The sequence below is a fragment of the Bos indicus x Bos taurus genome, chromosome 29 (genome assembly GCF_003369695.1).
Source record: "Bos indicus x Bos taurus breed Angus x Brahman F1 hybrid chromosome 29, Bos_hybrid_MaternalHap_v2.0, whole genome shotgun sequence".
Taxonomy (NCBI): domain Eukaryota; kingdom Metazoa; phylum Chordata; class Mammalia; order Artiodactyla; family Bovidae; genus Bos; species Bos indicus x Bos taurus.
Genome location: NC_040104.1, coordinates 1,114,652 through 1,254,116, shown reverse-complemented (window position 1 = coordinate 1,254,116; position 139,465 = coordinate 1,114,652). Strand labels below are relative to the sequence as shown.

Sequence of the window (139,465 nt, the reverse complement as noted above, 5' to 3'; positions counted from 1 at the left end):
GTACAATGTGGTAAGTTGCAGCCTCCCAAAATTCCTACTACAACAACTAAAAGAAAACCCTGATGCTGCGAAAGATTGAAGACAAAGGGGAAGAGGGTGGCAGAGGATGAGACGGTTAGATAACAACACCAACTCAGTGGGCAGGAACCTGAGCGAACTCCAGGAGATAGCAGAGGACAGGGAAGCCTGGTGCGCTGCAGTCCATGGGGTTGCAGAGACTCAGATATGACTTAGTGACTGAACAGCAAACACAACAAATTAGGGACTTCCTTGGAGGTCCAGGGATGAGAATCCGCTCGCCAGTGCAGGGGACACAGGCTTGACCCCTGGTCCAGGAAGACTCCACATGCCACGGAGCATCGAAGCCCGTGTGGTGTAACTGCTGAGCCCAGGTGCCCAGGGCCTGTGCTCCGTAAGAGACGACGCCACGTGAGAAGTCTGCACGCCATGACCAGAGAGGAGTCCTGCTCTCCGCAGCGAAAGCAAGCCCGCACAGCAGCGAGGATGCAGCACAGACAGAAAGTAAAGAAATAATTCTTAAAATAAAGCCAGGTAAATTACCAAAAGTGTATCTGAAAGACAATGGGGAAATATAGAGTAACAGGGACTAGATGGATAGGATTCCTAATAGCAGAAACCTTTCCCCCAAGAGAGGGCTCTCCCATGATGGAAGATTATACCATGTAAAACTTCTATGGTCCTTCCATAAAAAATAGCCAGTAGACAGAAAAAAAAAAAATTAGCAGACATAAAGAGAAACAGGAGGGGCCTTCCTGGAGCCCAGTGGTTCAGACTCGGCACTTGCACTGCCAGGTCCTGGGTTCAGGCCCTGGTCAGAGAACTAAGATCCTGAAAACTGCATGGCCAAAAAATAAAACCAGAAATAGGAAAATGTGACAAATAATCAAAAGCGGAAAATGTAATAAAAGCAGACTCAAAATGATTCAGATCTTACTGTTAACTAGCAAAGACTTAAAGCTAGCATAGGGAAAATATGGACATACTAGATGAAAAGATGGAAAAATTCTGCCAAAAGAGTGTCCATAAAAATACAATAAAATGGACATTCTAAAACAGAAAAGTACAATATATAAAATTCAGAATATATCAGATGGCTTTAACAGGTGACTGGACATAGCAAAAAGAAAAAAAATTAGGGAATTCAATTTTTAAAAAAGTCCGTTTGGAAAAACATCCAAACTGAAGCAGATAGAAATGAGAATGCAAAAAATAAATGAGTGTAAAAGACGTGTGGGAATGAGCCACAAGTCTAACATAAGTGTAATTGGAAAATCAGAGGGAAATAAGATAGAAAATGGGGCAAAAGCAATATTTCAAAAGAGAGAGGTTGAGAATATTTTAGACTTAACCAAAGATATCAACCCATAGATTCAAGAAGTTCAGCAAAACTCAAGAAGAAACTTTTAAAACCCTAGCTACAAAATGATCACCTTCTGAAAGAAAAAAAATTTTAAGGTCTTAAAAGCAAAGAATATGGCACATAATTCCCAAAGAAGCAACAGTAACATTTAGGGCTGACTTTTCAAGAAAAACCGTGGAAGCCGGGGCACAAGGGCACACCACCTATAAAGGGGTGAAAGAAGAAACTCGCTAACAATTCTGCATTGGAGACTCTACTCCGAAAAAATAAGTTTTGCAAAAGTGAAGCTTAAATAAAGATATTTAAGAAAGAAAAGGCTATGCCAAAGCCTTTGACTGTGTTCAGTTCAGCTCAGTCGTGTCCGACTCTTTGCGACCCCATGAATCGCAGCACCCCAGGCCTCCCTGTCCATCACCAACTCCCGCAGTTCACTCAGACTCACGTCCATTGAGTCGGTGATGTGACTGTGTGGATCACAATAAACTGCGGAAAATTCTGAAAGAGATGGGAATAGAGACCAGACCACCTGACCTACCTCTTGAGAAACCTATATGCAGGTCAGGAAGCAGCAGTTTCCTGCTGGAAACTGGACATGAAACAACAGATTGGTTTCAAATAGGAAAAGGAGTATGTCAAGGCTGTATATTGTCACCCTGCTCATTTAAATTATATGCAGAGTACATCATGAGAAATGCTGGGCTGGAAGAAGCACAAGCTGGAATCAAGATTGCCAGGAGAAATATCAACCTCAGATATGCAGATGACACCATCCTTATGGCAGAAAGTGAAGAGGAACTAAAAAGCCTCTTGATGAAAGTGAAAGAGGAGAGTGAAAAAGTTGGCTTAAAGCTCAACATTCAGAAAATGAAGATCATGGCATCTGGTCCCATCACTGCATGGGACATAGATGGGGAAACAGTGGAAACAGTGTCAGACTTTGTTTTTTGGGGCTCCAAAATCACTGCAGATGGTGACTGCAGCCATGAAATTAAAAGACTCTTACTCCTTGGAAGGAAAGTTATGACCAACCTAGACAGAATATTAAAAAGCAGAGACATTACTTTGCCAACAAAGGTCTGGCTAGTCAAGGCTATGGTTTTTCCAATGGTCATGTATGGATGTGAGAGTTGGACTGTGAAGAAAGCTGAGCACCGAAGAATTGATGCTTTTGAACTGTGGTGTTGGAGAAGACTCTTGAGAGTCCCTTGGACTGCAAGGAGATCCAACCAGTCCATTCTAAAGGAGATCAGTCCTGGGTGTTCATTGGAAGGACTGATGCTGAAGCTGAAACTCCAGTACTTTGGCCACCTCATGGGAAGAGTTGACTCATTGGAAAAGACTCTGATGTTGGGAGGGATTGGGGGCAGGAGGAGAAGGGGACGACAGAGGATGAGATGGCTGGATGGCATCACTGACTCAATGGACACGGGTTTGGGTAAACTCCGGGAGTTAGTGATGGACAGGGAGGCGTGGCGTGCTGCAATTCATGGGGTCGCAAAGTGTCGGACACGAATGAGCAACTGAACTGAACTGAACTGAAGAAAGACAAAACTAAGAACACTCTTCACAAGCAGACTCATACTTCCAGAAATACTGAAAGATGTTCTTCAGGCTGAAGGAAACTGGTCCCATAAAACACACACACACACAGATCTACCGGAAGGAATGAACAGCACTAAAAGTGTAAATAATACAAAAGATAAATACAAAAGAGTAATGACCATAATGAGCTGAATTGTGTCCCCCCAAAACTCTTAGACTGAAGCCCTAATGTAATATTTGGAGATAAGGCTTTTTAGAGAAATGCTCGCTCAGTCGCTTCAGTCCTGTCTGACTCTTCTGTGACCCCGTGGACTGTAGCCCACCAGGCTCCTCCTTCCGTGGGATTTCCCAGGCAAGAATAGTGGAGTGTGTTGCCATTTCCTCCTCCAGGGGATCTTCCCAACCCAGGGATCGAACCCAGGTCTCCCGCACTGCAGGCAGATTCTTTACCAGCTGAGCCACCAGGGAAGCCCAAGAATACTGGAGGGGCTAGCCTATCCCTTCTCTAGCGGATTTTCCCGACCCAGGAATCGAACCAGGGTCTTCTGCACTGCAGGTGGATTCTTTACCAGCTGAGCCTTCAGGGAAGCCCTTGTAAGGGCAGAATTAAGGTTGAATGGAGTAGTAAGGATGGGACTTTAACCCAATAGGACTTCTGTCCTTATAAGAAGAGGAGACACATCAGCTCTGTCTCCCCCCGGCTCTCCTGACAAAGGTCATGGAAGGAGACAAGCCAGAAAGAGATGTCTCACCCAGAATCAACTTTGATCTTGGACTTCTAGCCTCCAGAATTGTAAGAAAATAAGTTCCTCTTGTCTCTGACACCCAGGAAGTGGTCCTTTGCCAGGGCAGCCAAGCAGAGTCATACACTGAGTGTTTAAGGCAACAATAATAAACGTGATTTGAACTGTACAAGTCAGCAGGGGGAGGTAGCCCCTAGTAATGCTCTTGATTTCCTTGTGAAGAAGTGAAAAACACTAAGGGTGGACTAAGTTTGTCAAGGAAATCCTGAAATGTGAAATACGAATAACCACAAAAGAAAAATCCAAAATAATCTACAAATAATGTATCACAAGAAATAAGTAAATTTAGCAACATCAGTGGGGAAACAACATAAATTTTCCAAGTGTAGTAACAACAGTTAGAAAATTTTAAATATATATTTATTTTTATTAAAATACAAAAATTATTTATAATTGATCCCCTAAAATAATAAACCTAGAAATATAAATCATATGAAAGATGTACAGATTCTCTAAAGTGAAATTATAAAGCATTACTGAAAGAAATTAAAGAGGATTTAATAAACGGAAAGCTACGCATGTTCACAGACCACGTGATTCGATGTTGAAAAGGTGTGAATTTTCCAAAAATTGATTACTGTGTTCAGTTAAAATCCTACCAATTTTTTTTTTAATTTGACAAACTTACTTTGAGTAGAAGGGGTAATAGTGAACATTCTTCCCTTGTTCCCAGTCTTACAGAAAAATATTGTTTTTGCCACTCTGAAGGACAGGGAAGCTTGGCATGCTGCAGTCCATGGAGTCGCAAAGGGTCAGACATGGTCTAACGTGGTTACCTACACTGATTCATTTTCAAATATTAAGGAAACCTTTTTTTTTCAGGTATGATAGTATGAGAGATTAGTATTAGATATTGTCTAAAAGTAAAACATAGTTATCGTTAATAATATGATTCTTAGTTTTACTTCAATTTAAACTAGCCATAAGGAACGAAGATGGTGACCGCGGTGGGAAGGTTGCTCTGGTCTTCTCGGTCTCTTCGTAATTGACCCCAACAGAGTCATCAAGCATCTGAGCGTCAATGATCTCCCAGTGGGCTGAAGCGTGGAAGAGACCCTCCACTTGGCGAAAGCGTTCCAGTTTGTGGAAACCCATGGAGAAGTCTGCCCGGCCAACTGGACACCTGAGTCTCCTACAATCAAGCCCCATCCAACTGCTTCCAGAGAATATTTTGAGAAGGTAAGTCAGTAGACCGTCCCGTGCACGCCTGCAGCTTCCCACACCAGAAAAGAACCACAGTGGGAACTCACTTGTAGCTTTTCAAAGATTAGTATTTATAGCAGGCAAAAAAAAAACAAAAAAAAAACAAAAAAAAAAACCAAACCCAGTGATGCTTATATTCATAAACAGTATTACTCTACTGCTACTGCTAAGTCACTTCAGTCGTGTCCGACTCTGTGCAACCCCACAGACGGCAGCCCACCAGGCTCCCCCGTCCCTGGGATTCTCCAGGCAAGAACACCGGAGTGGGTTGCCATTTCCTTCTCCAATGCGTGAAAGTGAGAAGTGAAAGTGAAGTCATTCAGTCATGTCTGACTCTTAGCGACCCCATGGACTGCAGCCTACCAGGCTCCTCTGTCCATGGGATTTTCCAGGCAAGAGTACTGGAGTGGGGTGCCATTGCCTTCGTTTTTGTAATGTTGGCCAAGGCTTTTAAAATGTTTTCAGTTACTAATGTAATGAGTCCAAGGCAAGGTGTGGATGGATGGCTAGTTTCTGCGGAGTGTGTATGTGGCTCACCTGTTTCTTGGATCCTGTCTTCAGTGGGAAAAGGAAACAGATCTTTTTCCTCAGCCTTACTTGAACCTTTGTGTATACCAGAGTAGTACGACAGGTATTGAAAACTTCTGATCAAAGGTCTTGAAATTTTCCTCTTGAATTTCTTTGTATTAAACTGAATTTTCTTTAAAGAACATAGTTTTAAGTTGTTAGTATCAGTGGTCTAATTTAACACTTGCATTGAATGTATGGTTGAAGGAAATGTGAATCATGTTTTTTTTAAAAAAAGCACAGTGGCAAAGTGACTTAACTGATGGTTCATGTTCCCCATTCCTGAGATTTATAGTTTATATAGTTATTTTACTTACTTTGTTAGCTGACTTAGTGTCTACATACATTTCTAATATTGATTGGGTATAATTAGAAAGGATATTTATTGAATCCAAGGATTGCAGTATGAATTTGAATCATTCATGCATTTGAATTATTGTAATGATTTTCTTTCTTGAAGTGTTCCACGTAGAAAATATAATAAAAAATATACATATTTTAAAATAAAAAAAATAAACTAGCCATAAGCATATAATAATTCTTTCATTAGTAATGCACGTCTCTTACTCTGTCAGACTTTTTTTTTTAATTTATTTATCTATTTTAATTGGAGGAAAATTCCTGGGGTAAAGCCTCATGAAAATTTTTAAACTATATGTCTACCACCTTGATTAAAAAATTAAAATTAATCTTTATGTAATAAATAATAAATTTAGTGTGAAGACGAATTGGAAGTTAGTATTCTCCTAAATAAGCTGAGAGGAGCTGCATTTGGGGCGCTGAGCGTAAGCTGGGCCCGTCCACCTGGAGCCACGAGCCTCTCCCGTGCAGCCAGACACTGAGAAGGAGGCCCCCGGGACTCTGTTGGGTGCAGACTTGGGCCATCCTATCGAGGGCCACTTGTGACGGGCAAAAAGGGCAGGTGACCAGTTCCTAGGGATGTCAAGAAGGAATGGGCAAGCAGAGCTCAGGCCCTAATTATAGGAGCCAAAAGGCGGGGAGACACCAAATTTAGAACCCTAAGAAAACAGATGCTCACGAGTCAGTGAGAGCACAGGGGCAAGGAGGAAACAAATGCGGCCCAGACAGGAACCAGGAAGGGAGCACGCGCCCAGGTCACACCCGCCCCGGCAGGTATATAGAGGCTCCTGCCCAGGAGGCCCCACACTGAGCACCTTCTCTCTCTCCACCTGCTCCTCTGACCTACTCCACCCTCAACCCACCAGAACCATGGGCTGCTGTGGCTGTTCCGGAGGCTGTGGCTCCAGCTGTGGGGGCTGCGGCTCCAGCTGTGGGGGCTGCGGCTCCAGCTGTGGGGGCTGCGGCTCTAGCTGTGGGGGCTGTGGCTCCAGCTGCTGTGTGCCCGTCTGCTGCTGCAAGCCTGTATGCTGCTGTGTGCCAGCCTGCTCCTGCTCCAGCTGTGGCAAAGGGGGCTGCGGCTCGTGTGGGGGGTCTAAGGGGGGCTGCGGCTCCTGTGGGGGCTCCAAGGGGGGCTGTGGCTCCAGCTGCTGTGTGCCAGCCTGTTCCTGCTCCAGCTGTGGCAAAGGGGGCTGTGGCTCCTGTGGCTGCTCCCAGTCTAGCTGCTGCAAACCCTGCTGCTCCCAGTCCAGCTGCTGTGTGCCCGCCTGCTGCTGCAAGCCTGTGTGCTGCTGTGTGCCAGCCTGCTCCTGCTCCAGCTGTGGCAAAGGGAGCTGCGGCTCGTGTGGGGGCTCCAAGGGGGGCTGTGGCTCCTGTGGCTGCTCCCAGTCCAGTTGCTGTGTCCCCGTCTGCTGCTCCCAGTCCAGCTGCTGCAAACCCTGCTGTTCCCAGTCCAGCTGCTGCAAACCCTGCTGTTCCCAGTCCAGCTGCTGTGTCCCCGTGTGCTGCCAGCGCAAGATCTGAGATGCTGAGCTCAGACCTCAGGTGGTTCTAGCCAGTCCCAGCTCCCTGACTGTGAGCAGTGACACGTCCAGACCCCCAGGGCACACTCCGTCTCTCCAGGGTGGTGAAGTCTGCATCTCTGGGACCAGAGGCCCGTCGCACACTCCCTGGTGGGGAAGGGCTCCCCGTGTCCTGCTTGAGCCGTCTGGGGACTCGCTGCCACTTCCAACCCATGAGCATGCCCCTCCTTGGCAGCTGAGCTCCTGCATGTGCAGGCTGCTCAGGGACTGAGCCACAGAAAGCCCACCCCTCATCCTCTGATGGGCACAGGGCTGTTCTAACCATCTCCTGGCTTCTTGCTGCTCTGCCCTGGTTCTCACATAACCTCAGGGCTGGTGCTGACCTCCCAGGGCCTGGGGCCCAGATCCACCAAATAACCCCCCTCTCTTCCGTGACTCCACCTCCTTCTGATCTCGGTCTAGCAAATCCTACTCTGGGCTTGTGAAGCCGCTAAATAAACAGGCTGTCCTCAACAAACCTTGTCTCACCGTGATTCTTTTCTTACAGCCTTTCACAGAAGAAACATTTCTAAATGTCTGGCATACCATCAGCGGTAGTGGAAACCAGACTGTGTTGGCAATATTTGCTGAAATTTATAGTATTACACGCAGACCTTTTCTCTCTCTCTTTTTTTTTTTAGTTTTTTTTTTTAATGTGGACCGTTTTTTTTGGTAAGTCTTTATTGCACAGTTACAATACTGCTTCTGTTTTATGTTTTGGGGTTTTTGGCCACAAGGCGTGTGAGATATCTCCCCAGCCAGGCATCGAACCCGTGCCCCCTCCATTGGAAGGTGAAGTCTTAACCACGGGACCAGCAAGGACGTCCCACAGGCAGACCTTTTCATTCTGTGCATTGAGTTCTCATCATTTACTGGGAGGAAGGGATACTGTAAATTCACAGATTTTGTTGAAATAGCTGGTTAACACAAAATTATTTATCAGAGGATGGAATTAGCCACCACCTAAAACTGAATGGCTTACACTTGTTTATACGACTTATGACACATGCTCTGGGCGGGTGGTAAGGGGACTCCAGACGAACAGCAGCGACGCCTGTGCGGCCACTGTGACTCGGGCTGGGGTTTTGTTATTATGTGATGACAAAAAGTCAGGACACAAAACATTAGACGCATGTGGTCATAACCATGTGCAGCCAAGAGACGGATGAGCTGGTTTTCCTTAATGTTTCATTTTTAATTTTAAAAATTAGTAAGCTTTTAAAAATATGCAGATCTGGGGCACTGTGAGCACTCCTAAGCCTCACGTGTGGTGGTTACACGGGAACAGAAGTTCAAGGAGCTGTAAACGTTCAAGGTAGGTACACGTGCCCACCTCAAATCAGAAGCAAAACACAGAAATGAAAATACACCATCCAGATGCTCTTAAGTCACACGGAGAAAACAGATCACATCAGGATTCCTGGTGGTCCAGTGGCTAAGACTCCATGCTCCCAGTGCAGAGGGCCCAGGCTCGATCCCGGGTCAGGAAACTAGATCCCACACTCTGCAGCTAAGACCTGGTGTGCCATGGCTGAGACCTGGTGTGCCGCGGCTGAGACCTGGTGTGCCGCGGCTGAGACCTGGTGTGCCATGGCTGAGACCTGGTGTGCCGCGGCTGAGACCTGGTGCAGCCAAATATATAAACATTTAAAAAATAGGTCACATAGAACCCCCTTGTACAGTCGGTGGGAATGTAAATCGATAGGCCACTATGGAGAACTGTATGGAGATTTCTCAAACAACTGTGACGAAAGCTATCATCCAACCCAGCAGCCCCGCTACTGGGCACACACCCTGAGAAAACCATAACTTGAAAAAGACACATGTGCCCCAGTGTCTGCTGCAGCACTGCTCACAACAGCCAGGACCTGGAGGCAGCCTAGATGCCACTGGCAGATGAATGCATGAATGAAGAGGTGGCGGTACATACACACAGTGGGATATCACTCAGCTATAAAGAGGGGTGACTTTGAGTCAGTTCTAGTGAGGTGGACGAACCTAGAGCCTGTTATACAGGGTGAAGTAAGTCAGAAAGAGAAAAATAAATACTGTATATTGACACACATACATGGAATCTAGACAAACGGTACTGATGAGTGACCCTAGCGGCAGGGCAGGAACAGAGTCGCAGACATAAAGAGCAGACTTGTGGGTGAGCTGAGAGAACAGCACTGAAATATACACGCTACATTCATAAGACAGGGAGCTAGCGGGAAGCTGCCGCACAGCACAGGAAGCTTGGCTCAGGCCCTGTAACGACAGAGACGGGTGGGATGGGGCTAGGTGGGGGGGAAGGCCGAGGGGGAGGGGACGCGAGCATACTGGTGGCTGAGTCACCTTACACAGCAGAAACCAACATGGTAAAGCAACGATCCTCCAATTACAAATAAAGTTTTTAAAGAACGGATCATATCAAGTCCAGCGTTGGACGTCAGGGGAAAACCACTTCCCTCGTTCTGCCAGATACAGGACCGCAGGCCGCAGGAAAGAGCTTGCCCCTGCGTTTGGTTCTCCAACTATGCTGTGCGTCCAGGACTGCTGACGTTGTCAACACCAAGAGCTGGGACAGAGCCTGAAACCTTCTGTGAAAGTCACTCTTGCCTCCCATAAACTCAGAGTTAGGAAAATCCTTGCAGGGTACCAGAGAGGCCCAGGCCAAGAACCCTGGCGGGACACACAGACTGCACAGCCCATCACCAAAAGGGCGGGCTCTGCAGACAGGACTGGCATGCTCCAGGGGCAAGGTTGACGACCACCACCCAGTACCATTCACTGGTGATCTCCAGCAGCCAGACATTCCACCACCCAGTACCATTCACTGGTGGTCTCCATCAGCCAGACATTCCACCACCCAGTACCATTCACTGGTGGTCTCCATCAGCCAGACATTCCTGCCTTGTGCGGAGGGATCCGTCTAAGAGGGGGAAAGAGTCTTTCAACCATGGCGCTGGGACAGCTGGAGACCCACATGGCCTTATTCCACACCATACACAAAAATTAACTAGAACTGGACCCAAGAGGGACTTCCCTGGTCGTCCGGTGGTTAGGAATCCACCTTGCAGTGAAAGGTGCTGAGGCTCCGCCGCCGCGACCACAATCCCACATGCCCGGGACACTACGCCCGCCCCCGCGACCACAATCCCACATGCCGGGGACAGTACGCCTGCCCCCTCGACCACGATCCCACATGCCGGGGACACTACGCCCGCCCCTGCGACCACGATCCCACATGCCGGGGACACTACGCCCACACACCACAGCTGGAGAGCAGCTCCCGCGCCACAGCTGAGACCCAAGGCGGCAATCAACAAACAAACCAACCTCAAAATTAGACCCCAGACCCAAATCTAAGTGCTCAGACTATGGAACTCTTAAAAGAAAACATGGGTGTAAGTCTTCAGGACCTTGGGTTTGGCGAAGGATTCTTAGATATGACACAAAAAGCAAGCAACGGGAAAAAATGGATAAATCGGACTTCATCAAAATTAAAAACACTTGTGCTTCGAAGAACATCACTATGAAAGTGAAAAGACAACACAGATTGGAAAAAACGTTTGCAAATTACGCGTCTAAAATGGGCCTTTATGTGACCTATACAAACTTCAGTCTGTCTGACGGGGATTGCCAATGATTTGCGCTCAGGAAATTAGAAATAGAAAGAAACTTCCCCAAATTGATAAAGAACACCTACAAAAAACCTACAGGCAACATCACACCTAATGGTAAGAAACTCAAAGCTTTCCCACTAAGATCAGAAACCAGGGGAAAATGCACTCCTCGCTCAGCACTGCTTTCCAGCACCACGCCGGAAGCCCTAGCTAACACACTAAGACAGGAAAAGGAAATGAAAGACATCCAGATTGGGAAGGAAGAAACGAAACTGTCCTCGCTCACAGATGACATGCTCATATGCATAGAAAACCCAAAATAATCAATAACAACAACTCCCAGGGACAGACCTCCCTCCTGTGTTCCCCGCCTCTTGTTTGCAGAAAAGTTCTAGCCTCCGAGGTCTTCCCTGAGTTCCAAAGGGCAAATCAGAGAAGCGAAAACAGCAGAAACAAAGGCAAACGGTCAAGCAAGACACAGTAATAATAGTTTAGCCATAAACTACTTCCTCCTCAACAGCTGTAGATAATATCATGAGCCACATCCTGGAGCTGTTTTGCAGATACTGAAGCCCCCAGCAGGTGGAAGAAGTTAAGTGCAGGCTGCCCACAAGCACAGCTGGAGCCATAAGGGTGATGACCGAGATTCTTCAAGCATCGCCCTATTACTTCACCCGACTGCCCGTCTCAGAACTGTGCACGAGGCTAGTCGCCCACCCTGGGACCCTCTCCCTCACGCTGTCTTTAAAGACCCTTCCCCCTGGAAATTCCGACAGTCCAGTGGTGAGGACTCCATGCTGTCACTGCTGAGGGCGTGCGTTCAAACCCTGGTTGGAGAACTAAGATCCTGCAAGCCACGGCTATAAATAAATAAATGTGATTTGAAAAAAAAAAAAAAAAAAGCCCCTTATCTGAAAGCCACGGGGGAGTTCAGGTCTTTTGAACCTGAGCTGCCAGTTCTCCTGGCCTGGTGCCTGCAGTAGGCACGGCGCTTCCTTCCTGCAGACCGTGTCCGAGACTGGCTGTGTCGTGTAGACACGGCGCTTCCTTCCTGCAGACCGTGTCCGAGACTGGCTGTGTCGTGTAGACACGGCGCTTCCTTCCGGCAGACCGTGTCCGAGACTGGCTGTGTCGTGTAGACACGGCGCTTCCTTCTGGCAGACCGTGTCCGAGACTGGCTGTGTCGTGTAGACACGGCGCTTCCTTCCGGCAGACCGTGTCCGAGACTGGCTGTGTCTTGTGTTGGGCAAGCGGGCTCAAGTTTGGTTTTGTAACAAACACCTTCTTGGGACAGCAGGAGCACAAACGCACCTGCAGGGAAGTGGGGGTCTGGGCTTTGTTTGGGGCCCCACAGAGAGAGCAGCACACACCTATGAATGGCAGATATTGCATTCTAGAAAATTCCAGAACAGCTACGAATTCTGGAAAGTTCTTTCCATTAATAACTGCAAAACAAAATGGCAAGAGATCAAATTTAGAAACATAGGAAAGGCGACGGTGGACAGAACCAATGAGAGGCCAGGGACAAGCAGTGTGTATGCACAGACACACACACACGCACTCGTGGGCCCTGGAGAAACTCACAAACAGGAAGTACTAATAGGAAGTCAGCACATGATCCACCTGTCCTGGCAGGTATATAAAGGCTCCTGGCCCCGGAGGCCCCACACTGAGCACCTTCTCTCTCTCCACCTGCTCCTCTGACCTACTCCACTCTCAACCCACCTGAACCATGGGCTGCTGCGGCTGTTCCGGAGGCTGCGGCTCCAGCTGTGGGGGCTGCGGCTCCAGCTGTGGAGGCTGCGGCTCCAGCTGTGGGGGCTGTGGCTCCAGCTGTGGGGGCTGCGGCTCCAGCTGCTGTGTGCCTGTCTGCTGCTGCAAGCCCGTGTGCTGCTGTGTGCCAGCCTGCTCCTGCTCCAGCTGTGGCAAAGGGGGCTGTGGCTCGTGTGGGGGCTCCAAGGGGGGCTGTGGCTCGTGTGGCTGCTCCCAGTCGAGCTGCTGTGTCCCCGTTTGCTGTTCCCAGTCCAGCTGCTGCAAACCCAGCTGCTCCCAGTCCAGCTGCTGCAAATCCTGCTGCTCCCAGTCCAGCTGCTGTAAATCCTGCTGCTCCCAGTCCAGCTGCTGCAAACCCTGCTGCTCCCAGTCCAGCTGCTGTGTGCCCGCCTGCTGCTGCAAGCCTGTGTGCTGCTGTGTGCCAGCCTGCTCCTGCTCCAGCTGTGGCAAAGGGGGCTGCGGCTCCTGTGGGGGCTCCAAGGGGGGCTGTGGCTCCTGTGTCTGTTCCCAGTCCAGCTGCTGTGGCCCTGTTTGCTGCTCCCAGTCCAGCTGCTGCAAACCCAGCTGCTCCCAGTCCAGCTGCTGTGTCCCCATTTGCTGCCAGTGCAAGATTTGAAGCTGTGACCTTGAACCCCCTACAAGGGACTCCAATCTGAGCTGCCATGGCTGTGACCAGTGAGACACCGGTATCCTCAGAATGCAGAGCCTCGTGCATCTTCATCAGCAAAGGCACTCCCTGAGACTCTGGATCCCGAGGGCACTGCAGGCCACCTCGTGCTCCCGCCCCATCTTGGAGCCCCTCCCCAACTTGTCGTTCTCACCTCTGCTCTTGTATCTGCCACTTATCTGGGTCTGAGCCAGAAACACCCCCCACTTTCCTCACTGGCTCCAAGGACCAACTAGTGCTGTTGCTGCCAGAGACCTGCCCACCTCCCCATCACCTCTCTTCACCTGAGTTGTGTGGGTTCAGGACTCCCAGGAGGGCGCTAACGCTCCCCCATCCTGGGATTGCCCAGGACCCCCAGCCCATCTCCCCTCCTCCCTGGACCTTGCTCTCCAGCACCTGCTCTCTGCTGCAGACCCCAAAGAACCCCTAAATAAACACATTCTCCAACACCAGCTGGGGCTCACTGTGGTTCTTTTTTACTTGCTCTGTAGACGAAACACCGTAGAAACACCAGTGGAGTGAAAACTGGTGAAGCTTCGTGACATTTACAAATGTTGAATCAAATTTCCTTTTTGAGAGATGCGTTTTCTCAGAATGTGTCCTAAGGGACAATTCCTGGTTATTCCCCAGAATCACACGATAAGGCTACGAGTCAGATTATCATTCACAGAAGCGAGAACTCGGGCAGTGTCTGTAAGTACAGCGAGTGTGACCCGGTGGTTAAGTTTCCCATCCCCAGGCAGGCACCAGGCCGAGGGCACGGACACCTGTGCACCCTGGCCACCTGAAACGATGGCTATGGGGTCAGGAGGGACGTGGCCTTCTCTCAGCTCTGCGCCCTCGGGGCCTTAGCAACGCTTCTGTTTCATTGCTTGGCTGGTGCTCTGTTCTGCTCTGATGCAGTCGGAGCCTCTTATGAGACAAGATAAGCCTCTGAGCTTGTCTCGTGAGCCTTTTTAAACTACACATCTATTTTGTTGTTGCTCAGCCACTAAGTCACGTCCGAGTCTCTGTGACCCCATGGACTGCAGCACGCCAGGCTTCCCTGTCCGTCACTATCTCCCAGAGCTTGCTCAAACTCACATCCATTGAGTCAGAGATGCCATCCAACCATCTCATCCTCTGTCGTCCCCTTCTGCTCCTGCCCTCAATCTTTGCCAGCATCAGGGTTTTTTCCTCATATCAGGTGGCCAAAGTATTGGAGCTTCAACTTCAGCATCAGTCCTTCCAATGAATATTCAAGGTTGATTTCCTTTAGGATTGACTGGTTTGATCTCCTTGCAGTCCAAGGGACTCTTAGGAGTCTCCTCCAATACCACAGTTTGAAAGAATCAGTTCTTCAGTGCTCAGCCTTCTTTATGGTCCAGCTCTCACATCCATACATGACTGCTGGAAAAACCATAGCCTTGACTATATGGACCTTTGTTGGCAAAGTAATGTCTCTGCTTTTTAATATGCTGTCTAGGGTTTTCATAGCTTTTCTTCCAAGGAGCAAGTGTCTTTTAATTTCACATCTTGTTGATTCAAAGATATGGTTTAAAATAACACATAAATGATGAAAGAAATGACCCAGATCTTCTAAATAATTCCTAAAGGGAGGCATTCTAGACATCGGAACTCATGGCCTCTCAGAAGAGAAACACCTCTGGTTCTCAGAGGCTGCCAGCCCTCACTGGCTCCATGTGCACATCCACAGCACCCGCTGGGCACCAGGCCCTGTTCTGACTCAGGAAATGGCGGCAAACAGCGTCAAGAGCCTGCTGTCGAGATCTTGGCTGTCCAGTCGCGAGAAGCAGACAGAAAGAGCGTGATCAGCCTGCGGGCTATGCTGGGCGCTGAGATGGCGCCGTGGAAATGGGAGGGAAGGCTGGCAGGGCGAGCACCACGCCGCAGAGCCCAGACGCCACACGGAGGACCTGCGGGCACCTGGGGACGCAGACCTGGCTGGCAGCCCTCCTCGCCCTCAGACTAGAGCAGTGGTGCCTCCCACGGCCGGCAGGAGACAGGAAGGTTCTGGTTTATGACTAAACTCTCCCCACCCACAAAAAAAAGGAGGAAAAATCTCATTTTTCATGAATTTGAAGCGGTGCGATGCAGTGACTTCCCCGGCGGCCCACTAGCTAAGACAACACTTCCAACGGAGGGGACGGGGCTCTGCCAAAAGCTGAAAGCAGATGAGGGTAAGCGCTCTGTGTTTAGGGGCCCGTGGGAAACAACAGCCCAGTATACCCCCTTTCCTCTGTCCTAAAGGCCCACGGCTGACTTTGGAACCCTGGACAGCCAGCCACCAGGACAGGGTGGTCTTTATGGGCCCATTTTCTTTTTAATAAATATTTTTAATTAATTTAAAATGTGGGGTGGGGGCATGGATCCAATCCCTGATCCGGAAACTAAGATCCCACATGCCGAGTGGTCAAGAAGAAGAAGAAGACTCAATGCAGAGAGCTAAGCTTGCCGCTGAGTTCCTATCTCTGCTCACGATTGAGGTGACACCCGACTCTGGTCTCGGTGACGGGGGCTTTTCCACGTGCTTGACGGCAGAAAGAAGAGCTGCCGACAACAAGTCGTTCCCTAGGACCGTCTGTAGAACTTCACAGACCCCTGGAATCCAGAACCCTTAGGGCCAGTCTCTTGGTCCTAACAGGACACGATCCCCTGATGAGAAAGCCTCTCCAGTAATGCGATTTGTTGGTGCATCCACTTTGAAATAGGAAAATACCCCGTGGACACTCACAGAAAAGCACACGCAAGCTCTCAGACCAAACGTTGTTGACGGCTGCATTTTAACTTACGGGCCACCCAGGTGGCTCAGGGGTAAAGAATCTGCCTGCCAATGCAGGAGATGCAAGAGACCAGGGGTTCCATCCCTGGATCAGGAAGATCCCTGGAAGAGGAAATGGCAACCAGTTATTCTTGCCTGGAAAATCCCACCAACAGAGGAGCCTGGAGGGCTACAGTCCATGGTGTCACAAAGAGTTGGACATGACTTAGTGACTAGGCACCCATGCACACATTTTAACTACCCTCTGCATAAACCAACTAGAATTACACTATTCACATTACTTTGTAAGCAACTTGATTTTTTCCAATAACACGTATTATCATGGATACCCCTCCTGGGAAGTGGCTGAAGGTCTGACTTTTATACGAATCTTTATGTCTTTAGGCCTAGACAAGCATAGTTCCCACATTGGACTCACTTCTCTATTGTCATCTTCTTGGCCAGCCTCCTACCCGCCCCCCACCCCATGCTCCCATGCCACCCAACCACCACGCTACCCCAGCCTCAGGGACACGCCCAAAATACATGCAGGAGACACTCGGTATTGTTTGTAACAAAGTAGGGTGCTATTCTTCTCATTATCTGCAGCTACATGCTGAAGCTGAAGCTTCAGTACTGTGGCCACCTGATGTGAAGAGCTGACTCGTTGGAAAAGACCCTGATGCTGGGAAAGATTGAGGGCAGGAGGAGAAGGGGGCGACAGAGGATGAGACGGCTGGATGGCATCACTGACTCAATGGACGTGAGTCTGAGCAAGCTCCGGGAGAAAGTGAAGGACAGAGAAGCCTAACAAACCGCAGTCCAAGGGGTCACAGAGAGTCCGATACGACTTACTGACTGAATAACAATGCATTGATCACTAACTGATGCCTCAGGGAAATTTCTCCCATCCAACTGGTGTGGCTCATCTAATCTTCTTAAAGGGCATTATTATTGGTTTCTAACTGGGTGGTATTTTTTGGCCAATGCTGCTGCTGCTGCTAAGTTGCTTCAGTCGTGTCTGACTCTGTGCGACCCCATAGACGCAGCCCACCAGGCTCCCCTGTCCTTGGGATTCTCCAGGCAAGAACACTGGAGTGGGTTGCCATTTCCTTCTCCAATGCATGAAAGTGAAAAGGGAAAGTGAAGTTGCTCAGTCGTGTCCAACTCTTAGCGACCCCGTGGACTGCAGCCCACAAGGCTCCTCCGCCCATGGGATTTTCCAGACAAGAACACTGGAATGGGGTGCCATGGCCTTCTCCAAAAGTATCTATGTGTGTTTATGTTTGCTTTTATTTTTAGCAATTTCAAGGCAAATTGTATTATATCACCCAATTGTTTTAGTTGTTGTTTTTAAGAAAAGGAAACTGTAAGAATTTATATTCCTAGAAAAAGCGTATAAGGGCACCCTTTTCTTCAAATTCACCAGAAAGAGGTGTTATTATTCTTGTTAATTTTTTCCCAACTGGTAGACATAAAATAACTCATTCTTACTTTGATTTGCTTTTAACTACCAAGGAATTTGGTCTACTTTTCATTGGGGGCAGCAGAGGATACAAACGGTTAGATGGCGTCACCGATTCAATGGACATGAATTTGAGCAAACTCTGGGAGACAGTGAAGGACAGGCACGCCTGGCGGGCTCCAGGCCACGGGGTCGAAAAGAGCTGGACACAAGTGAGCACGACAATTTGCTCTTCAGATAACTGCCTATTTTCTACTGGATTGCTTGTATTCTACCTGTGAATTTATAAGAGCTGCTAATGATTACAGATCTTAGACCTGATAAATGACCCCAGCAGCTTTTCAGGCTACAGGGTCAACATGCAAACCTTGATTGTATGTCTATTCACTTGTAATGAACAATCAAACTAAGAATGCAATTCCATAGTTCTGCAAAGAATAAAATACTTTGGAGTAAATTTAACAAAGGAAGTGTGAAACTGATGATCTGCAGATGACAAAGGATTATGGAAAGAAACGAAAGAAGATCCAAGCAAATCAAAACACATCGAGTGTTTGCTGTGTCTATGTGCCTCTAAAAGTCTACACTGAAGCCCTAACCCCCAGTTTGGCTATATTTGGAGGTGGGGCTTGCAAGGAGGTCATTAAGGTGAAGTGAGGTCACAAGGGTGGCCTTCAACCTGTACGAATAGTGTTCTTTTTTTTTTTTTTTGGTCATATCTCTTGGTTCTCGGCAGTGAAAGTGCCAAATCCTGACCACTGGACAGGGAACTCCTAGGAGGAGGGTCTTTAGAGAAGAGAGAGCAGAGACGCTCTACCCCTCTCTCTCTGTCTGTCTGTCTCTCCTCCTCTCTGTCTCTCCTCTCTGTGTCTCTCCATCTCTCTCCTTCTCTCTGTCTCTCATCTCTCTCTCTCTCTCCATCTCTCTGTCTCTTTCTCTCTCTGTCTCTCCATCTCTCTGCCCCTCCTTCTGTCTGGCTCTGTCTCCTCCTCTCTTTCTGTCCTTTCTTTCCCTCCCCCCAGGCCTATGCACACACATCCTAAAGAAAGACCGTGTAGAAAACACAGTGGGAAGGCGGCCATTAGCACCCAAAAGGAAAGCCCTCAGCAGAAGCTCAGTCGGCCGGCGTGGTGATTTGGACTCCAGCCTCCAAAACTGTGAGAAAACAAGTTTCCTTTGTTTTTAAGCCATGAGTCTACGGTACTTTGTTGTGGCAGCTCAGGCTGACAAACACAACATTCATGCATCAGAAGATTTAACTACGTTGAGATGGTAACACTTCCCAAATTGGTCTACAGATTCAATGAAACCTCCATTAAAATCCCAGCTGGCCTCTTTGTAGAAACCGACAAGTTGACCTTAACATGCTTATGGGAACTCAAGGGATGCAAAACAGCCCTGAAGAAGAGAAACATGGTTTAAAAACATAATTTAAAAACATAGTTAGAAAGGAGAACCACACTTCCTGATTCCAAACCTTACTACAAAGCTCTTGTCATCAAGACAGCGTGGCAGCAGCTGGGGACGGGCACACAGACCAATGGAGTAGACTCGAGAGCCTGGACACGAGCCTTCGCCTGTGACCGGTGACTGTGGACAAGCTGCCCAGGCCAACGAGGAAAGGACAGTCCCTCAGAAGGGCTGCTGAGGGGCTTCCCTGGAGGTCCCGTGGCTGGGGCGCCGTGCTTTCACTGCCAAGGACCCGGGTTCAATCCCTGGTTGAGGAACTAAGATCCAACAAGCTGAGCAGCACGGCCCAAAAGGGGGGAAAAATGATGTGGAGAAGACTGGACCTCCACACTCTTCATGACCTTGAATTTAGCAATGGCTTCCTAGGTATGACACTAAAACACGAGCAACAGAAGAAAAGAAGAAATCGCATTTTAACGAAGTTTTGACATTTTGTGCATCAAAGGACACGACCAAAAAAGTGAAAAGATAACCAGCAGAATGGGAAAAATATTTACAGATCGCATATCTGTTAGGGCCTAGGAGCCAGAATGTATTAAGAATTCTTACAACTCAAAAATCAAGAGACAGATAACCCAGTGAAAAAGTGGGCAAATGATGTCAACAGATACTTACCTGAAGAAGGTCTAGAAACGGGCAACAAGCACGTGAAAAGGTTTGCAGCATCACTAGCTATCAGGGAAAGTTAAACCAAAACCACAATGAGATACCAAGAGAAGCCACCACAGAGAAATGCAGGCACCGCAACGAGAGCGTATCCGCTGCAACTAAACAAAGGCCACGCACAGCAGCGAGGGCCCAGCGCAGCCAAGAACAAACACGCACCTGCGTTTTTTACAAAGATAATGGGAGAAAATCTGGTGACCCTGGGTTCAGTGAGGACTTCTTAGACACATCAAAAGTGGGATCCATAAAAAATGATAAGCTGCACTTCATTAAAATTAAAAATATCTGCTCTGCAAAAGCACTGTTAAGAGAATGAAAAGACAAGCCACGGCCTGGGGTAGAAGTTAAAAATCTTTCCAAAGCACATCTCAGATACAGGACTGGTATCCAAAATACACAAAGAATTCTTAAACTTGACGAAAGAAAACAAACAACTCGATTTACAAGTGTGCAAAAGATCTGAAAGGACACATCCCCAGAGGGATGTCAGACGACAAACAAGCACGTGAACACAAGCCTGTGTGTAGACCGCTCAGGATTGGCGAGTTTAAGTGACAACGAGATACCACTACAGACACTCTGGGAGGAATGCAACACGATGCAGCCACCTTGGCAGTGTCTCAAAACATTAAACATGCTCACACCCGACTACTCAACAATCACCTTCCTCAGTATTTACCCAAAGGGGTGGGAATTTGTGTCCACACAAAAACCTGCACATGGATGTTGACCGCTCTATTACTAATAATGACCAAAAATTGGAAGTCACCAAGATGCCCCTGAGTAGGTGGTCCATCCAGACAAGGGGATATTCAGTTCAGTTCAATTCAGTTCAGTCGCTCAGTCGTGTCCGAGACTCTTTGTGACTCCATGAATTGCAGCACGCCAGGCCTCCCTGTCCATCACCAACTCCCAGAGTTCACTCAAACTCATGTCCATCAAGTCGGTGATGCCATCCAGCCATCTCATCCTCTGTCGTCCCCTTCTCCTCCTGCCCCCAATCCGTCCCAGCATCAGAGTCTTTTCCAATGAGTTAGCTCTTTGCATGAGGTGGCCAGAGTACTGGAGTTTCAGCTTTAGCATCATTCCTTCCAAAGAACACCCAGGACTGAATGGAATATTATTCAGTGCTAAAAAAAAATGATCTATCAAGGCAGGAAAAGACAAAGAGGAACCTTAAAAGCACGCTGCTAAACGAAAGAAGCCAATCTGAAAGGTTTACACACTGCATGACTCCAACCAGACACCATTCTGGGAAAGGCAACGCTGCGGAGACAGCAAAAAGATCAGGGTTTGTGGGGAAGGGTGATGGTAAGGAGATGAGGTGAATAAATGGAGAGCAGAGAACGTTGAGGGCAGTGAAACTGTTATTCTGTATGACACAACAACGATGGATACCTGTTCTTACACTCTTCTCAAAACCCACAGAAGGCACGACATGAAGAGTGAACTCAAGTAGACTATGGGAACCTCCCTGGTAGTCCAGTGGTTAAGGGTCCAAGCTTCCAATGCACAGGACACAGGTTCAATATCTGGTCGCGGAACTAGGATTCCACATGCTAAGGGGCAACCAAGCCCGTGTGCCACAACTAGAGAGCCCTTGAACTCACAACTGCTGAGCCCCCACTAAACACAGGCAACAAAAGCCAAGAATAAATCACACTTTAGTGAAGTTTTGACATTTTGTGCGTCAAAGGACACGACCAAAAAAGTGAAAAGATAACCAGCAGAATGGGAAAAATATTTACAGATCACACGTCTGTTAAGGGCCTAGTAACCAGAATATATTAAGAATTCTTACAACTCAAGAATAAAGAGACGGATAACCCAATGAAAAAGTGGCAAATTATCTCAACAGATACTTATCTGAAGAAGATCTAGAAACAGGCAACAAGCACATGAAAAGGTTTATTCACCCACAGATGAATAAATACAATATGGACTTTGGTTAAACAATGATAGGTCAGTATTGGCTGATCAACTGCAACCGATGTACCACACTAATGGAAAATGTTAAAAAAAAAAATGGGAAATCGTATAGGTGGAAATAAAGGGTGTGTGTGGGAATCCTCTGTACTTTTTACTCCATTTTTTCTGTTAACCTAAAACTGTTCCAGAAAAATAAAGCCTATTAAATGTTTTTAAATCTTTGGGTGTGCACCTGACTCCCCTTAGCTACTCTTCATTTTTGTTGTTGCTTACTTGTCATGCCTCCACACCAGGAGCTCCATTTTATTGGGGGTTGGTGCCCAGCCCTCCAATTCCGTCGTCCCTTAAGTGTGATCTCAGACCTCCTGCTGCCCCGTGGAGTCCGCTCCATCCACAGGACACCTGTGCGGGCTGCATTCTCACAGGACGTGGAAGGCACTCTGGGCTCTGGCCCTGGGGACCGTTAGGCAGCACAAGGCAAAGGCTGGATCCCCACCAGGAGGAATCCACTCTGCTCCCCAGTGTTCCCACTGTTCTTCCAGAAGCAGAGAGGACTCAGGCTTCCTTTTTTCTTACCTCCTTGGGGACAGAGAATGAGGACACCTGACCTGACTCCCACTCTGCTCTGGGGTCCTCTGGGGTCCACATAAAGACAGACACACAGACCAGTGGAACAGAATTGAGAGCTTAGAAACAAACTCTCATCTATACGACAAGTGACTGTTGACAAGGATCCAAGTCTCCATCCAGACCCACTGCATCCCAATATTTCCCCAGGCCAGGGTCCTGACTCTTTCCAAGTTCTCTTCAAGTCCAGAGTTTCAAGGAAAGCTGAAACTTCATCCATAACCCCATTCACGACCTCCCTGCCCACTGCCCTTGAAAGACACATGGGTTGGAAACAAAGTTGACAACAGAGGAGATGTGCTACGTATTCAAGCTGCCATCTTCCTAGAATCCCCTCCAAATTTTATTTCTGAATAGAGATGCAAATTTTCTAAATATTAACCAATAGGATACAACACTGTATCAAAGCAAACATACACTATGACCAACATGGGTTTATTCCAGGCATGCAAGCACGGTTCAACACCAGGAAATCTAGTCAGACCCACAGATGGAGAGCTCGCCATCCGACTACGTACTAAGAAGCCCTGAGATAAGGGCACAACCAAACACAGGTGCTGCAGACGGTGTAATCAAGTAGAGACGAACTTCATGCGGAGAAAGGTGCGTCTTTACCGATGATGGCATCACGTAATTTGAAGGGTTCCTTCTCAGGACCAGAATCAGAGGTAGAGACTGAAAGAAAAGTGGAGAAAAAGGCAGGGAATTCTCATGAAAAGGGAGGATGCCCAGCCAAAGGCAGCTGGGCTGGGGGCACGAGGAGGAGCTGGAGCCCAAGTGGATTCGGGAGCACTGACACCTGAGGCGCAGGCTTAAGTCTTCCTTTTCAGTAGAGTAATCCTCTTATGCCCTCTTCAGGGCTTAGAGCCGTCCCTTCAGCCAGTGTCCCTGAATCAGCAATGGCTTGGTGACTAGAGGGGAACCTCTCTTCCTCCCGTGGAGCAAGGCTGGGAGGGAGGACCAGCAGCCAGAAGAAGCAGCCTCAGGAGGCGATGGTTTGAGGGGAGAGGGGAAGAACAGGACCTGAGATGAGACCTTTGGGAAGGGCAAAAGCACTCAGGGAGGGAAAGGGGCTACCTTCTAATACCAGGATGGGGCGGGGGGCGGGGGTTGTTGTTCAGTCGCTCAGTCGTGTCCAACTCTTTGTGACCCCATGGATTGCAGCACACTAGGCTTCCCTGTCTTCTGAGTTCCCTGTCTCCTGAGTTCCCTGTCCTTCTGAGATCCCTGTCCTTCCGAGTTCCCCGTCCTTCCGAGTTCCCCGTTCTTCCGAGTTCCCCGTCCTTCGGAGTTCCCCGGTCTTCTGGGTTCCCCGTCCTTCTGAGTTCCCCATCTTCTGAGTTCCCCGTCCTTCTGAGTTCCAGGTCTTTGAGGTCCCTGTCTTCTGAGTTCCCCTTCCTTCTGAGTTCCCCGTCCTTCTGAGTTCCCGGTCTCCTGAGTTCCTCGTCCTTCTGAGTTCCCCGTCTTCTGAGTTCCAGGTCTTTGAGTTCCCTGTCTCCTGAGTTCCCCATCCTTCTGAGTTCCCCATCTTCTGAGTTCCCCATCCTTCTGAGTTCCAGGTCTTTGAGTTCCCTGTCTTCTGAGTTCCCCTTCCTTCTGAGTTCCCCGTCCTTCTGAGTTCCTGGTCTCCTGAGTTCCCTGTCCTTCTGAGTTCCCCGTCTTCTGAGTGCCAGGTCTTTGAGTTCCCTGTTTTCTGAGTTCCCCATCCTTCTGAGTTCCCCGTCTTCTGAGTTCCCCGTCCTTCTGAGTTCCCCGTCTTCTGAGTTCCCCGTGCTTCTGAGTTCCCCGTCCTTCTGAGTTCCCCATCCTTCTGAGTTCCAGGTCTTTGAGTTCCCTGTCTCCTGAGTTCCCTGTCCTCTGAGTTCCCTGTCCTCTGAGTTCCCTGTCCCCTGAGTTCGCTGTGTCCTGAGTTCCCTGTCTCCTAAGTTCTCTGTCCTCTCAGTTTCCTGTCCTCTGAGTTCCTTGTCTCCTGAGTTCCCCATCCTTCTGAGTTCCAGGTCTTTGAGTTCCCGGTCTTCTGAGTTCCCTGTCCTCTGAGTTTCCTGTCTCCTGAGTTCCCTGTCCTCTGAGTTTCCTGTCTCCTGAGTTCCCTGTCCTCTGAGTTCCCTGTCCTCTGAGTTCCCTGTCTCCTGAGTTCCCTGTCCTCTGAGTTCCCTGTCTCCTGAGTTTCCTGTCCTTTGAGTTCCGTGTCTTCTGAGTTCCCTGTCCCCTGAGTTCCCTGTCCCCTGATTTCCCTGTCTTCTGAGTTCCCTGTCCTCTGAGTTCCGTGTCTCCTGAGTTCCCTGTCCTCTGAGTTCCGTGTCTCCTGAGTTCCCTGTCCCCTGAGTTCCCTGTCCCCTGATTTCCCTGTCCCCTGAGTTCCCTGTCCCCTAATTTCCCTGTCTCCTGAGTTCCCTGTCCTCTGAGTTCCCTGTCTCCTGAGTTCCCTGTCTTCTGAGTTCCCTGTCTCCTGAGTTCCCTGTCTTCTGAGTTCCAGGTCTCTGAGTTCCCTGTCCTCTGAGTTCCCTGTCTCCCAAGTTCCCTGTCTCCCGAGTTCCCTGTCTCCTGAGTTCCCTGTCTCCTGAGTTCCCTGTCCTCTGAGTTCCCTGTCTCCTGAGTTCCCTGTCCTCTGAGTTCCCTGTCCTCTGAGTTCCCTGTCTCCCGAGTTCCCTGTCTCCTGAGTTCCCTGTCTCCTGAGTTCCCTGTCCTCTCAGTTTCCTGTCCTGAGTTCCCTGTCTTCTGAGTTCCAGGTCTCTGAGTTCCCTGTCCTCTGAGTTCCCTGTATCCCGAGTTCCCTGTCTCCTGAGTTCCCTGTCTCCTGAGTTCCCTGTCCTCTCAGTTCCCTGTCCTGAGTTCCGTATCTTCTGAGTTCCAGGTCTTTGAGTTCCCTGTCCTCTGAGTTCCCTGTCTCCTGAGTTCCCCATCCTTCTGAGTTCCCCATCTTCTGAGTTCCCCATCCTTCTGAGTTCCAGGTCTTTGAGTTCCCTGTCTTCTGAGTTCCCCTTCCTTCTGAGTTCCCCGTCCTTCTGAGTTCCTGGTCTCCTGAGTTCCCTGTCCTTCTGAGTTCCCCGTCTTCTGAGTGCCAGGTCTTTGAGTTCCCTGTTTTCTGAGTTCCCCATCCTTCTGAGTTCCCCGTCTTCTGAGTTCCCCGTCCTTCTGAGTTCCCCGTCTTCTGAGTTCCCCGTGCTTCTGAGTTCCCCGTCCTTCTGAGTTCCCCATCCTTCTGAGTTCCAGGTCTTTGAGTTCCCTGTCTCCTGAGTTCCCTGTCCTCTGAGTTCCCTGTCCTCTGAGTTCCCTGTCCCCTGAGTTCGCTGTGTCCTGAGTTCCCTGTCTCCTAAGTTCTCTGTCCTCTCAGTTTCCTGTCCTCTGAGTTCCTTGTCTCCTGAGTTCCCCATCCTTCTGAGTTCCAGGTCTTTGAGTTCCCGGTCTTCTGAGTTCCCTGTCCTCTGAGTTTCCTGTCTCCTGAGTTCCCTGTCCTCTGAGTTTCCTGTCTCCTGAGTTCCCTGTCCTCTGAGTTCCCTGTCCTCTGAGTTCCCTGTCTCCTGAGTTCCCTGTCCTCTGAGTTCCCTGTCTCCTGAGTTTCCTGTCCTTTGAGTTCCGTGTCTTCTGAGTTCCCTGTCCCCTGAGTTCCCTGTCCCCTGATTTCCCTGTCTTCTGAGTTCCCTGTCCTCTGAGTTCCGTGTCTCCTGAGTTCCCTGTCCTCTGAGTTCCGTGTCTCCTGAGTTCCCTGTCCCCTGAGTTCCCTGTCCCCTGATTTCCCTGTCCCCTGAGTTCCCTGTCCCCTGATTTCCCTGTCTCCTGAGTTCCCTGTCCTCTGAGTTCCCTGTCTCCTGAGTTCCCTGTCTTCTGAGTTCCCTGTCTCCTGAGTTCCCTGTCTTCTGAGTTCCAGGTCTCTGAGTTCCCTGTCCTCTGAGTTCCCTGTCTCCCAAGTTCCCTGTCTCCCGAGTTCCCTGTCTCCTGAGTTCCCTGTCTCCTGAGTTCCCTGTCCTCTGAGTTCCCTGTCTCCTGAGTTCCCTGTCCTCTGAGTTCCCTGTCCTCTGAGTTCCCTGTCTCCCGAGTTCCCTGTCTCCTGAGTTCCCTGTCTCCTGAGTTCCCTGTCCTCTCAGTTTCCTGTCCTGAGTTCCCTGTCTTCTGAGTTCCAGGTCTCTGAGTTCCCTGTCCTCTGAGTTCCCTGTATCCCGAGTTCCCTGTCTCCTGAGTTCCCTGTCTCCTGAGTTCCCTGTCCTCTCAGTTCCCTGTCCTGAGTTCCGTATCTTCTGAGTTCCAGGTCTTTGAGTTCCCTGTCCTCTGAGTTCCCTGTCTCCTGAGTTCCCCATCCTTCTGAGTTCCCTGTCTTCCTGAGTTTGCTCAAACTCACATCCACTGAGTCAGCGATGCCATCCACCCATCTCTCCTCTGTCACCCCCTTCTCCTCTTGCCCTCAGTTTTTCCCAGCATCAGTCCATTTACCAATGAGTCAGATGAGGGGATTGGGGCTAGATCCTTCTTATTTGGATATTAAAGGAAAGGGCATCCCCAGAGAACTGACAGAGGCTCTGGTAAAAAGAGGCAAAACTACCGACGTACTTGTTCATGCCTAGAAACCAAACAAAAGCCATCTTCAGATGACAGGATTACAGGCCATCTTCAGATGACAGGATTACAGGCAATCTGCTTTCTTCTCTAGTTTTCTTTTTTAACTGTTTCCAGTAAAGACCAAGAATGATCTTTAAACTCTACTCGTGTAAGATTAACACTGTCAGGGAGAAGCCAACACAGCAAAGGTAATAGCGCCTGGCGGGCTCTGTCACCTGAGGTCAGCAGAGAGGCCGGGGACTAGTGCCCTGGAGGCCCTGGGGAAGCGCCGAAGCCTGAGGTCCTAAATACAGGGGCCAAGAAAAAGGGGGAGAGGACAAAGAGGGAACAAAGAAAGTGGATGCTTCCTCCTGAGCCAGGAGGAAGAGACAACAGGGCTATAAAAATCATAAAAACAGCCACAAGGAAGTGAGCATGTGCCCAGCATCACACCTGACCCTGCACAGGTATATAGAGGCTCCTGGCCCAGGAGATTGCACACCTGAGCACCTTCTCTCTCTCCACCTGCTCCTCTGACCTACTCCACCCTCAACCCACCAGAACCATGGGCTGCTGTGGCTGTTCCGGAGGCTGCGGCTCCAGCTGTGGGGGCTGCGGCTCCAGCTGTGGGGGCTGTGGCTCCTGTGGGGGCTGTGGCTCCAGCTGCTGTGTGCCCGTCTGCTGCTGCAAGCCTGTGTGCGGCTGTGTGCCAGCCTGCTCCTGCTCCAGCTGTGGCAAAGGGGGCTGCGGCTCCTGTGGGGGCTCCAAGGGGGGCTGTGGCTCCTGTGGGGGCTCCAAGGGGGGCTGTGGCTCCTGTGGGGGGTCTAAAGGGGGCTGTGGCTCGTGTGGGGGCTCCAAGGGGGGCTGTGGCTCCTGTGGGGGCTCCAAGGGGGGCTGTGGCTCATGTGGGGGCTCCAAGGGGGGCTGTGGCTCCTGTGGGGGGTCTAAGGGGGGCTGTGGCTCCTGTGGGGGGTCTAAAGGGGGCTGTGGCTCGTGTGGGGGCTCCAAGGGGGGCTGTGGTTCCAGCTGCTGTGTGCCCGTGTGCTGCTGTGTGCCAGCCTGTTCTTGCTCCAGCTGTGGCAAAGCAGGCTGTGGCTCCTGTGGCTGCTCCCAATCCAGCTGCTGCAAACCCTGCTGCTCCCAGTCCAGCTGCTGTGTTCCTGTTTGCTGCTCCCAGTCCAGCTGCTGCAAACCCTGCTGCTCCCAGTCCAGCTGCTGCAAACCCTGCTGCTCCCAGTCCAGCTGCTGTGTTCCTGTTTGCTGCTCCCAGTCCAGCTGCTGCAAACCCTGCTGCTCCCAGTCCAGCTGCTGCAGACCCTGCTGCTCCCAGTCCAGCTGCTGCAAACCCTGCTGCTCCCAGTCCAGCTGTTGTGTCCCCATTTGCTGTCAGTGCAAGATCTGAGGCTCTGCCCCAAGACCTTGGGTTCCTCATGTTTGGAATCTTATATTCTTACGGTTTTCCTGCATCAGCTCCCTTCCACACATCCTCCCTGATTTACCCACAGCCTCCCCTCCTCCTCGCTCACGTACACATCTCCCTCCAGGCTCAGCACTGGGGCCTGTGTTTACCCTCCTCTCCAGGGAGATGTGTATTTCTGGTCACAGGAGACGCATCTCCTTAGAATCAGGTGGCCCTTCTGAGTCATGTGTGGGTCACCTTCTGCTCTTCCTGGGCCAGCTGGGACCCTGCAAGGCCAGGTCCACGTTCTGAGTGATGGCTAAGGACCCTCCTTCCCTGTGCCCTCTGCTCCCTACGAGAGCTTCCTTCCTTCCTTCCTTCCTTCCTGCTGCCTCCAGTTCCCTCTGTTTATAAAGATAACAACTGAATTCCCTCTAATAAACATCTCTGATGCCAACTGTGATTGTCTTCCTTTCACCCTGTTTCTTGGGTGGTGACGATTAGCGGCTTCTCTGTAAATGTGCTCTGGGATCCGAGAATCACACTGGGAGGTCCAGGCTGGAACGCCCACGTGTTCACAGACCATGCACCAGTTTCTGTCTTCCCAGCAGCCCCCAAATAGCCTCACCCTCTCTGCCTCCAGGACAAGAGGGCTCAGCCCTGGGGGAGAGGCAGTGGGGGCTCCACCCAGGAGGTTCTGATGGGCAGCCGGTCCTGGGCATGGTAGGTGTACCCAGTTGGGTAAAAGATGCCCACCCTCCCACCTCCTTCTCCTCCCAGGCCCCAGGACAGGGATGCTGGTCCTCAGAAAGACCACAGAGCCCGCCACGGCGGGGAGAGGAGGTGTAAAACAGCAGGATCCCCTGACCAGCAAGCCACATTCCACCTTTTATAAATTACTGAATGAAAAATCCTTCAAATTCTACAGTGCTTTACAATTTTCAAAAGTCTGACACACAGATCAATGAAACAGGGTAGAGAGCCCAGAAATAAACCCATGCTGCTGCTTTTTAGGCGCTCAGTCATGTCCGACTCTGTGACCCCATGGACTGTAGCCCGCCAGGCTCTTCTCTCCATGAAATTCTCTAGGTAGGCAAGAGTACTGCAGTGCGTTGCCATGCCCTCCTCCAGGGGATCTTCCAACCCAGGGATCGAACCCAGGTCTCCCGCATTTCAGGCAGATTCTTTACCAGTGAGCCACCAGGGAAGCCCCATGAACCAATGCACATATAGTCAGTTAATCTATGACAAGGGGGGCAAGAACATACAGTGGAGAAAAGACAGTCTCTTCAATAAGTGCTGCTGGAAAAACTGGACAGCTACCAGTATAAGAATGAAATTAGAACATGCTTTAACATCATATACAAAAATAAACTCCAAGTGGATTAAAGACCTAAATATAAGAGCAGATACTATAAAACCCTTAGAGGAAAGCACAGGCAGAACACTCTGACATTAATCACAGCAATATTTTTTGGATCTGTCTCTTACAGTAAAGGCAATAAGAGCAAAAATAAACAGATGGGACCTAATTCAACTTAAAGGCTCTTGCACCTCAAAGGCAACCGTCAACAAAATGAAAAGACAACCTACTAAATGCGAGAAAATATTTGCAAATGATACAGCAGATAAGGAGTTAACATCTAAGACATATAACCAGGTCACACAACTCAACATCAAAAGGAAAAACAACCCAATTTTTAAAAAGGGCATTAGAACTGAGTAGATAGTTTTGCAAAGAGGAAATGCAGATGGGCAACCGGCATGTGCAAAGATGCTCACCATTAATAATGATCAGGGAGACAAAAGTCAAAACCACAGCGAGACATCACCTCACACAGGTCAGCATGGCCATCACCAAAGAGCAAACAGGTAACAAAAGTTGGTGAGGAAGTGGAGACAAAGGAACCCTTGCACACTGCTGGTGGGAATGCAAATTGCTGCAGCCACCGTGGAAAACAGTACAGAGGTTTCTCAAAAACCCAAACTGGAACTGCCCTACGACCTAGCACTTCCACGCCTGAGCCTGCGTCTGAAAGAAACAAGACACTAATTTGAAAACATACACGCATCCCAGTGTCCACAGCAGCACTATTTACAACAGCCATAAGTAGTGCGGAGACATCAGCGTCCACGAGTGTCCAACACTCAAAAATCAGGGTTTCCAACGCATGGTCTCTTCTGGGCTCCTCTTCTGTCCCTTCGTCTATTTGTCTGTTTCGGTGCTGGCAGCAAACTTGTAGCATCTGAGAGTTGAAGAACACCTTAATATCTGCCAGGGGGCTCCCTCTTGCCCATTATTCATAACTGCATCAGTTATTCACCAACTTTACACAGAAGTTTTAGATCTATGCAGAAATTTTGAAATTAAATCCTTCTGGGACTTCTATTGGAACTGAACTGAATATGGAGCATAATATGAGGAAGTTAACATTTTATAATGTTAATTCTTTCCACCCCAAAACAGTATCAGTTCAGTTCAGTCGCTCAGTCGTGTCCAACTCTTTGCCACCCCACGGACTGCAGCACGCCAGGCCTCCTGTCCATCACCAACTCCCAGAGCTTGCTCAGACTCCTGTCCATCGAGTCGGGATGCCATGCAAACAGAGTGTACTCCTCCATTTTTCAGTTCCTCTAAGTTCTTTTAAAAAACATAAATAAATAAAAGAGGGATTGCCCTGGTGGTCCAACGACTAAGATTCCGAGCAGATTTTTACACTTTGCCCTTAGGGGTCTCAGGCATTCTTTACAGATTAATCCTTAGATTCCTAAGGTTTTGTTGGTATTTTAAATAATGGCTTGCTGTCCATTGGATTCTCTAAATATTTATGGTGAAAAGGAATGCTCTGTTCTTGTTGGTTGATCTGGAAACCTTGAAAACATGAACTTGGCTTTGCTACCTGCTGGTTCTTTGAGGCTGTGATTTAAATCATTACGTTCTTTACAAGAGGGTAAGGACTTCCCTCCTCCCGTCCTCCGCTGACGGCAGGGCTGGGCTCGCGACCAGGCTTCCGCAGAGGGTCTGAAGTTGCTCGGAGGGTTACGTTTACCGCAAGCTTCCAGTGGACGGGAACGCAGCCACCCCATGCACTCGCCTCTGATCTCTCCAGCCCCCACGGCGACCAGAAACGCCTTGAGGACCCGGACTCTGGTCACCAAGCCTTGATCCAGGCCCTGCAGGTATATCTTCATCTCTGAAGAACCCACCGCTGGACCCCAGTCTCCAACAGCTCGATTTGTGCGACTGCTCTGAGCGACAGCGCCTTCAAAATCTCTGGCAACCAGGCAATCGGCCTCCTCTTGGGGCCGGAGGGTCCCCCGGCCACTGCAGGGGACCGACTTGGACACCCCGGATCTCCCGCTCCGGCTCAGCCCTCCACGGCCCCCTGGGAGTCCCCTGCCCCCTACAATGGGGGAGGGCAGGGCAAGTAGGACAAGCGGAGGACGGTGCCCGCCCCACCGGGCGCGTCCTTCTCCTCCCGGCCGCCAGAGGGAGCAGTTTGAGGAGGAGACATTCTCCAAGGTCGAGTCAAGGCGGAAGGGAAGGCAGACAGGTGAGGAGGCGGCTTCCACTGAGAAGCGGGGGACTGCTCCCCGCACAGACCCCCGACCTTTACTCAAGGGTGTTAAAAACAAGGCAACGGGCTTAAATCGAGGTGCTTCTGCTACCCTATGTCACCAAGCCGAGACAAGACTCGACGGTTTCAGCTTCTCCCAGGAATGGAATGTCGAACCAGCCCATCGGGAAGGGCCGAGTCAGCTCAGGTGACGTCACCGGCCCGACCGAGCCCTGGCGCCCGAGGGAGACCGGCCCGGACACACCCAGCCCGCGCCGGGCTGCGCGACCGCCTCCCGCCTAGAGAACCTTCCCTGCGCACAGATCCTTGCAGTTCTTTCCGTCTGCTGGAGGGGGTGCTGCCTGAGTCACAGCGTGCTGAACACAGGAAATAAGATCTCCAAAATGTAATTGAGTTTTGTTTTTAACTCAGGGAAACACTAGGCCAGAAAAAACCCAAACACCAGCAAGGTAGCTGACGAACCCAGCTCCGGCTTCACTGGACGATTCCCACAGGTTAAGCACAGATGAACTGTGAGCTCACCATTCAACATTAAACACCACCGCTGCTGCTGAGTCACTTCAGTCATGTCCGACTCTGTGTGACCCCATAGATAGCAGCCCACCAGGCTCCCCCGGCCCTGGGATGCTCCAGGCAAGAAACACCAAACCACCCAGGATGGATGTTGTCTCAGCCCAAACAACAGGCAGCAGATTTAGAACCCTGGACCCTCAAAAACAGATGTTCTCAGTGGGTGAATAGAATACACTTCGAATATTTGAGCAATAAAAATTAGAAAGGTATCAAACAGGTGCAAATAGAGCAGGCAGGGACTTCCTTCGTGGTCCAGTGGTTAACAGTCTGGGCTTCCAATGCCGGGGGCATGGGTTCAAACCCTCATCAGGTAACTAAGACCTATATGTCACATGCCGCCCCCCCCCCCCCAAAAAAAGAGCAAAGGCATCTTTGGAAAAAGACAAAGTAGAACTTCTGACAATTAACACTCAAAGTAGCCTCCAATCAGCTACGGCTGAAGAGAAAGCTGAATCCAGAGAAAACAGCCAGAATGCCACCCAGGAGATGAAACACAAAACCCGAGAAAGTCGCCCCCGATACACAGGGCCAGGTCAGCAGGCCCTCAAAGACCCAACCACACAACGAACAGTTCTACTCCCGGGCATCCGCTCAGACATCAAAACACATGTCAGCACAAAGCTTGGATGCCAATGTGTAGGGGCATTTCCCAAGATAGCCCCAAACTGGAAACAGTCCAAATACCCATCAAGAGGTAGATGGGCAAACACAAGACGGACCATCCACACGAGGGGACAGCACTTTGTGATAAGCGTGAAGTAGCGGTGAGGTGCCGATGCGTTGCCAATGTGCGAAGAAAAGTGAAAGTGAGAGTGTCAGTCGCTCAGTCGTGTGCAACTCTTTGCAACCCCATGGACTGTAGCCCACCAGGCTCCTCTGTCCATGGGATTTGCCAGGCAAGAATGCTGGAGTGGGTGCAGGTCCCTTCTCCAGGGGATCTTCCCAATCCAGGGATGGAACAGGCAGATTCTTTTGGCCACATGGATGAGCCCTAAATTCAACATGCCGAGGGAAAGAAGCCGGTCACAAAAGACCTCATGCAGTATCATTTATGTGAGATGTCCAGAGCATGCAAACCTAGAGACAGAAAGTAACCCAGGACGGGGGAGGGGCGGGGGGTAGGCTTGCGCAGGAAAGGGGAGTGACGGTGATGTCTGCGGGGTCTCTGGGGGTGATGAAATGTTCTAAATCTGATCGTCGTGGAATGATGCTGTGTAATTTTTTCCTTTTGGCCATGCAGCTTGTGGGATCTTAGTTTCCCGCTCAGGGAGGGAGCCTGCACCCTCTGCAGTGAAAGAACCAAGTCCTGACGGCGGGACTGCCGAGGCGCTCCCTGAATTGTGTGCTTTTAACGGATGAATGGTGTGACGTGTGGATTTTATGTCAGTAGAGCCAGCTTTTCTAAAACCATGGGCAGAGCAGCATGACATTTGTCTGTTTAGAGAATAGACAGACTGAGGAAAGGCCATTTCCAAAGAGAATCTCCCAAAACAGTGAGAAGAAGCATTGGCTTCCCCAACGGCACAGTGGGTACAGAATCTGTCTGGAAAGCAGGAGACACTGGTTTGATCCCTGGATCGGGAAGGTCCCCTGGAGGAGGAAATGGCAACCCACTCCAGCATTCTTGCCTGGAGAGTCCCATGGACAGAGGAGCCAGTGGGCTACAGTCCCGGGGGTCGCACAGAGTCACACACGACTGTGCACACGACACATTAAGCACCCTCGGGGTCCCAAAGCACCTAGAGCAGGTGAAACAGTCAAACCCTCAGCAAACTCTTGAAATGAACACAGAAGACAGACGCTTAGAGAGGAGGCGCAGACGGACGGACCTCAGCAAAGACGGCAGGTGGGCGCACAGAAAGCCCTGGGAAAAACAGCCGCCAGTCTGGAATTCCGTCCCCAGGGAAAATAATGTCCACAGCGAGTGGGGAGAGCCAACCACTTCCATAGAAAACAGTCTGCTAAGACATGCTCGGTGAGGGGGCTGCAGAGGGCGGTTCTGAGAAGCAGGAAAGTGAGAGGAGGAAGGATTCAGGTGTGAGAAGAGGGCAAACAGAGCCGTTGGCAGACATGGGGGTGAGTTTAAGCAAACACTGACTGTAAAAATAAACAACACACCACAAGGCAACAGAAGAAGAGGTGGCGCCCCGACACTGGAAACACCCATGCAGGACAGAGCTTGGGTCCAAGTTTCCTGAGCTCTGCCCACTGCTCTTCAGAGGCAGGTAGAGGGCCGATCACATTTAGACAATGTTTTATTTAAAATACATATGAAATAGGGGCTTCCCTGGTGGCTCAGTGGTAAAGAACCTGCCTGCCAATGCAGCATACCCAGGTTCGATCCCTGGGTTGGGAAGATCCCCTGGAAAAGGAAATGGCTACCCACTCCAGGATTCTTGCCTGGAGAATTCTACGGACAGAGGAGCCCAGGGGGCTACAGTCCATGGGGTCACAAAGAGTCAGATACTAACTGAGTGACTAACACTTTCTTTTTCTGGCACTCTCAATGCAGGGGGCCCAGGTTCAATCCTTGGTCAGAGAACGAGATCCCACGTGCTGCAACTAAGACTCAGAGCAGCCAAATAAATAAATAAAAATAAATATCTAAAAAATAAATAAAATAAAATATGTCTGAAATGGAGAGGGTTGTTAGTAACACAGGGAGTACAGTAAATAACTTCTAAGTCAATCAAGGCAAAAAAAAAAAAAAAGCTTAAAAACCCCATATTTGCTAGGAGGAACAGAAAGAAAGCATTTAAATAGGACAATTAAATGCAAAGAAAGGAAGGAACAAAAGTAAATGTATCAGAAATCGCAGAGTCACATGGATTCCGCTCATGGGTTAATGGACAGAACCCCCAAATACGGGAGTTTTTCAGTAGTTCTGCATGAGTCACAAGAGAGAACCCCAAACACAAGCTCACAGGAGGCTGAAAGACCCTGGCCGGGAAAAGGCACGCCGGCCAGTGTCAGGACAGTGCCGATCAAGCAGCAGGTTTCCCTTTGTGATTGATTCTTTTTATTTCTTGGCTGTACCAGGTCTTAGCTGCGGCGTGGGGGATCTTAGTTCCCCGACTGGGAATCGAATCCAGGCCCCCTGCACCGGAGCATGGAGTCTCAGCCTCTGGACTCCCAGGGGAGTCCCAAGGGGGAGGTCCTGGACACACTGCTTTTCACCTCTGATAATCACGCGGACAAAGAGTTGGGAAGGCCGCAGAGTGCCCACAACACCACAGGCTGTCGTGAAGGCTCACTGAGCCTGGAGGACACAGAGGGCTCTTACACACGTCGGGGCCACTCAGGAACTGTGCCCACGTGCCAGCCGGGGGCGTGCCCACCGAGACCAGATGGCCAGGCCTATGCTTAGGCCTCCTCGCACGTCGGGTGGAAATCAGGCTGTACGATCGGCCGCAAAACCCTAGTCGTTAGGAACACTTCCACCATTTCTAGACAACGCAGGGGCCAGAGAGAAAATTAAAAGGCCAATTATAGAAACAGTTACAAATGACCAGTGATGAAAATAGTACATGTCAAACTTGGGGTTACGGAACTAAAGCTTTATTTTAAAATAACGTTTAATCCAAAATGCTTGTTTCAGAAAAAAAAAAAGGCTAGAGATTAATAAGCAAATTATCTATAACAGAAAGTAGACAGAGAAACAGCATAGAAAAATAATAGAGGAGAAGGAAATCAAAGCGAAAACAAAAATAGTCAATTTTTTTTCAAATTTACAAATGCTTAATTATTATAAAGCAATATAAAATAGCAGTAGGTTTTTTTAAGAAAAGAAAAAAGCAGTTATGTTAATTTTTAAACATCTCCCTGTGCCTATGCCTGAGTATGTCTGTGTGTGTGTCAGCATCACAGATACGTATAGTTTAGAATCTTGCTTTAGTCACTTCACTGCACGCTTCTCACCATGTCCTAGGACTGTCAGCATCACACATACTTCAGGATCTAGTTTTTTTTTCTTAGTGAAGCACAGTTGATTTACAATATGGTGATACCTTCAGGTGTAGAGCTGACTGGTTCAGTTATACGTGTATATAATCTATGCTTTTTCAGATTCTTTTCCTTTATAGGTTATTAAAAATATTGAATATAGTTCCCTGTGCTATACAGTAGGTCCTTGTTGAGTATCTATTTTAATAAAAATTAATTTTAAATACACAATAAAGATCAACAATACCAGAAACTGGTCTTCGCAAAGACTAAGAAATTCACCAACTCCTGGCAAAACTGACCAGGGAAACAAAAGGGAAGGAGCAGGAATATAAGCTAAGTGCAGCAGTGTATAACCCCGGGAAGGAAATGGCAACCCACTCCAGTATTCTTGCCTGGGAAATCCCGTGGACAGAGGAGGCTGGCAGGCTACAGTCCATGGGGTCGCACAGAACTGGACACGACAGAGTGACTGAAAAAAGCAGCAGTGTATAGAAAGTAGGAGCCAAAACAGCACATCGACAGACCCAGCAGTTATCAAACAGGAGACATCGATGCAAAAGTGCCTGCCAATACATGAGAAAAGCTTGGATTTGTGACAATCTTGTCTTAAGAAACAGACACCCAGGGATATCTCAGCCACATAAACTGGCGAGTGAAATGTCACCCTCCAGACACTCACCTGAGACGCACACCGCTTCACAAACAGGTTCTACCAAATGAGCAAGCGATGAGTAACTCCGCAGCAACAGACCTCTCCACCCGGTGGATGTGGGACACACCCACCCCCCGCCCCCAGGCCGGTGTGAGCCCAGCACCAAAAGTGGGGCAGGGGTGTCTGGGAAAGTGAAAACCACTCTTGTTTATGAAGTAGGCATAAACACTCCGTGAGCAGAACCAATCCAGTAATAACAGACTGTGAAAGCTGTAACCATGCTCAGGAACGCAAGGACTATTTACATTTTAAATCAATCCTAAAATTCACCATACTAGTCAAAGGAGAAAACTTCTAGCCACTTCAACAGCTGCAGAGATATGCAATAAACTTCGACATCCACTGAAGACAAGCAGAAAATCACTGGACTAAAAGGAACATCCCTTAATCTGACAAAAATCTGCACCAAAAATTCACAACCAGTATTTCATATAATGGTGAAATGTTAGAAGCATTACCTTGTATTGATGTGAACGATTTGACATTGCAGCCTACGAGGAAGGCCTTGATATTGGAAAAAATAAGAAAATGAAACCCTGACTTCAAAAAATGTCCAAAATTTAATTCCAGGTAGATTCCTAAAACTCTAATCTTGGGTTTCCCTGGTGGTTCAGACGGTAAAGAAGTCGCCTGCAATGCAGGAGTCTTGTGTTCAATCCCTAGGTGGGGAATATCCCCTGGAGAGGGAATGGCAGCCCACTCCAGTATTCTTGCTGGGCATATTTCATGGACAGAGGAGCCTGGTGGGCTGCAGTCCATGGGTCCTCCAAGAGTCAGAGCTGACTGAGCGACTAACGCTTTCACTTTTTTCAATCCAACACGCACTGAGCTTTGGACAAGAAACGTGCAGTATTGTTTGAAATAGCGACAAAAAGAGACAAAATGTCCAACAACCGGTGAAAGGGGATAAGTCAGTGGAGGAGCCTGGCGGGCCACAGTCCAGGGGATTGCAAAGAGTTGGACACAACTGAGCGAATCCACTTCCACTTCCTTGTAACTGTAGCAGTGGATAAACAGAGCCACGTGCATCACCTGTGTTGTTATCTACACCCTTTGTAGAGCTAAAAGACATAATTTTTAATCAACGAGTCTCAGGAATGGGCTGGACCCTCGGGGGTCTCCCTCAAGTCTGGACACAGATTCAACAAGGGGAACTGGATTCAATGAGTGACCAGTAACAGCTAATGACACACGGACCTTACTTCAGGGGCTGATATCCAGAGGAAGACAAGAAAAAGTCCCAGACTCGGCACAAACAGGAACCAGGAAGGGAGCCTGTGCCCAGGTCACACCTGGCCTGCACAGGTGTATAAAGGCTCCTGGCCCCAGAGGCCCCACACTGAGCACCTTCTCTCTCTCCACCTGCTCCTCTGACCTACTCCACCCTCAACCCACCAGAACCATGGGCTGCTGTGGCTGTTCCGGAGGCTGTGGCTCCAGCTGTGGGGGCTGCGGCTCCAGCTGCTGTGTGCCCGCCTGCTGCTGCAAGCCCGTGTGCTGCTGTGTGCCAGCCTGCTCCTGCTCCAGCTGTGGCAAAGGGGGCTGTGGCTCGTGTGGGGGCTCCAAGGGGGGCTGTGGCTCCTGTGGGGGCTCCAAGGGGGGCTGCGGCTCCTGTGGGGGCTGTGGCTCTGGCTGTGGGGGCTGTGGCTCCAGCTGCTGTGTGCCCGTGTGCTGCTGTGTGCCAGCCTGCTCTTGCTCCAGCTGTGGCAAAGGGGGCTGTGGCTCCTGTGGCTGCTCCCAGGCCAGCTGCTGTGTCCCCGTTTGCTGCCAGCGCAAGATTTAATTTTCAGTTTTGCAGGGATTCTTATCAGACCCAGCACCATCCCTGGTCAGGAGTCCTGGTCTCCAGTGAAGCCGCCCCATCCTCCTCCCTTTCCAAGCATGAACATTTTTTGACCTCCTGTCCAATGCGATGGGGGTGTATGTCCAATGATGACTTCCAAAGCCTCATTCCCAGCATCTGGAGACCATCCCTCGCCACCTGCATCAGTGAATGGCCAGTCCCGAGCCCTGACCAACTGCACCGGCTCCTGCGAGGACATCTGAGCAGACGACACAGGCTTTTCTCAGCTCTGCCTCTCACATCTCTCTGTCCCTTAACCTAATAAAGCCACGTGTCCCAGAACCCATTGCTGTTTGCCCTATTTGTCTGTCTAAGCCCTCTGCTGTGGTGGCAGGGTGTGTGTCAGCATTACACCTGTGCCACGCTCAATCCTGGACCTCTAACAGCCCACCTGCCCGAGCTGCCCATAGCGTCCTCAGCCGATGTGGATCTGCGTCTTCCAAACGCCATGTGTGTGTTTTCTACAGCCAGCTAGCTGAGCAGCCTTGAGCAAGTCACCTTTCCTCCCTGGACTTCAGTGTCCACACCTGTAAGATGGGCTGCTGACAGCACCTTCCTCGCAGGAAATGCTCCATGAACGGTAAAGCAGCTGCATGAGGCGGGACTATGCTGTGCTGGCCAGCGCTGAGTTCTGCACGCACCCCGGGCTCAGTGTTGAGCTGAGTAATGTGTTGACTGAAGCAGCCAGACCAAAGCAAAGCCCCTCCTATGTGGTTCTGGCACTGTGCACCTCCAGAATGCCCACAGCACCCTAGTGCGCCCGATCCCTGATCACGGTGAAAACCAAAGCCACACCCTCCCTCCACTCAAGCCACCCCAGACCCGCTCACCCAGAGTCTCACGATGTGAGTCATAAAGCCTGTCCTGCCCTCGTGGTGTCATCAGTGCTGATATCCGAGCCAGTCTGGGGGCAGACGGTTCACCCCACCTCCTGCAGGGCAGCCACAAACCAGTGACACTTCCCTGTGTCCCCACGACAGGTCTGTGCAGCCAGGACTGAAAGCCACAAAGGCTGACGCTGAGCCCACACCCCTACCCTCTGGAATGTGAAGGTTTGTGATGGTGTGTAAAAACCAAGAGAGCGAAGCTTCTGCTTCCAGCAGGGATGTAACATTTATGGAAGGCCCACAGTCCCATTTTGGCAACTGGAAAAGGCCGAATTAATTGCAAAACCCATAAGTCAAAAGACTAAGTAAATTTTATACCACCATGATGGAGAGCAGAACGGAAGCTCCTTCAAAAACTACAAATAGAACCACCACATGACCCAGCAACCCCACTGCTGAGCACATGTTTGATAAAACCACAATTCAAAGAGATGCACACACCCCAGTGTTCACAGTAGCACGATTCACCATAGCCACGACATGGAAGCAACCCAAATGTCCATCAACACAGGAATGGATAAAGAAGATGCGGTACATGTATGCTGTGTTAGGTCACTTCAGTCATGTCCATCTGTAAGGACTGTAGCCCGCCGGGCTCCTCTGTCCATGGGATTCCCCAGGCAAGAGTACTGGAGTGGGTTGCCGTGCTCTTCTCAGGGGATCCTCCTGACCCAGGGATCCAACCCCCATTTCTTGCGTCTCCGGCACTGGCAGGCGGGTTCTTTACCACTGGTGCCACCTGGGAAGCCCGTGGCACATGCATACAATATTCCATTGCAGTGCATGTATACAGTGGACATTATTCAGCCATAAAAGCAGAGTGGAACCCTGCCATTTGCAGCATCATGCATGGACCTGCAGGCTGTCACACTGAGCGAAGCGAGTCAGACAGAGTAAGGCCAGCACACGGCATCACTGTTACGTCGGAGCCCAAGGATGAAACAGACCCGCTGAGTTACAAAACACAGACAGACGCACAGACTGGAAAGCAAATGCGTGCTGCAGTGCAGTCCAGTGCAGGCCAGTTCAAGCCAGTCGCTCAGTCGTGTCCGACTCTTCATGACCCCATGAATCGCAGCACGCAGGGCCTCCCTGTCCATCACCAACTCCCGGAGTTCACTCAGACTCACGTCCATCGAGTCAGTGATGCCATCCAGCCATCTCATCCTCTGTCGTCCCCTTCTCCTCCTGCCCCCAATCCCTCCCAGCATCAGTCTTTTCCAAAGAGTCAACTCTTCGCATGAGGTGGTCAAAGTACTGGAGTTTCAGCTTCAGCATCAGTCCTTCTAATGAACACCCAGGACTGATCTCCTTTAGAATGGACTGGTTGGATCTCCTTGCAATCCAAGGGACTCTCAAGAGTCTTCTCCAACACCACAGTTCAAAAGCATCAATTCTTCGGTGCTCAGCCTTCTTCACAGTCCAACTCTCACATCCATACATGACCACTGGAAAAACCATAGCCTTGACTAGCCAGACCTTTGTTGGCAAAGTAATGTCTCTGCTTTTGAATATGCTATCTAGGTTGGTCATAACTTTCCTTCCAAGGACTAAGCCTCTTTTAATTTCATGGCTGCAATCACCATCTGCAGTGATTTTGGAACCCCCAAAAGTAAAGTCTGACACTGTTTCCACTGTTTCCCCATCTATTTCCCATGAAGTGATGGGACCAGATGCCATGATCTTAGTTTTCTGAATGTTGAGCTTTAAGCCAACTTTTTCACTCTCCTCTTTCACTTTCATCAAGAGGCTTTTTAGTTCCTCTTCACTTTCTGCCATAAGGATGGTGTCATCGGCATATCTGAGGTTATTGATATTTCTCCGGGCAATCTTGATTCCAGCTTGTGCTTCTTCCAGCCCAGCGTTTCTCATGATGTACTCTGCATATAAGTTAAATAAGCAGGGTGACAATATACAGCCTTGACGTACTCCTTTTCCTATTTGGAACCAGTCTGTTGTTCCATGTCCAGTTCTAACTGCTGCTTCCTGACCTGCATACAGGTTTCTCAAGAGGCAGATCAGGTGGTCTGGTATTTCCATCTCTTTCAGAATTTTCCACAGTTTATTGTGATCACACAGTCAAAGGCTTTGGCATAGTCAATAGAGCAGAAGTAGATGTTTTTCTGGAACTCTCTTGCTTTTTCCATGATCCAGCAGATGGTGGCAATTTGATCTCTGGTTCCTCTGCCTTTTCTAAAACCAGCTTGAACATCAGGAAGTTCATGGTTCACGTATTGCTGAAGCCTGGCTTGGAGAATTTTGAGCATTACTTTACTAGCATGTGAGATGAGTGCAACTGTGTGGTAGTTTGAGCATTCTTTGGCATTGCCTTTCTTTGGGATTGGAATGAAAACTGACCTTTTCCAGTCCTGTGGCCACTGCTGAGTTTTCCAAATTTGCTGGCATATTGAGTGCAGCACCTTCACAGCATCATCTTTCAGGATTTGAAATAGCTTAACTGGAATTCCATCACCTCCACTAGCTTTGTTCATAGTGATGCTTTCTAAGGCCCACTGGACTTCACATTCCAGGATGTCTGGCTCTAGGTCAGTGATCACACCATCGTGATTATCTGGGTCATGAAGCTCTTTTTTGTACAGTTCTTCTGTGTATTCTTGCCATCTCTTCTTAATATCTTCTGCTTCTGTTAGGTCCATACCATTTCTGTCCTTTATCGAGCCTATCTTTGCATGAAATGTTCCCTTGGTATCTCTAATTTTCTTGAAGAGATCTCTAGTCTTTCCCATTCTATTGTTTTCCTCTATTTCTTTGCATTGATCACTGAGGAAGGCTTTCTTATCTCTCCTTGCTATTCTTTGGAACTCTGCATTCAGATGCTTATATCTTTCCTTTTCTCCTTTGCTTTTTGCTTCTCTTCTTTTCACAGCTATTTGTAAGGCCTCTCCAGACAGCCATTTTGCTTTTTTGCATTTCTTTTCCATGGGGATGGTCTTAATCTCTGTCTCCTGTACAATGTCACAAACCTCCGTTCATAGTTCATCAGGCACTCTGTCTATCAGATGGAGTCCCTTAAATCTATTTCTCACTTCCACTGTATTATCATAAGGGAGTTGATTTAGGTCATACCTGAATGGTCTAGTGGTTTTCCCTACTTTCTTCAATTTAAGTTTGAATTTGGCAATAAGGAGTTCATGATCTGAGCCACAGTCAGCTCCCGGTCTTGTTTTTGCTGACTGTATAGAGTTTCTCCATCTTTGGCTGCAAAGAATATAATCAATCTGATTTCAGTGTTGACCATCTGGTGATCTCCATGTGTAGACTCTTCTCTTGTGTTGTTGGAAGTGGGTGTTTGCTATGACCAGTGTGTTCTCTTGGCAAAACTCTATTAGCCTTTGCCCTGCTTCACTCTGTATTCCAAGGCCAAATTTGCCTGTTACTCCAGGTGTTTCTTGACTTCCTACTTTTGCATTCCAGTCCCCTATAATGAAAAGGACATCTTTTTTGTGTTTTAGTTCTAAAAGGTTTTGTAGGTCTTCATAGAACCATTCAACTTCAGCTTCTTCAGCGTTACTGGTTGGGGCATAGACTTGGATTACTGTGATATTGAATGGTTTGCCTTGGAAACGAACAGAGATCATTCTGGCGTTTTTGAGATTGCATCCAAGTACTGCATTTTGGACTCTTTTGTTGACCATGATGGCTACTCCGTTTCTTCTGAGGGATTCCTGCCCACAGTAGTAGATATAATGGTCATCTGAGTTAAATTCACCCATTCCAGTCCATTTCAGTTCGCTGATTCCTAGAATTTCGACATTCACTCTTGACATCTCTTGTTTGACCACTTCCAATTTGCCTGGATTCATGGACCTGACATTCCAGGTTCCTATGCAATATTGCTCTTTACAGCATCGGACCTTGCTTCTATCACCAGTTACATCCACAGATGGGTATTGTTTTTGCTTTGGCTCCATCCCTTCATTCTTTCTGGAGTTATTTCTCCACTGATCTCCAGTAGCATATTGGGCACCTACTGACCTGGGGAGTTCCTCTTTCAGTATCCTATCATTTTGCCTTAATGTATGGTTACCAAAGGGAAAAGACTAGGGAAGGGATAAATTAGGAGTTGTGATTAACATATGTACACTGCTATATACAAAATAGATAATTAACAAGGACTCACTGCAAAGCACAGGGAACTCTACTTGATACTCTGTAATGATCTATACGGGAAAATAATCTGAAAAAGAATGGATACATGTATACGTATAACTGAATCACTTTGCTGTACAACTAAAATTAGCACAACACTGTAAGTCAACTATGGAGAAGGAAATGGCAACCCACTCCAGTATTCTTGTCTGGAGAATTCCATGGACAGAGGAGCCTGCTGGGCTACAGTCCAAGGGGTCACAAAGAGTCAGACACAACTGAGCGACCAACACAAACACAAATCAACTATACTCGAATATAAAATAAAAATAAAATACTTAAAAAGACATTAGTAAGTCTTCTGTGTTTTACCACAATTTATTCATTTATATTTTTAAGTGGGATGTATACATTAATATATATATGACATCAGAGAATTGTGGAAGCAATGAGGTCCAGATGAAATAAATTCCAGAGACGGAAAGCTTATCTCAGATAAACTGAGCATCAGTCGCTGTTTTCCTTCAGGTGACTGGTCAGCTGCGCGTGAGGGCTGGTCACCGGCATAACCCAGAAGGAGGAACTATACTGGGAAAGCAGAGCTGGTGGCCGCTGAGCCTGGCACAGCCACATGAATACACATAAACGTTAAAAAAACAGAGAAAACAGCAAAAGCAGCAGCAGGAGCACACAGTATCTTTGAAGGAACAATCATAAAAATGGTAGTTGACTTTTAAACAGAAATGGTGGGATCCAGAAGATAATGGGATGACATTTTACAGAGCTGAGAGAAAAAAAACCTCCCAGCTTGGAGTTTTATACCTAATGAAAATATCCTCCAAAATGTAAGTGGAGTAGACTTGTTTTCAGCTGAAAGATGATATCACTGAAAGACCTACAACACAAGACATACTAAAGTTCTTCGGGATGAAGAAAAGTAACTCCATATGAGAGTAGGGAGGATCGGGAATTGAGCAAAGGATAGTAGCAAGTGTAAAAATGTTGGTAAGCACACACACACACAAAATAACTGTTTCCAACAATACACTAACATCCTGTGAGACCTTTAACATTTGCAGAAATAAAATGTAGAAGGATAAATGGAATTAAGAGCTGTGAAGTTCTCTCCCTGTTCAGGAAGTCATGAGACTTCAAGAATGTAAAATGTAATCTCCAGAATAATCATTAAAGAATAATACATGAACATATAACTCAAAAGCTAATAGAAGAGATAAACTGAATTTTTAAAATTCAGTGAATCCAAAAGAAGGCAAGATAAAGGAATAAAGAAACAAAGAAGAGATGAAAGAAATAGAAAATAAAAACAGCAATTAAACCCAACAATATCAGTAAATTACAGTCAATGCAAATAATCTAAATACTCCAATAAAAGTCAAATGTCATATTGGAAAATTAAAAGAATTTTCAACTGCATACTATTTACAAAAGGCACACTTTCAATAATGGAACCCAGAAAGGTAAAAAGAAAAAAATGGGAAAAGGATATATCATGCAAACACTAATTTTGTAGAAAGTTAGTGTAGCTATATTAATATCAGACAAGGTAGACTTTAAAACAAAACTCTTACCAGAGAGAACAAAGAACATTTCATGAGGTTAAAAGAGTCAATGAGACCGAAAAAGGAAACAATCCTAAATTTCTATTAACCAAATAACAGAGCTTCAAAATATATAAAGCAAATGTTGACAAAAGTACAAGAAGGAAAATACAAATCCACAAATGGAATTGAGAATTTCACTTTTATTGCAATATATCTCAGAAACTGATAGAACAAGGAGATAAATCAGTAGGGAGTTAGGAGATCTGAATGTGATTAGCCAATTTGACCTCATTGACATATATTGAAATAATACAGAGTATATGCTTTGACAGAGAGACAGAGCATGTGCTTTGACACATACTCAGTGAGAGAAAGATATCTGTTTTCAAATCCCCAAATGTTTGAAAATTAAGGCATAGATTTCAAAATAACCCATAAGCCTAAGAAATCACAGTGGAAATTGGAAGATATTTTGGACTGCCTTATAATGTAAATATGACATCAAAACCTGCTGGATACAGCTTATGCAGTGCTTAAAGGAAGGGGACGACAGAGGATGAGATGGCTGGATGGCATCATTGACTCGATGGACGTGAGTTTGGGTGAACTCTGGGAGTTGGTGATGGACAGGGAGGCCTGGCGTGCTGCGATTCATGGGGTCGCAAAGAGTTGGACACAACTGAGCGACTGAACTGAACTGAAAGGAGATCAACCCTGAATATTCACTGGAAGGACTGATGCTGAAGCTGCAATACTTTGGCCACCTGATGTGAAGAGCTGACTCATTGGAAAAGACCCTGATGCTGGGAGAGATTGAGGGCAGGAGCAGAAGGCAGTGACAGCGGATGAGATGGTTGGATGGCATCACCGATTCAATGGACGTGGCTTTGACCAACTCTGGGAGATGGTGATGGACAGGGGAGCCTGGCGTGCTACAATCCATGGGGTCGCAAAGAGTTGGACATCACTTAGCAACTGAACAACAAAGAAAAATCTACAGGTCAAAACACATACTCTCCTTTTCTAAAAGGAGAGTAAGTGAAAACCAAGTATCTAAACTTGCAAGAAACTGGAAAGAGGAAAGCAGATTGAATCTGAAATAAGGTAGAAGAAAGAAAATAGTAAAACTAATAAAATAAAAATAAATATTAAAAGGGAGCACAAATCAATGAAATTGAAATCAGATGTAAGACAGAGAAAATTAACATCGTCAAGTGTTTGCTCTTCATAAAGATTAACAAAATTTACAAACCACCAGCAATACTGATCCAAAAGAGAGAAAACGATACATTGCAAATAACAGAAATGAAAAGGTGGCATCACTACATACCCTGCACACAATAAAAATATAACTAGGTACAAGACTAAATTACATGAACAATTTCAAATTTTGGATAAAATAAGCAAAGCCCTGAAAAACACAACCATATCACAACTGAGATAAGAAATACAGTGTGAATGGTCCTACATCTGTTAAAAAATTGAATCTGTAAATGAAAACCTTTCCAGGAAGAAAGCAGAAGGCCAGTGTCTTCAAGACTGAGTATCTTCAGGGACTTCCCAGATGGCCCAATGCCTAAGACTCTGCACTTCCAATGCAGGGGGCCTGGGTTTGATCCCTGGTCAGGGAACTAGATCCCACATACCGCAACTACAGTCCGACACAGCCAAATAAATAAAACATTTTCTTTAAAAAAGAGTGAATACCTCCAGATACTTAAGGAAGATATCACGCCAACTGTGGCAGACAGAACAACGGACACCCAGACATGTTTACATCCTAATCCTCAGAATCTACACGGCAAGAGAGTCCGTGTTTCTAAGACTCGCCATCGACGCTGACACAGCTGGTCTGGATGACGACGTTACCTGGCGCTAGGAGATACCCACTACAATATTCCTGGCAGCACTGCTACACATAGGAGAACAAGCAGCGGAGGAAATGTGTTCGTCAGTGGAGACCTGCACAGCAGCCACGCTGGATGGACCAGGCTCACCCGCATCAACAAAGACGCACCGAGGCAGTGGGGGAAGAAGGGAACCTGCAGGAAGGCAGTTAGATGATTCCATACACGAATACTTTACAGCACAGACGGTACTGTGTGGTGTACACGGGGCTTAAACACGCAGCAAAGTGACAAACCAGAGCCAGGAAGACACTGGCCATCTGGAGTGGCACTGCCTCTGGACAGAGGGGTGGGAGAGGCTCTGAGAGCCCGCTGGGGTCTGCACTGTGCTGTTACAACCTGAAGCAAAACGGGAGAAAATGTGGACATGTTTGGGTCCCGCAGTTAGGTGTTTGTTATACCCTTCTCTGTATTTATTTGTACACTACAAAAATGTCATAACATACTAGGAAAGAAAATAGCCTGAAATGTGAATAATCTGAGATTAAAAGCATACGGAAGGGACTTCTCTGGTGGTCCAGGGGTTAAGGAATCCCCTGCTACTGCAGGGGGACACAGGTTCAGTCCCTGGTCCGGGAAGATTTCACATGCCCAGGAGCAACTGAGCCCCTGCGTGCACCACACCCACTGGGCTTCCGAGATGCGACCACTGAGGCCGCAGCACCTAGAGTCAGCGCTCTGCAACAAGAGAAGCCACCGCAGCGAGACGCCCGCGCACGGCAACTGGAGAGCTGCCCCGGCTCGCTGCAACTGGAGAAAGACCCAAGCAGCCACCCAAGAACCAGCACAGCCAAATAGAAAGAGCACACAGACGGAGGCCGCTTTACTGCATGGCTTTTAATAGCCAAGGTACGGAAAGAATCCAGGGCGTAAAAACGGAGAGTTGGTTGAAGCATCCGCGCACACCCACAACACCCAACTGCACACAGTTAAAACCAGGCGGTGGGAGGCGGGGATGCGACGTGCCTCAAAAGTACTTTGTTGCGTGAAAAAAAAAAAAAAGTCAGACACAAAAGAATGCACACCGCTTGCTCGCGCGTGTACGAAATTCAAGAACAGCAGCACTGACGGAATGGGTCAGAAAGTGAGGGGAGACTGAGAAGGGTCGCCCCGGGGATTTTTAGGACTAGTTCTGGGCGGTCAGCGCAGCTGCCAAAGGCCGCTGTTGGAACACCTGAGTGGGCGTCGTACTAACTATACCTTGACTTAAAAAGGTTGTGGGAAACGTAACGCCACGGGTACAGGTTTACTGTGTCATCAGTTTAAACACTGACGGGTCAGCAGGAGCTAGGGAGCTCCGTTTCCTTTGGCGCCGAAGGCGGCTTTCAGGGCGGCCGGAAGGGGGAGCGCACGGGCCGCAGCTACCGCGCTCGCACCTGACCGCCGCGGGCGCGGGTCCCTCGGGGGCGGCGGGCTGTGAGCGCGCCGGGCCCGGCCGGCTCGACCCGCCCCGTAGGGGCCACGGCGCCTCCCGGGGCCCTCGCAGGACTCTGCTCCACCCTGGGGACCCCGAGGCGGTATCCGCACGTGCGGGCTGGCACGGCCGCGATCACCTGCCCGACTTGGACACTGACCGCCTGGCACTGCCGCCCCATCCCGAGAGCCAGCTGGGGAGCTGGAACCCACGCGAGGCGTCCCTTCAGCCCGCAGCCAGCTTCCCAAGCCGCTCCTGCTCCTCCAAAGCTGCGCGCCCGCCGAGATGCTGGCCGCCCCTCCCGGAGCCTGCGGGGTCTGGGGGCGTGAGCGGCAAGGGCCACCCACCAGGCAACGCACCTAGACCTCTGGCCCTCCGCGGCTGGTGCTTGAGGGGAAGGTGGTCTCGCCCCCAACTGCAGAGAACCCAAGAATGCTGCTAAGCATCCTGGTGGCCTTGGAGGTCGCTGTCCTCCCCAGAGTGGGTGCCACCCTACCCAAATGCACCATCCTTGCAAAACCCCAGGTTTTACACGAGAAATGACTCCTTGGATGATAAAATAATCCTGAACTGGAAATTCCCCCGCGGTCCAGCGATTAAGACTATTGCTCTCACTGCCCAGGCCGCGGGTTCAGTCCCTGGTGGTGGCAACTAAGATCCCTCAAGCAGCGAGGTGAGGCCAAAAAATAAAATAACCCTGGCCCAAACATGCTCCCCCAACCAGACACACCCATGCACACCACTGCCTCCCTCCCAGAGGGGGCACAAGGACACCACCCCTCCCCTCAGTTTACTGCCGCCTGCTCAAGGACAGAGCCAGGAGCTGCCCTTGGCCACATGCAGGCGCTGACCACGCCTGGGCTGGGCAGAAGAGGAGCCACTTGGACGGTCCTCCCTTGCCCTCTCTACTGGGCTCATCCTGGATCTGGCCTAGGGAGCAAGAGAGCGGGGAGTCCTCCCAGCCCAGCTGACAGTTCCCCTGTCCCCCACTTCTGAGGGTCCCAGGCCCTTTGGGTTCTGTCCATGCTTCCCCAAGGGCCTCTGATATGGGCTCAGGCCACCGGGCCAGCTGCGGGGCTCAGCCTGAATCTTCCTACACTCTCCCAGGAGCAAGCCTCCCCCATTTTTCAGACATGGAATGAGCCCAAATGCAACAAGCTCCCCGCCACACCCTACACTCCATCCAGACCTGACCTGGCTATGCACCTGGGCTGGGCATCTCGCTGAGTTCAGGGTCCACCTCCAGCCAGGGCTTCTCTCCTCAGCAACACCTTACTCCTTCGGTTCCACCTGGGGCAGGGAAAGAGGAAGGACCTCAACCCAGCCCCAGCCCCAAATAGCCCTGGAGTTAGCCAGTGCTTCCTTCCGGGACAGCCCCGCCCCACCCCCACCCCACGATGTTTGTTATCCAAAGTGCTGGCTCGGAGTCAAGAACACACTCTCCTCCACACACACACACCCAAATACTCACACCTGAGTGCTCAGGCTAGCAAGGGAGAGGCCCACCTACTGTGGACAAAGCTCTGAAGCCAGAGGTCAGGAGAATTGAGAGTGGGAAAGAGAGGGCCCAGTGGAGGCCCTGGCCATCACGACCTTCCCCAGCTGCACTCACAGCTCTAGGGTCCCGAGTGCCCACCTGTCCCAGGAGAGTATAGAAAGCAGTCTTCTGCAAGGATTTTTGTGACCCTTCATTCAAACAGCCGCGGCTGAGGGCGCCTCTCAGATCCCTCCCTCCAGGCGAAGAAGCTGCGCTCTCCGGGGGGCCGAAGCCTTTCAGAGCCCTGAGTTGCCCCCACGGGCTAGAGGAGGCCCCGCCCTCACTCTCCACTGGGCAGCCCTGGGGACGGGGGTTAAGGAATGTTTGGGTCGTCTGGTCACAACATCCCCCCACCAAATTATCACCTTCAAAAGCTCCCGGGGTTCCTTGGCCCCCTAGGCAGAAGTCTTTCTCCCCTCCTCAGAGCGAGGCCCCCAGGGCCTGGCACAGGTACACACCTGGCGCAACACAGATGCCCGAAACATGCCCCCCACCCCGCCCTACGGCTGCCCGGAGCCGGCGGAAAGACGAGGTCTTCGCAGCCTGCGGGGGTCCCTGCGCCTCCGTGGCCTCCAGTCGCTGTCTGTCCATCCTGGGGTGGCCTCCCGGACGCTCCCCTCCGCGCTCCGGGGTGTTTCCGGCAGACACCGCCCGAGGTGTAATTACCTATGTTTGCTCCCGCTCTGGACAACCAGAGTCCAAGCGGCCGAGGGCTCGTGTTCCAACAGCGGTCGGCTGGGGCGGACCCTCAACTGTCTTTACCGGGCTGGGGGGCACCCTGCGAGGGCGGGTCCCGAGAGCGCCGCTTAAGGTGGACTTTTAATTGGAAGCGACAAAGGCTGGGGGTACAGTGCTGCCCAGGGGGCCACCACCTCCCACCAGAGTTCAGATGTGTGACCAGAGGCACACCTTCTCGCCTCTGAGCTTCCCACTCCACCCCCCACCCCGTAAAATGCAGACCCAGGCTCCCACCGCCAGGGCTCGTGGAGAGGGGACGCGCGGATGCCTAAGGTAAAGCGCCGCCTGGGCCGGGCTCGCGGGGTGCGCTCGTGCCCGCCCCGGGCTAGAGAAGCCGCCCGCGGCAGGCCCCGCACGAACAAAGACTGCCGGGGGTGGGGTGGGGTGGGGGGCAGCTCCTGCCAGGCCGGTGGAGAGAGGACGCTAGCGCTCGGGACCCGGACGACTGGACCCTCCGCGTCTGTAAGATGAGACTGGTGGGGGGGTCTCCGGGTGGGGCGGAGCGCTGGGGCCCGGAGGGCTTCCTGGAGGTGGGGTTCCAGGCGCGGGATCGGAGGCCGCGCGGCCCCTTTAAGATCCGGGGCCGGGGCGAGAGGGGAGGGCAGAGGGCGCCCGGCGACGGCGCGGAGGCCGGCCCCCGCCCCCCACGGCCGCCGCCTCTAATCTGCACCCGGAGCCGGGGCGCTGGCTGACGTCACCTGCCCCCGAGCCGCGTGCGCTGATTGGCTGCAGGTGACGTCAGGGGCTTTTTTCGCTTGGCATGACCTCATCCCCGCCGGCGGCCCCGCCCTCCGCCCCGGGCCTGTCACTCGCGGCCGAGCGCGGCGGCCAAGCCGGCTCCGCGGCCCCCGCCCCCCGCCCCGCCGGACGCCGGACCCCGAGCCCGAGCCCGAGCCGGAGCAGCCCCGGCCGCGCCCGCCGAGCCGCGGGGTGGGATGCGCGCGTGCCCGCCCGCAGTGCGCGCGCTCGGGCCCGTGCGAGCGCTCCCCGCGGCGGCGGCGACGGCGGCGACCCGCGCGCTCCCCCGGCCCCGGCTGCGCGGGCCCCCGCCGGGCCCATGGGCTGCGCGGCGGAGCGGGCGCGCTGAGCGCAGCGCAGGTCCCGGGTGCCGGCCTGAGGCGAGCGAGAGCGAGGTGAGCGGGGCGCCGGTGGGGCTGGGGGACGCGCGGGGCGCCGGCGGGGCCGGGGGGGTGGTGGTTCGTGCGGGGCGCAGGCGGGGCTGAGGGGGGGCGCGCGGAGCGCCGGGGGCCTGGGGGCGACGCGCGAGGCGCCGAGGTGCTGGGGGTACGCGCGGGGCGCCGAGGGGCTAGGGGATCACCGGCGCGCGGCCCGAGCGCCCGGCTCGGCCGGGTGGGCGCTGCATCGGGAGCGCTCGGGGGGTTGCGCGGGGCGGGCACGGGGAAGAGGAGATGGCCTGGAGATGAGCGGCCCCCACCGGCCCTCAGGAGCGCCGCCGACCCGACCGAGAAGTCCTTCCCCCGCCTCCCGCGGCGCCCCGCGGACCCCGGCCCGGCACACACCCGGCCACCGCTTCGCCGCCTTTCTACGCGCGATTCTTTCTTATTTTGGTGGGGGAGGGGCATGAATTAAGGACGAGGACGACCATTAAGATCGAGCGTGGATCTATCTGAGCCCCATGTGCCCCCCCGAAAAGCACCCCCACCACAGGGACCAGGATTGAAGAGGATCGTCCTTTGCAGGGCCGGGCGCGGAAATGCGGCGGCCTGGGCCGTTGGAGCTCAGGGCGTTTGGCGGGTGGCAGCCTCAGGAGAGGTTCGCTCCGTGTCTGGCCTTCTCCCCTGTCTTGCCACGCTGCGATGGGCACCCCCACCTCAGGGAGCTCAGCTGGCCTCTGCGGAATAAAGGCCAGCCGCCAGCCTGCTGCAGACGCGGCGGGTGCTGGGGGAGGGGCTGGCACTGCCAGGCTGAGTGCAACCAGCCTCCTTCAGCCTGTGCACCCACCTTGGGGTGAAGGGTATGTAATAGTCTGGCCTGGAGGGGAAGGGGCAGAAATGGGCCCAGTCTGCACGAGGTCATCCCTTCTGGGAGAATTTACCTTCTAATTTCCTGCTGCAAAAAATGTACTGACTTTGCAAGGGGGAGCGTTGGGGCCTGGGCTCTCAGTGATGGGGTGGGGGTGGGCGGCCTCCGTAGGATGGGGGAGAAAGGCGGCGGGTGGAGTGTGCGGTCTGCAGTTTTCTTGCGCAGCTTGGTGAAGGGGAGGGGGTTCTTCCTGCCTTGTGCCCTCTGCTCCTGGGGGTCTGTGGAGGTCTGAGAGACTGTCCGTTCCCAGCGTCTCCCCGAGTCCTTCTTGCTCCCACAGCAGCCCAGGAAACGCAGGTAGCATCCAGCACCCCTGTCCTGCCCCAAGATGGCAGGTGTCCCTGGCATTTGCTCCTCAGATGGTTGATAAGCATTCGCCAAAGATGGCCAGGTCATGTGACCAGGGACTGGGAGTTCGTCCTGAAGTCTAACTGAAATACCTCCTGCTGTAGTCAGCCTAGGGCCCTGGGGGAGTTGCTAGGCAGGTTCTAGTCCCCTGCTGCCCTCCGGAAGCTTCCTGGATCCCAGAGGCTGCCTCTGGAAAGGGCAGGTTCCAGGCACAGAGATGCAGAAAGATGTTTGAAGCCCCTTTCCGCACCAGGACCCTTCCCAGCATCACCTCTCCTCTAGGCTGAGGCTGACCTTGAGGCCCAGAAGCTGCAATCAGAGAGCTTGGGGTGGGGGGTGGGGGGCCCGTAGTCTCCTGCCTAGAGGAGGGGTGGAGGAAGTGGAGGTTGTCTGCCTGTCTCCTAGATGTGCAGCTCCCAAGGAGAGGAGAGGAAGGGGCGAGCCCACAGCAACAGTGATGAGGCTCGGGCTGAGACTGTCAGACTGCACAGGCTGAGGCCCCCTCTGCCTGAACCTCAGACGGTGACTGGTGGGCTCTGGCCCCGGCAGTTAGCATGGGGGAGGGGTGCCCAGTAGAAGTCCTGTTGATCAGCGGGGATAAAACCAGCTAGGCAGGAGCAGAGGAAGCCGAGACTGGTGCGTCCTGAGCCTGCCTCCCTGAGGACCCTTGTGCCAAGCCCTCCAGTCCCAGTTCAGCCCCCAACTCCTGGGCACTGAGGATAGAGCCCCACCCCACTGTCTCCCAAGTCCATAGCCTCCCCAGGTCAGGCTGGCTCTGCCTGGCCTTGCCAAGAGCAGCCAGGACAGAGTGGACGCAGCTTGGGTCCTGTGCCAGTCATCTCAGAGAGCTGGGGGGCGGTGCAGAGAGCCAACCTGGTGAGCACGTGGGCCCCTGCCTGTGAGAGGCCACCCCTGCCAGCCTCTCTCCTGGCTTCCAGAGGGTAGCAGTTTCTGCCTCCAAGCCTGCCCCCGGGTCAGAGTGAGCCGGAAACCCAGCACCGGGGGTCTGTGCGCCGTCAGCTCTGCCTGAGGCCTACCTTGGTGACCTGGCTCCGCCAGGCAGGAGCCACGCTGAGTGGTGGCCAGGGTCTCTGTCTGCCTTTCCTGGGATTCCCGCGTCCCCCGACGCTGAGCACAAGGTGCCCTGGTGAGGATGCCCCTAGCTGGGAGTTTTCTGGTTGTACACGTGCTGAGGGACACGGATGTCCCTCTTGGAGGCCATGGGAGCCGATGAGGAGAGGCTGTGGCTGCATCTGGGGCTGGGGCGTGCTGGAATCTCGGGCACTCGCGTGCAGAAGGTGAGGACACATGCGTGCAGTGACCACGTGAACGTGCACACACGTACTGTCGTGTGAATCACGGCACACAGGGCTGGGATGGATTGTGGGAACCGGGTAAGTACGTGCCATGAGCGTGGCCAGTGGCAAAGGGCTGTGTCCAGCCTGTATTTCACATGAGGGCCAGGCGGCGCCGTGGATCCCAGGAAAGCAGGGAGGCGGTGCCTGTGGCCTCCCAGGCCTGGCCCAGCAGCAGGCAGGGAGGGGCGGGGCTCCTCCTGCTTCTGGCCTGGGACCCTGTCTCCTCGGCTGCTGCCCTCTGGTGGGGCTGACCCAGGCTCCCAGCTGACCTAGGCTCTGGGTGCTCCCTCCCCGGGGGAGGGTCTCAGCTGAGCCTGCAGGGGGTCCTTAAAAGCCGGGAGGCCCAAGCCCCTACACATCCATTTTCTCTGCGCCCACCTGGCCTATTGCAGCATCTCCACCCCACCCTGCTCTGCCCAGCTCTGCGCCCTGCTCTGACTGTCGCAGCTGGGGAAGTGAGGGGTCTGCCCAAGGAGGGCCTGGGGGCCAGCACAATGCAGGGGGTCCCGCCCAGGAAGGGCAGGGCTCCCCAGGATGGGAGAGTGAGCCTGTGCATGTGGGAGGTGACTGGAGGGTTAGGACCTGGTGGGGCGTGCAGGGGCGGGCGGGCCTGGCTGAATTGGTCCCCCCCAGCTGCTGGGCACCTGAGGGCGTGCGCGGGGAGCAGGCGAGGAGCGGACCTGGCTCTGCAGCTCCGCCTGCTGCCGCAGGAGCAGCGGTTGCCTGGCACCCCTGCTGTTGCCATGGCAACAACGGAGGTGCCAACTTGCTAATGAGTCCCCCTCAGCTGCAAATAACAATATTACAGTGGTTAATAGGGCCAAGCCAGAGGCTCCTCAGGAGCCGGGGCTGGGGACCAGGTACCAGGTGGGCCCACAGGCCAGCCGTCCACCCCTCCAGCCCCTGCCCCCTCTCCTCCGCGGGTCTCCGGCCTCACCTCCCTGCCCCTCCGCCAGCCTCCTTTCCCCTCCGTGCAGTGAGCACCCCTTCACGCCGCTCTGGCAGTGTAAGGACTGGAGGGCAGGGGCAGCAAAGGCCTCCTCCCCCGCCCCACCACCCCCGTGGGAGGAGGCTCTGCCCGTGGTGTCCCCACCCCACGGTCTCCTTGTCGGGGCCCTGGGCCTCTGGACTGGATGCAGGTCCCACATCCCATGGTGGGAGGCTCTGCCCAGGTGCGTCAGGGGGGCCTGGAGGCGGGGCCTGTCCCAGCCTTAAAGGGAGTCAGGCAAGAACTTGGAAAAACCTCTCAAAACCGCTCGACCAGGAGTCGAGTTGGGGTCCCCTGGGCACGCGGACAGAGGCCTCAGAGCAGGTCGGGCCCCTCAGCAGGCAGCCCCACTGTCTTGCCGTGGCCCTCAGGAGGGCAGGGCCCCGTCTGCACCCCAGGCCCTGCCCCCACCAACAAGGCGCCCAAGCGCCTGAGGAGCAGCATCTGTGAGCAGGACCTCGAGGCCCCAGCACTGTCCAGGGCCTCCCTTGGCACCAGCTCCAGTGGCCCAGCCCTGGGCTGCCCATGCCAGGTGGGCCAGTCCCCACCCGCCTTGCACCTACTCCTCTGTGACCCCTGGCACCCCCCACGAGCCTGGGAGCTCATCCCAAGGGCTGGCGCAGAGACAGTGGCCACCGTCCCCAGGGTCGTCAGTGCTGACTGAAAGGCGAGGCGTGTCTCCAAGCGCCGCGCACCCCAGCACCCTCTGTGGCTGCCGGCGAGGGGCTTACCGAGGGAGTTCCCTTGCTGGCCCTGTGGGGGAGTCCGTCTCTCAGCCTCCCCACCCCCCAAGCTGGCAGAGGAGAGACCCCGGGTGATCAGGGCGGCCGTGGGCCCCTTTCTGTCCAGTGTCCTTGATGCGACCTTGGGTTAATCCCACCCCTCCCCCGAGCCTCAGTTTCCCCAGCTTTCGAGCAAACTTGTCATCCTGAAGATGCATGCCTCCCTGGGTACTGTGAGGCCTGGGAGGGGGGGCGTTGAGAAAGGCCCGTCTTGGCAGGTGGGCCAGTGGTGGCAGAGGCTTGGCACCAAATCAGAGGGGGCTTCCGCCCAGACTCCAGAGCCTCACGTCCCACCCACCTCCTACTCCCTCCAGTCACCCCTGAGCCCGAGGGTCCTACACAGTCACCCACACTCACCGCTGACCACTATCCTTGGGTGCCCTCCACCGCACCACAGTCCTTGTACCCACCAGGCCCCCAAAGGGGCCTCCTCAACCCCAGGGCACTGATGAGTCTGCGGTGCCCCATCATAGTGTCTCCCCCATTTCGTAAGTGTGTGACCCAGCCCTGAAGAAGGAGGAGGAGGCTGGCCCCCTGTGTGCCTGAACCCTGGCCCGCAGAACTGGGACGCAGAGCTCCTGGCCCAGTCAGTGCCCTGCCCTCCACCCCATCCAGATGATCGGCTTATGGAGCCAGCGGCCCACGCCGTCCAGAAAGTGGGGGGCGGGGAGAGACCTGCATCCCCAAGACAGGACAGGCAACGCGGGGGCAGAAGGGGGTGCCCTGGGAGGGGTGAGCGTCCGGGGGGCCTGGCCTGGGGGAGGGACCCTCGGGCCTCACCCTGCCTGAGTCCTGCGGCCCTGCCTTCTGTGGCCCCACTCGCCTTGCTATGTCCTGCTGAGAGGCTGGCGCTGTGACCTGGAGGGCTCAGGACGGGACCAGCCCCGCCCGAGCACCCTTCCCAGGGTCACAGACCCCAACGGGAAAGCAGCAGGCTTAGGGAGCCCAACCTCCATGAAGGAGCCAGAGGGAGCGAGAACCCTCCCCACTGGCATGTGTCAGCCCCAGACACGCTGCCCTTGGACCAGTCCCCTTGCCAGCCCGTCCGAGGCCCAGGGGCCTGCGGGACCACTGACCGTCCGCCTCTCCCCGCAGGTCTGGCGCCATGCCTGGGCACTCCAAACCCTAGGCCACGTCCAGGCCGTTGGAGCTGCCCCTGCCCACTCCCGGGGTCGCCCCTCCCCACTGCCCACTGCCGCGCCATGGCCGGGGACCGGCTCCCACGGAAGGTGATGGATGCCAAGAGGCTGGCCAGCCTGCTGCGGGGTGGGCCCGGGGGTCCGCTGGTCATCGACAGCCGCTCCTTCGTGGAGTACAACAGCTGGCACGTACTCAGCTCCGTCAACATCTGCTGCTCCAAGCTGGTGAAGCGGCGGCTACAGCAGGGCAAAGTGACCATTGCTGAGCTGATCCAGCCTGCCGCCCGCAGCCAGGTATGCAGCCCGCCCGTCTCTCTGGCTCCTCCGGGAGCCAGGGCTGGGGCAGCCTTCCCTTTTTCTGCCCTTGAAGCTGCTCTGTGCTCCTCGGGGTCAGATTCCAAGCCATTGGCAGGCAGCGCCCCTGTCCACCTTAGGACTACAAGAGCGCTCCTCCCCAGGGTGACCCTCCGCCGACAGACTCAACACCCTCCTACCAGCTTCCTGCCCTCCCCACAGAGCCACTGACCCTGCCCGGGTCCCCACTCAGCCCCACACAGAGGCCTCCATGCAGGGCCCAGCCACGTGGTGTGGCTGTGCCCGGGCTGTGGATGGAGCCGGGGGGGACACGGGAGACAGACGGGCAGCGAGGAGGGCGGCTAGGCCTCTCTGACCACCCTGAGGACTCAGAAGAGGACCAGACGGGCGGCTGGGGGCTCACACAGGCACAGGGGCATCCAGTCCCGGTCTCTCCCCCTGGATCCTGAGGACCAGGAGCTCTCTCCGAGGCCTGCAAGACCGTCGCTGGTCACCTCAGGCAATAGTTGTCTCTGTTGCCCAGGGGCATCGAGCCCACACTGGACTGTGACCTGCGAAGCCCACGTGGGGGAGGTTTGGCTCCCCAGGCGGCCCAGAGGCTCAGGGAGGGGTCTTGGTCATTGGCCCTGCTTGAGGCAGAGCTGGGATGTGAGAGGAGCCAGACGGGAGTCCCCTGCGGCCTCCAGTGAGGGGAATCCGGTGATGAATAACCCCCAGCAAGTGCTGGGCCAGAATGCTCTCCCATTGGCTGTCGGTGACATCATCGGCCCAGGGCTGGCAGCTCAGCGAGCTTAAGGGCTGAGCGTGTTGGGGGCGGGCTACCAGCTGCTCCGAGCCCAGCGGCTCACATCTGGGCCCCCAGCTGGCAGTGGAGAGGGGAGGGCCGGTGGGCCCCAGCTTCCCACTGCTTCCACTGGGATGGCTGGGGGCAAGGAGGGCCTGCTGCAGCCTCCGAAGGCCCCATCACTGGCCAGGGACAGAAGGAGACCCCAGACCCAGAGGTCCCCCCACCCAGCCTTCAGAATCCCCAACGTGTGCCTCCTGGGGCCCTCGGCCTCCCTGGGAGCCAGCCAGGCCTCCCTGTGCCCCGGAGGTCAGGGCGCCCGCATGCGCCTCCTGGGAACTCACGCCTGCCCCGCGTCTCCTCCACAGGGGCTGGGCCCCCAGTGTCTGTTAACTGTATGTGGGAGCGTGGCTGCCTCAGGGGGCTGTGTCCCCCGACCCTCCCTGCTCCGGGGGGCTGCCCTGTGGCTGCACAGTCACAGCTGTCCAGGTGTACACCGTGGCTGGGCGCCCGCCCTTCCTGCCTTCAAGGCACCACAGGGACAGGCCCTCCCTTTCCACCGCCTGACCAGCAGCAGTGGAGGCGGCAGGGGATGCGGCGACTGGCGGGCACCTGGCCCCCCTGACCTCTGCCCTCTGCCCAGATGGAGGCCGCGGAGCCTCAGGACGTGGTGGTCTACGACCAGAGCACCCGGGACGCCAGCGTGCTGGCCGCAGACAGCTTCCTGTCCATCCTGCTCAGCAAGCTTGACGGCTGCTTCGACAGCGTGGCCATCCTTACAGGTGCCTTCCCGAGGCCTCTCTCCCCTGCTGGCGGCAGGGCGGGGGCGGGGGCAGGGGTGGGCACGTCCAAAGGGTCACGTTCCGGATCGGCCTCTGCTCTCCTCTCTAAGCCCAGGGCCCAGCGTCTGCTGGGACGGTGGGGACCCAGTGGAGGCGAAGCTAGGGAGCTCCGAGTTCTCAGGGACTCCTCCGACCCCCTCCCCCGGGCCCCCACACTTCAGGTCCCACCTCCAGCGAGGGCCCAGGCCCACCACCAGCAGGTGAGACATGGACAGCGGGAAACCCCAACACAGGCCTGAGGCAGGGGAAATGGGGGGGATCTAGGCAAAGACCTGGTGTACCTTGGAAGCTACCCCCCACCCACACAGGTACGCGCGCGCGCGCACACACACACACACACGCATACAGTCTGAGGGAGGAGGCATAGGCCCCACCCTGGGGAAACCCTAGTCTGAGCAGGAATTGATCCCCCACTGGGGGGTCCTCTGAATGCTCCAGCTGGCACAGGGAGCCTAGCAACTGCCTATTTGATCACCACTGCTATCTGCCCAGGGGGAGGTCCCCATGGGGCTTACATTCCCCCAGATCAGACTGGCCAGCCCCCTCCCCAGGTGGCCCAGGGCCTGTCCCCCAGGATGTGCAACCTCCCTGCCTGGGTGCCCTGCGCTACAGCAGGAGAGGGTGGGGGGAGGGCCCACACCGCCATCACCCCCACCATCACACAGCTGCTAGGGTGCTGCTCTTCATTCTGACACCTGCCCTGAGCACCTCCTGAGCATGACGGGCGTTGGGGGCACCAGGCCAGCCCTCCTGTGAGGAGAGGGGCTGCAGACTGCTCCAGCAGCTGCCAGGGGCCGGGGCTCCGGGCAGACCCCTCAGAGAACGGGTCCTGTGAGCGTGTGCTGTGCTCTCCATGTGTGGATGGAGGGGGGGGGGGGGTGTGTGTGCGTGCATGTGTGAGCTCTGGGAGCCAGAAGCCACAGAGCTGCAGAGCTGACACAGCTGATATGCCCTGGGGCTGTGTGGGCCGAGCGGAGGGGGGTGTCACAGGTGTCCTGGTCTGCCCGCAGTCCCCCGGGAGCCCCTGTGTGTGTGCACACACGCGCGTGTGTGCCCTTGCTACATATGACACCAGAGGCCCTCCCAGACGTTTGAGAAGAGGGTCCCGGAGCAGCGCCCCACTTCCCCCTGGGCTGCCCAGGGCCCTTGCTGGTCAGGCCCCGGGTGAGCTGGGTGGGAAGTCCCCTGCGAGCTGGCGGTGCCCCACCCCAGGGTTAGAGGGTTTCCCCCGTTTCTATGAGGAGCAAGCCAGGGAGCAGTCATGACCCTGAGGAGGGACAGGCTTGGGGCAGCGCCCACCCGAACCCTGGAGAAGGGCAGGGCCGAAGGGTTAGAGGTAGGCCGTCGGCCCAGCGAGCTAGGCACACGGAGCGGGCTGGGCAGACGCCCGCGGGAAGGACAGACCCCTTCGTGGGTGGGAGGAGGGGCGCCAGGGAGACGCGCGGCACAGCCAGGGAGAAGGGAACTCCAGGGCGGGGCGCTTTGCGGAGCGAGCGGTGGAAGCGGGCCGCGCCGGGGTCCCGAGCGGGTGCCCAGACCACGCCGCGCCTCTCCCGCACGGCTACTGGCCATGACTCCCGGCGGGCATGGGGACGCGCGCCTGGCACTTTAAGGGGTGCGCGGAATGCGGGCCGGTGTGGTCGCCGCGGGCCGCCCAGCCCCTGCGCGCGCCACCTCTCGACCCGGCCGGAGAGGACTCCAGCGCTTGCGGCCCCTGCGCGGAGGGCGGGTGCCGCCCCAGCCCGGGACTGCGGCGGGCAGGGACTGCGGCGGGCAGCGGGGGCTCCGGGGCGCGCCCCCAAATCCGGGCCGAGCCGCATCCGCACTGGAGCGCGCAGTGACAGAGGTGGGTGGGGCCAGGAGTGCCTCCCGGAACGCGCGTTTTTCCCTGACCTGCAAGGCATGGTTGGGGAGGGGGGGCTACCCTACCGAAGGAGGGTGCCCTGGAGAGCCCTGGGAGGTCTGGGCACCTCCCCAGGTCCTGAGAGGGCTGCACCCGGGGGGAGTGGTGGACAGACGGTCCAGGGCTGCTGGCACAGATGCTGCCCCTCCTATGTCACCCATTCCTAGGCCCTGGGGTGTCCCGAAATCATGGGAGGACGGGAGGCTATAGGGAGCACTCTAAGCTGCCTGACTCTGCCTAGAGGGCGTTCTTGGGGGTTCCAGGAATTGCAGCAAAGGCTGGCAGATCTCTGCCCCTCCTAGAGGCTCTCCTTAGGAAGAGGGGGTTCCTGGTGGAATTCTCCACCCCACACACTTGCCTGTCTTTGTTGCTGAGAGAGCAGAGGAAAGGGACTGGCAGAGAAGGGTCTTCTGAGAGATGGTGCAGGCCCCGCCCCTCCCCCACGGGGGTCCCTGGCTCTGCACAGTGAGCTGGGGCCCGGCCCGGCCTCCCCTCGGGACCTGAGCAGCAGTGCCGGTGCCTCTGTCACCTGCTTCTCCCCGTGCAGCCAGCAGGCTCCCCTCCAAGGCTTATACCTCCATGCCCCTAGCCTGGAGGTGGTGGTCCCCCAAAGTCCAGCCTTGGTTAGGGGCCCCGGGAGTGCACCAGGCAGGCACTCTGGTTTATCTGAGCTGGGTCTAGGTGAAGAGCGAGGTCGCCAGGCATCTCTGTCTTCAGGAATCAGCCAGGTCTGGCCCCAACTGTGTCTGCGGGCGCCTGCCTCGCCCCTCTGCCGCCTCCTGGGGACAGGTCGGCCGTGGCCTGGCTGTTTGCTTATCCACTTCCATGAACCTCAGCACAGTGTCTGGGGCAGGCAGGACCAGGACACCGAAGCCCGAGGTCACTCGCTGAGTCCGATGTGTGCCCGTGGGTCCCCCTCAGCCCCTTCCTGACCAGCGGAGGGGCTCCTTCTGCCCACGTGCAGTCCAATGTACACGCGCGGGCAAGGAGGCAGGACACACGCCGGCCACGTGTACAGCGTGCAGCCTGCGTGCCCCAGTCCCCAGCGCTCCTTTCTCAGCCCAGCCTCTGCTCCTCCGTCGTCCCCTGCTGGGTGGAATGGAGCCGTAACCCGAGCGCACATGACCCTGTGTGCTGTGCCAGCTCCAGAGAGTGATGTCATGCCCAGGGCAGGGGGGGAGTGGCCCTCAAAGCCCTTGCCTCTCTGTCCTGGCATCCAAGCCTGGCCCAGGGCTCCCAGCCAACTGGAGGGATTGCATCAGCCCTGGGGGAGAGGCGGGCAGGCCCAGCCTGGCCCCACGCCACAGCGTGAAGACCCCTGTGGCCTCTGAACCTGCCTGTGTGTGGGTGCTGCTTGTGCTGCATGCTGACTGGTCATTTGTACGGCCTCCACTTTTATGGGCATCACAGCGGCGTCCTGAGGGAGGCCAGCCCCTGACTGGCATGAGGAGGGATGTGGGCTTAGGGGTGGGTGATGGGAGCGGGACAGCCTGGAGCCCTCCAGGACCAGCACGGAGACCAGGTGCTCCAGCCGGGGGCTTGCTGGCAGACTGGGCTGGGGTCTGTGCAGGGGGAGGCTGGGCAGCCGCTCTCCTTCCCCAGCCGGCCCACCCCTGACATGCGTCTCATCCATCCGCCCGCAGGGGGCTTTGCCACCTTCTCCTCCTGCTTCCCCGGCCTCTGCGAGGGCAAGCCTGCTACCCTGCTTCCCATGAGCCTCTCCCAGCCCTGCCTCCCTGTGCCCAGCGTGGGCTTGACCCGCATCCTGCCTCACCTCTACCTGGGCTCTCAGAAGGATGTCCTGAACAAGGTGTGTGTGTAGCCGGAGCCGGAGCCTCTCCTGGGCTGGTCTGGGGTGGGGAGGGGGGGTGCGGGGGTGGGGGAGCTGACCGTGGATGTGAGGGGTAGATACACCTGGGTGTGAGTCTGCCTGTGGTTTCACAGGACCCCAGAGGTCCTGGCAAGACCAGGGCAGGGCGGGGACGGGGCCTGGCAGGGCTGGGCAAAGAGGCGGCTCCCTGCCCCTTTGGCTCTGCAGCCTACGTGCCAGCCTGCTGATGTCACTGGGCCCCTGGCCAGCCCTGAAAGAACCCCGTGTTTTAAAAATGGTGACGCGGAAAGAGGGTAAAGCCACCGCCCAGGCAGCTCAGCCTTAAAATTCCTGGGAGCGGGAAGCAGGCTGTGGGCGTGTCTTGCAGGAGCGGCCCCCCACCCCTCCACCTAGCGAGGGGCTTGTAGGCTCTGCCGGGGGGGAGGCGGGGGCGGGGGGGGGGGGTGGTGCTCCAGGAACCAGATTCCAAGGCCCCGCCTCCAGGGCATCCCAGTTTTCAGTTGGCTGCACCCGCTTCCACCCTGTTCCCTACCCTCCCAGGATCTGATGACCCAAAACGGAATAAGCTACGTCCTCAACGCCAGCAACTCCTGCCCCAAGCCCGACTTCATCTGCGAGAGCCGTTTCCTGCGCATTCCCATCAATGACAACTACTGTGAAAAGCTGCTGCCCTGGCTGGACAAGTCCATCGAGTTCATCGGTGAGGTGGCCGGCACCCTCTCACCCAGGCCCTGGGAGGGCTGGAAGGCAGGGGCGGGAGAGGGCGGGAGAAACCTGAGGGAAGGGAAGGGCTGTGCGGCCCCAGCACTCACGTGGACCCCTGCCCCCAGATAAAGCCAAGTTGTCCAGCTGCCAAGTCATCGTCCACTGTCTGGCCGGCATCTCCCGCTCTGCCACCATCGCCATCGCCTACATCATGAAGACCATGGGGATGTCCTCGGACGACGCCTACAGGTAGCGCCGCCCCCTCCACCCGCTCGCCCCGCCCCCTCCACCTGCTCGTCCGCGGAGCCACCGTTCTGGGCCGGGGAGGAGGCCTGAGCCCAGCCCTGGCCCACTGGGGTCTGCCCAGCAGCTAGGTGCCCCCGAGTGGGCACTGGGGGCTGGGGCGAGCCTGGGGAGCTGCCTGGCCCGGCCGGAGCCCTGCCCGCATCCCGCGGCTCTCCCCCAGGTTCGTGAAGGACCGGCGCCCGTCCATCTCGCCCAACTTCAATTTCCTGGGCCAGCTGCTGGAGTACGAGCGCAGCCTGAAGCTGCTGGCCGCCCTGCAAGGCGACGGGGCGTCCCACCCCGGGACCCCGGAGCCCCTGCCGGGCCCTGCCGCCCCACTGCCGCCGCCGCCGCCACCACCTACCTCAGAGAGTGCTGCGAACGCCGCCTCCAGGGAGGCTGCACAGACAGGGGGTGCGGAGGCCCCCGGCCCCGCACCTGCCACCAGCGCGCTGCAGCAGGGCCTCTGCGGCCTGCACCTCTCCTCCGACCGCCTCCAGGACACCAACCGCCTCAAGCGCTCCTTCTCGCTGGACATAAAATCGGCCTACACCCCGAGCCGGCGGCCTGACGACCCCGGGCCCCCGGACCCCGGGGAGGCCCCCAAGCTCTGCAAACTGGACAGCCCGTCCGGGGGCACGTTGGGCCTGCCCTCCCCAAGCCCCGACAGCCCGGACGCGGCGCCCGACCCGCGCCCCCGGCTCCGCCGGCGGCCCCGGCCCCCAGCCGGCTCCCCGGCGCGCTCCCCGGCGCAAGGCCTCGGCCTGAACTTCGGCGACGCCACCCGGCAGACTCCGCGGCACGGCCTCTCGGCCCTGTCGGCACCCGGGCTGCCCGGCCCTGGCCAGCCGGCAGGCCCCGGGGGCTGGGCGCCGCCGCTCGACTCCCCGGGCACGCCCTCCCCCGACGGGCCGTGGTGCTGCAGCCCCGAGGGCGCACAGGGCGCGGGCGGCGCGCGGTTCGCACCCTTCGGCCGGGCGGGGGGGCCGGGCGCGGGCGGCGGCGACCTGCGGCGGCGGGATGCGGCGAGGCCCGAGGCCCGGGACGCGAGGACCGGCTGGCCCGACGAGCCGGCCCCCGAGACGCAGTTTAAGCGCCGGAGCTGCCAAATGGAGTTCGAGGAGGGCATGGTGGAGGGGCGCGCGCGCGGCGAGGAGCTGGCCGCGCTGGGCAAGCAGGCCAGCTTCTCGGGTAGCGTGGAGGTCATCGAGGTGTCCTGACCGCGGCCGGAGCGGCCTCTCCGCGGGGACGCGGCGCCCCGAGCCCTTGGCTGCCCTCGGCTGGGCCCGCTATAAATATATATTATATATAATGCAAAGAAAGGTAAATGGTTTTACTGCGATTTTTATCGAGAAGTAAATATTTCCATTTTTTATTTATTTAAGCTGTTCATTCTGGCAATGATTTGGCAACAGTGCGGGCGGTCCTCGGAGCTCTATTTTTACTGTCTGGTATTTAAACTGAAACCCACGTTTCTAAGCAATATGAGGCCACCTTCAGTTGCAAGCTGGGGTGCCAGGCCTGGGGTTCCCCCGCCCCCTCCCCCAGGAAACACTGCTGACCATTGCAAAGAGGCTGCTGAGCTTTCGTGCACTTTTTACATAAGAAAAGGGGAAAAAAGGATAAAAAACCTTTGCCGCAGACTGAGCCGCAGAGCCTCCCTGCCCTCCCGCTGCGTCCTCTCCTGCCCCTCCCTTCTCTGCTCCTCTCCCGGCTCCTCACCAAAGCCATAGATGGGAGGGGGTGTCCCGGGAGCCGGGGGAGGGGGGGAGGGTGGCCGAGGAGGCGCTCACAGCCCCCTGCCAGCTCCAGGCACCAAGTCTCAGTGCCACCGAAGGCGTCCCTGCCACCCATCCCCCCAGACTGTTGCCTGCCAAGTGTTGGGGGGCCAGGGTGGGGTCCGGAAGAGGGTAGCAGTGCAGAGAAGGGGGCTCTGAGTGTGAGGGGACATGAGTCCCCAGGGCAGGGTGGAGGTGGAACAGCCCCACTCGCGTCTGAGCCTGGGTCCAGCCTTAGTTCCAGTCCCGAGGAGGCTGCTACCCTCTCCTCCACCTTGTGGGGCTCCTCCCCCCAGTGCCAGCTGCCAAGTGGGGAACTGGCAGAGGGGGAGCTTGGCCCCTGAGGGGCAGTGGGAATAGCTGGGCCAGCCGTGCTGGCTCCACTGGTCGGAGGGCAGATAGATTCAGGGTCTTGTTCTGCCGGTCGAGGTGCCTCTCAGAGGAGGCACCTCATGCCTCTGGGTGGGGGTGGGGTGGGGTGTGGAGGCTTTCCTTCACTTGGGAGAGCCCCCTCCAGCTAAAGGCCCCTCATGTGAGCAGATGCTGGAGGTGTCCCCCATGTCTGCCAGCCCCCACAGGGCCCTCGGAGGAGGAAAACCCCGTACACCCCTCTCCTGTGGAGCGCTCCCCTCCCAAGTCTCCCTGATATCTTCGAGGTGACATGCCAGTCCCCAACCCCCGTTAGCTTTTTGGCCCAGGTGGGCCAGCCTGGGGTTGAGGGCAGGAGAAAAGCCCCAGCTATCCTCACCCCCCACCATCTGGGGTCAGGGGGACCCAAGGCTTTTGGCAGCAGGAGTGGGTGTCCCCTGACCTTCAGATGTCCTGGAGCATCCAGGAGTGGATGCTGGTCACTTGGTGAGAGGCCAAGGCCTGGCTGGAGGGGTGGCCTGGGCAGGACTGAGTGCTTGGGCAGGTGGGCGGGGGTTGCCTGCCCCCAGCTGCCCTCCAGCTGTTTATTCTGTTTGTTCTTCTTTTGACCCCAGCTCCTGTCCTGTCAAACCTCCTTTGAGCAAAAGTCCTGTTCCTGTTCCCTCTGTCCCCACCCCGTTCCCCCAAGAAAATAAGCTATCATTGTTGTATTTGCAATCTATGGATTAGAGGTTTAAGTATTTATTATTATTGGTTAATTATTATTATTATTGATTATGTAAATCTGCCTCCTGTCTGTCTATTGCGTTGGGTTTCGGAGGTGACCCTGGGTGTGGAGGATGCACTGGTCCCCTCTCCGCGCCCCACGCCTGTGCTGTCCAGGAGACAGTGGTGGGGGCCACTGGTTGAGCCCCACAGCCCTGGGGGCAGGTCCCACGGCCCGATCCCCTCCCTCCGTCCTTCTCCAGGGCTGCCGGTGCCCTGTGGCTTCTGGCCCGGGGCACGTCGGGGCTTTTGCTCTTGAGACACTGGCTGAAGTGAGTCGTTGTGAAGGGAGAAGTCCCTGTCTCAGCCCCCCAGCCCACGCCTCTCCCCATGCGGGGGCACAAGGCACCCAGCAAGAGCCCCTCCCTGGTCAGTCCCACCCACTCCCTGGGAGGTGCGGAGTGGGGCCCCAGGGCCCTCCCCCCTCCTGCCAGCCCAGTGCCCTGGCATGGGGTCCCCAGAATGGACCTGGCCTCCTCCTATTATTTGCTGGAAAGTCCAGCGGAGGAGAGGTGGCAGGTCCGCCCGCCCGGCTCCTGGTCCCTCTGGACTGGGCTGCCCACCCACCTGCCCGCCCCTCCTCTCCACCCTCTCCCCCATCGCGGCCGCTCTCTGCTCCCTGTCCTGTCCCCTTCTTTTGTATTTGGAAACAACGTGTTGTAATAAATCCTGAGATGGGTGTTTTCTCCATGCGTCTGGCTGCCTCTTTCTTCAGGCTGGTGGGAGGTTGTGTGGAGGGGCTTCCTGGGGCCAGAAGGTGGAGGGTATGGGACCTGGAAAGCCAGACTGCCTCCCACTCATGGCTCTGAACCCAGAACCCTAAACTCAGGGGGCAGGGGGGAAGGGGGAGGGGCAGATGTAGGATGTAGAACAGCCTTTTTTTTTTTTTTTTTTTTTTGCTATTTCAAGCTACTGAGAATTTAAATAACGTAGAACTATATAAAAGGGAATCTCAGTTTCGGCCTTCAGCTCCCCGCAACCCCCTCTCCAGAAATAACTGCTGGGAGCAGTTCCACACCCCACTGCAGACCTCCATGTGTGTGCACGCGTGAGCAGCGTGTGAGTACACGCATGTACCTACCACACAACAGCTCTTCCTTTTCACCAGAAACGGGGGTCTAGCTCTACAGAGCATCTGCAACTAGCTTTAGGGCGTTATTTAGATTCCTTATGGAACGTGCAAAGCCCAAAGGCATGGGGATGCCTGATGGGAAGCTCCCTGTGCGTCTCCGGCCACCAGGCTCCTCTCCCTGGAGCCAGCGCCCCCTGCAGGCCTCCTTCCCTCCCTGCCGGGGTGGCAGAGCTGCACTGTCAGTGTCCCCCTGGCCACCGAGCGTCCTCCGGCCTCGCTGCAGCTCTGAGCATCCCCATGGTGTCTCCTGGGACACATTCTGGCCCTGACTCCCCTGGCTCCCTCCAAAGTTTGCCCAGCCGTTACCATAACGACGGCTCCGCTGTACTGAGTGCTTGTGATGTGCCAGGCACCACTCCCTGAATTTCCTGGGAACCTCAGCTCTGGAGTCTCCGGGCAGCGTCCCCAGCAGATCTGTGCCCTCTGCCCCGCCGACCTCTGGCTAATGTGGCTCAAGATCTCCACTGGGGGGTCTGACCCTTCTTCGCGGTTGAACCTGCCTATCCTGGGGACCCTCCTCCTTTCTGAGCAGGCAGGTAGCCTAAACCAGTGACGCCAGCCAGACCTGTGTCTGTGCAAGTGTGTGTGACCACACACGTGTGTACACATAAGCACATGTGCACGTGTGTCAGCACACACACTTGCGTGGTGTATGTGTGTTTCAGGAAGCAGGAGAAAGCTAGGCCGGCCTCTCATCCGGGTCTTCGGGAGGAGGTAGGGTCCTTGAATCCTGCATCCTTAAGAGTCCTCAAAGAGGCCAAAAGCTAGAAGCGTTGGCTGTCCTCTGGCAAAGCTATTTTTAGCTCAAGAACATCTATTTATAGCTCTGGCAGCCCCTTGGAGTCAATAAAGAGGAGGACGGGAAAAAGCTGATGGTTGTTTGCAGCAGCGCAGCGGTGCTTCCCCACCCCAACTCTGTAGGAGCACGGGAGACCAGCAGGGGCCCTGGGGCCGGGGCAAGACTCCAAACCCCCCCGGCTCCCAGGGTCAGCCCGCCCCAGGACTGAATGAGGCAGGCAGGGCGGTCAGAGCTGGACCTCGGGGGCTGGCCTCCGCTTTCTCCTGACCACAGTCTGGTCCCGGCCACGCCGGGTCACCTGGGTTGTGGGCCCTCTGCTTATGTTTCCGCATCTCCCCCGCCACCCCTCACCCCTAGACCAGGAGCTCTAGGCACTTGACGGGTTTGGGATGGGGGACAGATGGGTGCTTTGGGGTTGTTGCGGTTGGCCTCAGACTGCTGACCGAGATACTGTGGCTGGGATGCCCGTGGCCCTCACCTGGGCTGGTGCTACCTGCAGACACCCCCACAAACGTTTGCCCACCATATATCTCAGCAACCACCATCAGGGAACTTTGAAAAAACAAGGATTATTACAGGCCCTGAAGCACACAGTATGTCCGTGTTAGTTGCTCAGTCGTGTCCGACTTCTTGCGACCCCTTGGACTGCAGACTGCCAGTCTCCTCTGTCCGTGGGGTTCTCTAGGCAAGAATACTGGAGTGGGTCACCATTCCACCTGGGGTCATACAAAGCGGTCACAAGGAGAGAGGAAGAGTTCAGGCCTGCGGTTGCGCTCTTGTTGAGGTCAAGTGTGGGTGCCCAGGGTTTTGCAGTTTCACTCTTTGTTGGTGAATTAAGATATGAGCGGGAATTAAGGGAAGGGGACAGTTATCTAGGTCACCAGGGCTTTCCACACGGGGACCCTCAGGGGTAGGATGGCCTGACTCTTCAGCTGTGCAGCTGGTGTGCGTGCCTGCTCAGTCGCTTCAGTCATGTCTGACTCTGCAACCCCATGGACTGTAGCCCACCAGGCTCCTTTGTCCATGGCTTTCTCCAGGCAAGAATGCTGGAGTGAGTTGCCATGCCTTTCTCCAGGGGATCTTCCTGACCCAGGGATTGAACCTGCAACGTGTTTATTTCAGATGGATACCTTTGAAACGGACGCCTCGACAATCAGTGCTTAGTGTCTGGCACTACCTTTACAATCAAAAAGGCTATCAGGCACAGGGGTGGATGAACAGTTGGGTGGGTAGCTACATGAGTGGGTAGGTGAGTGGACGGGAGGGAGAGATGATGGATAGGTGGGGGATTAAGGAGAGGATGGGTCACACGGATGGATGGTGGGTGGGTAAATGGGAGGAAGGCAGGGAAGGAGGGAGAGAAGGAAGGTGGGTATGTAGGAACCATCTGTCACACACTTGTGTGCGTGCTAAGTCACTTCAGTTCAGTCCAACTCTGTTCAACCCTAAGGGCTGCAGCCCTCCAGGCTCCTCTGTCCGTGGGGATTCTCTGAGCAAGAAAGCTGGAGTGAATTGCCATGCCCTCCTCCACGGTATCCTCCTGACCCAGGGATCGAATCCACGTCTCTTAAGTCTGTCTGCATTGGCAGGTGGGTTCTTTCACACCACCTGTGCGTCCATCCATCCTCCGGCTGGACAATAGGCATCCTGTCCTTGGTTAAGGAAGGTGCTCAGTGACAGCTCAATGACAACCACAGACTACCCATCTTGGAGTTGGACGCCACTGTAGAGACCCAGACAACCCTCTCCAAGGTCCCAGGAGGGGACCCAGCTTCCCCAACAGCCCAGAGGGTCAGGGTCAGCCTCAATGGCCCCTCGGGCCCCTTGCAGCTCAGACCCTGCTTCTGTGAGTGGGTCTGTCTAGGTGTTTCTGAGGCTCAGAGTGTGGCAAGAGCCAAGAGGGCCGGTTCTCAGGAAGGCTGCAGGTGGTTGGTCGGCCTCTGAACGCCAGGCTGCATGTGGAGAGGCTGGGACGCGCGCAGGGAGAGGGCAGAGGAGGGGCTGTGCCCACTAGGGCCATGTGGGAGCCGAGCGCCTCTGGTCAGGGAGTGGGAGGGAGACACAGCCCTCTGTGGCTCTGGAAGACAGCTTGGGGCTTCATCTCTTCTGCAGAAAAGTGCTCCGTCCTGAGAAGGGGAGAAGCCAGAGTACCTCCGAGGGCCGGAAGAGTGGACAAGGGAAGTTGGCGTGCTACTCTTCCAGAAAGAGGGGGCTGGGTCCTGGGCACACAATTTGGGGGGCGGGGGGAGCTGAGCTGACTCCAGTAGGGCTTCTCATGGGTGCTAGGCAGCGGGGGCTTATTAGGCCGAGACCCCAGAGAAACCTCCGTCTTTTACCCTTTTTGGCAGGGGCGGGGTTTCTAGACTAGAAAGGCAGTTCCGGGCCTGCTTCTGGCCCTGGGGTTGGGGAGTCTCCAGACACAGGGTCCTTCTGAAGGAGGGGCCAGACCCTGAGGATGCGGCGTGGCTTTAGGAAAGGAGAACTGGCCGGGAGCAAAATGAGGCGGGTGGCGCCCTCGGGGACCGAGGACAGGACCAAAGCTAGTCTTGGGCAGAAGGGAGGGAAGAGGCTGCGACAGGGGCCGTTCCCAGAGCCAGGAGGGGAGGCGGGGGACGAAGGAGGAGGACAAACGAACTCCCGCTCCGCCCCCACCCCAAACGCACAAAGGCTGCAGGGCGGGGTGACGCCAGGGCCAGGCTTGGCCAGCTCTAGGCAGGTCCCTGGGGGAGCTCCCTCCAGCCTTTCAAAACCGAGCCAGGCTTCTAACCCCCCAGGCCAGTGGAACGGCAGGGAAGGGGCTGGGGAGAACCGGGGCAGACCTGGTTCTCTCCATCTCTGAGCAAACACCACTTGGGAGACCAGGGCAGCCAAGGGCAATTCGGGAACAGGGAGAGCTGTCCCTTGCCCCATCTCCCCCTTGAATTAAGTGGAGCACCCCGCCTCCTGGCAGCACAAATGCTCCTAGGGCTCCCCCCACACGGACACCTGGAGACTGCCCAGATCCCCCAGAGCAGATCCACCCAGGAGAGGAGCGTTGGCACTGTGGGCATCGGGCCGGCGGAAGCCAGCCTCAGCCTGACACAATTGGTGGACGTAGCTATAAAAAGCCAAGGAGAGTTTGAAATAGAAGTGGGGGAAGGGAGGAGGGGCTGGGAGGGGGCTGGAGTCCCAGAGGGAGGCAGGCAGGAGAGAGGCCCTGGGTGCTGACACCAGGGTAGGAAACAAAGCCCCCTCCTGGAGCGCCCCAGCCCCCCGCACCTGTCCAGTGGGAGTTCACATCTGGAAACATTTGGGGAAGCAGTGAAGTCCAGCCAGCCTGGTGCCTGGAGTGGGGGGATGGTATGCGGGACAGGATGGCAACCAGGGCCGTCCACACCTCCCGCCTGGCTCTGGGCTGGTGGCTCCCAGGGGGCCTGAGAGCAGAGCAGCCCCTCACCCCAAGGCCTCCAGTCTCTGCCTCTTCCCCGGTCAAGCCCCTGGCCCTGGAGCCCCACCCCTCCACCAGGCCCCCCACTCCACAGGGACCCATATCAGGGGAAACCAGGCCTGGCAGGAAGGAGGCTCGGCTCACAGCACCTTTACCTGCTTCCTCTACCAGAGCCTCAGTGGCACCGCCCACCTGCCCAGGATACTGGGCTGATGGGGATCCCACGTATCTCGGGCTGTGGACATCAAGGCCAAAATTGGGCAACCAGAGGCCTGCAGCACTGACCCACTGTGGGCCCAGAGGGAGAAGAGAGATCCTCAGAGCTCCTTCCCTGAGTCCCCACACCCTGCTCCCGGCTGATCTCAGCCCTGGTTCCACAGAGACATCACTGTGTCTGAGGTTCCTGCACCTAGGACCCAGCCTCTGCCCCTGGCCCCTGCTGGTGGTCAGCTGTGGGGAGCTGGGCGCCAGGTGCTAGAGCACATCTAGAACAAGGGGGTGGTGGGGAGCAGCTGATGAGGCCCTTCCCCTTGAGTCCGCCCTAACAGGAAAAGCCGGAGGGACTGGATTTGGGGCCTTAGAACGGGGTGAGGGTACATCTGGGGGGCCTCAGCTCTCCCTGCCCGCGGCTGGTGCCCTGGCCCTCCCTGGGGCCCAGCAGGGGAAGGGTGTGGCTGCACCCCCAGTGGGGGGAATGGGCGCGGCCGCCCCCATGGGCGAGGGTAGGGCTGGCCGGCTGGGCGGTGACGTCAGCCCAGTGTAGGGGTTCCCAGGGAGTCGGCCTCAGGACACGTCGCCGTCACACTCCAGTCCCTGGGGTCCCCTTTCTGGGAGCGCAGATCCCGCCCTACCGCCCCGCACAGCCAGGGCCCGGAGGCTAGGCGCGGTGGGTGCGCCGCCCGCGGGCGCTGAGCTAGCGCAGGGACGGACCCGGCCCGCCGCGGCGCCCTTGATCCTCCAAGCGCCTCTGTCCCTTTGTTCCCCGCGCCTCCGCGCGCCCTCGCGGGCCACGGGCCGGGAGCGTAGCGGGGCGCAGTGAGGACCTGCTCCGCGCCAAGCCCGAGGGCACGGTGGCCCCGCCCCAGGCCCCAGGTGCGCAAACACCTGCCGGGCGAGTACTAGACTCGGGCGCCGCTCCTTGTGCTCCTGGCCGGCCTTCAGCTCCCACCCAGCTCTTCCCGATCCAGGCGAGCAGCCCGGCAGCGCCACCTGCTGCCCGCGCCCTGGACGGGGCTGCCGGTCCGCGCGGGCCGGACCCCCGAGGGCCCTCCAGGTTGGGAGGAAGTGTGGCCTGGGAGTCCGGGTCTTCAGCGGTCTCCAGCCTTCCGGCACCCTCCCGCATCCTCCTCCGAGACCCTCCCCTTGGCCCATCTGCAGCTCCGACTGCCCACAGCATCCCCCTGTTGCGGGCCTCTGGCCCACTGCCACACCCCAGGGCTCAGGGTCACATCTGCTGTCAACGGCCACAGCTGTGTCTCCAGCCAGATTTCATCCTCGGCCTTCAGACCCAGAAAGGACAAGCTGCCAGGTGCCACCTACAGTCTAGCTGGCGCCTTGGCTCCCTTCCTTTCCCCTTGCCCGCCCCCTCACCCCTCCTTCCGTCCCTCACTCCAGTGCCCTCCAGTAAGCAGCACTGACTGTGACTCCCAGCCCCTGCACCTCTCATCTGGATGGGGTCACCACGTCCAGGCCTCCTCCGTGGGCCCCCACACCTTCCCACCTCCACTGAGCTGCCTGCAAGCACCCTCCTCTGCCAGCCACTGCTTCTCTCTTCCTGGAAGGTGCCCCTGCTCTGGTGCCACTGGTGCCAATGTGCTCCATGTTCATCCATGGCTCAGGTGCAGTCGTGTGCTGTCCATTCAGTGGTGTCCAGCTCTGTGCGACCCCATGGACTGTATGCCGGCCAGCCTCCTCCATCCAAGGAATTCTCCAGGCAGGAATACTGGAGTGGGTTGCTCTTCCCTTCTTCACCTAGGTGCAGGGCCTCACTCAAATCCCTCCTTTGCTGAGCAGCCATTCACACTCATCCTCCTTCGTCAGGGGTCTGCCTCTGCCCCCACTGCCCAGCAAGGGCCTGGTGCTGAGAGTCCTGATCTCTGCCTTCACGTTCGCATGACATTCTCCTGTGTGCCTGAGTGTGTCCAAACATCCCTTGTTTATAAAGACACTAGTCATACTGGATTAGGGCCCACACTCGTAACCTTATCTCAACTAATTTCATTTGCAAAGACCCCATCTGCCAGTATTAGGGGTGCACCTCCACCACCTCCCTGCAGGGTCACACCAACTCTGCTGCCCCCCACCATAGCCCGTGCAGAGTCTGATTATCGCAGGAAGCCTCACCGTGCCATCACAGGGAAGATGTCCCCTAGATAGACTGCAGAGCCCAGGACTGAGGGACGTTCTAGATCTAAAATAACATACATGCATGCCGAAGGGATACATCCCATTAAAATTTAGGAACTTGCCACACCTAGCTGACTGCACCTTTGGGGGAGTTCAGTTATCTGGAAGTACCAAGACGTCCCCTCCAATGTGAGGGACACGTTTTTACACCTGAGCACCTCAACACTAGAAGAGCACACACATTTTGCTGGGAATATCAATCAGGCAATTGTCTAAACTGGAAAGCACAGCAACATAAGATGTTTTCAAGTAAAAGAAATCCAGGGAATTCTCTGCTGGTCCAGTGGTTAGGATTCCATGCTTTCATTGCCAAGGGCCTGGGTTCAATTCCTGGAGGGGAACTAAACTCCTGCAAACCACACAGTGTGGGAAAAAAAAAAGTCCAGAAGTAAGAAGTGCAAGAGTGCTGTGGAGGTTTCGAAGTTTCAGCAGTAAACTCAAATCCTTTCCATCTTTCTGCTCTGCCATCATTAGCATGCCTCGTGGTCCAAGACGGCTGCAGAAGTTCTAGCCATTGTCTTCCTATTATTGGCAGGAACCAGGAGACTGGGCCAGGGGTGGGTGGGATGAAGGATAGAAAGGATACCCTGCAAGCCACCTAACAACTTCCACGTACATCTCATTGGCCACTCTGTCTACATGGGAAGCTGGGGTAAAGGAGTAGAAGGAGGAAAATGAAGGAACAGGAAAAAGGGAAGGAGAAGAGAAGGATATGACACTGGGCAGGCAACATCATCTCTGACCAGAGTTCGCTGAGTGTGCTGAGCTCACTGTGTGCCTGCTCAGTCGTGTCCGACTGTTTGTGACCTCATGAACTGTACCCCACTAGGCTCCTCTGGCCATGGGATTTTCCAGGCAAGAATGCTGGAGTGGGTTGCCATTTCCTCCTCCGTGGGATCTTCCTGACCCAGGGATCGAACCCGAAGCCCAGACCGCCTCAGGGACATCTGGGGGTGTGAGGGGACATCCGGGGGTGTGTGAGGGGACATCCGGGGGTGTGTGAGGGGACATCCAGGATGTGAGGGGACATCTGGGGTGTGAGGGGACATCCAGGGGTGTGTGAGGGGACATCCAGCATGTGAGGGGACATCTTGGGTGTGAGGGGACATCCGGGGGTGTGTGAGGGGACATCCGGGGGTGTGTGAGGGGACATCCAGGATGTGAGGGGACATCTGGGGTGTGAGGGGACATCCAGGGGTGTGTGAGGGGACATCCAGCATGTGAGGGGACATCTTGGGTGTGAGGGGACATCCGGGGGTGTGTGAGGGGACATCCGGGATGTGAGGGGACATCCGGGGTGTGAGGGGACATCCGGGGTGTGTGAGAGGACATCTGGGGTGTGTGAGGGGACATCCGGGGTGTGAGGGGACATCCGGGGGTATGAGGGGACATCCGGGGGTGTGTGAGGGGACATCCGGGGTGTGAGGGGACATCTGGGGTGTGTGAGAGGACATCTGGGGTGTGTGAGGGGACATCCGGGTGTGAGGGGACATCCGAGGTGTGCGGGGACATCCGGGTGTGAGGGGACATCCGGGGTATGAGGGGACATCCGGGTGTGAGGGGACATTCGAGGTGTGCGGGGACATCCGGGGTATGAGGGGACATCCGGGTGTGCGGGGACATCCGGGTGTGAGGGGACATCCGGGGGTGTGTGAAGGTACACCTGGGGCTGTGAGGGGACATTCGGGGTGTGACGGGACATCTGGGTGTGAGGGGACATCCGGGTGTGCGGGGACTTCCGGGTGTGAGGGGACAGCCGGTGGAAATGGACAGCCGGTGTGAGGGGACATCCGGGGGTATGAGGGGACAGCCGGTGTTAGGGGACAGCCGGTGTGAGAGGACATTCCGGGTATGAGGGGACAGCCGGTGTGAGGGGACATCCGGGGGTGTCAGGGGACAGCAGGTTTGAGGGGACATCCGGTTGTGAGGGGACATCCGGGGGTGTGTGAGGGGACATCCAGGATGTGAGGGGACATCCGGGGGTGTGAGGGGACATCCGGGGGTGTCAGGGGACAGCAGGTGTGAGGGGACAGCCGGTGTGAGGGGACATCCGGGGGTGTCAGGGGACAGCAGGTGTGAGGGGACAGCCGGTGTGAGGGGACATCCGGGGTGTGTGAGGGGACAGCAAATGTGAGGAAACAGCCAGTGTGAGGGGACATCCGGGGGTGTCAGGGGACAGTAGGTGTGAGGGGACATCCGGTTGTGAGGGGACAGCCGGTGTGAGGATATCCGGGGTGTGTGAGGGGACAGCTGGGGGTGTGAGGGGACATCCGGGGTGTGAGGGGACAGCCGGTGTGAGGATATCCGGGGTGTGTGAGGGGACAGCTGGGGGTGTGAGGGGACATCCGGGGTGTGAGGGGACATCCGTGGTGTGAAGGGACAGCCGGTGTGAGGAGACAGCCGGTGTGAGGCTATCCGGGGTGTGTGAGGGGACAGCTGGGGGTGTGAGGGGACATCCGGGGTGTGAGGGGACAGCCTGTGTGAGGATATCCGGGGTGTGTGAGGGGACAGCCGGGGGTGTGACGGGACATACGGGGTGGGAGAGGACATCCCAGGGCGTAAGGGAAAATTCCTGCGCCTGCTCCTGAGGACCCGGCGGGCGGGGACGCAGTAGCAGCCGAGACTACGTTTCCCAGCAGGCGGCGCGCCATGCGTCACTTCCTGCGGCGCCCGCGGCGCGCGTGTGGGAGTGAGTAAGAGAGTGTTTACTTCCGGCCGCCGCCGCCGCGGGCTGAGGGCCGAGCAAGTCGGGCGGCGGGCGCGGCGGGCCCCGCGCAGCCATGGACTGGCTCATGGGGTGAGTCCGGCGACGGGGCGGGCGGGCCGGGCCGCGGGGCGCGCCGCGGGCGGCACCGGTGAAGGACATCCTACCGGGCGGGCGAGGGGCGACCCCGGGTCGGGCCCGGGGCCGGGGCTCCCTGGAGCGGGGTCGGGGCCGGGCCGGGAGCGGGCCCGCTTCCGGCCTGCAGTCGAGCGCTCGCGCCGAACGCCGCGTCCCGGGAGCCGGACCGGGGCCGGCGGCCACACCTCGCCGCTGGTTGTCGGGCGGCGGGGGAGGTCGGACCGGGGCTGCTCTCCGGTCGGCGCGGGGAACTTGCTTCTGCAAGAAATAACATTGATGCCGGCAGAGGACAGTTCTTTTAAAAGGAGGGAAAAGGAGCAAAACAAGCCAACTCTGCCAGCGTCCGCCGGGCGAGGTCGGCGGGCAGGGTGCGCTCGGCGCTTCCGCGGGCGGCCGCCGCAGGGCGGGGTAGGAAGGAAGCATCAGCACCGGGCCCGGGCCGGGCTCTCCCTCCCTCGGCGTGTGTTGGGCTTGCTGGAGGTTAGATCAACGTGCGGAACGTCACGTCGTCCTGCACAAGTTATTCTACCTGTTTCGGCCCTTTTTTCTTCTTTTCTTTCTTTCTTTTTTTTTTTAACTTCTTGAGGATGAAGAAGGGCAGGCACTTCTCACCCAGTTGGGCGGTCCTTCGCCAGCCTGGCTCTAACGTGCACAGCGCTCCTCTGGAGTCAGGGTAGTTACTCTAGGGCCTTGGGGTGGGAGTGAGGGAGCGCTTGCCGTGTTGTTGGCCGGGGTGGGTGGAAGGCTTGTCTGGACACCGAAGTCCTGGAAGGGAGGCGAAAGGTCCCATGTACGTTTCATGTCAGTGTCTTATCAAGCTGTTGCTGGCGTAGACGGAGTGGAGGGTGCTGGCAGGATAGTCAGCATCAGATGAATGAGACCCTTCCCTGCTGGCAGGTCGGCTGCAGTCTAGTGAAGGGGGAGACCAGACAGCGTGAGGGAGGAATCAGAAGGCCAAAGACAGGTGCTGAGTGTGTCGGGGAGGACCTGGAGCTAGAGCGCAGGGGCCGGGACAGCACGGCGCTGTGGGGCAAGGCAGCTCACCTCGTTCCTTGCAGAGGCAGGACTCCAATTCCAGCCTTGCTGCTCAAGAGCTTTGTGACTCTAGGTGGTCACTTCTTCTCCAGACCTGCTTTTAAAAAGTCATCTGTAAAGTGGGAGCCGTGGTCCTTGTCACTTGGCACTGTGGAAGGGTACGCTGAGGTAACAGCAAAACGTGAAGCACAGTGCCCGGCCTTGGTGGGTGTAAGAGGAGGTGTTCGTAGGAGGCCTTCGTAGCTCACGGGCACCAAGCCTGGAGGGCAGGCAGCTGTGTTCATTCTGAATGGTGGGTGCTTGCTTCTGCCTTTATCAGGAGAGATGGTGTCTGAGCCCCCTGGCCTCCTGCTCGTTGGTTTCAGAGGAGCAGACTGCTGATTGGCTGAGTTGAATTCGCAGGCCTCCGTAACAGAGGGACCAGCCTGATGAGCGGGGTTGCCGAGGAGGCAGCTGATCATATTCTGTCTGTGTGATCATTCTGTGCTCGTGTCTGTAGGAAGCAGGTACTCTCTCTCTGGAAACTGACCAGCAGTCTGTTTTTCCTAACTGCCTAAGGTCTGTGCTTTATGGACTTTATTGTTATCATTGTGAACAACCAGAAATTTACTACAGCTCTTCTTGAGGCTCTTGTCAAGACTGAGCACCCAGGTGGTCATCTGGGCAAGGTCAGCAGAGCACTGATTTCCTCGTGCTTGCTGGCCGGTGCCCGTGTTGGAGGAAGACAGTTTTAAAAGGGATTGGCTTGGAGTTGCTGCCTCTGTGGTCTCTGCGGAGGGAAGGAGCCCTCACTGCTGCCTGGCTATAAAGTGGGCAGTTCTAAAGTGACTTGAGCTCTCAAGAAAGAGGTTAGGATGAAGTTTGCTTTTCTGTGTGTGTGTGTCTTTTTAAACTTGCTGGACTGCATGTCAGATTTGGTGAATCATGAATTCTTTCACGTCTCCTTAACTATGAACCCCCTGCTCCTTAAAAAGAAGGCGGAATGATCTCAGTCGTCAGGTTCTGATCTTGAGAACATGTTTCCAGGGTGAGTGTTCTGGGACACCAGAGCTGGGAGGGCCGGGGTGTCCCCTTGTCCATCCCACGAGTTTATCGAGCATCTGCTGTGACGTAGGAGGCTGCCAAGGCCCAGACTTCACAGCCATGGGGGATGTGAGTGGTGCAGACCCCGGTGTCTCCCACCCTGGCCCACCTGCTGCTCCACCCAGTGCCTCTCTGAGGAGGGCTGGCCAGAGGCAGGTGAGGGGCCTGGCTCCTGCCGACGCCCTTTACGTGCTCAGTGCTGGGACTGCCATTGGCCAGGTTGCAGCCTGGAAGAATCGAGGAAGTGTGTGTGTGTTTTACTATTTCTTGATATTTTTGTTAATTCACACCATTTGCTGTCAACCAGGTTGTTTGGAATAGAGTTTTCATGTTTTTCATGTTTTTTGTTCTTTTCAAAAGAAGGATTTTCTTTGCCTTCATTCATCTTGAGTGACAAAGTGTGGCCGCATGTGGAGTGGTGAATGGGGCGCCCTCCTCCTCTTGTGCTCGCCGTCCTGACCACAGCAGCGGCCAACAGACGGCTCTGTGAGCTCGCGTCCTCCCCGCCACTGTAGGGTCTTGCTGAGTGATGCTGGCAGCCTTATCTTCAGTTCTCCCTGCCGTGGCTGAGGAAAGTGAGGCCTGCAGGAAACCTGCTTGGGGAGCTGGAAGTGAAGCCAGCATGTTACGACTTGCTGCTGGGCTTTGCTGGGCTCACTTGCAGGAGAGCTTTGTGCCAGGCAGCTCACATCCGCCGTCTTCCTGTGCGTTTCCTCTGCTTGGCGTTGAGCCGGCCATTGAAGTCGGTGCGTGGTAGCTTTGTCCCTCGCCTTTTACAAAAGTAATTTCTAACTTGAAAGGGGCCATGACTTCTTGTGTGGTCACGCCTCTGGTCCTTGGCTCTGTCCTTTCTGGACAGCGGCTGACAGGCTGGTACCCTCCTCGCCCAGAGTGGAAGCTGCGTGAGCTGGGCCAGCGAGGGACCCACCCGACAGAGTGTAGTGGTTGGGGCGCCTTCACTGGCAGTGGCAGGCATCTGGGAGTGGTTGATAGCCGCACGGTTTATGTTTTACCCGACAGAGCCACTCCAGAAGCTTCCCAGCAGCATCTGGGAATGCAGGAGAGGAAATGCACTCCCTTCGCTTCTGCCTGGTGGGGCCCACAGGGTGAAGTTTGCAGGGACCTGCCCGCCAGGGCGGGGCCCGTGCACCCCGCCAGCCCCTGACTGGGGCGGCTCCCAGCCTTGATGTTGGTGCCTCCTGTTCTTCCCTGGAGGCAGGGGAGGCAGGAGAGGTGCAGGGTAGGGCTTCCTGGCTCTCCTGCTGAAGAGAGCGGCTCCTGGGCTGGTCACTTACTCCAGAGGGCGATGGGCTTGGCGCTTTGGGGCTGTGCCTAGGGTTTGCTGTGCAGACGGGGCCTCTCGGGCCCAGTGGCTCTGCCCGCAGGCCTCCTGTGCTCGAGTGAAGGGGACCCAAGCCTGTGGTTGCCACCCCTGTGGGTGTCTGAACTTGGTGTTGAGGTGTTGGTTTGCCTCTGGGGAGGATGTCGCGGTGGCTGGCTGTCAAATCCAATCATGAGAACACCCAGGCTGAACTTGAACAGCTTCATGGAGGTGTGATTTACATACCATAAAGTTTACTTGCGTTTGGTGTGCAATTAAGTAATTTTTAGTAAAATTGCAGAGTAGCGTGACCATCACCACAGTTTAGTTTGAGAACACTGTGTTCACCCCGAAAGAAGCCTGGTGCTCTGTGGCTCCCTGTTCCCACCCCAGCCCCGGGCGATGACTGCTGTAGGGTCCACGTCTGCACATCTGCCTGCTGGGCGGCTTTTGCAGAGGGGACGGAGGCACAGCACGTGCTCGTCGGTGAGCTGCTCGCGCAGCCCTGCCGTGGACGTCCTCCGCGCTGTTGCTGGTCTCGGCTGTCCCTCTGTTGCCGAGTGGTAATCCGTGGTGTGGAGACTCGTGTGTATCGCCTCTTCATGGACACCTGGCTCTTCCTGCTTTCCGCTGGTCCTGAGAGACGTTGCTGTGACCCAGCCTCTTTCAGCCAGCCCTGCGCCGGACGCTTCCCACCGGGAGACCTCCAGGCCCTGCTGTGTTCACCGTCTGGCATGGGCCAGGCCCTGAGCCCAGGATGAGATGGAGAAGAGAGTCTGTACTGTGTCAGGCTGCCGCTGGGGGCGCCGAGGGCCAGGCAGGTGGCTTGGGAGGGTGCATAGGAGCTTTCCAAGTAGGAGAGAGGGAAGGTCATGTCCCTGGGAGGAGGAATGGCCCGTGCAAAGGCACCGGGGCAGGAGCAGCAGTCGGGCGTGCGGCAGGTGGGCCTGGGCGGGTGTACCAATCCCTTCAAGGGGAGCCTCGGTCATGTGGAGTGTGCTCTCTCTTTTTGAAAAATTATTTACTTTTGACTGCACTGGGTCTCTGTTGCTGCACATGGGCTTTCTCTCATTGCACGCGGGGGCTTAGTTGCCCTGTGGCCTGTGGGATCTTACCTGACCAGGGATTGAACCCATGTTCCCTGCATTGGCAGGCGGAGTCTCAACCGCTGGACCACCAGGGAGGTCCATGCGGGGCCCTCGTGGAACGAGCCCCGTGTGTCTGCACACTTGGTGGTGACACGTCATTTCTCACTTGTCCTCCTGCTTGGAGGGTCTGCAGGGAACCCTTGCACTAAGCGTCCCCAGGGCTGTGCCGCTGGTGAGAGACTGGCGGATGGGAACCCAGCAGAGCCACAGGGAGCCCGGTGGGTGCTGAGCAGGGCCTGCCTTCCGCCTGGCAGATGCTCCTGGGGCAGCCTTAGCACCCCGTCCCAGCCGTTGGCCTTGCTTCTCACCCCTGCCCCGGTGTCACTGCCCTCTGGGCTCACTGAGGCCTCATCTCAGGATGCTGGAAAGCTGGGCTCACTGAGCCTCGTCTCAGGACGCTGGAAAGCGGGGCTCACCGAGGCCTCCTCTCAGGACGCTGGAAAGCTGGGCTCACCGAGCCTCGTCTCAGGATGCTGGAAAGTGGGGCTCACCGAGCCTCGTCTCAGGACGCTGGAAAGCGGGGCTCACTGAGGCCTCCTCTCAGGATGCTGGAAAGCGGGGCTCATTGAGCCGTCTCAGGACGCTGGAAAGCTGGGCTCACCGAGCCTCGTCTCAGGATGCTGGAAAGCGGGGCGGCACCAGGGCGCTGGCTGCCGGACTCGTCCAGTGCTCATGCTGGCCTGGGAGGCGCCTGCTCTGGCGGGTGCTGGCAGCCACCTCTGCGGATGCCTCTGTTGACGATCCGCCTGCACCAGCCTTTCCACGCTGCCCTTGCTGTGTCCTGGAAACTTGCTGTACCCAGGCCCACCTGGTTTTGTCGGGGAGGGGTTTGCGGGGTCCGAGAGGGAGGCCAGGCCTGGGCGCAGTGCGCTCGGCGGGGCGCCCTCTGCACCTGTGTGGAGCGCGTCGGCCCCGCGCCTGATGGTGACTTCTGCACGCATCCCCACGTCTGTTCCCAGCTGACTTGGCTGGAGGGCCTGCGCTTCTTTGTCTTCCTCCAGTTTGTTTTTCTTTCTGCCCAGCATTTCTCCCGGCCCGGGGCACCCCGGGCCGCATGCAGGGCTCTGCCCTGGAGTGGAGCCTGGGGATGGGGCTAGAAGCAGCTGGAACCGGAGGGTAGGCTGTGGACACTCAGATGAGGAGGGGCCGGGCTGTGCGGCTCTCCCTGCCTGGAGCCACATGCCTGGGGCCGCGGCCACGCTCTCTTGGCTTTCGTCTCTGAAGACGTCTCCTTGCTGGTGGGAAGCGTGGCTGTGCGTGCTCGCCTGCAGTGGCTGAGCCTGATGTCCCCCTGCTGCTGCTGGCGGGCTCCCCCAGAGGGTGGGTGCAATGCTGGGAAGTGGGGCGGGGTCCAATGAGGGGTTACACAAGAGCTGTTTAGTGGGGACTCTGAGGGGTCTTTGAGAAGTTGCTGTTTGAGCTAAGAGCTGGGGGATATGAATGGGGCTCAGGGCCCGGATGGTTGGGGGTTTGAATCCCCACTGCAGCGTCACAAGATGTCCTGTCTCACTTTCGAGAGCCTGTTTCATCCTCTGTGAAAGGGGCGGAGGATGCACAGTAACCTTCCCAGCGGGTGGTGGGAGGGTGCTCTGCGTCCACGTGGAGAAGGCCCCAGGTGCCCTCGGCGGTGCCTGTGTGCAAAGTGCGGGGGAGGGCTCTGCACACCAGGCCCCCAGCCCCCTGCCAGTGTCACCGCTTCCCGCCCTGCCGTGCTGCTGTGGCAAGCAGCCACCCTGGTCCTGGGCACGCGGCCCCTTCTGCAGCAGGCCTGGCTCTCGGGGTGACTCAGGAGGGAGCGAGGGTCCAGGGGCTCTGTGTTCTGCAGGTGCCTCATCCCAGCCCCTGCCGACCGCGCCCTCCATCTGTGACCCTCCGCTCGCTGCCCCTACCAGCACCCAGTGCCGCTCTGACGCTGTCCGCTCTCCTGCCCCCCAGGTGCTGCGGGAGCTGCCCGGCCGCTCCTTGGGCCTCCTCTCCCTCCGGGTGGCGGTGCCGGGTATGGAATTTGAAGTTCTGCGGCGGCGTGTCCTCAGGTCCGCGCCTTCCGCACTGAGAGCCCTCCTGGGTCGCCCCAGGGGCGCGTGCTGGGGCTGCGGGGCCGCCTGCAGGACTTTCTGCTGGCTCTGTCCTCACAGCAGCCACTCGGGTCCCAGGCTTAGCTCCCCCGTCTGTGTGGTCCAGCTCGTGGTCATGACTGGCCCCGGTGGTCCATCCCCCAAGTTCCTGGGGGCGTCTCAGAGGGAGGGCAGAGGAAGTGGTTATCACCTGTCCCGACTGCCTGTTAGTGAAAGTGAAAGTATTAGTTGCTCAGTTGTGTCCAGCTCTTTGCAACCCCATGGTCTGCCCATCGAATTCCGCGGGCAAGGTTCGGGAGTGGATAACCATTCCCTTCTCCCAGGAATCTTCCTGAAGGAAATAGCAGCCCACTCCAGTGTTCATGCTTGGAGGATCTCATGGACAGAGGAGCCTGTCAGGCTACCATCCATGGGGTTGCAAAGGGTCAGACATGACTGAAGCAACTTAGCACGGGCATTCCCTTCTCCCAGGGATCTTCCTGACTCAGGGATCGAAGCCGGGTCTCCTGCACTGCAGCAGATTCTTTACCGCTGAGCCACCAGGGAAGCCCTCAAGATACTGTAACGGGTTGCCATTTCCTACTCCAGGGGATCTTCCCCATCCAGGGATCCCACCCGTGCACTGCAGGTGGGTTACCACTGAGCCACCTGGGAAGCCGTTTAGTGAGGTGCTTCCAAAACAAACAGGCCTCTGGGCAGTGGCAGTTTTCATTCTGGGGCGGGGGGTGCCTCTCCCTTCCTGCCAGCCTGTGGGTTGGCGGGTGCAACCCCAGCGCAGAGCCTCTTCCTGTAGGGGCGCCTCTGCTGGACCGTCTCCCAGCTGGGGCTGCAGGGGAGGGTCCTCCCCGCTTCTCCAGCTGAGTGTGGCCTTGTCTGTCCCCACTTCTGGGCTGACTCGGTGGTGTCACCCGGAGGTCTTCCATGTGGCCATGGAACGGACCCCCTCTGGGAGGAAGGTGTCTGAAGGCGTGGGGCACACACCCCTCCCGGCCCCCGCTGCCTTGGTTGGTGGGTGTGCACGCTGGGCTCGGCAGCCACGCCTCGGAGTGGAAGAAAAATGTGGAAACCGGAGAGGGGCTTCCGAGTTGCCGGCCTGCTCCCTCTGGACGGGGCTTGCCGGGTCTCCAGAGCCCTGATCCACGCCAGCTCCAAGACCTTCATGCTTTTTGTGGCTTGGGTGAGCTCACCTCGTCGGGCCCTAACAGCTGCCAGGGGCTGGGAGTGGAGGGCAGGGAGCTGGGTGGGGGACCTGGTCTGTGGCCTTTACTGTTCTTCAGTCGCTAAGTCGTGTCTGACTTTTGGTGACCCTGTGACTCCAGTACACCAGGCTTTCATCTCCTTGACTGTCTTCCCGAGTTTGCTTAAACTCATGTCCTTTGAGTCAGTCAACCATCTCATCCTCTGTGTCCCCCCTCTCTTCCTGCCCTCAGTCTTTCCAGCATCAGAATCTTTTCCATTGAGTTGGCTCTTCACATCAGGTGGCCAAAGGACTGAAGCTTCAGCTTCAGCATCAGTCCTTCCAGTAAACATTGAGGGTGGACTTCCTTTAGGATTGACTGCTTTAGTCTTGCTGTCCAGAGGACTCTCGAGAGTCTTCTCCAACACCACAGTTGAAAGCATCAGTCCTTCAGCACTCAGCCTTCCCTGTGGTCCAGCTCTCACATCCGTACACGGCTCCTGGAAAAGCCACAGCTTTGACTGCACGGCCAGCACCGTGGTGTCCCTGCTCTTCAGCACTGTCTAGGTTTGTCTGCTGGAGAAGGCGATGGCACCCCACTCCAGTACTCCTGCCTGGAAAATCCCATGGACGGAGGAGCCTGGTAGGCTGCAGTCCGTGGGGTCGCTAAGAGTTGGACACGACTGAGCGACTTCGCTTTCACTTTTCACTTCCATGCACTGGAGGAGGAAATGGCAACCCACTCCAGTGTTCTTGCCTGGAGAGTCCTAGGGACGGCGGAGCCTGGTGGCTGCCGTCTATGGGGTCGCACAGAGTCGGACACGACTGAAGCGACTTAGCATAGCACAGGTTTGTCCGCACAGCATGACCCTCGTGGAATCCTTCGTTCCCGCTCCCACCCGTAGAAATGGGAGGGAGCCAGTTTCCTTGCTGTGTTGGGTGGAGGCTGTGGTTTCACACAGCCCAGAGGCCCCTGGTACAGGGGCGGCCCAGGAGGACTGGAGAGCTTGGCATCCTTCTTGGTCCTCACGTGCCAGGTGCTGGTTAGGACCAGACGGCTCTCTTGGGGGCATTGTCAGCCCTCTGGAAACGGAGCCTCTGAGTCTCTCAGAGAGGGACTTGAGCTGCTGAGTTTCAGCTTCTTTCCTGTGGGGCTAGCACTGACTTGCGCCTGTTTTTGGCTCCGCAGGGCCTGGGCCCCGGGTCAGGTGAGGGATCCTTGCGTTGGCCTTGCCGCAGCCCTGGGAGCAGGCTGCCTGCCGGCGGGGCTCAGCCCGGAGCCATCTCACCGTCCAGCTGGGCAGGGCCTGGAGCTGCGCCCCGCTGGGGTGCCGCTGGCTCCCGGTGGGCAGGAGTGCCACTCGGCGCAGGTGGGGAAGGTGCGGGTTGGCCCGCATCGGCCGTGGAGGCGGCAGCGAGACTGTTCCCTGGCTGGGCTGGGCGCGTGGGCCTCTGTGGTCACTCGCGGGCCTGCTCTTCACAGAGCCGTCTGGCTGCTTATGACTGAGGTGAGTCCTTGCTATTATGTTGGACAAAAAATTCCTTCAGTTTTTCAATGCTATAAAGAAAACGCAGGTTTTAATTTTCACCCAGAACTGTACTGAAGCGTTTTGTTCCACCGCCTCCTGCCATCTTTCAGGTAGTGGGGCAAGATGACCTCCCGATTTCATCTTTGTAAACCTTCTGTATCTTTTTGATACAGAACTGTTGCACCTGCCTTTTCACAGTCTGCCAGGGAATTGAATGTTTTCCATTTGCAGAATTTTTAACGACCAAGTAAAGGGAAATCTGAAGCTGCAGTGTCTGACGGATACAGAGATGAATCGGAACTTCCCAGCCGAGCTATAACAGGTTTTACCTGGTCATCACAGAAATGCATGGTCCTTCTGGCCAGCCCAGTATTGTAAGGGGATCTGATCCCAAGTGTTAGGATGAACAGGACTTATTCTTAAAGAGACAGGGAGGAGCAGAGACAGGAACTGGGAGGTGCTAGCTCCCAGCTAAGAGTGCTGTGTCCCTGGCCCGCCCAACTCTGTCTCCCTTGGGCTCAGGCTCTGCTGCCGAGGAGAGGGGGTGCGGCCATGAGGGAGCCCGAGCAGGGACCCCGAGGCGCAGCTGCGTGTGCGTGTGTCCAGGCCGAGGGAGCCGGGGGCCGAGTGTGCATCTGCGGGCTGCAGCCCCAGCAGGGCCTCGGGATGGACCAGAGCTCGTGCCCCTGCCCTCTCCTTCCTGGCTGTGTGTGCACATGCGCACGTGTACACACACACTCTCTCTCTCTCTCTCTCTCTGTGTCTCTGTCTCTGTGTTGGGACTGTGCGTGCCATTTAGTTGATTCTGTCGGGAAAGGAATTCCGTTCTCACTGCCCTCACAGTGTGGCTCCCAGTCCAGGCCGCATGTGGTCCCTGGGGCCGTGGGGAAGACGGCTGGGGCAGGGCACACGGAGAGCCTGGGGCAGTGTGGTCCTCCAGGTGAGCTTGCGCAGTGCCCGGCCCCTCCTGGGTGTTGGGAGCAAAGGCGGGAGGTGGGGCTGAGCTGTCCCGAGGTAGAGACTGTGGACATCTCGGCCCGCTTCCTGGTCCTCTGTCCTTTGGTCTCTTAGCTTTTGAAGGTGGTGAGAGCAAAGAAGGACTCCACAGAAGAAAGCGCAGGCCATGGCTGCCCCGGGCTGCCCTTCCTCTCCCTCCTCTCGGTTGCTGCCCGGGCGTGGCTGCCCCGGGCTGCCCTTCCTCTCCCTCCTCTCGGTTGCTGCCCGGGCACGGTATGACTCCCTGGGAGGACCACGTCCTCTCAGAGGACCTTCTTGCTGGGGGTGTGGGGCGGTTGGCGTCGTGAACGTCCTCCCTTGTCCGGCCGGCAGCGTGGTGTCCGGCGGCACGCAGGGCCAGGACTGCCCATCTTCCTGAGCATCCCCGGCACGGGGTGTGCGCTGGCGGGGTGCGGCTTTTTCCCAGGACAGGGCTCTGTCCCTCCCCCTAGAGGAGGCGTGCCTCTGGTGGCCGGGGGAGCGTGTGGCCTCCCTTGCGGATGCTCTTCTCTCCCAGAGCATAGGAGCCTCACTCCCGCAGCCCAGCAGCAGGCGGGCACCAGAGCAGCTGGCCTCGGGGCGTTGGCCCCATGGGCTCCGGTCCCGGGAGAGGTGCCAGGAGTGGGGCTCGCTCCCAACCCCCGCCCTTGCCGCCCCGTCCGCAGGTCAGGTCAGCTCGGGGTCACTCACGGCTGCTCCCTGGGCCCTGGCGCCTGATGGGGAGGCTCCAGCCCCAGCCCTGCAGACTGGTTCTGGCTGGGAGGAGTTTTCTGCTCGGCGCCTGCTGTGTGGCAGGTGTTCTCGTGGCCGCGGTCATGTTCACTAGCTTCATGGATGTGGACGTGCTCACGCCCACCAAGCGCTGAGAGTGCCGGGGCACGCGGCGGAGGTCCTGTGGGTCCTGCCTGTCATCACAGGCTGTCCCCGCCCTCCCTGCCCAGCCCGCTCCCGCCTCCTGGAAGCAGGACGTCGGCTGGGTCCGTGTGGCCCCGTGCAGTGGCCCGGGTCTGGGGATGCTGTCTGCAGAGTGCCCCCACATGGCTCTGTGCTGTTGTGACGGAGACCCAGGCGCTTCTCCGGACGTGGGCCTGCAGCAGGGGTTGAAAATGCTTTGTGATGAAACCCTTGTTTTCAAGTACATTCTCTTGTTCCTGCTGGAAGGCCTCCTACCTTTTTGGCTGAAGAAGTGCTGGGCTCAGCTGAGTTCTGTTGAGAGCTCTGGCGTTTATAATCCATACAAAAATAAATGTGTTCTCTTGTTGTGACCTTGCTGGCTTTCGTGCACTTCCTTCCAGGCCCACCACTTGTAGCTGGGCTTAATGTACGATTGTCAGCCCCACCAGGCAGGAAGGCCCCTGAGCCCTAGCTTGTGCGCGGCCGTGGAGATGTTGGGGTGCTGTGTATCATTTCTTCTCGTGTGTTGCCTCCTCACTGGATGTGTGGGTGTAGGTGGGAGCATTGGTGGTTTGCGGGCCCTGAGTCTGAACTGTCGCCAGGAAGACAGCGGGCCCCGGCTCACAGCACACGGCACTCTCTTGTGAGGTGGCGCCGTGTAAGGGCGCAGCCCGCCGCCTGCTGTGGAGCCCGTGGAGCTCACGTCCGCTCACGCTCCACCCCGGGCCCTGCCCGGCCATCAGGCTGGGGCCTGCCGGGCCCACGTGACCGTCCACACGGTTGAGGGCAGGGGCGTGCACAGGCCAGCCCAGGGCCCCCCGCAGCCTCCTCGGTTCCTGCTTGGGGGCTGAGGCAGGTCCAGCTGCCCTCCCAGCTGGAGCCCCCGTGGGGTGCAGACATGCTCATGGGACCCGCGTGGACGCTTTCAGGATGGAGCAGCAGGGGCCTGATGGGGTCTGCCATCAGCCTGCTCCTGTGTGCGGGTCTGCCCCACTCCTGTCAGCACAGCCAGGACCCGTGGGCACAGGGCTGACCGGGGCCAGCGTGGCCAGCCCTGCACGTGGTGGTCAGAGGCCCTCTCTCTGCCGCCAGCCGGGTGGCCGCAGCTGCTCTCTTGGGGGTCTCCAGGCCTTAGTCTGGCCCCGCCGCCTCCCCCTGGGGGCTGTGGCTCCTCGTGGGCAGGGGGCCACGTCCTGGCATCTGTTCCTGTTGTGCCCGCAGTGCTGGCTGCGTTGTAGGAGCAGGCTCTGCTGTGAGGGCCATGGTGACGCATCTCCACAGTGCCCTTGCCCCGCGCCTGCCCAGCAGGGAGGGGAGAGCAGGGCTGGGTGCGCAGCTGTGTTTGCCCAGCGTCCGTGGGCCCTATGGTGTCAGCGCACAGCAGGACATTGGGCCTGCGGGCGTCCCCAGCTTTCTGCTGATTGGCTGTAATCAGGGTCACAGGGTCCTCCCGTAGCACAGCAGATGGGAGAGCAGCGGTGATCACCAGGCCCCTCCCATCCACCGGGAGCTGAGCGACCTGCCGGGAGCAGCTCACAGGTAGCACTGCAGTTTTGCACCTCGTGTATTTTTCTCAGAAGTCTGGGTCACTTGGTTTCTAATGAAAACAATAAAATATCCCCTCAAATGAGGTTTGGAGGGGTCTGGGCTAGAGACTGCACCCTGGCCTTTGTGAGCCTGTGCTGGAGCAGGCGGGTCCTGACTGCTTGCACGGCCCACGGCCCTGCCCGCGGGACCTGACCCAGGAATCACTTGTGGGCGGTGTGACCACACCAGGGTCACGACTTCCCTAGGCTCCCTCTGGGTGGGCCCACGGTTCCCTGGGCTGACCCAGCTCCAGGGCCTCAGGCCCTCCTAGACCCAGGCACCCATGGGTGGGATTGGAGAGCTTATGTCTTTATCTTTGGTTCGTATCTTCCGCAAACCAGCAGAGTACTGACCGTGTCGTACTCCTGCCCAGAAGACCCTCTGGACGCCCTTGTCTGAGGGATGGAGTCCTCATTTCCCTCCATCCCCACCCGCACCCGTGGGTGCCCCTTGCTCTGAGCCTCTGATGCCAAAAGCCCTGCCTGGGCTCCTTGGCTTGGAGAACCTCCCGCCTGCCCACCCGGCTCCTGTGTGGCTTTCTGGTCACGGCGCTTAGAATATTTGACCTCCAGCTTCAGGGCCCAGACGCAAATGAGGGCAAGGGTTGAGCTTCCCAGCCATCTTCTTAAAGGTGCTTGCCCTATCCGTTAGAGAAACGAAGGGGGCTTGCCTGGCAGTCCAGTGGCTGGACTCGGCTTCCACTGAAGGGGCCAGGCCCTGGTTGAGGAACTGGAGACCCTGCATGCTACTTGGTGTGGCCAGAAAAAAAAATTAAGAAAATGATCCCATTTCCAATAACATTGAAAAGAATAAAATATTTATGATAAACTAAGGAGATGAAAAATTTGTATGTTGAAAACTATAAGACGTCAATTAAATAAATTGAAGGCATAAAAGATATTCTGTGTTCATGGATTAGAAGAATTGATGTGGTTAAAATGTCTACACTCTCTAAAGCAACCTAGAGATTCAGTGTAATCACTATCCAAATTCCAATGGCATTTTTCACAAAAATATAAAAAATGATTGTAGAATTTGTATGGAAACACAGAAGACCCCAAAGCAACTGTGAAAAAGAACAAAGTTGGCGGCATCACATGCAATGATTTGAAACCACATTATAAAGCAGCAGCGATCAGAACAGTGTAGTGCTGGTAAAAACAGCCGTGATCAACTGAACAGAATCGTAGCCCGGGGCGGGGACGGGGGAACAGCCGTGTGTGTGTGTATGTGTGTGTGTGTGTGGTCAGTTACTTTACAGCAAAGGAGCCAAGAATGTACAACGGGCAGAGGATGGTCTCTCTAACAAATGTTACCGAGAAAACGGCATGCACATGCAAAAGAGTGAAACTGGACCACTGTCTTTTGCCACATACAAAAATGAACTTAAAGTGGATTAAATATTTGAACCTAACACGTGAAACCTTAAAACTTGCAGAAGAAAACATAGGCAGTATGTTGACATTGCTCTTGGTGATGATTGTTTTTTGCATTTGACACCAGAAGGAAAGGCAGCAAAAGCCAAAATCAGTGGGGTGACATTAACTCAGAGCCTGCGCACAACGGAGGCTGCCAGCAGAGGGAGAGAAGGGCAGCAAATAGCCCATCCGACATGGGCTTCAGATCCAAAACACACCGTGCGCTAAGGTGCACAAGAGACCTAAACAGATGTTTCCCAGAGGAAATACACAGATGGCCAACAGGCACGTGAAGAGATGCTCAATACCACTAATCATCGGGAAAATGCACGTCAAAACCACACTGAGCTATCACCTCACCCGTCAGAATGGTTGTTGTGAAAAAGACGAGAGGTCTCAAGAGTCGGTGCAGACGTGGAGAAAAGGAAGGCTTTGCGCAGGGTTGGTGGGAATGTCAGCTGGCACAGCCACCATGGGAAACAGTGTGGAGGGTCCTCCGGAAACTGGAAATGGAGCTATTGCCTGATGCAGCAGCCCGCTTTTAGGAGTATATCTGAAGGAAATCGTATTCTGGAAGAGAGTTCTCTACGTCCGTGTAGACGTCTCTACATCCGCTGCAGCGCTAGTTGCAGTTGCCAAGACACAGAAGTGTCTTCAGTGTCGACTGGTGGGCGAACGGATGGGGAAAACGCGGCCTGCACGTGTGGGCACAGAGACCCCTAGGGAGGGGAAAGGCCAGCCGCCTGGGGAGGCGTGGTGCACGCGGCCCCGGCAGAAGGCACATCCAGACCCCATCAGAGAACAGAGGAACGGGCAGGGAGGATGCGCCCCAGGCCCCTGGGGAGAGCTTGGCCACGCTGCTCGTGGCTGTAGTCGAGGGGCCGTCCACGACACAAGACCGCGCATCTCTGCTGGCCTCCTGTAAGTGGACAGGCACACGTACGGAAATACCCTGAGGGTGGAGGTGAACACCCTTTACCCTTAGCATGCATGTGTGTAGGCTCCAGCCTTCCCAAGATGTGGGCCAAAGCCCTGTTCAGGTTGAGGCGCAGGGCAGTGTGGACGAAACAGGGAGGAGAGGCTGCGGGAGCAGCTAGGCTGCGGCTCCAGGGCCAGAAGCAGAGAGGCTGGGGAACAGGTGACAGGGATGTGGAGGGCACTCAGTCGTGTCCGACTCTCTGAGGCCCCGTGGACTGTCCCTGGAATTCTCCAGGCCAGAATACTGGAGTGGGTAGCCTTTCCCTTCTCCAGGGGGTCTTCCCAACACAGGGATGGAACCCAGGTCTCCTGCATTGTGGGCAGATTCTTTACCAGCTGAGCCACCAGTGAAGCCCAAGAATACCGGAGTGGGTAGCCTATCCCTTTTTCAACAAGATGGGTCGCCATATAGACATCAGCTGCGTGAGCGACTCAGCCTGTTTCTTACTGAAGGATTTTGAAAGCAGCCTCTGTTGATGAAAATCAGTGAGATCCTTCTTTTTGTCTCTGCTGGTTCTGAGTGTTTGGGTTGAAGCTGTTCATAGGAGAGGCCACCCCCGCGCTCCTGTCTGCAGCCCTGCCTCCGCTCTGGGTCACCAGCTGGTGCTGTTAGAGCCCCTTGATCTGATTGTGAGGCCAGGGGGCCAGTGTCCACTGGGGTTTCTGGGCAGGCTTTGCTCCAGCACGCTTCCTGTCCCAGCAGACCTCACATGACCCCCTGGCGACCCTCCCAGTAGAGACCTGACGTGTGTCCTGGGGGGGCCCGGCTGTCCCCACAGCGCCCCCCTCACAGATTCCCAGAACCTGCTGGACCCAGTGTAGTTCCTCCTTCCATCCCGTTCAGTGTCTCGTTCTTCCCTGCTTCTCCACTGGGTGGCCAGCAATGCCCAGAAAGGCCCCGCCCGCGTCGCCGTCCTGTGCTCCTGCAGCGTCGGGTCCCTCCAGCCGTCCCTCTGGAGGCAGGCAGGGAGGGCTCACGTCTGTGTGTCGGTCTCTGGGTCCGGCCTGGGGAGGTGCCCATTGCAGCCTGCACCCCGCCCCCCTCTGCCATCCCCGGCCTTACGCTGGCATCCCCACACAGCAGCCTGCCCTCGACCAGGGCCTCTGCTGAGACAGGTCTGCCTGGCCCTCTGCCTTGGAGGGGAGCCGAGGCTGCCCCTTTGGTGGGTCCCTACCGCGCCCTGCAGAGCTTCCTGTGAGCTGCAGGGGTCTGAGGTGTGACAGCAGCCCCTCTGTGATGGGAACGGAGCGAGTGCTGGGCTCCAGGGCAGCTCAGGACGTGGCAGCTTGCTGCCTCCCCCGGCTCAGCCGCCCTGGGTGACCAGGGACCTGGGGAGAGGGAAGCACACCCTCGGCTTCCTGAGAGCCAACAGACAGGTGAGCGAGGCCCCGCCGGGCCGCTGCGCACCGCCTCTCGTTCCGGATGTTCTCTGGCCCCCAGGGGAGTGTCCTCCTGGGCCGTGGTGGCCAGGCCTGTCCTCCGTGCTCAGAGGAGCTGGCGAGAGGCGGTGCCGGTCTCCCGCAGCGGCCACACGCAGGATGAGAGCGAGATCTGCAAAGCCTGACGTGGCCTCTCTGAGTGCTGGCCTGAGACCCTCCCTTCTGGAGCTCACGGTCTCGCCTCCCAGGTCGGGCTTGGGCACACACTTCTGGGCACCGTGTGTCTTGTTCCCTCCTCACAGGGCGAGGGGGAGAGAGCAGGTGTGAGCCTTTGCCTTTCTAGGCTGTGGACACAGTGACGAAGGCCACAGGCTGGTCTTTGGCGGCCTGGAGCACAGGGGCTCTGGCCGTGACGCCTCTGAAGAGACACTGTCCCGTCAGCCCTTTGGTTTCTCTGCATCAATATACGCAAGTCTGGATAAATGCTTGACTCCTTGCCTCTGCTTACCAGCTCTCAGAATTAAGTGTTGATTCTGTAACGCCTTTTCCAAGTAACCAAGGTTTAAGGTATATATTTTACTAAGAACTGACGGATTGAAACAGTCTCGGCCTTGGAGTCTACTGCAGCTCTGATCCTCCTTGATGGTCACTCTGCCCCATCCGTGGCCTCTGGGCGTTGATTCAAGCTGGTTCCAGGCCTTGTGACAGTGACTCTCGGGGCTTCGGAGGGTGACCCTGCTCTCTGCTGTGACAGCAAAGCCCCGGCTGGAGCCCGCCTTTCCTCTGAGGAGCCTGGTTTCTTGTGGTGGGAATGGCTCGTAGAGACCACGTTCCCGGTGCCAGGGGCGCCCACTGCTTTGGGATGGTTGTCGTCTCTGGGACTTCCCAGGGAACAGACAACTCGTGGAAAGACTGAAGGTGCCCTGGAGTCATGCTGGCCCTCCCTATCCCACTGCAGGGCCTGGGGCTTCCACGGGAGACCTGGCCCACTCTGTAGCCGTCCCTCACCACGCTGAGGAGCCAGGGGCTCAGGCGCCTGCTGACCGAGCCCCGTGACTCCCCCTTGTCTGGACAGGGGCCTCTCCTGCCAACAGCGGGGCTGGGGCAGCGGGTGTCCAGGCCCCTCAGTCCTGTCTGAGTTATACGTGACAGTTTTTATTTTCAGGAGTAGATCTTCCTGGCATGCTGTCCTGATATAGAGGCTGTTCTGATTCTTATTTATTTGTTCTCTGTGTTGTCTTTATGTTTTGAAAGAGAGCTCCACTTTAAAAAAACCACGACGTTTGTTTATGTGTGAGTGTGTCTCAGACTTCTCTGGGTCCTCGCTGCTGTGCGTGGGCCTGCCCTGGCTGTGGCACGTGTGGGCCACGCTGGTCGCCGCGCGCAGCTTCTCACGCGGTGGCGGCTCCTGGTGCGGAGCACAGGCGGTCGGTGTGCGGCTTCAGGAGTTGCAGCTTGTGGCTCAGTGGCTGTGGCCCCCAGGCTCCAGAGCACAGGCTGAGTAGTTGACAAACGGGCGCAGTCGCCCCTCAGCATCTGAGGTCTTCTGAGTCGGGAGTCAGCCCTGTGTCTCCGGCATTGGCAGGCGGATTCTCACCCTCTGTGCCACCAAGAAAGTGCTCTGTGTTGTGTTCTAACTTGGGATCAGACTCCACCCATCACCTTCATTGGATCTCTTTTTAAATAGTGAGTTTTCTCGTGTGTGTATGTCTGTGTGCGTTGGGTGCCTACACCAGCCTTTTCAGTTCTGCGCTCTAGAGGTCCCGCTTCCGTCATCAGAGGTGACAGAGTCCGGCTGGGTCGGCCTCCCCGTGCAGGCTCCCCCTCGGAAAGGAGCTGTGCGGGTTGGCCCGGGCTGGCCTGTCCACACCGTCAGACCTCACCGTGTCAGGGTCCACCTGAGCCCGGACGCCTCCATGCTGGGCGCCTTCCATGCTTTCCGGGCACCTGTGTTCGGTGGCAGGCTCCCTGGCATTCACAAAGGCCCTTGCCCTCCCTGCTCTCTCCACACGCCGTGCTGCCCCGTCATGTGCTTTATGCGCCGAGACGTTTCCTGTGGTTGCCCCGCACGTGTTTCAGATCCCTCTTTGAGGACGTCAGCAGGGGCACCGAGCAGCTTCTCTGCCCATGGAGGGAGTCGCTTTGGGGGAACTGGCCCCAGAGCCAGCACAGGTGTCCCCCTGTTGTCCCCTCGTCTCTCAGCTTCCTCTTTCTCCACATGAGCAGCATTTTCGTTTCCCACCTGTCTGCTCTGCCCGGGGCAGCCGTGGTCACAAAGCTCCCTGACCCGCGGTGGGCCCTGTGTTCGGGGCAGCAGGAATTTGATCGTCTGTGTGGGACAGGCAGGGTCTCCCTGGGTGAGAGGCTGGGATCGGGCCTCTGAAGGGCTCCAGGGAGACCTGGAGCAGGGAGCCTGACCCGGAGCGGGGAGCCGCTGCCCCAGCTGCACGTCCAGGTGCTGGGGTGCGGAGCGGCCAGCGCCAGGCTCGAAGCTGAGCCGAGGCTCCTGGAGGGAAAGACGGGAGGGAACCCGGTGCAGCAGGAAGGCCCCGGGCGGGCCCGCTCCCCAGCTTGAGGTTTTTCTCATCGACCTGTCTTGACTCTTAAACCACCAAACCCACTGGATCTGGAGAATTGCAGACCTGGGAAATGCTGGAGCCTGAGACAGACACAGAAAGGGAACCACGGTCCCGGGGTGGCGAGCTGGATGGCGATACTGGGTGTTGGTGTGACAGTTCTGTAAGACATGTTTGGGAAGGGCATTTATTCATTAAGTGGACACTTTGAATAACTGTTTGGAGTAGAACTTGAAAAGCACTCTAAAAATAGCAGACTTCATTTGAAGTTCACGACCAGCCTGTGGAAACACGGATTCATTGAACACACTTGAGGGCAGCACGCTTGGAGAGCGCTTCCCGTTGGCTGTTTTCAGGCACACTTGGCGTTTCTTTCGACTGTCTCCTCAGCACTGTCGCAGGCCCTGGTGCCCACTGTGCTGTCTGCACCAGGCTCTCGTGTGCCCCCTGCGTGTACAGGAAGGACGCCCGCGGCCGGCGGGGCCCAGGCCCAGGCCCTGTGTGGACCGCCGCAGGTGGAGGGCCAGAGGCCGCGGCCGCCTGCTCTGGAGGCCTCTGTCAGCGGTGATCATGACCCCTGGTAGACGCAGTCTGTCACGTGACCTAGGGTGCACTGTGTGCACGCGTGTGGTCTGTGCTCCCGCCGTGTGCAGTGTTGGGGCAGGGATGAGACCCAGCCTGACCCGGCCTTGCAGCCACTGCTGTTGGGACGGGCCTGGGCCAAGCACAGCCCCGCCTGGGGGTCCATGGGCGCTGGGCCCCCGAGGCGCCGGGACCTGGGCGGTCCTCTGCAGTCCCTGGTGGCCGCTGTCCACAGTGAAGGGGGCGGCACGGGGGCCCCTGCTGCTCTGGGGCAGTCCCTCCCCACCCCTCCCGCCCCGGCCTCCCCTCGCGGGGGACCCCACACCCCTTCCTCTCTCTGAGCCCTTCCCTGGCCTGGCTATGGCTTCCCGGGCCCCCTCAGAGTTCACCGCGGAGCTCGGGACCCTTGCCTTTCACATCCTCCGCTCCCGGAACCCACAGTGGTGAGGCGTGTCAATGCGTGAGGGGAGGCTTTTCCCAAATAGAAGTCCAGTCTCGCGTCCCTCCTCGGGCCGAGCCTTCCCCTGAGCCTTCGTGGCGCCTGCCAAGAGCTGCAGGGTCTCGGGGGGCTGCTGTGCGGGGATGTCCAGCCCACGGGCCCTGTTGGTCCCAGGCCGATGGCAGGGGCTCCGGGGCCCAGGCCCTGTCTCCTCAGCCCCTCTCCCCGGCCGGGCCCGGGACGCGGAGGCGTGGAGACGGTGGAGGAGGGGGTGAACGGCAGGAGGGTGGGTCTGTTCTGGCTCTGCACCCCCACGGCCGTGTCACTCGTGTGAGTGTGACCCCATCTGGGGTGGCCGCTTCCTGGGTGCTATCCCAACAGCCGTTCTCTTTGCCACTTGTTTTCAGGAAACCACGGCTGGGACACCGGGTCCCGCGCCTTCTGTCTCTGGCTGGCTGGCGGCCGGGCCTCCATGGCTGCGGCTCCCCGTCCTCTCTGGCCCTCCGTTTGCTGAGTGGAGCGTCACTCCGTCGCGGTGTTTCTCGTCAGTGGGGCTGAGCCTGCTTTGACATCTTTATTACCTTTTTTCATGAGCCTTCCTCTGGGAACTGCTCGGCAGGGTCTCGGGGTGCTCTTGGGGTTCACGTGCTTGCTGCAGGAAAAGGGTTTTGCTTGTCCCTTCTTTCAGCCGCACTCACCGTGCCGAGGGACCTCCTCCAGGAGGCAGAAGCTGCGCGTCACGGGTGGAGCGAGACCTTGGGAGCAGCTGGTGCTTGGTGCCTTGTTTGCGCAGCGGGAAGATTTCCTTTTCTTCCCACAGCCATGCTTGCCGGATCACCGTCCTTGCCGTCGCCACCTGCGTTCTGCTCCTATGGAAAATGCTCCCCCACGTCGTGTATCCTGGGGGCCCAGGCAGTTCAGAAGCTCTGCCAGCCAGGAGCTCCCTGGACCGCCCCGCAGCTGTCCCATGGGGCGGGCGTGCGCTGGGAAGTGCTGGCCGATCTCTGCCCCAGCCTGCTCTGCAGGCCTCTGGGCTGGTCAAGGGGCACCCAAGAGGCGGGCTGACCCGCCTCGCGGTTCTTCGGGCCGGGGCTGGGATGGGGAGGCTGGGGAGCTCTTTCCCGCACTTGCTGGAGGAGGCGGGAGGCTCCTCAGGCTGAAAGCGCCGCCTGTGGCTCCTGAGTCCACCAGAGGGCGCGCCGGACACGCAGGACTCCGGAGCCCCGGGGCGGCAGCCACAGCGCAGGGCGGGCAGAGTGGTCTCCCTCTTCGGGGAGCGGGGGCGCGTCCACGCGGGCTGCGGGGCGCTGCCGCTCCATCGGGTGGGTGTGGCACGGGGTGGGTTTGGTGGGAAGGTGGGAGCCTCGAGTTCCGGGGCCTGCACCGGACTCCCGTTCCCACCTGCGTGGGGCAGGGGCAGGGCCTGGGGAGGGGGCGCTCCCGGCAGCATCAGTGTCTCAGTGTGAATGTCTGAACGGGGAAGCAGGTGTTCGGTCTTCGAAGGCCCTACTGCTGGCCTCCTTCATTGTGTCTTGCCCCCTCCTCGCCCCCACTGGGATCCTGTTTGAGGGGTTCTTGGCAGCTTGTGAGCACCCCCTGCCTGGAAGCACCCTTCAGGTGACGGCCCTCAGGGGCACGTGTTCATACTGTGCCCCGTGCTCTGGGGAGCCCTGGCCACCACCAGGGGCTGGCTGCAGTGACTGCCCGTGTTTGAACAGCTAAGGGCCACCAAGGCCAGGGTCTGTGTTTTGCCGCTCACTGATGACCTTCAGTGAAGTTTTTGTCAATACTTCCTAGACGCCTCATGAAAACACAGCCCCAGGCAGAGCGCACCGTCCACCGCACCCATTCTGCCACGATGCCTGAGACCGGGGCGGGTCATCCAGCATCAGGGACCCCGCCTGTGTCCCAGCAGCGGGGGCGGGGCCTCCCTGAGCCACAGGGCCCTCCTCCACGTGGTTCAGAATTCCGAGGGGGGCGGTGGCTGGTGGCGGCGTGGTCCTGTGAAGGCAGGGTGCCCAAGGGGCCGCAAGCACGAGGCTCCCCGGGGCCCCTTTCTGGGCGGATGTGGGTGCGCCTGCTCCCCGCACGTCCTGCCCTTCCTGTGCAGGCAGGAGCCTGGGTTCCCAGCCCCGGCTGGCTCCGGCTGGGGAGTCCAGGGGATGGCAGACCTGCGCTCTGTCCTGGCCTCTGGGCACGTCTCTGTGAAAACACAGGTGTCCGTTCGGAGGCCTTGGGCAGGGCCTTGGGTTTAGCCCACAGCCTTGGACAGGATGCAGGCAGCCCACTGACCCTCAGGGCTGGGTCCCAGGGTTCTCTGACTGGTATTTGAGGATGAGGGATGGAGGGAGGGGAGTCGGGCAAGGCTGAGCTGTGACGGGACACTGTTGAGATGAGTTGTCTCTGAGGCCCACCAGCCCCATAGGCAGGGTAGGCCAGCCTCCGTGAATCTGCCTGAACTGGGTGGGAAGCCTTGCCCACAGGTGGGCGGAGGAGGGGTGTGGGCAGCTTGTGAGCACCCCCTGTCTGGAAGCACCGCTCAGGTGAGTGGCAGCTGAGGGGGGGCTGTCAGAAAGGGGAGAGCCCAGGGGCCCCATTGGAGGGGAGCAGGGGCTGCCTGCCAGTGTCCTGTCGTGTTGGCCCCTTTGCCTGAAGAGAGCGGACTTTGCACTTGTGTGTTGAATCTGCTCCCTCCCCAGCCCCCCTGGAATGAGAGCTGAGGGCTCTGGAAAGGCAGAGACCGATGGGAACAAAGTGGGGAGACAGCAGAGTCAGAAGTTGGAAGGCTGGTGATCAGGTGGAACGCAGGCATGAGGAAGCGGAAGCCTAGGAACCTAGCGTGGTTCCCAGGGCTGTGGGACCTCGGGACCTTGGAGGGGCCGGTTGGTGGTCTGGAGGTGCACGGCAGCAGCTGGACAGCCTGCTCCCTCCTGCTTGCCTCGAACCCAAGTATCGCTTTCCTGAGAGTGCGTGTCCCGGGACCGCGCCAGGGCCTCCGCCATGCAGACAGAGCCACGAGCATGGTTCCCAGCCCAGCCTGTGTCCAGGGCCCTGGCGCCTGCTGTCCACTCCCCAGGTGGAAGGACGGGGTCTGACCTGCCCAGGAGAGCCCTCCAGACACTGGACAGTGGAGGGGTGGGCATGCCCCTGCGTGCAGCCTGAACCAGCCCCGTCCCCCCTTGCCCCCACTCAGCCCTCCACACAAAACTGTCAGTGAGCTCTTTAGTGCCCATCTTTAAATATGAGTGGATGGCCAGGGAGCAGCCCATGTTTCATGGACTGTGAACAGGAAGGCAGAGACCAAAACCAGCAGAAAAAGAGGAAGCAGACTGAACAAACAGACGAGCTGGCCCTGTCGCTCATCTCCTGAGAGACTGCAGAGCACGGAGGACCCCCCCGGCAAGTAAGAACCAACCAGTGGAGAAAAGGAATGTCCAGAGAATTAACAGGAGTGCTTGGAGGCTGGAGGTGTGATGACAAAGTGAAATCCTAGTAAAGGAAGAGGCGGTAGTTGGGTGTATTTCCCAGCAGGGCCAGAGCGTCAGCTATGGACACCAGGTCGGCGGTGGTGAAGGTGTCAGCTCATCGGTCAGGGGCCCTGAGCCACGGCGGGGTTCCAGAAGAGGGGCTTTGAAGCAACTTGGAAAATTTCTAGAATCACAGGAAGTGAGTTGAGATTGAGTAGGCTCACCCCTTGCCCCAGAGTGCAAACTTCTCCGCTCCCACCAGGAAACACGAGTGGGACTTTCAGAGCATGGGATAAGGGAAGGATTTCAGAAACCTTCAGAAGGGAACAGAGCACAACTAACCAGGAATCTGAACAAAATCCAACCCGGAAACTAAAAAACAAGGAATTCCAACGTGGAAGTCGTTTCACATCAGCCGAACTAGTAATCCAACGCAAGGACAGAATAAAACGTTTTTTCACTTGCAAATTCTGGAAAAAGTAGTCCTCATCCGCCTCCTATTGGGAAACTAACTGCTGAGGAGACCCAGCACCAAAGGGAGAGGAAGGGGGTCCTTGGAGGCCGCGCAGCCCAGCAGGCAGCTGGGGGCGGAAGAGGAGACTTTCCTCCCAGGCTCCCCGTCAGGACCTGCCTGGGAAGTATCGAGGTGGCTGCAGGTTCTGTCAGAGGAGTTTGATCCTTGCTGGGGGCATGTCCTTAGATCTCCCCTCAACTCACGGTGGGATTACCTCCCACCAAAGCTGTCGTAAGCTGAAAATATGGAAAGCTGAAAAGGCATTCAGTGCATCTGACCTCCTCACCTGCTTCAGACATGCCCAGAACTTGCACAGCAGCCTCCACGGGGCCAGACCATCTCACACAGAGCCCTGCGAGCGCCCCTGGGGACAGGCCCGTCCTGGGCGCGACGGCCACAGCGGGACAGCGGCCCGGCGGGGGGGCAGGTGCCGCCGGGTTTGCCTGCACACCGTGCGTCCGCAACAGGAAGCTGCTCCACCCGCGTGGCGCGCCTCGGGCGCCCCTGGGTCGCGGGGGGCTCTCCCGGACACTTGACGGGGTGTCCCTGGAGGCGGTGGGGGCCAGCCTGACGTGCTCACCATCGGGGGAGGGGGTGTCACTCTCCACCCCCGCTGAGCTCCCAGCCTGTCTCCTCTCGGGGTCCTTTCCACTCGGGAAGCTTCCCTACAGCCCTGCATGAGCAGTGGACCTCGTCCATCTCTCTCTGACATTTGTCTCAGGGAAGTCTGTTTCTTGATTGGATTCCAGCATTTTAGATTCGGGGAAGTCCCAGTGTCTGTGCTTGAGTGCCTGTAGGGGTCGGGCCCCGGGCGGGGGAGGCGGCTCCCCCAGCCTCCTTCCTGTGCGCTGCTGCTGCTAAGTCGCTTCAGTCGTGTCGGACTCTGTGCGACCCCATAGACGGCAGCCCACCAGGCTCCCCCGTCCCTGGGATTCCCCAGGCAAGGACACTGGAGTGGGTTGCCATTTCCTTCTCCAGTGCCTGGGCTAAATGTTGCCTCCAACGTTTTTATACCAGCAGGGAGGGCGGGGTGACTTGGCAGGATTCACCTCAGCCTTTTCTTAGGCAGCCTGGGCTCTGTGCCTGCTGGGCTTGGGAAGGCTTGTGGGGAGAGACAACAGTCCCTGTGCCCAGGCCAGCGCTTTGGGGGGTTCAGGAGTGGCGGCTGCGTGACCTGGGTGCCCCGTAGGCAGCGGCGGCCCAGGAGCCAGGGGGCAGTTGGCTTGGCTGGAACCTCACACAAAGCTGACAGCCTGTCCTGTGTTCGTGCCGCGCTCCCGGCCCCTAGCCTGCGGGGTGCAGCCTGCCTCCCCGCTCCCGTCCAGGCGCTCTTCCCACCTGGCTGCCCCCTGCTCCAGCGTCCAGGCGTTGCCCAGCTCCCCCTGGCAGCCGGGCCCAGGGGGGCACTCTGCCCCAACCTGCATGTCTTCTCTGCCCTCCTTGGCGGGCGGTCCGGGGTAGGGGGCTGACACGGGACAGATGCAGAGGGAGCCCAGCGCTCAGCCTCTGGCGGGCGAGGCTAGCGGGGCTCCTGTTGGCCCGGGCTGCATGAGGTGGGGCGCTGCCCTTCTCCCTGCTAGTGTGAGGAGCCCTGGTGGCCTGGGGCTTCCTCCTCCTCTGGAGAAGGAGCGCAGGGCCGGGAGGGAGGCAGGTGTGGCCCTCGCGCTTGCCAGTGACTCACCTGCCGCCCGAGCAGCAGCAGGGCTGTTGGTGAGGCCCGCCTCTCCCTGCCCAGGGCAGCCGCGCTCTTGCCAGGAGTAGAAATTCACATCCCTTAGTCCCGGGCCTGCCCTCCTGGAGGTGTGAGCGCCCCGGAGCCCGCGGTGGCAGGGTCATATGTGGACCTTGTCTCGGCTCTGCCTCCGCCTCCTGCACCGTGAGATGGGGCATCGGGTCAGGTGAGCGGGCCTGGAGAGGGGAGCACCGGGATGGGGCGGGGGGTGGCCAGGCCTGGGGCTGGCACGAGGGTGTTGCCCTGGGCAGCGGAGGCCCAGGAGCTAGTGCCCGGAGCTCCCGGCCATCGAGGTTCCAGCTGGCTCGGGGCGGAGCAGAGACGCCACGGGAGGTGCGGCTCCTGCCTCCTCCCACTGGGGGCCGTGGGCTGGGGGCCTCTGGTCTCAGGAGGCTGTTTCTGTGTGGGCCGCGAGGCAGTCACTGCAGAGGACCCCCCACCCACCCACCTTCCACCCCCGCCTCTCCCTGGTGTGTGTGACCTCTCCTTGGCTCCAAGCTGGTTTCTTTGAGTGGATCTCTAGCTTTCCGCTCTGAGATCCAGCGTGGTGACCACCCCCGTACCACCACCGGTAGCATCAGCTGCGACATTTAGTAAGGCGTCCCAGCCCTTCTGACTGAAACCACAGAAGCCCCTGTTTCACTTGCAGGGCCTTGAACAGGGACTCCGTCCACCCGCCCAGCCTCGAGCTCACCAGGCTGCTGGCACCTCTGGATGTGGCCCCAGTGGTGTGGCTGCCGTGAGGGGTGCCCAGGGGCCTGTGTGTGTAGGGGGAGCAGGTGGTCTTGGGGCTCTGAGGACAGACACAGGGCAGGCCTGGGAGGAAAGGCCCCCAAACCTTTGCCTGTCTTTGAAAACCCAGATGAAGCTCTTTGGCGTTGTGAAATAGATCGGTCAGAGAAAAGGGGTTGGAGAAAGTGGTGACAGAGCCTGAAACCATCTCCAGCCTGGAAAGAAGGCGCTCCGGCACGGTCATCCTGTTCTCTCTCGTGCGATGAGTGACTGGCTCTTTGCAGCAGGACGCGCGAAGGGAAAGCACTGCAGCTCCAAACGCACAGGTGGCGGGTTTCAGGTTAGCGCCCTGTGCCCCTCCGAGTCGTGGAGCCGGAAAGGAGCTGGCCCTCTGGTGCCCCCTGGCCTCTGGCACCTCTTGCCCTTGGACGCCCTTTGCCTGGAGTCCTCAGCAGGGGCCCCTTGGGCCGTGGCTTCTCTGGGGCCCGAGGGACCCCCTGCAGGGGCGCCAGCGAGAGTCCCTGCTTTCCTGTGGGTGTGTGGCATGTTTGCCTCCGGTCAGCTTGCAGAGGTGTAATTTACATTCCACTGAGTCTGAAGGTAAGCTTTGTTTAATTTTGACAGATACGCGTAGTCTCTGACTTCCCACAAGGCTGATCTAGAACCTTGGACGGCCCTCGCCACACCCTCAGGGCTTAGCACCCACTGAGCTGCCGCGGGCCTCAGGTTCCGACCTGAACCCGTCTAGAGGGGACCCTTGAGTGTCCGGTGTGCAGGGTCTGCCCTTGGAGGCTGCTGCAGGGAGACTCGCCCTTCCCGCGCGTTCAGACCAGGATCGCGCTGCCGTGAGCACCCACAGTGTCTCCGTGTGCCTGGCGCCTTCGTCCTTCTGCCCAGGGGAGCAGGTGGCTGGTCCCTGGGGAGGCGCGTGTGGCCTGTGGAGGCTCACGTCTGTGTCCGCACGTGCTGTCTGGCCCTGTCGGCCTCCGTGGTCTGATTCTGACCGTCCTGGCGTGTGGGTGCAGCTTCTCTGGGGGCATGTCTGTCACCATGTCCTGCCCATTTTCAGTTGCGTTTTGAGAGCGCTCTGTCTGTTGGGGAGGGAAGTCCTGGGTCAGTACCCGATGCTTTTTTCATTCTCTCACGGGGTGCAGAAGTCCTTGCTGTGGATCGTGTCCAGCTCCTCATCACTGTCCGGGGACTGGGCCCTGGCGGCTTGCTCTGTTATGTGCAAGGACTGAGCATTGGCTCCTGCTGCTTCTGGACAGGATGCCCAGTTTGCTGCATGCTCCTTTCTGCACACCTGGGGCCAGCCTCCTGAAGGGGTCAAGGGCAGGCAGGCAGGGTGTCCGGGTGGACATGGGCACCTGACTCTGTCTTTGCGTTCTTTACTGGAGCTCACTGACTCGATGGACATGAGTCTGAGCAAGCTCCGGGAGTTGATGGACAGGGAAGCCTGGCATGCTGCAGTCCATGGGGTCGCAAAGAGTTGGTCACGACTGAGCGACTGCACTGAGCTTACCAGAGCTCAGGAAGGTAGGGGGCGAGGAGAGACGCATCCTGACACCAGCCACAGGCCTGTAGAGGGGGGCCCGTGGTCCCGGAGGGTGGCAGCTCCTTCCCTGTGCCCATTCACAGCACCCTCAGGGGCCAGCAGGGTGTCAGGGGTGCCCTGGGAAAAGCCTGGGCCAGGGGTGGGAAGAAAGGGCATGGTTGCCCTGCAGCTGTACTCACACTCCCACTCACACACACCGCTTCCCTGTGTAGACGCGCACACACGTTCCACCTGTACAACCCTAGAGGAGTCCGTGGAGGCTGGACGGTCCAGATGCTTGTCTTGAAAATAAATACGCGGGTGGCTTCCGGCCTGGAGAACTGCTTTGCCCACTCGGGGAGGCGTGTTTACGTATCTTTACGTAGACACACGTGCCATCTGCCATGTGCGGTGTGGTTAGGGCTTGGTTTCCTGGTGTGCGGTGGTCTTGAGAGGAGCTCGGCGGTCGGGAGGACTGTCCGGACCCCGAGTGCGGGGCACTCACTGCACGGGCTTCTGGCGCAGGGGCGCCTCTGTTCCAGCTCTGCCATCCCCCTGCCTCCTGGCCTCTGCGGAGGCCTGAGCTCTCCAGACTCACCTTCCAGCACAGCAGGCTGCTCTCTGTTCTCCTGAAAGTCCGCCTGCAGGAATGGGGGCCTTGAACTCATGGTGGCATCTTGCCTGCGGTCTTACCAAGGAAGCGGGCAGGGTGATTTGTCAGGGGCCCCGAGGCCCTCCTTCATCAGCCTGGGTCAGTCTGCCCCCAGGGCACTTGGGCCGAGCGCGCACATTCTGTGTGCTCATGGGTGCCCTCCTGGCAGCGGGGCCTGGGCCCAGCCCCTGGTTGTTGATGGTGAAGGGCTTGGGGGGCCGTGGGAGCAAGGTCCAGGGCGTTGTTTGTGTCCTGAAAGGCCCTCTCCTTGGGGACAGCAGCCCTCGGGGATGGGCTCTGAGCTCCGGGCTCCTGGCGGGGTCCTGGGTGTGGGGGTGCAGACGCCCAAGCGTCCTGAACACGGGGCACCTGACGAGGGCGGCTTGTGCTCCAGGGCACGAGGTCCACCCGCAGCGCCGGCTGGGGGACGTCCCCGGGCGCTCTGGGCATCACTCGGCTGGGTGGTGCCTGGGAGGCCTGTTCGCCCGCTGCCGGCAGCCGCGTGGGTTGTTTCCAGTTTGTGACCTGGCAGGCAGGTTTCTCTGTAGTCCTGAGCTTGCTCTCGCCGGGGCGAATTGCCTGGTGGGGTCTGAGAATGCTGGGCCGCCTTCCCCTGGGCCGGGCCCACCAGCCCTCTCTTGCTCGCTGCAGCCTCTGAGTGTGGGGGCCTCTTGTGTTCAGCCTGGTGGCCGCGTGGCCCCTCGCGCTGACCCCTCTGCTCTGCCTGGAAGGTCCCTTCAACCCTTGTCCCTGATGTAGGAGGAGCTGGCTCTTCCGGGTGGAGGCGGGCTGGTGGTCTTCCCAGGAGGCGGACGCGGCCCCTCCTCTCACAGCCGGTCCCTCCAGCTCCTGCTGCGGCACCTTCTGTCGTCGCCGCTGTGTCTGCAGTGTTCGGCCTGCCTTCACCTCCATCCAGGGTACTTTTTGTCTCAGGTATTTCAGTTTCTACAAGTTCAACTGGGATCTTCAGAAAACACTTTTTAAAATCTCCTTGTAACGTGTCCGGTGTTTCTCTTGTCTCTGGAACAGGTGGGACACAGTCATAGTGACCCCGACACCACTGTCTTCTCACTGTTTCCCTGAGCCGTCTTGGGGTTTTTTTTGATCAATTGATTTGATTCCTAGTGTGGCTCAGACGGTAAAGCATCTGCCTACAATGCGGGAGACCCAGGTTGAATCCCTGGGTCAGGGAAGGTCTCCTGAAGAAGGAAATGGCAACCCACTCCGGTATTTTTGCCTGGAAAATCCCATGGATGGAGGAGCCGGTGGGCTGCAGTCCACGGGGTTGCACAGAGTCGGACGTGACTGAACGACGTCCCTCGCGTTGTTTTCCTCCTTCTTGAGGTTGGTGGTTTCTGATTGAACAGAAAACCTGGCAGCTTCACCTCGGCTGCTGTTCGTCTGTGTCCTTCAGTCGCTAAGTCGCGTCTGACTCTGACCCCGTGGACCGTGGCACGCCAGACTCCTGTCCTCCACTGTCTCCCAGAGTCTGCTGAAGTTCATGTCCACTGAGTCAGTGATGCCATCCAACCATCCTGTCCTCGGCCGCCCCCTCCTCCTGCCCTCGACTTTCCCAGCAGCAGGGTCTTTTGCCTTGTTTGTTGCTGGGTATCTCTGTGTGTCTGTAAGTTGCTTAGACTCAGGTTGGAAATGACTGGTTGCTCTCAGTCTTGCGTCTGTTCTGTGTTGGTGGGGTTATGATACTATTTCATATCTGGCCGGTTTTTCTTACCACTGACCTCGAGTTCGCCACTGTCCCGCTCTGGTTGGGGGGAAGGAACTCGTTTTAGGCCCTTGCGAGCCTTGAGGTCGGCCGCGCCGATCCTCCTGGGTGGGGTGTCGTCCTGGAGCATGTGTCCTGGTGGGCTTACCCGGGAACCCGAGGGCCCGCAGCACGTCTGCACGGCACTCGGCGTCCCGTCCCTCTGGTGCGCTGCCCATGATCTCTGCCCGTTCGGCCTCCCGGACTCGCTGCTGGGGCTCCTCAGCGGGGTCCCCTCCCCGCCGAGCGGGTCCTCGAAGGCAGTGGCCAGGCACCACCGCAGGCCCTCGCTGGTCGCCTTCCTGCTGAGGAGCCCCGAGGAGGAGACACTGCCCGGCCGACTCAGTGAGGCTGGGACAAGACCCCAGCAGGAAGGCAGGGCTCAGCACAGTGCCCTCCGTGAGCACCGCGGTAAAGCTTCCTCAGCCTGGGAGTTGGCCAAAGGCTTCGTGGCCCTCTGTCCATCCGTGCGGCCCTGGTCTGGGAAGCCCCGCCCTCTCTGCTTCTCTGCCCCACATGTCTGCAGCCCCAGCTCTGTTCTTGCGTTGGCTGTGGCCGAGACCCTGGGCCCTCCAGCGGGCCGTCGCGGCCCTCCTCAGGCCTTCTTTGCCGTCCAGGGCACCATCCCTCGCGTCCTCCAGCGTCTGAAACCAGTTGCTTCTTATGTTGTATCCAGTCTGCGGTTGTTGATGGTGGAGGGCGAGTCCAGCGTCGGTTACTCCCAGTGGAGAAAGGTCTTCATTCCCTTTTCATTAAAAACCACAAGCCCTCCCCTCTCCTGTCTCCCCGGCGCTGCCGGGGTGTCTCCTCTCGTCTGGACTTCATTTAGGAGCTCCCGTTTCTGGTTCTTATTGGCCTTTTTGTCTGTCTGTTCAGTTCTTCCTTTAATTCTATTTCTGAGAGTTCCAAACTTGATTTATCGAGGTGTGGGTTTCGTCTGCTTGTGTGTGTTTTTCTGGATTGTGGTAATTATCACCCTTCCTTGTTCTTTCCATTCTCGTTGGACTTAGCCTTGAAGCTTTGCCCACTTGCTCTTACGTGAACCACATGTTCTGGCGCCTTCAACCAGGGTTCAGGCTCTGCTGCCTTCACAGCTGGGGCGCCGTGAGTGGGAGGGTTGCAGACAGGTGGGGAGGAGGTGGGCATGGTCTCCGGGGGCGGGCCAGAGGCGGAGGCGTCAGGGTGCACGCACGCCGGGCTCCACGTGGATGCCGTGTCCGCCGGGCGGGGACGCAGACGTGGAGGTGAGCGTGCACACCCATGCCCTCGCTCTGCCAGCCCAGAGCGCCCAGGAAGGGGACTCCCCGGCGGCAGGGTGGCCGGGTCAGGTCTCAGTCTTCCAGAGGAAGTGGCAGTTCTCATCCTGTGGCGGAGAGTTGGAGGCAGCCTCTGCTCAGTTGCACCAGCTGCCTGGCAGGCCACATCCTCCCCACCCAGGGCTGCCACGGCCCATGCTCCCCGGGTGAGCACGGTGCCTGGGTCCTGCCCTGGTCCTCACGTGTGGTCGGACAGCCAGCCTGCTCCACTGTGTGTGGGGTGGTCCTTCCGGGGGCTTTGCCACAGCGCAGAGCTGGCTTGAGCCTGGGTGAATGCTTGGCTCTGTGGGATGTGGCCGCGGGGCAGAGAGTCCGGCTAAGGCCGTGGTGTGGGGGCCTGGCCGCTCCGGAGCCATGCTTCTGCTGGATGGGGCTGCTGCTGAGTGCAGGCCAGCCCCGTGCTGACAACGAGCTGGGCCTGTGGCCAGTCAGAGGCTGGAGCCCAGCCGGGGTCGTCCGGTCGGACGGTTGCTTTTCTAGTCCTTGACGGTCCTGTGTGGGGCCCGCGTGACAAAGACCTCGGTCACACCCCTCTCGTGCCCCCTTGGGAGGCCTCTGGCAGTGTCCACGGGGCCTGCCACCCTCTTCCTCGTGCCCACTTGGCACCTTGTCTTCCCAAGACCGTTGGGGTGGAGATGCTGCCTGCCTGCCTCCGCGCTCTGCAGGTGCACAGCCCACCTCTCCCTGCAGCCCTGTCTGTCCAGAGCGTCCCCGGCTGCATCAGAAGGGCCCCCTGACAGGTTCCCTCTGGGGCCACGCTGACCCCGCGGCAGTGGCCTCGCCCCACACAGCGCCTGAGCGGCGCCACTTTGAAAGGCGACTGAGACGTCCCCTCAAGTAACCGGACTTGGCCGGCCCTGCCTGTAAAAGGAGCAGCTGCTGTCCCTGCCCGGCCGGGGCCCGGCCGCCCTCCCCGCCCAGCTTGCCCTCATTGGCCGGCGTGGCTGGCTCCCAGTCAGGGCTGCGAGGAAGGCAGGGAGCCTTGGGGCCGGGGCGCCTGCTTTCCCGGCCCGCTTCTGTGCTGCCCGCCATGCTTGGAGACCACAGTGGTCTCCCCGCAGACCGAGCTCTGCTCAGCCCGCCCCCCAAGGCCGGGCTCAGCTGCAAGACCGTGCTTCAGGCAGTTGGCAAAGTGCTCAGGTGAGCGTGGCAGGGCCGCGGGCGTTGGCGGGTCCCTCCTCCCACCCCGGGGCTATCTGGGGAGGAGTGGCCGTCCCCCCAGTCAGGTCTCCGTGTTGTGCAGACCCCGCCTGGGCTGGGGAGCAGATGGGCCTGGGGCGGGAGTAGCTGGGCATGCTCAGAACTTTGTTTGGAGTGAGGTTCTCCCTAGACTTCCGCCCTTCCTGCTGTCTGTGGGAGGCAGGGAGCCCCCAAAGCGGGTGTTCAGCTCAGAGGGTCTGGGTGAGAACAGGGGGCCCCTGAGACTGGCGTCTGCCTGCGGTGAACCGTGCCCGTGGCAGACCTGTGTCGTGCCCTGCTGAGCCCCCTGGACCGTGCCTTCGCCACCCCGGGTCCCCGGGCAGGGTGACCGGAGTCTGTGACGAGCGACCTTGTCCGGAGCCTGCCCTGGTCGTGTCTGCCGTGGGCCCTCTTTCCTCACCTCCCTCAGCTGCTCCACAGAGCCTCCAGTGTCCCACGTGAGAGGCTGGAGCCTCTCCAGAGCCTCTTCTGCGTCAGGGTGGGAGCGGCTAGGTCGGGCATTCAGGAGAGCGTGGGGGGCTGGGGAGCGGGCCTCCCAGGCGGGGCGTCCATCCTGTGCTGCGTGCTCTGGGGGCCCGGCTCAGCCCCGTGGTTAGGGGGCCCTGGACACGCTGCTGGCGGGGTGGAGCACTGCCCTCCTCCCCCGGGAGCCGCAGTTCAGACGAGATCCGGCCGACCTCGACCCCCGTTTGCACGTCTTGTGTTTGCTTGTGATCTGGGTGCATCACGGCTCCGAAGGAAAACTCTATTTTGCTCTTCAGTTTCCATCTTTGATTGTAACCAGGCTCTGCAGGCCTCTGTGTGAGGGTCTGGGTGAGGCCCAGCTGTGGCTGCTGCTAGCCCTGGGGGAGGGACCACCGACGGGCTCCGTGACCCGCGTCCCCGGGTTTCTGTGGTTGCCACCCTCCTACCCCACAGGGCCACCCCCGGCCACCCCCCACCACGGAGGACTCCGCCGGGTCGTAAGCAGAAGCCCAGAGTGGGCTGCCGAGTGAGCCGCCGTGTAGAGGTGTGGGGAATGGCCACGCTGGCAGGGCCCCCTCCGGGACGTTGGCTCTGATCAGGAGCGGTGATGCCCCCAACAGTGCGGGGGGTTGCCGTGTGCACCCAGCGTGGCGGGGGCGCCCAGACCCGGAGTGGGCGCCAAGGAGAACAAGGGCAGGGCCGGCCCTCCGAGCTGTCTGGGAGAGAGAGGCCGAGGCCGAGGGGACCAGGAGGACTTCACACAAAGGTGGCGATTCAGCCAGGACCCAGAAGAGCAGCTCCCCTCCCCGGGAGAGAAGTCCCGTGCATGCGGGCTCAGCACGGGGCGGCCCCTGGAGGCTGCGGTGCTGGGTGGGGCCTCGCCATGAGCACCTGATGCGCGAGGACTGGTCTTGGGGATCTCCGCCGTCCTCCGTCTGCCCGGCGCCTTCCCTCTCAGCCAGTCTCTTGTTTGGTGGGGACGCACAGCTTGTGAAAGCCCGCTCTGTTTCGGGTGCTGACCGCCTGGCCTCTAACCCAGAAGAGAAACGACTTCGTGTCTCCCCACAGCGTCTGGTCGCTGCAGCCCGTGGGGATTTGACAGGGGTTCCATGGGGGTCTTCCCAGCCTTCTGCCCCCATGTCCCTGCTCTAGAGAGGAAGGGGCCGGGCACCAGGGCCCGTGAGGACCCGTGAGAACGTGGCCGGGGGCAGGGTGGTCACCAGGTGTCGAGCGCAGGTGCCCAGGCCTGCTCGTCAGAATGTGGGGTCTTGGGAGGCAGGGCTCTCTGCTGGGCACCTCCTTCCTCGGATCGCCTGCCGCACTGCTCAGTGTGTCCAGGGCTTCCCTGTGAGGCCCACCCAGCACCCAGGTTTTACTCGGAGTCCACGTCCTTGCGTCTGCAGGAGGCTCGTAACCCAGCTCCCCTCCAGCCATGAGGCCGCGCCCAGGCCGCCCGCCTCCGTCAGGGCCTCCGCGTGCCCGTGCGCGCCCTGCTCCTGCGGCCCTCGGCCCAGGCCACCCTGAGCCCCCTCCTGGGGAATGCGCTGGCTGCTCTGGCGTCTGTCCGCATCAGGGGAAGGCGGCGGGCCGGCCGGGCTCTGAGGGGAGAGGGGCGCCGCCCCCACTGTGTCCGTACCCCCAGTCCAGTGCCACCTTGCCAGCTCTGTGCCTGAAGGCCCCGGCCTCTCGCCCAGCACTGACGCCTGGAGGGGTGGTTTGTGGTAACACCTGAACTGCCTGCCGCTCCTGGACATCAGGACCTTGCCACAGGTGTCCTTGTGGTGGCCCCTGGGGTGGCCTTGCCTGGGGCCGAGCTGACCACGGTGCCTTTGGCAGGAGTTGATGAACGGAGCTGGCGGCGGCGGCGCTCGGCACCTGGGGGCCTCAGCTGGAGGGGCGTCCAGTGCCTGAGCCGACGGAGAGAACCGAGCCCGGCTCCAGGGTCACCGCGTGTTGCTGGAAGCCTGTGCCTGAGGGCTCGGCCTCCCGGCTCCAGGCCTTCCTCTCACAGAACGGACTGCACGGGGCGGAGGCGCCTGGGTGTGGCCGGCCCTGCCAGCCCCCAGCCCCGCCCCAGGCAGGCCCGGCCCTCAGTCCTGCGCCTTCTGGCCAGCGGCTGTCCTCACGGTGGTGTGTGTGCAGGGCGCGGGTGTGCGCGGGGCATGGGTACAGAGAAGGCCGGGCCTGCTTCCCTGCAGTGCTGGAGCCTGGGGCCCAGGGTGCTTCTGCCGGCTGGCTTTGGGAGGGCAGGTGCTGATGGCGGAGTGAGGGAATGGGGAGGCGAGGCCTCTGACCACGCAGACCATAGCCCAGGGCCCCCAAGGCCCATCTCATGGAGCACAAGCCCAGGTCCTCTGGGGGGCGTGTTCCCCCAGGAACCAGAGACGGAGGACACCCCCAGCTGGAGGGGCCGACCATCTCCCTGGAAGGGACGTGTGGGCACAGGGACACCACACCCTGGGCAGGAGGAGACCCCGGGCAGGCCTGCACAAGGCCCCTCGACACCCCTCCATGACACCCACTTCCTCTGCCCCTCGGCCCAGCCGCCCTTGTGAAAACCCGCAGGGGGAGGCTGCTGCGTGGAGCTCAGGGTGCGTGGGCGGGGCCATCGGGGGCTTCTGGCCGGGGCCCCCCTCACCCCAGCCTTCGCGGCTGATGGCGGCACCTTCCACCCCCCGCCACCACCTTGGGGTGGCTGGCCCCAGCCAGGTGTGCCACCTGGAGCAGAGGCGAGGGGGTCGGGCCAGCGGGGCCGGGCACACAGTGGACAGTCGCCTGGGGGCAGACACTCAGGGATGGGCAGAGCAGAGGGCCACTCGGGGTGGGAGGTGCACTCTGCGGGCTGAGCCCGGGAGCCCGGGGCTGTGGACACAGCACCGTCCAGGCAAGTGCAGGCTTCCCCCCGGGCGGTGGTGGCTCCAGGCTCAGACCCAGGCTCCGAACGCGCTCCACCCTCTGGTCTCTGCAGCCCCTCTGGGGCTTGATCACTTCTGTGCCCCGAGAGGCCCATGTCCACACTTGTCCCCGTGACCCGCACCCCCAGGACTCCTGAGGTGCCCTGTGTGTGACTGTGTGTGTCCCCGTGACCCGCACCCCCAGGACTCCTGAGGCGCCCCGCGTGTGCCTGTGTGTGTCCCCGTGACCCGCACCCCCAGGACCCCTGAGGCGCCCCGCGTGTGCCTGTGTGTGTCCCCGTGACCCGCACCCCCAGGACCCCTGAGGCGCCCCGCGTGTGCCTGTGTGTGTCCCCGTGACCCGCACCCCCAGGACCCCTGAGGCGCCCCGCGTGTGCCTGTGTGTGCTGTGTCTGCATCTGGGCCCAGCACAGGACCTCGTGGCCCCGCCCAGCGCGGGCCACTGCCGTGCCCCACCCGAGGCCGAGCACACGTTCCTTTTAAGGCAAAGATCTGCTGTGCGAAGCTGAGGGGAAAACATTTCCCTGGCATTCAGGGAGCATTTTTCCTTCCTGTTTCTCTTAAATAAACCACTAGCAACTTTTCAAAACAGAAGAACAAAAAGGGCAAGGTCAGGAGCTGCAGACCTTCCATCCTGTGTGATCCCCTGACCCCTGTGCCTCGCTGGGGCTGGAGCGGGGGGCACACAGAGTGTCTTGTTGGTGCCCCATGCAGGGTCCACGGTGTGTCTCCCCCAGGCGCCCGGGCCCTCCGTCTGAGACCGGCCCCACCCGCTAGCCAGGCTGCGTCCCCCAGGCCTGTGGCTGCCCCTCGGGTGGGGGCCTTAGCGAGCATTTGCGCCCTCGGATGCCCCCGCCCCCATCCCAGATGGCCCTTCCTCAAGAGTCCACAGCTGAGGGCAGCCTTTTCTGGTCGGTGGACTCAGGACAGGCTGAGGGACCGGCCATTTATTTGCTCAGAGTCGGGATGGTGCACTCGAGTGGGGGAAGAAGACGAGCGTCTGTTCTCAGGAACCTCCCCCACCCTCCTCGAGAGCCCGACCAGCCTTGAAACGTGGGTGCGAGCAGTGTGACCCCACGTCGGCCCCGGGGCCCTGCTCTGGACACGGCACACACTGGCTCCTTCTGCCCCAGCCTGCGGAAGACACGGGAACTCGGGTCTAACCCGGCCCAGGCTGGCGTCCCGGCCGCGGATCCGGCTGCTCCGTCGGGCGGTTTCCTCCCTGGAGGATGTGCCACCCCTCCGTCTCGGGCCTCGGGCCGGGGGGAGGCCGGCTGTGGGCCCACCACCGTCCCCACTGAGGTGGGGCTGGGGCTCCCTCAGTCCCAGGAGCGCTGGGTCTTGGTTCTCAGCGTCCAGAGGACACTTCAGAGGCGTGTGTCCTGTTATACGGCAGCAGACTCTCAGCGGATAAGAAAGAAAAACATTAGTGAGAAGTGGCCGTATCGTCAAATCTCTGTGACATCAGCTCGCGCCGACGTCTGTGCCTGGAACCGCGTGGGGCCGCTTAGCAGGCGTGCGGGCAGGGGGCTGTGGGGACAGCAGGCCTCGGGGCGGCCTGGGGCACTGGCGCAGAGCAGGGCCTCAGCATGGCGGGCTGCTGGCCCCCTGTGTCGAAGGATACCCTGTGAGGCTGCGGGGCCGTGGTGTCACACGTTGGGGGGCGGTGAGCTGGCTCGTATGGCCACTCTCCTGACCTCGGGTGGGCTGCATGCCCCCTGTTGCCTCGGGTTCCAGGCTTGGGCCCTGACAGGGCAGGGAGGGCAGAGGCGCAGGGTGGCTTCCACCCACACCAGGGCCCCAGGAGCCGTAGCCCCTGAGCTGCCCCCCAGAGCCGGGCCTGCAGCCTCCACGCCTGCCTCCGCCGTGACCCCTGCCTCTCTTCTCTTCGCAGGAAGTCCAAAGCCAAGCCCAACGGGAAGAAGCCCGCTGCCGAGGAGAAGAAGGTGTACCTGGAGCCAGAGTACGCCAAGTCCAGAATCACGGACTTCGGGTTCAAGGAGCTGGTGGTGCTGCCCCGGGAGATCGACCTCAACGAGTGGCTGGCCAGCAACAGTGCGTGGGGGCGGGGGTGGGGCGGGGCAGGGCGGGCTCTCGTTTCCCCGGGGACCCCCGGAGCTGGTGCTCAGCATCTGCATGCACAAGCTGATTGAAGCTGAGGCACGGGATGGCCAACCCCGCAGGGCCTTGGGGTCCCTGCAGAGACAGGTACTCGGTGCGGGTCCTGGTCGCACCGGGGGCGGGACACCATGGCAGGGGGAGGCTGCGGGACGCAAGCGTGGCAGCAGGGCCAGGATGGGGAGGGCCGCGGCCTGGGGGCGGCTCACCTGCACCTGCCAGCCAGGCTTGGCGCTCAGCTCACGCAGCACCCCCGCAGGGCCTTGTGCTGGCTCTCCTCAGAGGAGCGGTTGTCTCTGTGGCCGCGAGCTGGTGCTGCCGGCCATGTCAGTGGTGTCCCCGACCGGCTGGGGATGGCAAGAGCTGGGGTGTGAGGTTTTCTGCCCAGGCCTTCGTGGAGGGCACTTGGTCTCAGTGGCCAGGGGCACTCTGCCCAGCTCAGCACCGTGGCCCGTGCTGCCCGCCCTTGAGGGCAGTGCTGTGCTGAGGCTGTGGTCTCTGGTCTGGTCAACACCAGCCGCCACGCCCAGGGCCTGAGGAGAGGCTCTGGTCCCCTTGGGCCCGCAGGACCCTGGAGGCGAGGCGGCCCCGGTGTGGCCCTCAGGCTCCGCTTTCCCTTCGCAGCCACGACGTTCTTTCACCACGTGAACCTGCAGTACAGCACCATTTCGGAGTTCTGCACGGGTGAAGCGTGCCAGACCATGGCCGTGTGCAACACGTGAGTGCGTGCCCGCCGCTCCCGCCCGGCCCTCCCCACGTGTCCTTGTCCCGCCACGCCCGCCCGGCCCCTCCCGGCCCGCCCACGTGTCCTTGTCGAAGTCTCACCAAGGCTGCTCCCCTGTCTCCAGAGGCCCCACCTGGTGGGGAAACAGGAAGCAGAGCCCAGCAGAGGGGGAACCCGGGCAGCATGGGTCCCCCTGGGCACAGGTGCAGGGAGCCAGCCGGGCCCTGACGGGCTGTGTCCTGGGGCAGAGACATTTCCACAGGACATGCCCACCGTGCATCCTGAGACCGCGGGGCGTGTGCAGCCAGAGACACTTCCTGGTGCTGGTCCCGCCGGCTAAGGGCCAACTCGGAGCTCACACTGCATGAGGAGGTGCTGCCGGCCCACGGGGCTGGGATGCTTTGGCGCCACCGGCGCAGTGCCCTTCCGCAGGCCTGGCAGGGCTGCTGTCTTCTGGAAATGGGCACCCCGAGGACTCCAGGACACCCCCGCCTCTGCAGCAGCTCTTGAAGCTGCACGGGTAGGAGAGCCACCATGTGGCCCTGGGCTCACCCCCAGCCTGGGGGGCAGAAGCCACGGAAGCGGCAAGAGGCCACGTGGGCCAAGGGGGAGGCGCGGAAGCTCCTCTCTGACAGCCTCCGTCAGGGTCAAGGCCTGCGTGCCGGGCTGACACGAGCGTGTGCGAGCAGCCAGCGTCCACTAGTGGGCGTGCTGTGCTGCCGCGGGCAGCCCAGCTCAGACCCGGACAGGGGGCCCTGCTCTTGCTGAGACCCCTGAAAGCTCAGCCCCACAGAGGGCGTGAGTGCAGAAGACGGCTGCTCTCCACTCCTTACTCACCCGGCGAGAGCTGCGGATGGCATACTCGGGTGTCACTGTGTCCCCAGAGAGCCACAGCCCGGCCTGGCCCGCAGAGGGTGTGGCAGTGCTGGGCGCATGCGCGAAGTGAGCCCGGGTTCCTCGGTGTGAGGCGGTGTCCTCTAGAGCAGACGTGGCCGGGCAGCCAGAAGGAGGCAAGGGCAGTGTGGCATCGCCCTGCCTACGGCACCCTCGCAGCAGGTGCCTGGCCAGGCAGTGTCAGAGGGGGCCTGCGGGCTGGCGGATGCGGACGCCAGGGCCCTCCTGATGCACCACCAGGCACCCTTCAGGCACCAGAGTGCTTGAGAAGAGGCTCCTTGAAGGGGCACAGGATTTGGTGTCCGGCTGACCTCTGTCTAGATGTTGGCTCTGCCACATCAAACTTGGAGATCTGGAGATCTTCAGAATTCTGTTTAGTCTTCCTACCTGTAACCTGCTTTATAGGGCTTTTGTAGGTTTATATCAATGGTTATTGTTGTTCCTTCATTCAGTAATGCACGACTCTTTGTGACCCCATGGACTGCAGCACACCAGGCTCCCCTGTCCTTCACCATCTCCTGGAGCTTGCTCAGACTCATGTCCATTGAGTCAATGATGCCATCCAACTATCTCATCTTCTGTCGTCCCCTTCTCCTCCAGCCTTCAATCTTTCCCAGCATCAGCATCTTTTCCAGTGAGTCAGCTCTTCGCATCAGGTGGTCACAGTATTGGAGCTTCAGCATCAGTCCTTCCAATGAATATTCAGGACTGATTTCCTTTAGGATGGACTAGTTGGATCTCCTTGCAGTCCAAAGGACTCTCAAGAGTCTTTTCTAACACCACAGTTCAAAAGCATAAATTCTTTGGTGCTCAGCTTTCTTTATGGTTCACCTCTCACGTCCATACATGACTACTGGAAAAACCACAGCTTTGACTAGATGGACCTTTGTTGGCAAAGTAATGTCTCTGCTTTTCAATATGCTGTCTAGATTTGTCATAGCTTTTCTTTCAAGGAGCAAGCGTCTTTTCATTTCATGGCTGCAGTCACCATCTGCAGTGATTTTGGAGCCCAAGAAAATAGCTTTTGAATGTTGAGTTTTAAGCCAGGTTTTTCACTCTCCTCTTTCAGCTTCATCAAGAGGCTCTTTAGTTCTTCTTCACTTTCTGCCATAAGGGTGGTATCGTCTGCATATCTGAAGTTATTGATATTTCTCCCTGCAATCGTGATTCCAGCTTCTGCTTCATCCAGCCTGGCATTTTGCATGATGTACTCTGCATATAAGTTAAATAAGCAGGGTGACAATATACAGCCTTGACATACTCCTTTCCCACCCAGTTTTGAACCAGTCCATTGTTCCATGTCCAGTTCTAACTGTTGCTTCTTGGCCTGCGTACAGATTTCTCAAGAGGCAGGTCAGGTGGTCTGTTATCCCCATCTCTTTCAGAATTTTCTGCAGTTTGCTGTGATGCACACAGTCAAAGGCTTTGGTGTAGTCAATAAAACAGAAGTAGATGTTTTTCCGAAACTCTCTTGCTTTTTCAGTGATTCAGTGGATGTTGGCAGTTTGATCTCCAGTTCTTCTGCCATTTCTAAATCCAGTTTGAACATGTGGAAGTTCTCGGTTCATGTACTGTTGAAGCCTGGCTTGCAGAATTTTGAGCAGTACTTTGCTAGCGTGTGAGCTCAGTGCAATTCTGCGGTAGTTTGAGCATTCTTTGGCATTGCCTTTCTTTGGGATTGGAATGAAAACTGACCTTTTCCAGTCCTGTGGCCACTGCTGAGTTTCCAAATTTGCTGGCATATTGAGTGCAGCACTTTAAAAGCATCATTTTTAAGGACTTGAAATAGTTCAGCTGGAATTCCACTACCTCAACTAGCTTTGTTTGTAGTGATGCTTCCTAAGGCCCACTTGACTTTGCATTCCAGGATGTCTGGCTCTAGGTGAGTGATCACACCATCGTGGTTATCTGGGTCATGAAGATCTCTTTTATATGGTTCTTCTGTGTATTTTTGCCACCTCTTCTTAATATCTTTTGCTTCTATTGGGTCCATACCATTTCTGTCCTTTATCGAGCCCATCTTTGCATGAAATGTTCCCTTGGTATCTCTGATTTTCTTGAAGAGATCTCTAGTCTTTCCCATTGTATTGTTTTCCTCTATTTATTTGCATTGATCAGCGAAGAAGGCTTTCTTATCTCCTTGCTATTCTTTGGAACTCCAGATGTATCTTTCCTTTTCTCCTTTGCCTTTCACTTCTCTTCTTTTCTCAGCTATTTGTAAGGCCTCCTCAGATAAGTATTTTGCCTTTTTGTGTTTCTTTTTCTTGGGGATCATAGAAAAAGCAAGAGAGTTCCAGAGAAACATCTACTTCTGCTTTATTGACTATGCCAAAGACTTTGACTGTGTGGATCACAACAAACTGTGGAAAATTCAGAAAGAAATGGGAATACCAGACCACCCTACCTGCCTCCTGAGAAATCTATATGCTGGTCAAGAAGCAACAGTTAGAACTGAACATGGAACAACGGACTGTTTCATAATTGGGAAAGGAGTATGTTAAGGCTGTATATTGTCACCCTGCTTATTTAACTTATATGCAGAGTACATCATGCATAATGCCGGGCTGGATGAAGCACAAGCTGGAATCATGATTACAGGGAGAAATATAAATAACCTCAGATATGCAGACGATACCACCCTTATGGCAGAAAGGGAAGAGGATCTGAAGAGCCTCTTGATGAACGTGAAAGAGGAGAGTGAAAAAGCTGGCTTAAAATTCAACATTCAAAAAACTAAGATCATGGCATCCAGTCCCATCACTTCATGGCAAATAGATGGGGAAACAGTGGAAACAGTGACAGACTATTTTCTTGGGCTCCAGAATCACTACAGATGGTGAGTGCAGCCATGAAATGAAAAGACACTTGTTCCTTGAAAGAAAAGCTATGACAAATCTAGACAGCATATTGAAAAGCAGAGACATTACTTTGCCAACAAAGGTGCGTCTAGTCAAGGCCGTGGTTTTCCCAGTGGTCATGTGTGGACGTGAGAGGTGAACCATAAAGCGAGCTGAGCGCCAAAGAATTGATGCTTTTGAACTGTGGTGTTGGAGAAGACTCTTGAGAGTCCCTTGGACTGCAAGGAGATCCAGCCAGTCCATCCTAAAGGAAATCAGTCCTGAATTTTCATTGGAAGGACTGATGCTGAAGCTAAAGCTCCAGCACTTTGGCCACCCAATGCAAAGAACTGACTCATTGGAAAAAACCCTGATGCCGGGAGAGGCTGAAGCCAGGAGGAAGAGGGGATGACAGAGGATGAGATGGTTGGATGACATCACCCACTCGATGGACGTGAGTTTGAGCAAGTGCTGGGAATTGGTGAAGGACAGGGAGGCCTGGCATGCTGCAGTCCGCAGGGTTGCAGACTCGGACACGACTGAGGAACTGAACGGAACTTCTTGAGGATGGTCTTGATCACTGCCTCCTGTCACAAACCTCCATCCATAGTTCTTCAGGCACTCTGTCCATCAGATATAATCCTTTGAATCTAGTTGTCACTCCCGTTGTATAATTGTAGGGTTAATTCAGGTCGCACCTGAATGGTCCAGTGGCGTTCACTGCTCTCTTCGGTTTAAGTCTGAGTTTGGCAATGAGGAGTTCATGATCTGAGGCAGTCAGCTCCCAGTCTTGTTTTTGCTGACTGTATAGAGTTTCTCTATCTTTGGCTGCAAATCGGTCTGATTTTGGTATTGACCATTTGGTGATGTCCATGTGTCGACTCGTCTCTTGTGTTGTTGGAAGAGGGTGTTTGCTATGACCAGTGCATTCTCTTGGCAAAACTCTGTTAGCCTTTGCCTTGCTTCATTCTGTACTCCAAGGCCAAATTTGCCTGTTAACTACAGGTATCTCTTGACTTCCTATTTTTGCATTCCAGTCCCCCTGTGATGAAAAGGACGTCTTTTTTTGGTGTTAGTTCTAGAAGGTCTTGTACGTCTTCATAGAACTGTTCAACTTCAGCTTCTTCACCATTGCTTGTTGGGGCAGATTACTGTGATGTTGAAGCAAACAGATCATTTTGTCGTTTTTGAGACTGCACCCAAGCTCTTCACTGTGGGCCCTTTTGTTGACTATGAGGGCTACTTCATGTCTTCTGAGGGATTCTTGCCCACAGTAGTAGATATAATAATGGTCATCGGAATTAAATTCTCCCGTTCCAGCCCATTTTAGTTCACTGATTCGTAAAATGTCGACATTCACTGTTGCCATCTCCTGTTTGACCACTTCCAAATTACCTTGATTCATGGACCTAACATTCCAGGTTCCTATGCAATATTGTTCTTAGAGCATCGGACTTGACTTCCATCACCAGTCACATCCACAACTGGGTGTTGTTTTCATTTTTTTTCCGTCTTTTCATTCTTTCTGGAGTTCTCTCTCCACTGTTCTCCAGTAGCATATTGGGCACCTACCAACTGGGGAGTTCATCCTCCTGTGTTGTATCTTTTTGTCTTTTCGTACTGTTCGTGGAGTTCTCAGGGCAAGAGTCCTAAACTGGTCTGCCAGTCCCTTCTCTGATGGACCACGTTCTGTCGGAAATCTCCACCGCGACCAGTCTGTCTTGGTGGCGCTACGCGGCATGGCTTATAGTTTCATTGAGGCAGACAAGGCTAATACTCTGCCTAGGTTTGTCATAGTTTCTCTTCCAAGGAGCAGATGCCTTTCTAGGAATCGTTCAAGACCAAGGAATGGAAACTCACATGAGTTAGTTTAAAAGGAAATGGGAGGTTTATCAGAGGTCCACAGAGCCGTGTGCTGTCTATCACAGGGCCCTCAGGTCCACCCAGGGCCCAGAGTGGGGCTGCAGCCCAGGCCGGACACTGTTTCCACCCTGCTGATGCCTGAAGGGCTGGAACCAAAGGGGAGTTTGGAGTCCCAAGAGAAGAGAAGGAGGCCTGTGCCCGCAACACATTTGAAGACCTAACAGCTGAAAAGTTACAAATTTGGCCAAGACACAAACCTACAGATTCAGGAAGCCTAATGAGTTTGGGCTTCCCTGGTGGCTCAGAGGTTAAAGCGTCTGCCTGCAATGTGGGAGACCAGGGTTTGATCCCTGGGTCGGGAAGATCCCCTGGAGAAGGAAGTGGCAACCCACTCCAGTATTCTTGCCTGGAGAATCCCATGGAGGGAGGAGCCTGGTGGGCTACAGTCCACGGGGTTGCAAAGAGTCGGACATGACTGAGCTACTTCACTTTCACTTTCAGTGAGTTTGAAATAGGATAAACCCAGTGAATCCACCACAGGCACATAATCAAACTGCTGAAGAGAACACGCTGTAACAGCCAGCGGAGCCAGCAGCATCGCCCCTGTAGGGCCGTGGCGGGGTGGCTGTGGCCGTCCTCACCCACCCGGGGCAGGGGGAGGCCCCACAACGTGGCTAAGGTGCTGAATGGAGACAGCAGCCTCCCGGGAGCCCACACACTGCTCTTCAAGGACGAAGGTGAGGTAGGGATGGCTGTCAGTGAGGGGAGACTTGGAGAGCTCACTTGGCATGCAGTGAAGGAAGCAGTGCTAGGTGGGGCCGTAGGGCAGAGGACACGGGGAGACGTGATAACTGCCTCTTCTCTTCAGCTCTTGGAGACATGTCTGGTAGGTGAGCAAAAGCCACAGCTGCGACATGTCTCCAGTGTGTGCCTGCAGCACTGAGACAGTGGCCGCCTGGGGCCAGGCAGAGAGCCCTGTGTGCTGGTCGGCTTTCTGACTCCAGATGTAGAAGAGGTCCTGGGCGCCAGGTACCGGGTGGAAAAGTCAGGATGTGCTTTGTAATCCTTTGCTGCTGCTGCTGCTGCTAAGTCACTCAGTCGTGTCCAACTCTGTGTGACCCCATAGACAGCAGCCCACCAGGCTCCCCCGTCCCTGGGGTTCTCCAGGCAAGAACACTGGAGTGGGTTGCCATTTCCTTCTCCAATGCATGAAAGTGAAAAGTGAAAGTGAAGTCTCTCAGTCGTATCCGACTCTTAGCGACCCCAATGGACTGCAGCCTACCAGGCTCCTCCGTCCATGGGATTTTCCAGGCAAGAGTACTGGAGTGGGGTGCCATTGCCTTCTCCGTGTAATCCTTTGAGCAACCTCTAAAAAAGTTGCATAAGGGACATAAATCATAATAGATAAATTAAAAGGAAATAGTGCCAAGCAAGGCAGGAAATATAAGGAGTGAAAAGCAAAGGGAACAAATAGTAAACGATTGTGAACTTAAATTCAGACAGATCCGTCATCGCAGTTAACGTCGTGCTGTAAGCATGCTGGTGACGAGACAGAGGCTGTAAGTTGGGGCTTTTTAAATGAACCAGCTGTGCAGGGAATATGAGAAAGTCACTTTAAATGCAATGACATTGGCAGGTTGAAAATGGAAAAAGAAATGCCAATAAAACATAAGTCAGAAGCAAACTAAAGTGGCTGCGCTCATACCAGACAAAGCAGACTTCAAGTCAAGAAGTACTGACCTTGAATGCATCTGTGCCAAATAGCAGAGCTTTCACACAAAGCAGACGGGCAGAACCGCAAGGACACATGCTGTGGTTGCAGATTGAGCACTCCTCTCCTGGTGGTGTGTGGACTAGTGGGCAGAAAGCCGGCACGAACTGGGACTAAACAGCACCGTCAGCCAGCTGGACCGGAGCGACGTTTGCCCCTTAGTAGCCAGTCCGCATTCCTTTCAGGTGCTCTGGGGCACTCACCACAGGAGGTCCCGTCCTGGCTCACAAAACAGACTACGAACTAGTCAGAGGTGCGGAGTAAGTTATCCGACCACAATAGTTACGTTTGAAATCGGTAACAGAAAAGTCTCCAAACGTTTAGAAATCAGCATACTTTTTTTCTCTTGCCATGCTGTGTGGCATGTGAACTCTTAGGTCCCTGATCAAGGCAGATCGAATGTGTCCCTGACATTGGACACACAGTCTTAACCACCAGAATGCCAGGGACATCCCAAGAAATTAACACACTTTCAAATACTCCATGGGTCAGAGAGGAAGTCTCCAGGGAAATTAGAAAATGTTATAAAGGGAAATAAGAATGCAGCATATTTGAACTGCACTTGAGATGCAGCTAAAGCAAGGTTTAGAGGAACGTTTAGAGGATTAAATGCTTATTTTGGAAGAAGAAAGATCTCAATTCAGCCTACGCTTCCATATTAAGAAACTGGAAAAAAAGAAGCGTGTAGTGCGTGCATGTGTGTGTTGTCGTGTCCAGCTCTCTGCAGCTGTAGCCTGCCGGGCTCTGTCCGTGGGTTTTCCCAGCAAGAATCCTGGAGGCGTTGCCATGCCCTTCCAGGGGATCTTCCTGATCCAGAGATGAACCTGCGTCTCCTGTGTCTTCCTGCATTGCAGATTCTTTACCACTGAGCCACTGGGGAATCCCAGAAAAAAAGAGCAAAAAACAAAACCCTAAATTGAGCAGAAGAAAAGAAATGATAAAATAGGAACAGAAATCACTGACATGGATTTCTGAAAACAAATGAAACCAGAAGCCGGTTCCTTGAAAAGAGAAGTAAAATTGAGAAACCTCTAGTAAAACTCACAAAGGTAAAAAGAGACAAGACAGATTATCAATATAAGGAATAAAAGAGGAAGTAACTATAAAGCCAGCAGAAATTACAGGGTAATAAGGAAGCTTCAGAAAAATCTCTGCTTATGTAAATTTAACAATTGAGATTAAATGAACTAGTTCCTTGGAAAGCACAAAATATCACAATTGACCCAAGATAGGTAATGCAGTAAGGCAAGAAAAAGGGATAAAAGTCAGTTAAATTGGAGAAGAAAATAAAACTGCATTTGCATACAGCATGATCGTCTATGTAGAAAAGCCCAAGAACTCTAGCAAAAAGTTGAATCAATAAATTTAGCAAGCTCAACACACAAAAAACCAATCATAGTTTGTGTCCTAGCAGTACAAGCGGAACACAAAATCGATGGAGTCACATCATGTACAGCAGCTCCAAAAGCAGTGAAGTACTTCGACGTAGACTTAGGGAAACGATAAAATGCAGGTGAATGGAGCCGAAGACCAGCGCAAGTGGGGAGGCGCTGTGTTCCTGGACGGGGAGACAGCACACCAGAAGCATACACGTATTTAGTGCAGTTTCAGTCAAACTCCCAGCAGAGTTTTTATCTGTAAATAAGCTGATTATAGAATGTACATGGAGTAGCAGAACCCCTAGAATAGCTACAGTGATTTTGAAAAAACAGTCAAATCGGTAGAGTCCCACAGTGCTGTGCTAAGAGTTACTATAAAACTGTGGTGACCAACACTGTGGTGGTGGTGAAGAGGAGACACAGGTCAGTGCAACAGAGCAGAGTCCAGAAATGCATCCCACAAACATGGCCCCTTGATGTGTGACAGGGGTGCAGAAGAATTCCGTGGAGAAAGAATAGTCTTTTCAACTAAAGCTGTTAGAAAAACCAGTCATCCAAATGTCTCCTTCTGCCAGAGTTGACTTGAAGTAAATCTTAACTCTCAATACAAACCATAAAACTTTCAGAAGAAAGCACAGGAGAAACCTTCATGATGTAGCATTAGGCGAAGAGTTCTTGGTCATGACACAAGATACAGTCCATTGATGAAGGAGAATCAGTAAAGTAGACTTCATCAAAATTTAGAACTTTTGTTCTGAGAAAGACACTTGAGAGAAAGGAAGGACAGACTGCAGACTGACCCCACATCCCTGGAAGGACTGTTGGCTGGAGGGGTCAGGACCTCACGGCTCACAGTGAGGAGTCGGATTATCACTGGGCAGAGGACGCAGACCGGTCACGGGGGTGCCCCGTGCCCCCACGGGCAGAGGAGCACCAGCAGCAGGTGGAGCACACGGATTCAGACTTGGCTGTGCGGGCGTCTGTGACCTCCTCGCCACGTGCCGGCGCAGAGGGAGGGGGCGCCGGTGGGGCGGCCGTTGCTGGGACATCTCGGCGTTCCTGCTGTGGACTCGGCTGTCCTGCTTCCGAGCATCCACCTGAGAGAAATGGGAACTGGAGCTCAGGCAGACACCTGCCAGGAGGGTTTGCAGCCTGACCCATAGTTGCCCCAAACTTCAGGGCACCCAGGCGTCGTGATGGACTGGGGCATCCACACAGGAGTCCATCTCAGTGACGAGAAAGGCAGGACGGGTGGCAGAGCCGGGCTCCAGACACCACCCGAGTTCCTGAGGACGCATCGCTAGCGTGCAGGGACTGACCAGCAGGCCAGGGGCCGGGCTGAGAGCTGTGCCCCATCATGTGTCCTCTGTTGGGGTTAAAACCCATCAGGCTGCACGCCAAAGCCAGACAGCTTTACTGTGAGACAGTGCAAAAATAAAATGAGACCGGAGGAGAGGAACGCTGAAAGCAGCGGGTCCCTGCTGCCACGGGGGCGGGGCAGCAGCAGTACCCCTGAGGAGCTGGTGTCTCCGGGTCTGGACCTCATGGAAGGGTCTCCTGGTTTCGAGCTGCAGTGGTTTTTCTGACTCTGGCACTAGTGGCCAGGGGTATCAGCACCAAGCAGGGCTGGGGAATCGCTGGGGTGGTGCTGCCTCCCTCCCTGCACCGGCCCTGGGACCCCAGGGGCCTCCGTGAGGGGAGGGGTGCATCATCTGTCCTCTCAGCGCATCCTCAGGCGGGGCAGGGGCCCGGGCAGGGGACAGACGGTCAGCAGGGCCACCCTGTGGTGGGGAGGGCTCTGGATCCTTCCTGGGTGTTTGCTTCCTGGGGGCCCGCAGGGAGCTCAGCCAGCTTCTCAGGGCTTTGTCTGGCTCGCTCCGGGGCCTTGGGGGGCGTGCAGGTGCTGGGCTCTGCGGGGCCCGCAGTGCTGGGGCAGCCTGGGCGCAGCCGTGGCAGGGAGGCCTCGCCGAGGTGGAAGTGGCTGGCAGGTGTCATCTGCCTTCTGCAGTGGGGAGGCCGGGGCCTGGAACCCATTGGCAGTCAGGGCTGTGTTCCCTTGTCCACAGAGGGGCGGCCTTTTTCCTGGTGGCCTGCCCATTTGTTGTGGGCTGTGTTCCCGTCTTGCAGCCTGACCCCTGCCCACCCAGGGGCACGGATGAACTCACAGGCGAAGGGGGTGAGAGGAGCCCTGGTTCCTGCTAGAGGAATAGGTGTGGGCAGCAGGGCTGTTCTGAGGTCCCCTGGGCTGTGTCTTTTCTTTTGGCCAGGAGAGATGGAGAGCCTGCTGTCCTGACAGCAGGTCTGGCCAGGTGTTGGGAGTAGGGGGGTGCCCTGTGGCTGACACCCAGGGGTGCTTAGTGAGCTCAGGAAGTCAGGGCAGAGTGCTCAGGGCCAGCCTGGGGTCCTGGCCTGCGATAAGTGGAATGGTGTCGGGGAGAGCTGTCAGTTCTGAAGCCCAGTAAAGACAGCGGGAAGGGGGCGGGGTGCTGGCAGAGGTCTGATGGGGCAGGGTTGGCGCCTAGGCTGAAGAAGGGGTGCCCTGGTCATCGCCCACTGACCCGGGCAGCCTGCAGTTCCCCACTCCCTGCCAGTGGCTCCGTGCAGCCCTCGGCCAGCCCGCCTGCGGACACAGGGCCCCCTGCTGGGAAGACTGGAGCCCACCTGGGGCGGGAGGGGAGAGTGGGACATGGCGGCTGCAGGGCCCATGTCTGGAGGACAGCAGAACAGCAGCGTTACGTGAACTAGGAGATACGCCTGGTCTCAGGGCTGGGCTGGGGTCCGCATCTCCCAGCGCCCTGACCCACCCCCACCTGCTGGGGAAGTCTGTGAGGGACCCAGGGACAGGGGCCCCCTCACCCCACCCGGCCCAGGGCGCAGGTTTGGCCCATACTGGGGGCAGCAGGGAGCCGCCTGTGGGGCGCTTGACTGTGTTGGTCACTCAGTCACGTTTGACTCTCTGCTGCCCGTGGACTGTAGTCCGCCAGGCTCCTCTGTCCATGGGATTCTCCAGGCAAGAGTACAGAAGTGGGGTGCCAGTCTCTTCTCCAGGGGATCTTCCCGACCCTGGGATCGAACCCAGATCTCCCGCACTGAGGGCAAATTCTTTACCATCTGAGCCACCAGGGAAGACCCGGATCCTGACAAGGCAGGGCCTCCGGGGAAAGATGGGAAAGCTGTCTGTTAACGTTAACCGTTAACGCAGGGGGAGGTCCCGTGTAGAGCAAAGCCTGAGCACGGCCAGCTTTCCTGGCCGCCCGTCACCGCTCGCCTGTCCCCACAGACAGTACTACTGGTACGACGAGCGGGGCAAGAAGGTGAAGTGCACGGCCCCCCAGTACGTGGACTTCGTCATGAGCTCCGTGCAGAAGCTGGTGACCGACGAGGACGTGTTCCCCACGAAATACGGTGCGTGTCCCCGCCCCGCCCCGCCCCGCCCACGACCCCGCCCACTCGAGGCTCTGCGCCCTGAGCCGCCAAGGCAGCACCTGGCCCATGGGCGGTACCATCGCCCAGGCCCCTCCTCTGCGGCCAGGGCACCGAGCGCCCTGGGCGCTGGGCCGGCTTCGGCCGGGTCGCGGGCCCCTGGTCCCAGAGGCGCCCGGCCCAGCGGGGAGAGCGCTCACCGTCGGGACCCCGCTCGGCGCCCAGTCACTCGGGCGCTGCAGGCGGGCGCACAGGGAGGCCTGCGGCGGGGGGAGGGAGACAGACCCCGATCCGGGGCCGGGGTGGTGACCCGGCCGCCCCGCAGGCCGCGAGTTCCCCAGCTCCTTCGAGGCCCTGGTGAAGAAGATCTGCAAGTACCTGTTCCATGTGCTGGCGCATATCTACTCGGCGCACTTCAAGGAGACGCTGGCGCTCGAGCTGCACGGACACTTGAACACGCTCTACGCGCACTTCATCCTCTTCGCCCGCGAGTTCAACCTGCTCGACCCCAAAGAGACGGCGGTCATGGACGACCTGACGGAGGCGCTGTGCGGCGGGGGCGGCGGGGACGGGCCGGGCGGGGCAGCGGGCGCACAGAACCACGTCAAGGAGAGGTGAGCCCGGCGGCGCCCGCGCGCGTCCGTGTCTGTGCGCGCACGGACTGTGGGCGCCCGGACTCTGGCGTCGGCCCCGAGAACCTTGGACTCCGCTCGTCCGTGGCAGACACCTCCGGGGCCGCCCGTCTGCGTCTCCCTCTGGGGTCTGCCCCTCCGGGTCTTCCGCGCCCGCCCCGCCCCCGGCTCGGCCTTGGCCTCCGGGGAGATACGCAGCGGGGCGGGGGCCCTTCCCCGCGGCGGGGCCCGCAGGCTTCGCTTCTGCCGCCCATTGTCTTGGCTCGGGCTGGAGTGGCTTTTAGAGACCCCGGCCTGGCTTTCTCCCTCCGCCCGATCTGGACTCTGGCTCAGGGCCGGCTGGAGGGGCGGGGAGGCCGCGTGTCTGGAGCCCCGCGAGCTGCAATGTCTCCCTCCGCTGTCCTGACTGCCCAGGAGGGGAACGGGGCTGGCCAGGCTCCGGGCTGCGGTGCCCTGCGGGGCGGCCTGTGCGGAGCCGCGGCCGGGGGCAGGAGAGCCTGGTTTCCCTGTGCGGGTGTAATAAAGAGACTTCTCTCAGGTCAGCTCCTGTGTGTGTCCTCAGCGTCTCGGCGCTCCGTGCTGTGGCGGCCTGGCCATGCGCCCTGCTCCTCACATGGCCTGGGGCAGCGCCCTCCCTTGCATGCCAGCCCACGAAGCTCTCACTGAACACAGCTGTGCTGGCCGAGAGCAGGTGCTGCCTCCCTGCCGGGGCTCACCGGGGACTCCCCTGCTGCACGTGTCCACAGGTTGCCAGGAGCTGGGGGCAGGGCTGTGTTCTGTGGGTCAAGTTCCCAGGGGTTATGGACCCTCCGGTCTCCCTGTGGTGCACTCTCTCCACACTGGCAGCAGGGACCCTGCAGTGGGGGCCACAGTCTGCCAGAGGTGGGCGTCCTGGCCAGCCGGCACAGAGGCTCTGCTGCAGGGCCCCCCTCTGGACTTGGCAGCATCGCTTGGGTGGGTGTAGGATAGCTGGGGGGGTGGTGTGAACAGCCCTGGAGCTGGTCCAGCCCCCTGTGGGCAGAGACGCGCCTGCAGGGCCCTGCGCCTTCTCCGGTGTTGATTCCTGTCACACACCCCACCCCCCTCCCCCATCAAACCTGAGTGGCAGTGATGGGACCCTGGGCTCTGGTCTTGACTCCCAGCTACTGGGGCTCCTATACTCTCCCCACCAGCCTGTGCCCTGCTGGGTCCTGAATTTCCTGCCCTCCTGACGCTCAGGTGACCTCAAACTCAGTTGTGGCCAGTAGACCCTTCCTCTGCGGCCCTGGCATGTCACCAGCCCCCAGGCCTAGCGGGGCCACCTGCTCCCTCCGCCTCCCGGCAGGACAGGCTCCTGGCTGACCACGCTGCGCCCGCGCACAGGCTGCCAAGAGCCCTGCGCCTCTGGGAGGCCATGGCCCCTCCAAGGCCACCCATCCTGCTCACCTCCCCTCTGCCTTCCGGCTCACTGTGAGCCCTTGGCCTGCAGGCCGCATGGGCTGTCTCCCTCCTCTTCTGGGTATGGATCTCTGAAACAGAGGCCTCAGGACGCAGGGGAACTGGACCATGGTTGACCTGGTGCCCAGGGAGGACTCTCTGGGGAGAGCCAGAGTAGGGGCGGAAGGGAGCCGGCCTGCTGGGTCCCCAAATGTCTGTGCAGCAGACTTGTGAGCAAGCAGCTTGGATGTTTAGCTGAGGAGACTCCAGCCAAAGTGTCAGAGGTGCAGCCTGCTTTCTCTGCTGCTTATAGTAAAACACATTGAGAGATTGAGGAAGAGCTAGTAACAAGAGGGATCAAAACACTTGATGGTCGAGAAGGTCTCAGCCAAGCCCGACTGCAAAAAGACACTAGAATGAGGAGATCACCTGTCAGGAAATGCAGCCTGGAGAAAAAGCCAAGGGTTGTTGGGCAGCCTTTTGCTGGTAACGCAGAACATGAACCAGGGCAGAGATTCCGTCATAGAGTCTTGGAACAGACTTCAGTCGTCCCAGCGGAAGCCAGAAATGGGAAGAATCTCGGGAGGATCTGAAGGAGCCTCTTGTCTTAGGAACTGAACCCCCACGACGTACCACGATACTGCCATGGTTCTTGAGAACTTCATTCCATCAGAAACACTGCCAGGTTGGACTGAAGGGGCAGAGGGTCTAGTGGGAGGCTGTTGGACTCGCAGCTCTCGGCAGGACGCAGACTGATGGAACCTCGGCCGAGGACGCTGGCTCCTCTTCTCTAAAATGAAGGGCTGAAGGGGCCAGAGGGTCCTGGGGGTGGAGCCCTCAGCTACACAGGGCAACTCCCAGGCCTTGCTGGGCACCGGCCTCACGGGGTGTGCCGCGCTGGACTTGGACTCCTCCTCCTTCGTTCTCTCCCTTTTTGGATGGAAGCACCCGTGCCTGGCCTCTTGAAGCTGCTCTACTGTTGTATTTTGGAGGTCGATGACCTCTAGTTTCAAAGGCCCATATGGAAAGGGACAGTTCCCCAGCGTGTGCCGGGACAGTTCATATTCCGCGTCCGCTATTACCTGCTTCAGGTGGTTTAGGTGAGGTTTGGAGCTTGACTTGCCTCTGTAGTGGGTGGAGACTTCAGGAAAGGGGTGTGTTTTACACGTGAGATGGATGTGGAACTTGCTAGGGAGCAGTCTGCAGTGGGCGGGGCACACCACCCCCCCCCACCCCGAGAAAGAGCCCACCCCCCGCACCTGGAACCTGTCGGCCTGTTGCCTTCCCCAGCATCGGGGGACAGCTGCAGATGCAGGGAGCTTGCTCACTGGCTGGACCTGAGGGGGGAGACGGCTGAGTGTGGTCACGGGGCTCCTTCAGACCGAGCAGGGAGAGTCAGGGCGACGCGGTGCTGGCCTGGCTCCCGGCTCCAGGAACGCAGGGGCCTCCAGAAGCTGACCGAGGGGTGTGCCTGGTGGCTTAGTTGTTAAGAACCGGCTTTCAGCGCAGGGTGGTTCAGCCCCTGGTTGGCTCCTCGTGCCGTAGGGTGACTGAGCCCACATGCCTACACTGAAGAGCCTGCGTACCCCAATGACACAGACTGGGGGCCCCAAGAGTAAATCAACAAATGCTAAAAAAAAAATAGCTAAGGAAGGAAATGGATCTTCCCCCAGGGTCGGCAGAAGTGAGGCCATTTCAGTGAGACCACATTCCTGAACTTCAGAACTTAAGAAGGTATGTTTGTATGGTTTCAGTTCAGTTCAGTCACTCAGTCGTGTCCGACTCTTGGTGACCCCATGAATCGCAGCACGACAGGCCTCCCTGTCCATCACCAACTCCCGGAGTTCACTCAAACTCATGTGCATCGAGTCGGTGATGCCATCCAGCCATCTCATCCTCTGTCGTCCCCTTCTCCTCCTGCCCCCAATCCCTCCCAGCATCAGAGTCTTTTCCAATGAGTCAACTCTTCGCATGAGGTGACCAAAGTATTGGAGTTTCAGCTTCATCATCAGTCCTTCCAATGAACACCCAGGACTGATCTCCTTTAGGATGGACTGGTTGGATCTCCTTGCAGTCCAAGGGACTCTCAAGAGTCTTCTCCAACACCACAGTTCAAAAGCATCAATTCTTCGGTGTTCAGCTTTCTTCACAGTCCAACTCTCACATCCATACATGACCACTGGAAAAACCATAGCCTTGACCAGATGGACCTTTGTTGGCAAAGTAATGTCTCTGCTTTTTAATATTCTGTCTAGGTTGGTCATAACTTTCCTTCCAAGGAGCAAGAGTCTTTTAATTTCATGGCTGCAGTCACCATCTGCAGTGATTTTGGAGCCCCAAAAAACAAAGTCTGACACTGTTTCCACTGTTTCCCCATCTATGTCCCATGAAGTGATGGGACCAGATGCCATGATCTTCATTTTCTGAATGTTGAGCTTTAAGCCAACTTTTTCACTCTCCACTTTCACTTTCATCAAGAGGCTTTTTAGTTCCTCTTCACTTTCTGCCATAAGGATGGTGTCATCTGCATATCTGAGGTTGATATTTCTCCTGGCAGTCTTGATTCCAGCTTGTGCTTCTTCCAGCCCAGCGTTTCTCATGATGTACTCTGCATAGAAGTTAAATAAACAGGGTGACAACATACAGCCTTGACGTACTCCTTTTCCTATTTGGAACCAGTCTGTTGTTCCATGTCCAGTTCTAACTGTTTCTTCCTGACCTGCATATACATTTCTCAAGAGGCAGGTCAGGTGGTCTGGTATTCCCATCTCTTTCAGAATTTTCCACAGTTTATTGTGATCCACATAGTCAAAGGCTTTGGCATGGTCAATAAAGCAGAAATAGATGTTTTTCTGGAACTCTCTTGCTTTTTCCATGATCCAGCGGATGGTGGCAGTTTGATCTCTGGTTCCTCTGCCTTTTCTAAAACCAGCTTGAACATCTGGAAGTTCACGGTTCATGTATTGCTGAAGCCTGGCTTGGAGAATTTTGAGCATTACTTTACTAGCATGTGAGATGAGTGCAATTGTGTGGTAGTTTGAGCATTCTTTGGCATTGCCTTTCTTTGGGATTGGAATGAAAACTGATCTTTTCCAGTCCTGTGGCCACTGCTGAGTTTTCCAAATTTGCTGGCATGTTGAGTGCAGCACTTTCACAGCAGCATCTTTCAGGATTTGAAATAGCTCAACTGGAATTCCATCACCTCCACTAGCTTTGTTCATAGTGATGCTTTCTAAGGCCCACTGGACTTCACATTCCAGGATGTCTGGCTCTAGGTGAGTGATCACACCATCGTGATTATCTGGGTCATGAAGCTCTTTTTTGTACAGTTCTTCTGTGTATTCTTGCCACCTCTTCTTAATATCTTCTGCTTCTGTTATGTCCATACCATTTCTGTCCTTTATCGAGCCCATCTTTGCATGAAATGTTCCCTTGGTATCTCTAATTTTCTTCTCTTTCTTTCCATTGATCACTGAGGAAGGCTTTCTTATCTCTCCTTGCTATTCTCTGGAACTCTGCATTCAGATGCTTATATCTTTCCTTTTCTCCTTTGCTTTTCACTTCTCTTCTTTTCACAGCTATTTGTAAGGCCTCCTCAGACAGCCATTTTGCTTTTTTGCATTTTTTTTCCATGGGGATGGTCTTGATCCCTGTCTCCTGTACAATGTCACGAACCTCCGCTCATAGTTGATCAGGCACTCTGTCTATCATATCTAGTCCCTTAAATCTATTTCTCACTTCCACTGTATAATCAAGGGATTTGATTTAGGTCATACCTGAATGGTCTAGTGGTTTTCCCTGCTTTCTTCAATTTAAGTTTGAATTTGGCAATAAGGAGTTCATGATCTGAGCCACAGTCAGCTCCCGGTCTTGTTTTTGCTGACTGTATAGAGCTTCTCCATCTTTGGCTGCAAAGAATATAATCAATCTGATTTCGGTGTTGACCATCTGGTGATGTCCATGTGTAGAGGTTTCTCTTGTGTTGTTGGAAGAGGGTGTTTGCTATGACCAGTATGCTCTCTTGGCAAAACTCTATTAGCCTTTGCCTTACTTCATTCCGTACTCCAAGGCCAAATGTGCCTGTTATTCCAGGTGTTTCTTGACTTCCTACTTTTGCATTCTAGTCCCCTATAATGAAAAGGACATCTTTTTGGGTGTTAGTTCTAAAAGGTCTTGTAGGTCTTCATAGAACCTTTCAGCTTCTTCAGCGTTCCTGGTTGGGGCATAGACTTGGATTACTGTGATATTGAATGGTTTGCCTTGGAAACGAACAGAGATCATTTTGTCATTTTTGAGATTGCATTCAAGTACTGCATTTCAGACTCAGTGGAATGTGGTCCACAGGAGAAGGGAATGGCAAACCAGTATTCTTGCCTTGAGAACCCCATGAACAGTATGAAAAGGCAAAATGATAGGATACTGAAAGAGGAACTCCCTGGGTCAGTAGGGGCCCAATATGCTACTGGAGATCAGTGGAGAAATAACTCCAGAAAGAATGAAGGGATGGAGCCAAAACAAAAACAATACCCAGTTGTGGATGTGACTGGTGATAGAAGCAAGGTCTGATGCTGTAAAGAGCAATATTGCATAGGAACCTGGAATGTCAGGACCATGAATCAAGGCAAATTGGAAGTGGTCAAACAGGAGATGGCAAGAGTAAATGTCAACATTCTAGGAATCAGTGAATTAAAATGGACTGGAATGGGTGAATTTAACTCAGATGACCATTATATCTACTACTGTGGGCAGGAATCCCTCAGAAGAAATGGAGTAGCCGTCATGGCCAAAAGGAGAGTCTGAAATGCAGTACTTGGATGGTTTAAGCCCCTAGGTTTTTGATAACACGTTATACCAGCAGCCTGTGTAAGACAGGCCATGGAACTCTTCCAGGGTCATCAAGGGCCGAGAGTGTCCACGAAGGCACTGCACCCAGGGCCCGACCCTGCGGACAGGCCTGACCGCAGCATAGACTCTGCAGCCCCACCTGCACCCTGGAGCCGGCACTTGGCTCCCCGCCTTGCTGGGGGACTGTCTCCGCGGCCCCCCGCTACGCAGACACCCCGGCTTTGACGTTCACGCCGCTTCTCTCTCCCCGCCCTGGCCACCATCTCTGCGCCCTGCACCTCCACCCTTGCCAAGCCACACCGGGAGACCGGGCTGCTGGGGGGCGGGGCGGGGGCGGGCCCGGGGGAGGAGGTGGGGACTGGGCCTGGTGGGCGAGGGTGAAGCAGGAGTAGGCGCGGGGCCGCGGGGGGCGGGGGGCGGGCCAGGCCCCTCCCGCGGCGAGCTCTCTGCTCCGCAGCGCCCCCGGAGGCCGGCCGGTGGGCGCGGGGCCTTTCAGCGCCGGGACGCGTCTCTCCCAGGGCGGGCGCCACTGTCAGCTGAGCGCCTGGACCGGCCAGGGTGGGCTCCGGGCAGGGCAGAGGGAGGGCTGAGCGGCAGCTGCACCCACGGCTGGGTGTCCCGCCCACCGGCTCTGCCCCAAGCAGCGCGCAGCGCCCCCGCCCAGGGTTACCCTGGCGGGCAGCACCCACGCCGGTCGGTGGGTCACCAGGCCTGCAGCGTCATCCTATGATCCTTTTTGTTTTCTGCTAGGGCGCGTTGAAGTCTCTACTTCACAGACATAGTGCTCAGTGTAAAGTGCTCCGAAGGCGTCTGTCTGCACACGCTGATGTAGTTATAGGAGTAAATAGCAGCAGCAGCTTTTGGCTTAGCTTGCTTTGGTTTCTTTTATTTACAACCGAGAGAGAGCTTGGTGTAGAAGCGGGACTGCGGGAGAGGGCGTGCCCCCTGAGGGAGTGCGCTGGTGGGCTCCCACGGGAGGCTGCGGGTCGCTGGTGTTGACTGTGGTGTCCTCTTCGGGGGATGCCAGTCGAGCCCACGGAGGCCGACTCGTCAGAGCGCAGACTTTAAAAGGGCCAAGGGGAGAGCTGAGGCGGCCTGTGGCAAGTCAGCTGGTCTCAGTGAAGACACGCAGAACCGTGGGGTCAAGAGAACCTCTCTGGAGGCCGGTCAAGAGCCAGACAGCCACGCGCCTTGCCAGGGTGTAGCAAGCAACCCCCTCCCTCCACCTGGTTCTTAAGCTGAAGTGAACGGGACACCACCAGTGCAGGGACCGCAGCAGAACCTGGGCCCTCAGCGATGGGGCGGTTTCCAGCGTCGCCCCCCGGCCGCAGACCCTCGTGAGTCTGGGGCCGCTGCAGCGGAGGCCCCAGGCTCAGAGCTACGCCCGGGAAGCCAGGCGCCTCCAGCACGAGGGCCGAGAGGGGAGCGCGGGAACCCTAGGCCGGATCTGCCCGCCCCAGGGCCAGACGGCAGCACCTCGGAACAGCCGGTCGGGCGGCTGTGGGCCAGGGATGGCGCCGCCCCCACCACGGGCGAGACGGCCGCCCAGGCCGGTCGCACTGTGCTGGTGCGGACGGCTGGGTGCACAGTCCCCTCCACACGCGGGGAGGCGGCTCCGCGGGCCTCGTGCTCCCCGCTGGGGGCCCCGGCCAGGGGCTGCTCTGCGTCCCTCCTCACGGCCGCATGGTGACTCCCGGGTGCTGCCCTTGAGACATGGGGCTGGGTGCCTTGAGACAGGCCCTCGGGAGGCTGGGCCTGTCCTTGGCGTTGCAACGACGGGGCGGGGGCGGGGAGGGGCGGCTGCCCGCCTGGGGGTCGTGGTGCCTCCACCCCTGGCGGGAACCACGCTGCCCTGCCAGCCTGCTGTCCCAGGGCTGCCCACCCGCCTCGGCCCGTCACTCCGGGGCTGGGCCACACGCCCCTCTGCCGCTCCCAGCACAAGGGAGGGCTGGAAAGGAAGGTCATCGTCCTGGAAGGGCCCGGGTGCGGTCTCAGGGTGCTGGTCTCGGGGAGGCAGCAGAGCCGCAGTGGCCGGGGGTGGGGGGGGTGCGCTCGCCCGGTGCCCGTCCCCAGCAGCGTGCCCTACCGGCGTCCGCGCCCCACCCGGCCCCGCCCCCGCCGCCGGGCAGACGTCGCGCCGTCACGCTTGCTGGCTCGGTCCCAGGCCGTCCCACGTCCCACCCGCCCGCACGGAGACTGGCGTGGGTGACTTTACGGAAGGAATTTATTGTTCGGAACTAAGTTGCTCACAGTTATTTGATGGGGGTACACGGGGTGGGCGCGTCCGTTTCCGTGACGTCTGTGTGTCCCAGTACAAAAGAGGAAGGCTAACAAGAGTATTGCTTCCCGGTCCTCGTCTCTGGAGAGGCCCCTCCCACGGGGACCGCGTGGCTTTTGCTGTTATAGGTGTTTCGTTTTTTGTTATGTACTGAGACCCCAGCCTGGGGCGGGGTCAATGGAACAGAAGCATTAAAATGTGTCCACGACGGGCGAGCAGGCAGGTGGACGCGAGGTGGACGTGTGGCGGCCAGGGCATGCAACCCCGCCTGCCGCCGCGGCCCTCCGGACGCAGGGACTCGCTGCCTTTCTCTTTGTCCTTGGTTGTTTTTTTTTTTTTTTTTTAACTTTTTGTCATTTTAGTAAAAAAAAAGCCTGCAATGCCCCGCTGTCTTGCGTGTTATGTGTAGGGGGCCAACTCGGGCCTTCCCCAGGTCCCACACTCGGACACAAAACCAAGATGGGGCCTGGCCCGGGCCCCCCAGGATGGAGTCACGTCTCCTCGGACCGAACCTGGGACAGAGCGAGCCACGCCGTTCTCTAAATATATTTATATGTGTGTGTATAGAAAGAACCGAACTCCAAGTCTAGCCCTGACCCGCAGCCCGCCCCCACCCCCAACACCCTTCTCCAAAAACAACCAAGAAAAAAAGTTTATAAAAATATCTTGCAGGAATTCTTTAAAGTTTACAGTAGCTTGCCGGCACTGCACCGGCCGGCTGCCCCCAGCACCCCGACGGCTCTGTCCACGGGGCACCTCGGCCCAGACCCCACCCTGCCCAAGACACACACACGCACACACACAGACAGACGGACGGA

General features: G+C 56.9%; 2 protein-coding genes across 3 annotated transcripts; both read left to right on the top strand.

The window, feature by feature from the left end:
- Positions 1 to 52,148: 52,148 nt before the first annotated feature.
- Positions 52,149 to 68,042, top strand: DUSP8 (dual specificity phosphatase 8). Its single transcript, XM_027531640.1, has 7 exons — positions 52,149 to 52,252; positions 57,734 to 58,071; positions 59,520 to 59,658; positions 63,265 to 63,431; positions 63,993 to 64,152; positions 64,283 to 64,406; positions 64,624 to 68,042. Exons 2-7 carry the CDS (start codon positions 57,841 to 57,843, stop codon positions 65,660 to 65,662), a joined length of 1,860 nt encoding a protein of 619 aa, XP_027387441.1. The 5' UTR covers positions 52,149 to 52,252; positions 57,734 to 57,840; the 3' UTR covers positions 65,663 to 68,042.
- Positions 68,043 to 77,818: 9,776 nt separating this feature from the next.
- MOB2 (MOB kinase activator 2) lies at positions 77,819 to 130,650 on the top strand. 2 transcript variants are annotated; one of them, XM_027531188.1, is made up of 5 exons: positions 77,819 to 77,915; positions 116,362 to 116,522; positions 117,210 to 117,303; positions 129,334 to 129,458; positions 129,802 to 130,650. In XM_027531188.1, exons 1-5 carry the CDS (start codon positions 77,899 to 77,901, stop codon positions 130,092 to 130,094), a joined length of 690 nt encoding a protein of 229 aa, XP_027386989.1. In that variant the 5' UTR covers positions 77,819 to 77,898; the 3' UTR covers positions 130,095 to 130,650. The 2 variants fall into 2 exon arrangements, with proteins under 2 accessions (XP_027386989.1, XP_027386988.1); XM_027531187.1 differs by lacking the exon at positions 77,819 to 77,915 and adding an exon at positions 110,867 to 111,027.
- The last annotated feature ends 8,815 nt before the right edge of the window (positions 130,651 to 139,465 follow it).

Bases quoted from the DNA above. Each gene is read 5' to 3' on its own strand.
- DUSP8 (XM_027531640.1), top strand. From the start codon at position 57,841: ATGGCCGGGGACCGGCTCCCACGGAAGGTGATGGATGCCAAGAGGCTG. The intron at 58,072-59,519 runs GTATGCAGCCCG...CCCTCTGCCCAG, and splicing joins AGCCTGCCGCCCGCAGCCAG to ATGGAGGCCGCGGAGCCTCA. The intron at 64,153-64,282 runs GTGAGGTGGCCG...CCCTGCCCCCAG, and splicing joins CAAGTCCATCGAGTTCATCG to ATAAAGCCAAGTTGTCCAGC.
- MOB2 (XM_027531187.1), top strand. From the start codon at position 110,918: ATGCTTGGAGACCACAGTGGTCTCCCCGCAGACCGAGCTCTGCTCAGC. The intron at 111,028-116,361 runs GTGAGCGTGGCA...TTCTCTTCGCAG, and splicing joins GCAGTTGGCAAAGTGCTCAG to GAAGTCCAAAGCCAAGCCCA. The intron at 117,304-129,333 runs GTGAGTGCGTGC...CTGTCCCCACAG, and splicing joins ACCATGGCCGTGTGCAACAC to ACAGTACTACTGGTACGACG.